The following is a 122,912-nucleotide window of genomic DNA, read 5'->3' as shown; positions in this document are numbered from 1 at the left end:
ACTGTGAAAATGTGGGAAAGATTTTGCCCTGGTAAAACTTGGTCATAGCAAGAATGCTGAGTAGCACAATTAAAGCTGTGAGGTGGACAAAGGCTTGCCTAGTGCCTGGCTCTGATGTTTTGGGGATTAAGGACCCCCAAGAGGGTGCAGAAACCCTGTGTCCATTCTGGGGTGTGAGTTCCTTCTGGCTCATTCAGCCAGAGGAAAATCTTTATTGTCTTTAAATAGATTCAGACCATAAGAGGACAAAAAGGAGGAAAAATCGTTAACGAATTGGATCAAATGATCAAAAAAGAGAGGCAGACAGTGGCCTTGACAATCTCTTCCTGGATCCAGCGTTCATCTTCTGAGGAGTGGTGGAGGTGGCTGAGACCACCACCCCTTCTCCCACATGGATTACAGAGGAACAGGAGGTTTCTGGCTTTGAGGTAAAGCTCACACACAGGCTCAAGGCAAGGCCTGGTCTTCTGCCACCCCGATGGCCAGCTCCTCACTCTGGGCTTGGCCCAAACTCCGTGGATGTTATGTAAACACCTGCTGGAAGAAGGGGAGTGCGGGAGGAAGCCGGGAAAGGGAGGAGTGGTGGGGATCACAGTTCTGTGAGGAAGGCTGCTGAGCAGAAAAGCAACAAAACAGGCCACAAGAGAACGGTGCTGCTGTGAACAGAGGGCTGTGAGGGAGGGCGGAGCGGGGGGACCTGACCTTGGCTCTCATCTTGTAAACTCATTCCTTGGGAAAAGGCATTTCCCTAAACTACATCGATCTCGGGGCGGGACCCTTTCATCGTCCCACAACAATCACCACCGAGTCCTTTAAAAACACCAGAGCGGCGGACCCGGTGGCTCAGACCTGTAATCCCGGTACTTTGGGCGACCGAGGCGGGCGGATTGCTTGAAACCAGGAGTTCAAGACCACCTGGGCAACATAGTGAGACCCCCGTCTCTACCCATAATAGTAATAATAATAATAATAATAATAAATTAAATTAGCCAGCGTGGTGTCGTGTGCCTATAGTTGGTCCCAGCTACCCGGGAGGCTGAGGCGGGAGAATCTCTTGAGCCCAGAAGTTCCAGGCTGCAGTGAGCTGTGATCGCGCCACTGCACTCCAGCCTAGGCGACAGAGCCAGCCCGCTTGTCTGTACAAAAACAAAGAAAGAAAAGAGAAGGAAAAGAAGAAAAAGAAGGAGAAAGACCACGGAGGTCGAGGCCAGGCGTGCCCGAGGCCTTGGCAATCAACAGCGCACACTCGCAGCTCGGTCTCTGAGCGGGCCTCTCCACCCCTTTCCTCCACCCGGCCTATGGGGCTGCGGAGAGGAAGGGGCGCGCCCATCGCCGACCCCTGCAGGGCGCGCAGCGGGTGATTGGAGCCGGGGCCGGACAGAGGGCGGGAAAGGGAGCCTGCGCCGCAATCTTTCCCGCCCGAAAGACCCGCCCCTCGGTGGGCCCCAGTCCCCGCCCGGCCCGCGGCCCTCCCGGCGCCTCCCGGCCCCTCCTCGCCGCCGCGGAGCCGGACCACAGTTGTGCCCCGCCGACCATGCGCAGCCTCCCTCGGGCCCTGCTGCTGCAGCTGCGCCTCGCCCTGCTGGTGGCCGCGGGGGCCCCGGAGGTGCTGGTCAGCGCGCCGCGGAGCCTGGTGTGGGGGCCCGGGCTGCAGGCGGCCGTCGTCCTGCCGGTCCGCTATTTCTACCTGCAGGCGGTCAACTCGGAGGGCCAGAACCTCACTCGCTCGCCCCCAGGTAGTGTCCGGCCGCCGGCCTCCCTCGTCCCGCGGCCGGGTCCCCGCGCGTCCCCGCCGTCCGGGAGTCCGCCCGCGGCCTGCGTGGCGTCCCTCCTCGGCGTGTGTCGCCCCTTTTTGGGTCTGGTCAGCTCCTCTTCCCTTCTCCCGCCCGTAATCAAAGCGGGCAAAAATCACCACAAAAGTTTATGGAATGAATGAATGAACTTCAAGGGCGCTTCCGCATTTAATGTGCAGGGGTTGATGTTGCGAATGGACGGCGCCCGGGCGGTACGAGGAGTGTGCCGTGAGTCACACGTTGGCTTTCATCTCTGACTTAGCTGTCTGAACTGTGAGGGATTGCAGGGAGCGCTTTCCAGTGGTGAGTCATCAAGCCCACGGATCGCGTCGGATTACATGGTTTAGGCCTGATGGGTTTGGAGCAACGAACTCTTACGCAGAGGAAATGTCAGAGCCGTAGGAAGGAGGAGGGGTTTAAGTGTTAGTTTTTTGTTTCCTTTTTAGTTCTGAGTTCTTGAAAGCAGATTACAGAAACTAGGGAAACTCAGTAGAAATCATTCGGTTTTCCCTCCACCGAGGGTGAGATGGATCTCGTCCTGAATCCCTTTCTGCCCGGTCCTCCTCCCATGTTGTCCTTCACGTCTTACCTTTGCAACTTCTTAAAACTTGTCCTGCTGGTTTCACGCTCTTGCCAGTCAGGATTTGCTAATGTACGTCTAAGTTTAGGGCTCTGGCCAACTAGCACCTTGTTTTATCAGCGAAGAGACAATTAGAATAACCCAGTGCCTCTGCCCCTGCTAGTCCTGCTGGGAACACAGCTGCCAAAAGTGTGTCCCAGCTTGTGAAAGGGGTAAGGGGGTCTTGACAGCTGGGCAAAGCAGAGAATTTAGGAGCCAAACATAACTCACTTTTAGATTTAATGATTTTTAAAATTTCATTCATTCAAGAAATACTTCTTTGATGTCTACTTCTGCGTTTGGTAATTCTGCTGGGGATCTAAGGATGAAAATGCCTGCCCATCAGGGAACTTACAGTCTGTTGGTAAAAGACATGCAAACAACTGATCACTGTACAAGATAATTGAAGGTATATACAGAGTGCAGTGGCAACATTGAAGCACTGCCAGACACTGGAGAAGTCCAGGAAGGTTTCAGGAGCAGAGACTTGAAGGATGAGAAGGTTTGCTGTGGGCAGGCATGTAGGTGGACGCCCCGGCATGTGCAAAAGCACACAGACGTAAGAGACCGTGGTGTTCGGGAAAATAAGTACTGTAATTTAATGATACTGAGCAGAAAAGGCTAGTTCATTGTATCCACTGGTCTTCAAGCGTCTTGAATGCCAAGCAAATGACTTTATAACTGGATAAAAGAGAGCCACTGGAGAAATCTGCGCCGAGGCAAGAATCTGCCTCTCCCTTAACCACCTCAGTGGCTTGTGTTCTACATTTGATTTAGAACACCACTCCTGAAGTTGTCTTTGAGCATTGCTTTGATACCGTGTCTACCAGTTAGACCCTAAAGACTCAGACATCTGGTTTCATATGCATGATATGCATTTAGGGAAAATAATTCCGACTGTATTGACTGAAACGCATGTGTGTAGATCAGGGTTTCACAAACTTTTTCTTTAAAGGGCCAAATAGTAAATAATTTAGGCTTTGTAGGTGATATCATCTCTCACATTTATTCAGCTCTGCTTTGTAGCCATGGACCTATAACAAACCCGTTTATGTTACAATAAAACTTTTTATGGCTACTGAAATTTCAATTTCATATAATTTTCCATAAGTTACAGAATATTATTCTTTTGATTTTTCTCCAACCCTCCCCCTGCCGTTTTTTTTTTTTTTTTTTGGAGACGAAGTCTCGCTGTATTGCCTAGGCTGGAGTGCAGTGGATGGGTCAGTGGCAAGTTAGAAACATTTTTTTTTTTTTTTGAGACGGAGTCTCTTTCTGTCGCCCAGGCTGGAGTGCAGTGGTGCGATCTCAGCTCACTGCAAGCTCCGCCTCAAGGGTTCACGCCATTCTCTTGCCTCAGCCTCCCGAGTAGCTGGGACTACAGGCGCCTGCCACCACGCCCAGCTAATTTTTTGTATTTTTAGTAGAGACGGGGTTTCACCGTGTTAGCCAGGATGGTCTCAATCTCCTGACCTCATGATCCACCCGCCTCGGCCTCCCAAAGTGCTGGGATTACAGGAGTGAGCCACCACACCCGCCCCCCGCCCTTTTTTTTTTTTTTGAGAGACAGAGTCTCTGTCACCCAGGATGGAGTGCAGTGGTATACAATCATAGCTACTGCAGCCTCAAATTCCTGGGCTCAAGGGATCCTCTTGCCTCAGTCTCCCCAAATGCTGGGATTACAGGCATAATCCACCGTGCCCGTCCCCATTTTGAAAACATAAGAATCATTGTTAGCTTACAGGATTTACAAAAACAAGCAATGAGCTGGATTAGCTATAGTTTGCCAACCTCTGATATATATTAAAGACTCTCAATTAAGATCCAAATGATACATGACTTAAAAGTTGTGTGTACATTTATATATGCATATATATTATATATATACATAAATATATTCTTTAAACAAATGAAAAACAGTTTACAAACAGTTTCTATTAAATATCTTTTTTTGTTTGTTTGTTTGTTTGTTTTTGAGACGGAGTCTCGCTCTGTCGCCCAGGCTGGATTGCAGTGGCGCGATCTTGGCTCACTGCAAGCTCCGCCTCCCGGGTTCACGCCATTCTCCTGCCTCAGCCTCCGAGTAGCTGGGACTACAGGCGCGCATCACCATGCCCGGCTAATTTTTTGTATTTTTAGTAGAGATGGGGTTTCACCGTGTTAGCCAGGATGGTCTCGATCTCCTGACCTCGTGATCTGCCCGCCTCGGCCTCCCAAAGTGCTGGGATTACAGGCTTGAGCCACCGCGCCCGGCTCTATTAAATATCTTAACAGAAGGAAAGTTACATTTATGTTTCTGCTTAGTTTACCCCTGCGATCTATGACTTTTCCTTTTTTTAGTCTTAGAAAGACTTCCCAGCCAGGGCAACATAGCAAGATTCCATCTCTACTGAAAATAAAAATTTAAGAAATTACCTACTTGGGAGGCTGAGGCAGGAGAATCAGTTGAGCCCAGGAGCTCAAGGTTTCAGAGCATTATGATTGTGCTGCTGCACTCCAGCCTGGGCGACAGAGCAAGACCCTTTCTCTAAATAAATAAATAAAATGAAGACTTTTTGGACAACCTTACTTTCATTCCTTTGGATTCCCTTTGTTTTCTTTCAGGCCTCTTGATTTCTGGCTTCCAATTAAAAAGCTGCCCTATAGTTTTGAAAACTCACCCAACGAGTTTCTTACATTTCTGCCACCAACATTCACTTCCAAGTCCTGAGGTCTTTCCCTCTTCAAGAACCAATTGAATGCCTTGTAATCTCAGCACTTTGGGAGGCCAAGGCAGGTAGATTGCCTGAACTCAGAAGTTTGAGACCAGCCTGGGCAACCAAAAACATCCAAAATATCAGCCAGGCGTGGTGGTGCCCAGCTGTGGTCCCAGCTACTGGGGAGGCTGAGGTGGGAGGATGTCTTGAGCCTGGGAGGCCGAGGTTGCATTGAGCTGAGATTGCACCACTGCACTCCAACCTGGGTGACGGAGTGAGACCCCATCTCTCTCTCTCTCTCTCTCTCACATACACACACACACACACACACACACACACACACACACACACACAAGAACTAAAAAGAATGAATTGGAAAAGAGGAAAAATCTTCTCAAGCTATAGCCTGTTGTACACAACTAGAGAGTTTTCCTTATTATCCCTCCCATTCAAAGTGTAGAATTTATCTGAATGCCACTATTATGCTACATATATCCAAGTACCCAGATAACAAAAATATTGTGAACTTCAGTGATCTCAAGCAGGATATCTCAAACTGGGGTTCACAGACTGAAATTACAAGGTCTTTGCCCTTGGATGGGGGGAAGAGAAAAACCTGTATCTTTATTTTCAGTAAACTCTTACTTAAATTGAACATTTCCTTCAATTATGAATGTAGGCAGTACCTGTTGATACTGTTATATTCCCAGCCTCTAGCACAATGCCTGGCAGAGATGCTGAGTATTATAGATGAAAAGAAGGAAGGGGTGGAGGGAGGGATGATTGAAATATGTCAAGATGGAAGGATATAAATAGTTATTTTCTACTCAGTCTTCTGTCTTCATCAGTAATAATATCTTCATAAAATAATCTTACCTCCTGGTTGTGTAGCACTTTAGTGTTTTGTACTATGCCTTGCTTAATTTGTCCTCTAAAATAGTCTTGTAAGGTAGGAAGGATAGATATTACTGTCTTTACACATAAGAAACTGGGCTCAGTGAAGCTAAAATGCCTTGCCTGGTGGGCTCCACAGCGAATGTGTCAGAGCCAAGGGAGGAACAGCCCTTTGAACTTCTACTTCATTGCTTTTTCTGTTTTATCACATCATCCTTAATATGATTGTCGTGCGTCAGTTTACAATAAGATGTTGGAGGGTGTTCATCGTTGGCAGCTAGCCAGATATTTTTGGAGGATTTCCATTTAGCCTCATAGTACAATACCTTGGCCTTCTGGGATTTTGTTTCCCTTGACCATGTGGGGTCAACAGTTTTGTTGCAGCTGTAGAGAGCCTTAATGAACTTCCTAAACAACAGAGGAGGAGATGACTCCAATGTATCCAAAGTGCCAGAAGTATTCCTCCAACTGTGACTGCTGCAAAGCTACATTCAAATATTGGCTCCTCTGCTCATTATGTATGTGACCTTGGGCAAGTTACTTTACTTCTTGGAGCATTGGTTTCTTGATTTATAAAATGGGAGTGACAGATACCTACCTCAAATTTCTTGTAGGAAATAAATGAGACAGAAAATACGTATGAAAGTCTCAAGCCCATAAAAAGTACTAAGTTAATTTCTAAATATGCATTTGATTTCTTACCAAATCAAACATGTTCAAGATTTCGGATTCTAATGATGTAACACTTTGATACTACCAGCCTCCTTTTGTCTACATAGTCACTGCATTCTCATCCAGTCAGCTATTTTTCTTAAGTTTGAATTTATTGAGTAGAAAACTCAAGCTGAGCCTCAATTCTTTTTTTTTTTTTTTTTGAGACAGAGTCTAGCTCTGTTGCCCAGGCTGGAGTGCCATGGTGCAATCTCGGCTCACTGCAACCTCCGCCTCCTGGGTTCAAGTGAGTCTCCTGCCTCAGCCTCCTGAGTAGCTGGGATTACAGGTGTGTGCCACCATGCCCGCCTAATTTTTGCCTAATTTCACCATGTTGGTAAGGCTGGTCTCAAACTCCTGACCTCGTGATCTGCCCACTTTGGCCTCCCAAAGTGCTGGAATTACAGGCGTGAGCCACCACGCCCAGCCACTGAACCTCAATTCTATCCCACTATATTAGTCCCCAGAGCTAATGAGAATTTTCATTCCTTCCATTTGAAGCAATTAGAAATTTCACTCTTCTCATTTTCTCTTTTGTGAGGTTAGGATTCCTTATTTCTATTTCAGTCCTGATCAGCATTATCTTGCATTAATTCTAACATTAATTTCGTGTCAACAATGACACAGGCATGAAAGATTACTATAAAAAATAACTGAATGTTTAAAATATATATTTCCAATGGCTATATTATAGTTGTATGCATACATTTTGAAATGTGACTTTTAAATGGTATTTCAGCGACAAAAAATATTACAACTGGAAGCGACCATAATTATTTATCTAATACTTTCAATTTACAAATAATTGATGGATTTTGGAGCTAGTTGTTTTTTTCTGTATGTCTTTCCCAAAAGTCACAGTCAATAATATTCTTGTCTTATATCTGTTTTGTTTATTTAAAATAATAATGTATGGCGAATAAGACTATTTGATCAGGAAATAAGAAAACCTTTTTGTACGTTTCCAGTTTGGGGAGGGAGCAATGGAAATGGCTTTCCAATTCCCAGACTTTCCTGTCCAGATTTCAATCTGCTGCGCCATGTTGCCTTTCTGAAACCATGTGGGAAATAATGCAAAGCAATAATTTATGTGTTTCATTTATTCAGTTCAGGTAATTGGCCAACATTTATAATAATTTCATATTAAATTATTACCACTTTATAGCATCTTCCATGTTTATTATACTTCATTTAGGTTAGCAGATTTCTTTCATAATTTTATCATACTTGTTTCAAGGATCCTAAAATGTTTATGTTTGGTACTCAATTATTAATATTTAATAGCAAGATGTCAGATACCACATTGTTATTACTAAATTGAAGAGACTGAGAAACATTTCTGCGAACTCACAAGAAAAACCCTTAAAGATCAAAAGAAAGTAGATCTTATACTTACTAGATTTAGAAACTAAGAATTTCACAAACTTGTTTAGTAATCTCAAAAGATATATTTTAAATATTCTAAATTTTATAATATGATAGATGTGAAGTGAAAAACAACTTTGGTCACAATTTTCTGTTTGCTAGGACTGGGGATTTCAGAGGATTCATTACTTTTTTTAGCATTTCCCTTTGATATGGTGATCTAAATGGTATATCCACTGCACTCTCTGAAGGAAGAAGTTTCAAAGTTTATTCCTGGCCACAATAGCATTAATCACAGCAGTATCATTTCAAAGCCAAAATGTCAGCAAATAGGAAAGGGAAAGTTTGTTAAATAGGTATTATTTACCTAGAACAGAAACCCCACAAAACTTTAAAGGTGGAATGGATTATTAGAGTGTAGCTGTTTCATTTCAAGCTGAGCAAACAGACTCAGAAGTAATCTCTAGTATTTGCAAAGATGTGTATGTGTGTGAACTTGTACAAGAGTCTGGTAACTAGCTATAATCTCTCTCTACCTAAGGGAATGGGCTTAGAAGTACCACTTGAAATTTGGGCTTAATAAACGGGGAAATTTTCACAGAAATGAAGGTTATTAGATACTGAAATGGTATACAAAGAAAGCTTGTGTTTATTTTACAAGGAGAAAGTTCGATTACTATAGAAATCTGTCATGCTTAGAGTCCATGGGTTTTTAATTATCTGGGCTTTAATCCTACCCAAAGGAGGAAAGACTAAACAAGCAAAAAGTTTATTTTTTATTTGCTTTCAAAAAATGAATTGCTTTTGTTCATGCACTAAATCAATGTTGAGTCTGATCCGTGGTTTGAATACATGAACCAGACCAAGCACTGTGGCTCAAGCCTGTAATCCCAACACTTTGGGAGGCTGAGGCAATGGGGATTGCTTGAGGTCAGGAGTTTGAGATCAGCCTGGGCAACATAGCAAGACCCCCTCCAACCCATCCCGCCCCCCACCATCTCTACAAAAAATTAAACAAATTAGCTAGGCATGGTGGCACACTCCTGTAGTCCCACCTATGCATGGGGCTGGTGCAGGTTGAGGCAGGAGGTTCATGAGCCCAGGAGGTTGGAGCTGTAATGAGCTAGGATTGCACCTCTGCACTCCAGCCTGGATGACAGAGCAAGACCCTGTCTCAAAAAAGAAAAAAAAAAAAAAAAAGAATGCATGAACCAGACATGATAGTTCCTGGCCTCAAAGATCTTCCAAAAGTAAATGATGTTTTTTAAACCACCAATGCTGCAGGAATAAGCAACATATTTAAGTTATCCAATAACACCTATCCAATAAAATTGTAAATCATAATCATGACATGGTAGAGTGGTTTATATTTCTTTTCCTTTTAGGTCAAACACCATTCAAAGTAGTAGTCAAATCTCTTTCACCCAAAGAGTTGGTCCGGATACATGTCCCTAAACCTTTGGACAGGAACGATGGAACATTTTTGATGAGATATCGGATGTATGAAACTGTCAATGAAGGGCTGAAGATAGAGGTTCTTTATGGTGATGAACATGTGGCTCAGTCTCCCTATATTTTGAAAGGTAAGGATTATTATATACTGCAGAGTCAGCCTTATGTATAGGTCCCATGCCTTTCAGAATGGCCTAAACCTGATGACCTCAAAGTCATGTGCGTTAGAGTAAACATTGTATACATACCTCCTGGAGCTCAATTTAAATTTTAAGGGAAAGAAAATTAAGTAAAGAGATTTAAATGATAAGAAAAGAAATCTTGTGTAGTAACATCCGTGTAGTTACTATTTGCAAAACTCTTCATTCCTTTGTGTAGATCCATATTTCCATCTAGTAACATTTGCCTTCTGCCTAAAGGATTTTTATTAATATTTATTTTACTGTGAGAATGCTGGTGATGAATTCTTCTGGCTTTTGAATGTCTAAAAAAACTTTATTTTGCCTTTTGTTTGTTTGATTTGTTTTTTGTTTACTTTGAGACAGGGTCTTGCTCTATGGCGCAGGCTGGAGTACAGTGGCACAGTCAAAGCTCACTGCAGGCTGGGCGCAGTGGCTCCCACCTGTAATCCCAACACTTTGGGAGGCAGAGGTGGGCGGATGGCTTGAGCTTAGGAGTTCAAGACCAGCCTGGGCAACATGGTGAAACCCCGTCTCTACCGAAAATACAAAAATTAGCCAGGCATGATGGTGGCAGATGCTGAAGTCCCAGCTACTCGGGAGGCTGAGGCTGGAGAATCGCTTGAACCTGGGAGGTGGAGGTTGCAGTGAGCCAAGATCACGTCATTGCACTCCAGCCTGGGCAACAGAGCGAGACTCCCATCTCAAAAAAAAGCTCACTGCAACCTCAGACTGCTGGGCTAGGCTATGTGCAGTGGCTCACACCTATAATCCCAGCACTTTAGGAGGCCAAGGCCGGGGGATCACTTGAGCCCAGGAATTCAAGACCAGGCTAGGCCACATGGCAAAAACCTGTCTCTACAAAAAATTAGCTGGGTGTGGTGGTACATACCTGTAGTCCCAGCTACTCAGGGGGCTGAGGTAAGAGGATCACCCGAGCCCAGGGAGGTTGAGGCTGCGGTAAGCTGTGATCGTGCCACTGCACTCCCGCCTGGGGGACAGAGTGAGACCCCCTGTCTCAAAAAAATATAAAACAGGAACAAAAACTGCTTAAAGCAAACCTCCTACCTCAGCCTCTCGAGTAGCTAGGACTGCAGACACACACCACCATGCCCAGCTAATTAAAAAAATATTTTTTTGTTTCTCCAAAACATTTTTTTGTTTCTGCAGGGTCTTGTTATGTTACCTAGGCTGATCTCCAACTCCTGTGCTCAAGTGATCCTCCTGCCTCAGCTCCCCAAAGTGCTGGGATTACAGGCATGAGCCACCATGCCCGGCCTAGTTTGCGTTTGTTTTTAAAAGACATTGTCTCTAGTTATAGTTATAGGTTGATGGGGTTTTTTTCTTTTGAGACTTTGAAGATGCGGTTCCACTGTCTTCTCACTTGCATTGCTTCTAACAATAAATCTAGCATTTTCCTTATCTTTGTTCATCTGTGTTGCTTTTAAGGTTTTTTCTTTATCAGTTCTTTTGAGAAGTTTGATTATTATGTGCCTTGGTGCAGTTTCCTTAATGTTTCCTGTGTTTTGGATTTGTGGAACTTCTTGGAATTTAAGTCATCCAAGTGATTTAAATTTCATCAAATTTAGAAAAATTATGGCCATGATTGCTTCAAATATGTTTTCTGTTCCATTCCACCTTACCTTCAAGGATACTAATTACCCATATATTGGGCTTGAAACTATCCTATGTTTCATCGATACTCTTTTCATTTTTCAAATTATTTTTTCTCTTTGTTTCATATTGTATAGTTTCTATTACTGTCTCTAAATTCTATTATATTCTCTTCTGCAATGTACAATCTGTTGTCAATCCTATACAGTCTAGTTTTCACCTCTTGATGCTTTTTCATCTTCTTGAACTAGTTTCTGGGGTGCAGTTACATTACTGGGAAATAGTTTAATCCTTCCAAGCTTTGCTTTTACAATTTGTTAGGTGGTACTATTGCCATGTTTAGTCTAGGGCTAATTATTCCCTGCTACTGAGGCAATACCCTTCTGCATACTTTACCCAAGCCCTATGAATTAGAAGGCTTTCTAGTCTGGCTGGTACCCACTGGTAAGTACTGTTCCCTCTGATCATTTTGGATGGGTTCTTCCCCTGTCTTCCCTAAGAACATATGAACACTCAGGTGGCAAATATCTTAGATGTCCATTTCTCAGCCTGAAATCTGTTTTCATCCTTTGTCATTATCATTCTAAACGTTTAGATGTTATACCTAAATAATTAAACTGTATTATTTTTGGAACCAGTACAGGGGAAGAACTCATCCAACATGCACTGATCATATGCACTGATCATATGTTCTGCTTAATATGTGAAGAGGACCTCCTACAGATCTCTAATGTTCTCTCTGTGCAGTGCTTCCTTTTTAGATACTCTGTCCTACAAAGTCTAGAGCTGCCTTGGTCTCCCTGGACTGTCAGCACTGTCTCTTCAACTCAATGAGGCTGCCTGCCTTTGCCTACAGGCCCCCTCCCTGCACTACAACCTCAAAGCTCCCTTAAGCAGTAGGCTGTAGGAATTATAGGGCTTACCTTATTTGTTCCCCATCTCTCAGACTCACTGTCCTTCATTGCCTAATACCTAGTGCCTTAAAAACTATTGTTTAAGGCCAAGTGTGGTGACTCACACCTGTAATCCCAGCACTTTGGGAGGCCGAGGCAGGCAGATCACTTGATATCAGGAGTTCAAGACCAACCTGGCCAATATGGCAAAACCCCATCTCTACTAAAAATACAAAAAATTAGCTGGGTGTGTTGGTGAGTGCCTGTAATCCTAGCTATTCAGGAGGCCGAGGCAGGAGAATTACTTGAACCCAGGAGGCAGAGGTTACAGTGAGCCGAGATCACACCATGGCACTCCAGCCTAGGCACCACAGTGAGACTCCATCTCAAAAAAACAATAACAAAAACAACAAAAAATGATTGTTTCATATGTTTTGTGGGGGTATTTTCTGGTTGTTTCAGGTGGGATGGTATATCAGTCCCTGTTACTTGTTGTCAATGCAAAGAGTCAAATTATGGCCAGGCACGGTGGCTCACGCCTGTAATCCCAGCACTTTGGGAGGCTGAGGCAGGTGGATCACTTGAGGTCAGAAGTTTGAGACCAGCCTGGCCAACATGGTGAAACCCTATCTCTAGTAAAAATACAAAAAGTAGCCAAACATGGTGGTGTGCACCTGTAATCCCAGTTACTTGGAGGCTGAGGCAGGAGAATCGCTTGAGCCTGGGAGGTGGAGGTTGCAGTGAGCTGAGATCACACCACTACACTCCAGCCTGGGCGACTCTGCCAGAGTCTCAGCCAGAGTGGACTGTGTCCCCCTGCTACAAAAAAAAGAAAAAGAAAGAAAGAGAGGGAGGGAGGGAGGGAGAGAGAGAGAAAGAAAGAAAGGAGGGAGGAAGGAGGGGAGGAAGGAAGGAAGGAAGGAAGGAAAGAAAGAAAGGAAAAAAGAAAGAAAGAGAGAAAGAAAAGAGTCCAACTCTAAAATATTTGAAGAGATTTATTCTGAGCCAAATATTCAACTCAGTGAGACTACCTGGTTTTGCCTACAGTCCCCCACCCTGCACTACAGCCTCGAAGCTCCCTTAAGCAATAGGCTGTAGGAACTGTAGGGCTTACCTTATTGTTCCCCACCTCTCAGACTCAGTGACCAATGGCCCATGACACAACCCTCAGGACATCCTGAGAACATGTGCTTAAGGTGGTCAGGCTACAACTTGGTTTTATACATTTTAGGGAGACATAAGACATTAATCAATACATGTAAGATGTACATTGGTTTGGTCTGGAAAGGAGAGACAACTGGAAGGGGTGGGTGTGGTTGGGAGTGGTTGACGGTAGCTTCCAGGTCACAGGTAGATTCAAAGGTTTTCTGATTGGCAGTTGGTTGAAAAAATTAAGTTATTGTCTAAAGACTTAGAATCAATAGAAAGGAATGTCTGGGCTTATGATAAGGGTTTGTGGAAACCAAGATTTTATTATGCAGATGAGGCTTCCAGGTAGCAGGCTACAGAGAAAAGATTGCAAATGTTTCTTGTTAGACTTAAAGAGTCAGTTCACCAAGGTCTGTGTTGATGTTAATGCTGGTCAGCTGGGCCTGAATTCCAAAAGGGAGGAGGGTATAATGAGGCATGCCTGTCTCCCCTTTCCCTTCATGGCCAAACTAGTTTTTCAGGTTAACTTTGGAACGCCCTTGGCCAAAAGGAGGGATCCATTTGGATGATCTAGGAGGCTTAGAATTTTATTTTTGGTTTACATAATGTCTAAAAATTAATACATTCTTTTTCTCCTTCCTAAAAGGTAAGTTGTTTTATGTTTGCCAGCCATTTATACCTTACTAGAAATGAATTTATCAGCTAAGTGACCGAGAGTAGGTTAGATTGGGAGAGGGCATATACTAAATTGTGATATCCAAGGTGGTGTGAAAAGGAAAGTAAAAGTATAGGACTCTAACATAATCACGTACACCACTGATTTGACTAGGGCAGATTATCTCTGGATATTCTTAGAATTCACCAAGAAGCAGAGACAGAAGCGACTCCCTGTCCTGTGGTGCTTGCTAATGGAGTGCGGCCTTGTTCATGTTTTCCTTCCCTAGGACCAGTGTACCATGAGTACTGTGAGTGTCCGGAAGATCCTCAGGCCTGGCAGAAAACTCTTTCTTGTCCAACTAAGGAACCACAGATCGCAAAAGATTTTGCTTCCTTTCCCAGCATCAATCTCCAGCAAATGCTAAACGAAGTCCCCAAAAGGTTTGGGGATGAGAGAGGTGCCATTGTTCATTACACGATTCTCGATAACCATATTTACCGGAGATCTTTAGGGAAATACACAGACTTCAAGATGTTCTCTGATGAGATTTTGTTATCATTGACAAGAAAGGTAGGAGAATGAATGAATTGATAATACAGTTTAATTATTTGGGTATACACATTTAAATGTTTAGAATTATAATGACAAAGGATGAAACAGATTTTAGGCTGAGAAATGGGCATCTAAGATATTTGCAACCTGAGTGTTCGTATGTTCTCCACCTTTGTGGATCTCACTTTCCTGTAAGATTTAAAATTAAGTGGCTCAAGGCTGGACATGGTGGCTCATACCTGCAATCACAGCACTTTGGGAGGCTGAGGCGGGTGGATCACTGGAGGTCAGGAGTTCAAGACCAGCCTGGCCAACATGGCAAAACCCCATCTCTACTAAAAATACAAAAATTAGCTGGGCGTGGTCGTGGGCACCTGTAATCCCAGCTACTCAGGAGGCTAAGGTAGGAGAATCATTTGAACCTAGGAGGTGGAGGCTGCAGTGGGTCAAGATTGCGCCACAGCACTCCCACCTGCGTGACAGAGTGAGACTCCATCTCGAATAAATAAATATAATATAATAAACTAAAGTGGCTTGAGCCCCCATTCCGGGTAGGTATGCCGTACAGGACACTCCCAAGGTTTCTTTGAGCTTCCAGACATTTATAAAAAGGTTACTTCTTCTTCTTTTTTTTAATAGTCTATATTTACAGTATCCAAACAGAACTGTCTCTTATTTATTTATTTATTTATTTTTTAAAATAGGGATGGGGTCTTGCTGTGTTGTGCAGGCTGGTCTCAAATTCTTGGGCTGAAGCCATCCTCCTGCCTCAGCCTTGGTCCTAGCTGGGACTATAAGCATGTACAACCATACCGAGAGGTCGCTTTAAATTCTCTGTTCCTGCTGAATACCACTCCTGTTTAGATTTCACCTTCTGCAGCTGTTTTCTTCTCTTCACCTCAAAATGACTTGAACTTAGAACACATTTTCCTGGTTTTACCCTAAGCATACCTAGAAGATAGCGTGCATGGAACATTGTGTCAAAGCTTGGGGTACCAGCAACAGGTTGTTTTTTTTTTTTTTTTCCACCAGTACATACTAAAAAACAAACAAACAAAAATCCTGATATTTAAAAATAGACATCTCTGTACTCATCAGACTCTCAGTCATGCTTGCCTCTGGGAATTTCTTGTGGCTGTCCTTGACCTTAAGGTCTTAGCCTCTCACTAATGTGGTTAGGCCCCCTGTCTTTCAGGCTCTCCACATCCCCCAATAATGCCCCCTTATCTTACTATTCAACCTCTCTTTCCACATTTGCAGAACTCAATTCCTCTTAAGCAGAGCAACTTAAACTACCTTTTGTCCTTGTTTCTGATCATACAGGGTGGAGGGATGGAGGTGGGCAATATTTATCTTTCTTACTCAGAGAGACCATCAAGGGAGTTTGTTTGTTTGTTTGTTTTGAGACGGAGTCTCTCTCTGTCACCCAGGCTGGAGTGCGGTGGCATGATCTCGGCTCACTGCAACCTCTGCCTCCTGGGTTCAAGCAATTCTCCTGCCTCAGCCTCCCGAGTAGCTGGGATTATAGGCGTGCACCGCCACTCCTGGCTAATTTTTGTATTTTTAGTAAAGATGGGGTTTCACCATGTTGGTCAGGCTGGTCTCGAACTCTTGACCTCGTGATCCGCCCACCTTGGCCTCCCAAAGTGCTAGGCGTGAGCCACTGCGCCCGGCCAAGGGATTTTTATAAACCAAAAACCAAAGCACAGTTTTCCTGATATGTTATACAGTTCCCCAAGTATGCTGACTGTGTGCCTGCAGTCAGTTCTTACTTTAAATAGCAGTCCCCAACCCCTCTGCCACCAGCCCACAATGTGAGGATACAAGCATATGATGGGCATCTGCTCCTAAAGGTAGTGCTCTCTTCCTGGGCTACAACTAGTCAACTGTGCCCTGTATTCTTGCCTCTTTAACCCATGTTGCTGGTTTCATAGCAGTAGATTTTAACCAGGGATGATTTTGCCCCTCAGAGGACATTTGCCAATGTCTAGAGACATTTTTGGTTGTCACAGCTCAGGGATTGCTATTATCATCTAGTGGATAAGCATCCTACAATGCAAAGGATAGCACCCCCCAACTCCATAGCAAAGAATCATCTAACCCCAAATGTCAATAATGTGAACTTGAGAAACCCTACTCCACAGTGAGTACTTCCAATGTGGAGTTTATTAATGAGTTTATAAATAATAGCAGGCAGGCTGGGCACGGTGGCTCACACCTGTCATCCTAGCACTCTGGGAGGCTGAGGCAGGTGAATCATTTGAGGTCAGGAGTTTGAGACCAGCCTGGCCAACATGGTGAAACCCCATCTCTACTAAAAATACAAAAATTAGCCAGGCGTGGTGGCGCATGCCTATAATCCCAGCTACTCCGGAGGCTGAGGCACGAGAATCACTTGAACCTGAGAGGCAGAGGTTGTGGTGAGCCGAGATCGCACCACTGCACTCCAGCCTGGGTGGCAGAGCGAAACCCTGTCTCAAAATAATAATAATAATAATAATAATAATAATAATAATAATGACAGGGAAGCAAGAGGGTGAATATTCACATCTCTCACCCTTTCCTTTTGTTCTTTGCCCAGTGGCTGGGGAAGACATAAATCTAAGATAAATGAAACTCAGTCCTAGTCTTTGAGTAGCCCACTCTAGTGGAAATTTTTTGTTGTTGTTTGGAAGTAGGGGTGGGATGTGAATACAAACAAATGATCATATCCCAGTATGATGATAGGCCTCAAGAAAAGTAAGTACCTCGGGTTTAAGTGCCGGAGGAGGGTGAGTCATAGAAGAGGTGGTGTTAGATCTGGGCTTGAAGGATTAGAAAGGAGACTGCCAAGTTAAATAAGTAAAACATTCCAAATGAAGGGAATTACATGTTGAGGTGGATGGCATTTTCAGAGAGTAGCCTGAGGTTTCCTGGTATGTGGGCAGATGAAACATGAGGCTTATAGCCAAGCTGGAACAAGATAGTGAGGCCTTGAATGCCAGCCAGAGAGTTGAGATCTCGTGCCATAGGCTTAAGGTTCTGTTGAGCTTGGTAGTGACATTAACCAAGTTATTTTAGAAATGTTAGTTTTGGAATTAATTTTAGTTTTGGAAATCTGAGCAGCCCTGTGGAGAGCAGATTACAGTGTGAAGAGCCCAGAATCAGAACACCTAGTAAGGAAGCTGTTGCAACAATCTAGGTAGGCAAGAAATGAGGGCCTAAACTGAGACATTGATCGTGGAGATGGAAACTGAGTGGCAGGTTCCAGAGGCAAGCGCATATGAGGTAAAGAGGGAGAACAGTGAAGGAAAACAAGGGTTTGGTTATAACTTTGTAGATTCTCTTAGGCAGCTGTCAGAGAGGGTTCTCGAAGCCACTCATTCATACCTTTCTATACAATTTCCACTTCTCTAACACTACATTTTATTTTATTTCATTTTTTTGTTTGTTTTTTTGTTGTTGTTGTTGTTTTTGTTGTTGTTTTGAGAGGGAGTCTCACTCTGTTGCCCAGGCTGGAGTGCAGTGACATGATCTCGACTCACTGCAACCTCTACCTCCCAGGTTCAAGCGATTCTCCTGCCTCAGCCTCCCAAGTAGCTGGGATTACAGGTGTCTGCCACCAGTCTGGCTAATTTTTGTAATTTTAGTAGAAATGGGATTTCACCATGTTGGCCAGACTGTTCTGAGACTGCTGATCTCAAGTGATCCACCTGCCTCGACCTCCCAAAGTGCTGGGATTGCAGATGTGAGCCACCACGCCTGGCCTCAAACACCGAATTTTAAATGCACCTCTGGACAGAGGTAGCTGACTCCTGGTTAAGTGAATTTGCCATGTAGGATCCTCACAGATGACAAATTGACAGGCATTCTTCTCTCTTCTCTTGCTGTTTTTGAATGGTTAGCCCGGTCAGAATATGTAAGAAAACCAAAGAACTATTGTATTTAGTACCAAAGACTGAGATCTTCCCAGCACTGATGTTTGTTTATATATTTATTTAGGTCCTTCTCCCAGATTTAGAATTTTACGTTAATCTTGGAGATTGGCCCTTGGAGCATCGAAAAGTCAATGGAACCCCCAGCCCCATACCTATCATTTCATGGTGTGGCTCTCTGGATTCAAGAGATGTTGTCCTCCCAACCTATGACATCACCCACTCCACGCTTGAAGCCATGCGGGGTGTTACAAATGATCTCCTCTCTATTCAGGGAAATACAGGTATTCAGGGAAATGCAAGGCTAATTAATGAAGAAACAGCTTAGAGAGTGGGTTATACATATATGTTTGCATTCAGTAGCATATTAGAAAAAGTCTTTCTTGTATTCAAAATTCTGACCAACCTAGGGATTAAAGATTTGTGGATGTTACTCAGTTATTTAGTTTTTTCTGGTTACCCTATGTAAGAACAAAGACCTAGCTCACATTTTATTGTGAAACACAGAAAATGGAAGAAGCTAATGCCTTTGTGAGTGGGCCAAGTCACTGAATCTCTTTTTGCTTTGAACATGGTCCGACATTATTTCAGGTATTTCCTAGTATTATGTAACAGAATATACCAATACTTGCATGAGCTTTCACTAGCAGACAAATAGATGAAATTAGAGCCTTCTTTTATATAATACAGCAAATAAAAGGACTATTTTTTTGAAAATCTAAACTTGAAAGTTCTTCTGGCAAATTGAGACTCAATCCCATATTTTATTTGAAATAGCATCTACTTTAGAAGATGAGTTGATGATAAAAGAGCTTTAACATCTTAAATGACAACAGTAGATTAAAGAGGATTATGCTTACCATATTAAAATGTCAAATTCATAATCATAATTTTTTAATGGCTTCAAACTTGTAGGGCCTTCCTGGATCAATAAAACAGAGAGAGCTTTCTTCAGAGGTAGAGACAGCCGAGAGGAGAGGCTTCAGTTGGTACAGCTGTCCAAAGAAAATCCTCAGCTACTAGATGCAGGAATTACAGGATATTTCTTTTTCCAAGAGAAAGAAAAGGAGCTTGGAAAAGCCAAGTTGATGGGTTTCTTTGATTTCTTTAAGGTATGCATTTGAGTCTTCTTCTATGGATATGAAGTGATAAAATTTTGTATTAAAAGTCTACCAAAATAGGTGAGCTTCAGCAAATTTCTCCTGTCTTGTGAACTGACACACATGTTCACACTTTCTTAATAGATATCAGGAATTACAAAATTCATCGTGGTTTCCTTCTTTCATTGTTAAGTTTACCAAATAACTCAGAACTGTACTTAATTCTCAAAATATAGTACAAGGATTAACCTGGGATTTTGGTGTATTTATGTCATTTTTTTCTTTCTTTTTTTTTTTTGTATTTGCTTTAATAAACTGGGAATTTATATACCTTTTACATAAAGTGATCTCAAATGTCTTTTGTAAATAGAAAAAGTATAAATTCCATATATGTAAAGTGGGAGTTGGGATTAGGGTTCAAGGCCTGCTTCTATCCTGCCTCTGCTACCAACTATGGGACCTTCCTGTCTTGGCACCGTGGTCTTTAAACCCATGTGATGCCTACCTACTCCTTCAGAACATTATCACGAGGCCCAGAGGAGAGATGCGAACAATGTGATGGGCTCAAAAACTCCTTGTACCAATTATTTGAGAAAAAATTATTTACCAAATCTGGGAGTGTGTCCTCTTCATCCCAGATAATGAGTAGAACAGGGGATTTGGACTCAGAGAATGAGGTTTATACATGTCTCTGAATACCAGTTTTCTCAATTGTAAAAACAAAAAGAAGGGGTTAATAATACCTGCTTCAGATTATTATAATTGAATGAGGTTTAATGCCTATGAAAACTGCATTTGAAATGGAAAAGAAAGTATATTAACCCAACAAATATGCAGACAGCTTTCCTACTGTGTTGCCAGCATTGCCCAAGTCCTTAAACGTCTCCAGGTTTCTGTCTCCTCAGCTCTAAAACTGTAAAGTAAAGACAATGCCTGCCTGTTTCACAGACTGCATATAAGGAACAGATGAAATAATGAATAAATGAAAGTGTTCGTTGTTATCAGTATTCAGCTTTAAGAATTTTGTAAATAGTTTTCCCGGCTGGGCGTAGTGGCTCATGGCTATAATCCCAGCACTTTGGGATGCTGAGGCGGGCGGATCATCTGAGGTCACGAGTTTGAGACCAGCCTGGCCAACATGGGGAAACCCTGTCTCTACTAAACATAGGAAAAAAATTAGCTGACTGCAATGGTGGGTGCCTGTAATCCCAGCTACTCAGGAGGCTGAGGCACCAGAATTGTGTAAACCCAGGAGGCAGAGGTTGCAGTGAGCCAAGATCACACCACTACACTCCAGCCTGGGTGACAGAGCAATACACTGTCTCAAAAAAAAAAAAAAAACTAATTAATTAAAATTTAAAAAGAAAAAATAGTTTTCCTACCTGAAATCCAGAAATCTGGATTCCATATTACAGAGACATGATTGAAATAGGTCTTCACTCCTTTTCCAAAAATTTTGCATCTTAGCTTTAAACAATATATTTCTTAAAATTAATCTGAAAAAGACTGCTTGTGATTTTTATACAAAGAGAAGATGTAAGTTATAAAATAAAACTTTTAAACACCAAAGTTGGAAAATAATTCCTCTGTAGTTGGTATTACGGTGTTGATGAGAAGCAGAAGTGAAGCAAATGACTACTACTGAAAGTTTGTTTATGTTTGTTTTTCATCTTCCAGTACAAGTATCAAGTAAATGTGGATGGGACCGTGGCTGCTTACAGATATCCATATCTCATGCTGGGCGACAGTCTGGTTTTAAAGCAGGACTCGCCATATTATGAACATTTCTACATGGCACTAGAACCTTGGAAGCATTACGTTCCAATTAAAAGAAATCTGAGTGATTTATTAGAGAAAGTTAAATGGGCTAAGGTATGCTTCCAGCAATTTTTATTTCTTTAAGCAATAACAAATTTACCAGTGTTAGTTAGATGAGTTCCATCACAACACAATTTGATTTGACATAATGGAATGAAAAGAAATATTATTTTCTGAAATTGCTGTTCCCTTGAAATATCTAAAGAATCAGCATCAGAATCATTTTGCATACCCTCTATCAACATTTTTGAAGATTTTCAGAAGATTTGAAGTCCAGCCTTATATAAAATACAGATTTTCTAAATGCTATGTTTACACATATAAACAAGAACATACAAAATGCAGATTACTGATTGAAAGACCAGAGTTAAGGTGCTTTATGAACAAGAAAACATCTCAGGCAATTACAGTACTCTTTTCTTATCCCCAGTTAGAAAAAAGGCACAAATTCTTAATGAATGTGTGATATATAACGCAAGAATCACGTTTCCCATAAAATAGGAATTCCTTTTTTAAAAGTAAAAGTATTAAAAAAACTGTTGCATTTTATTATAAAACTACAAAAATGTACCCTTCCATTATGAGATTTTATACTAAGTTTCTAAGAAACAATATATGGTTATGGAAATAATCGGATGCCTGAGGCAGAATCACTTTTGTGACCCTTCGTAAAAGCCTCAGTTGCTCGCAAATGGCTTACCTGCGGACAGCATGGTAGAAGATTAACCATTTTCCAAAAGTATAATTAGGAAGGCTGACTATTTCTGGTACTGAATGAACAGCCTGTGGGTACTAATGACTGAATTTTTCGGTTACAAAAGCAATACAGTCTTTTATAGCTACTATTTTATAACACAACTTTTTGGCTTTGACTGCATATTTGCATGGAGCTTTTAAAAGGTATTATAACATGAAAACGTATTCATTCTACTATCATGTAGAGAGGAAATAGGCTGGTGGGACAGATGAGGAAGCTGAAGAGTACTTCCTGGGTGGCCAGGAAAGTACCAAGATGGTCACAATAGGGGCTGCACGTGGGTTGTTGCACTGTGGGGAGGAGTGGTTTCCTCGTACTGTGGAAAAGGGGCCAAACATGTGATCATTTCTTTTAACAGAGATGTCTAGGAAAATACTCTCTTCCCGTAGCCTCATTATTTATTTATTTGTTAGTTTGTTTATTTATTTTTGAGACAGAGTCTCACTCTGTCACCCAGACTGGTATGCAGTGGCACGATCTCCACTCACTGCAACCTCCGCCTCCCGGGTTCAAGGAATCTCGTGCCTCAGCCTCCTGAGTAGCTAGGATTACAGGTGCCTGCCACCACACCCAGCTAATTTTTGTATTTTTAGTAGAGATGGGGTTTCACCATGTTGGCCAGACTGATCTCGAACTCCTGACTTTAAGTGATCCTCTAGCTTCGGGCCCCCAAAGTACTGGGATTACAGGCGTGAGCCACCACACCTGGCCCCTGTAGCCTCATTCTTAAGTTATAATTCCATTATGTTCTGTCTTTCCCATGCTGTTCACTTTCAACCCCACATCTGTCCCACCTAACACTTAACCCTCTCTTTGTGGGTCTTAGTAGTAATTTTCATTTTTTTTTTTTTTTTTTAACCTTTCAGGAAAATGATGAAGAAGCCAAGAAGATTGCAAAAGAAGGACAGTTGATGACTAGGGACCTACTACAGCCACACAGGCTTTACTGCTACTATTACCAAGTACTGCAGGTCAGTTCAGAGTGTCCGTCCACACTGCTGGGTCAGGTGTCCTCAGACTACCCGCTTGGCCTGTACACTTCCTGCCTGGCTTCCTGAAGGGCTCAGAGTCAGCCTATGGACCGGCTGGCTAAGCCAAGTCTCTTGCCTAGGGAAAGATAGTGCTAAGTCTTCATTTGGTGGCCCCATTTTTTTGTTTTTTGTTTATATATTTTTTGGTTTTTTTGAGACAAAGTCTCACTCTGTCACCCAGGCTGGAGTGCGGTGTCTCAATCTCAGCTCACTGCAGCCTCTGCCTTCCAGGTTCACGCAATTCTTGGGAGCCTCAGACTCCCAAGTAGCTGGAATTACAGGCACACGATACCATGCCCAGCTAATTTTTGTATTTTTAGTAGAAACGGAGTTTCACCATGTTGACCAGGCTGGTCTTGAACTCCTGACCTCAGGTGATCTGCCTGTCTTGGCCTCCTGAAGTGCTGGGATACAGGTGTGAGCCACCATGCTCAGATGTGGCCTCCATATTTTCATCTTTATTCCATATTATGAAAAATGATGCTGGGAGCCCTCACAAATATAGATTAGCAGCTCCTCCCATCTTCTCAGTGCTCTCTTTTATTAAATGCTTTATTGAATTCCTAGTGTAGGTGTTCTGGAACCTCAGAGAAAAACATTTTTCTTTATCTGGAAAACAAGACGGTTGGACTGGAGATCATTAACATCCCTTTTTAGTTAAAATGTGGCCTCCTTATTCTCCGTGATACTTAAGATTCATGCCTTTTACAGTACAAGGCAGAATGCAAATATTTAGCTTGCTATAGCAAACAAACTAATGAAAAATATGTATAACAGTTCTAACACCTTAGGGCTGAATCCTGAATTACAGTGTTTACTGGGAATCCGAGGATTGGTCTTTTGAGTAACTACCTTAAGTTTTACTCAGAAAAATCTAGACAGGAAGGATTAAAAAAAGGAAATTATGTTCTTGTTTTTAACCTAAATTTATTTTCCTGTAGGCATAATAAAAGTAAATTTCCCTAGATGCTTGTGGATACTACCCTCTCATATTTTCATTTTCATAGAAAAATAAAAATGATAAGTTACACTATTTACTAGAAGCAGCCCTTCCTTCCCTTAAATTGGTCTGTCCCCTCTGTTGGTCTAGCTTTAATTGTTTTTTTTTTTTTTGAGACGGAGTCCCGCTCTGTCGCCCAGGCTGGAGTGCAGTGGCCAGATCTCAGCTCACTGCAAGCTCCGCCTCCCGGGTTCACGCCATTCTCCGGCCTCAGCCTCCCAAGTAGCTGGGACTACAGGCACCCGCCACCTCGCCCGGCTAGTTTTTTGTATTTCTTAATAGAGACGGGGTTTCACCGGGTTAGCCAGGATGGTCTCGATCTCCTGACCTCGTGATCCGCCCGTCTCGGCCTCCCAAAGTGCTGGGATTACAGGCTTGAGCCACTGCGCCCGGCCAACGGTGTCTCAAAAAAAAAAAAAACAAAAAACAAAACACCCAACTTCATTTATAGAAATACTTCACTCAGGGCCACAGTGGAGGAACACTCCACAGACCTGTTGCCATTCAAAAATGTGTGTGACTATAGGCCTAAAGGAAAGGATGTGTGAGACTGCCAACTTTTCAGATGGTTATCTTGTTTGTTTGCTGGCTTGAGTATTCAACAAAGTTAATTATTCATTAACAAGTGTAAGATAAATGCAAGCTGCTGTTTGTTTCAGGCCTTTTATAAGGTCTGTTGTTAAGCCCTTTTGTAGAGGCTTCCAACCAACACATGAAATTGTGGATTGGGGTTTCTTGCTAGATTATGAATTATCACTAGTGCCTGTGATAGCTAAAGTTAAAATGTAACTTTAGGACTGGAATAAACCAGACCTTTGGTTTTAGTCTGAAGACACAGAGCAACTAGAAAAGATGGCGTGACTGCGGATGGGAGTGGGTGGGGGAGTCAACAGAATGAAGTGTGAACTAACCTTTCAGTTCCCTTTAAACCCACATTTCAGAAATATGCCGAGCGCCAGTCCAGCAAACCCGAAGTACGTGATGGAATGGAACTTGTTCCTCAGCCAGAAGATAACACAGCCATCTGCCAGTGCCACAGGAAAAAGCCTTCGAGAGAAGAGCTTTGAGTCAGCCCAGATTCACACTCCTGTGTATCCTGGCTACATCTTTAAGGAAAGATCGAATCTAAGCTGTGAAGGACAGTACAGAAGACTTTACCAAGTGGACTGGTTCTCCTGGTGGCTTTGTATATATAGATGGATGTAGCACTACTGGTTGAGTATCCCTTATCTGAAATGCTTAGGACCAGGAGTGTTCCAGGTTTCAGATTTTTTCAGATTTGGGGATATTTGCATATACATAATGAGATATCTTGGGGATGAGATCCAAGTCTAAACACAAAATGCATTTATGTTTCATATATACCTTGTTCACATACCCTGAAGGGAATTTTATATAATATTTTTAATAATTTGTGCATGAAACAAAGTTTGTATACATTGAACTGTCAGAAAGCAAAGGTGTCACTATCTTAGCGACCCATGTGGTGTTGTCAGCACTCAAAAAGTTTTGCATTTTGGAGTATTTCAGATTTTGGATTTTTGAATGAGGGATGTTTGACCTGTATTTGAACAAGCATTACCAAATATCATTGGATATTAATATCTTGTGAGTAAAAACTGGTATTATCAGCATTATAGTTTCTCTGAAAACTTGGGGATCATAGCAAATAGAGAGGCTTGCTAAAATATAAATCAGCCTCTGCAAAACTGTTTACATATTTATTAGTTTACATATTTTATTGGTTTATTTCTATCCCCATTCACTTTTTCTCTTCCACTTCCAATTATGAAGAGAAAATATTTGTTCAGGGATTTTTCCCCCCTGTCACTGCATAATTTCTCCTCTTACAAGCTGCTTTTCGCTTTCATTAATAACAGCTTCCTTTTAGAAGGTCTGATAAGGATATTTAAGAAAGAAGAGAATGACTCTGTTATTAAAGGTGGCATGGAGACTGTGGAGGGAATATTTTTTAAAGCACTACTCGTATCCTTTAAACTAAATTTTGCCAAAGCCTGAGACAACATTAAGGAGAAATTGTGCCTTAAGGTAGTAATTCCAAATCTATCTGAGTTGTATACCCATCAAAGACAATAGAGTTATTAACATAGATGAATGTATGCTTTAGGCATCATTCATTATCTCTATATCGGATAGGTAAAAGATAACTGTAGTCAGGTGAAGAGTGTTCATTATTTTCAAGCTGAAAAGGGGATCCTTGAAAACACTGAAAACCTCTACAACAATCTTCAGGAAGCCTGCTATCTTGGGATTCACTAATAACAGGCCAAGAACAAAGGCAAGCATCCATTCCTCGCTCCACCACTTTTCTATTTCAGTGGGTGTCATTGCTAAGATAAAGACTTTGGAAATTCCCTCTTTCTTTTAGGACAGGGTCAGGATTTAGGACTCATAGCCTGAAAGTTCATTACATACTCCTTGTAACCATCAGTCCAAGGTTCAGTTCACTAAAGCACATGCTCTAAAACCAGAGTTATCCTCATTCCCAATTTAAAAATATGTACTCATATCCCAATTTAAAAATATGCCAGTTGCAGTGGCTCATGGCTGTAATCCCAGCACTTTGGCAGGCCGAGGTGGACGGATCTTTTGAGGTCAGGAGTTTGAGACCAGCCTGGCCAACATGGTGAAACTCCATCTCTACTAAAAATACAAAAATTAGCTGGGCATGGTGGCATTTGCCTGTAATCCCAGCTACTCGGGAGGCTGAGGCAGGAGAATCGCTTGAACCTAGGAGGCGGAGATTGCAGTGAGCCGACATCACACCACTGCACTCCAGCCTGGGCGACAGTGAGACTCCATCTCAAAAACTACAACTAAAAATAAAATTATGTACTCTCCTAATTGAGATATTTACTTAATCTGGAAAACAATGTAACTATTTTTAAAGTGGTTACATCTATTCTTGCTGAAGAACAATAAACAGAATTTTTTGACTAAGCATAACCAAATTTCAGAACAATCTAATCAACACCAAGTATCCAAGGCAAACTCTAGTACCCATCCATTGTGCAAAACCACAAGCGCACAAGTATTAAATAAGAGCAGGCTGTCCTGAGACCATACCTAATGAATTTGTGTCTTAAATATTGTACACAGTGTTTTTGAGGCTTGTCAAAACTGGGATGATGGCAAGAAAGGCTGCCTGCCTCATGCCGTTCTGCCTCGAATTCCAGGTGCTAATGGCTAATGGCATTTTAAACATCTTAAATTTTTAAAAATGTATATTGCCTCTGCCAAACAGGCCTAATAGTTAAAAGCAAGATGAGACAAATGGGGCAGCTTCAGTGAGTGGAACAGGAAGGATGTGCTTTAAAAAAAAGTGGAATCCCTCAAAAAATTCTACAGGGAGACAGCAGCCTTAATCTACATAATTCTTCATCTCACCAACTCAGCTGCAGCCTTTAAAGAGTTAGTGTTAATGGCTTTCTGGTTTGTAAACAAAAATGTATCTATGTGGTTGAAAGTTTGAGAGGAGATGTCACCAATATCTGAGGAGAAGATGGAGTGAAGGGAATTTTTACTTTTTGCTTTATACCTTTCTATAATATTTAAATTTTTTTTACTTTAAGTATGGATCAAATTGCAAAACAAAGAAAAATACCAACCTTAGAAAAGACAATAAATGCACAAAAGATATAAATAGGAACAGAAAATATTTATATTTTTTTCCATTATGCTCTTTTTAAATCTATGTTTAGAACTTTTTATCTTGGGACATATATGTATACTTTTTAAATAAAATAAATTTTCTAAATAAAAATTTGAAAAGGATACCTTCTGCTTTTTAAGAAAGAGGTTGTAACCACTTATAGCCCTGGTATTTCTATAACTGCATTGGTCTAATTTTGATTCTATTATGTCTTCATGAATAAATGAACCAAAATCACCACTCAGTCCCTAGAGGGCAGAAATCTGTAATAACATTAGAAGAAAGAAAAGGCCAGTCACAGTGGCTCATACCTCAGCACTTTGGGAGGCTGAGGCAGGAGGATCATTTGAACCCGGGAGTTTAAGACTAGCCCTGGCAACACAGTGAGACCTTCAACTCTACAAAAGAAAAAATTTAAAAATTAGCTGGACACGGTGGTGAACACCTGTAGTCCCAGCTACTTGGGAGGCTGGGGTGGGATGACTGCTTGAGCCCAGGAGTTTGAGATTACAGTGAGCTATGATCATGCCACTGCACTCCAGCCTGGTCAACAGAGCAAGATCCTGTCTTGAAACCACCTCTGCAAAAATTTTAAAGAGAAAATCATTGCAGTGAAAGAGATCTGACCTAACCAACTCCATCTTGCTTCTAACCTCCAAGCTGTCCTTGTTTATTCCTGGGCATAGGCCAATCTAAACTTGGGAGGACCTTAGTTTATAGTTTAACTTTGAAACAAAGATGATAACAGCACTTTCCCAAAAGAATCCCCCTTCATGCCTGGGGATTAGACTGCCTTTGCAGGACTAACAAATTAGCTACAACATAGAAATTATGATGATTTAGGAGTCATGCATCTGAAGGCTGCCAGATTCTGAACCTCCTCAAATTGCTCCTGGGGATAACATCACTATTGTAAAACCTAAAATCAGTGCTTGAGATATTTTGCAGACCCTGTACTCGATGATTCCACTAGCATCACTCAGATCAATAAACTGGCTCATCTGGTCTTGTGGCCCCAACCCAGGAACTGACAGCATAGGAGGACAGCTTCGACTCCCTTTGATTTCAACTCTAACCGAACTAATCAGCACCTCCCCACTTTCTGATCCTCTACCCACCAAATTATCCTTAAAAACCACACTCCCTGACATTTCGGGGAAACTGATTCGAGTAATAAAACTCTGGTCTCCCACACAGCCAACTCTGCAAGAATTAAACTCTCTATTGCAATTCCCCTGTCTTGATAAATTGGCTCTGTCTAGGCAGCAGGCAAGGAGAACTCATTGGATGGTTACAGTCTCAAAAAAAAAAAAAAAAAGAAAAGAAAAGAAAAAACATTTAAGCTTAGCACCATTATTTTTGTTGATGGCGAAAATACAACAAGGGGCAGGGCACGGTGGCTCACGCCTGTAATCCCAGCACTTGGGGAGGCTGAGGCAGGCGGATCACGAGGTCAGGAGATCAAGACCATACTGACTAACACAGTGAAACCCCGTCTCTGCTAAAAATACAAAAAATTAGCCAGGCATCATGGAGGACACCGGTAGTCCCTGCTACTCGGGAGGCTGGAGCAGGCGAAGGACGTAAACCCGGGAGGCGGAGCGTACAGTGAGCCGAGATCCCGCCACCATACTTCAGCCTGGGCAACAGAACCAGACGCCATCTCAAAAAAATAAAAGAAAGAAAAAGAAAATACAACAAGGGTACACAGAAGACAAACAGTCCCCTGGCATAACAAGAGTCATTGTAGTGAAGAGGACAGATTTCTCAGCCAATAATTAGCTAAAGGTGCCAACTCCCTTCCCCTAGCCTCTTCAAGCTGCTAAGCCTCAACAAAAGGATGGATGCCTATTTGGAGGTCCCTCTGGCCTCCTTTAGGACCACTGCAGGACCTGTGCCTGCACCCACTCCTCATGTGTGACATTGTGGTTTTCTACTACATGACATATTTTCCACAATTACAAAAGATTCCATACTCACACCCAGGGGACAGCCTTGGAGTTCCCTGTTGTTGGAGTTTGTTCCAGTGCCAAAGCAGACAGGAAAGAAATGGCATATAATTGTGACTCTTCTCCCTCGGCACTACAAATATTTCCCCTTTCCTCATGCCAATTCATTTTTGTTTCTTTATCTCTTGTCTTCGCATAGTTTATAAAGAAAAATCTTTGCCTTGTAAGTGGAAAGCAAGAATATGAATTTCATAAATATGATATATTGTATAATAGTAGTAAGACAGAGAGAAAAAGAAGAGGAAGAGAATGAGTGGAGTGCAGAAGAGAGAAGGAAGGAAGGAGCGATTTCTGTGATACCACCCAGAAGTTCTTCTGAATTCTGCTTCTTAGTAAACTGTTCCTAGATTTAAGCAGGTACATATAAATGAATAAACCTTACATTTGAGAGTTTCTAGTTTTAATGATCCCTTGTGGCTACTTTAAAGAAAGATACTTTTAAAGAACTGAACAATTTTTACATGTATTAGAGCAGTAAGAAAATGTTCGACCCTATTACCTAGAAATTGCTGAATTCTTCTGGATCAGGTTAGAGGTAACGTAAGTATTCGATAGTAACTATTGTAAACACTTTTTAAAATAATTCAGATAAGCACTACATTAAAAATATGTAGAGTTTATTAGGTTGATGCCAAAGTAATCACGGTTTTCGCCATTATGTTTAATTATGTATGTTTAATGGCAAAAATCGCAATTACTTTTGCACCCACCTAATAAAAATAATATATAAACAGCAGTATACCTTAAATTTATTTTTATATTTCATCCTGTACATTTAGGAATTTTTGTTCTAAATTATTTACTGGCTTAGTTTTGTAGTTTTTTAATTGAAAATTTTTAAATTGTGGTAAAATATAAATTTATCATTCTAACTACTTTTAATTGTACAACTCAGTGGCCTTAAGTATATTCACATTGTTGTGTAATTTTGAATTTAATTTTCTTTTTTTTTTTAAGAGGGAATCTTGCTCTTGCCCAGGCTGAAGTGCAATGGCGCCATCTCCGCTCATTGCAACCTCCGCCTCCGGGGTTCTATCGATTCTCTTGCCTCAGCTTCCTGAGTAGCTGGGACTACAGGCGGCGCGCCAGCATGCCTGGCTAATTTTTGTATTTTTAGTAGAGAAGGGGTTTCACCATGTTGTCCAGGTTAGTCTCGAACTCCGGACCTCAAGTGATTCGCCCACCTCAGCCTCCCAAAGTGCTGGGATTACAGGTGTAAGCCACCGCACCTGGCCTGAATTTAAAATTTTTAACCCAGTTTCTATTAGATTGAAAATTAAGATATACATAATGTTTCCATGACTATATTTTTACAGTTTATTGTTCATAACTACTGTGTATTAGTGCATCAACGTAACTACATGAAGGGGAACTGAAGCTCACCCCTTGCTTATGATTGTGATTATTTTAAAGAACTCTGGAAGCTCAGTGAGTCACTGAATTAACCTACCAAGAATTTTTTTCTGTACAAATGTTTTCATAATACAGGGAAGTTTCTCTTCAGGTGTTTCTTTTCCCCCTTAAAAGTTTATCTTCCTTGGCCAGGCGCGGTGGCTCACGCCTGTAATCCCAGCACTTTGGGAGGCCGAGGAGGGTGGATCACGAGGTCAGGAGATCGAGACCATCCTGGCTAACACAGTGAAACCCCCGTCTCTACTAAAAATACAAAAAATTAGCCTGGCGTGCCAGCGGGCGCCTGTAGTCCCAGCTACTCGGGAGGCTGAGGCAGGAGAAGAATGGCGTAAACCCGGGAGGTGGAGCTTGCAGTTAGCCGAGATGGCGCCACTGCACTCCAGCCTGGGAGACAGCCAGACTCTGTCTCAAAATTTAAAAAAAAAAAAAAAAAAAAAGTTTATCTTCCTTGCAAACTAATTATATTCCATGCCTGAACATAGGAAGAACGTAGCAAAACTGGGCAGTTCTGAACAAGATTTTTTTCACATTGCAATAATCTGTGACCAACTAAAGCACTGCCGCAGTGTCAGAATCAGAATTCAAGCAAGTCAGACTTGCTTTAGATAAGCAGTGCTTGCATTATTTAAGGTCATTTGAAAACTCATTCAAGAGGTCGTCTGTTTTCACTTAAAACCAGTTTAGCTTCACCAGCTGAAGAGCTTACATTTAGAAATAACATTGGACTGCAAGTCACGTATTCTTTGACCTTGAGCAAGACCTTAAATAGGCTAATTAAATAGGCCGGGCGCGGTGGTTCACACCTGCAATCCCAGCACTTTGGGAGGCCAAGGGGGGAGGAGGGGTTGGGAGGATCGCTTGAGCTCAGGAGTTCAAGACCAGCCTGGGCAACATGGAGAAACCCTGTCGCCACTATTAATAAAAATAGAAAAATGAGCCTGGCGTGGTGGTGCACTCCTGTGGTCCCAGCTACTCGGGAGGCTGACGTGGGAGAATCACCCGAGCCCAAGGAGTTCCAGGCTGCAGTGAGCCGAGATCGTGCCACTGCACTCCAGCCTCGGCCACAGATTGAGACACTATCTCAAAAAAAATTTTAGAAAAATTAATTAAATAGAAAATATTTCATTATATTTCTCAACATCTTTAAGGTTCTTGGTTGAAATGACTGGGCTTCATTATATACCAAGCCCAACTTCGTAGACGATCACTTTGCTTTCCCTTGCAAAATCCTTTGCCTCAAAGCCATTGACAATCTAAAGCAGGCTTCTAACAGAACCAGCAGTCTTCATAGGCTTTTGGTCTAGATCCCCCGGACTTGGTCAGAGCGCCAGTAGAGGAAAGGCCGGGGAGGAGTGGCTGGGCCTAGAAGGCGGGGCTAGGAGGGCAATGGGGCGGGATAGAACGGATTGAGTTACGTCATTTCCGTCTGCGACGTTACCTAGGAGTCCAGCGGCTCCAGGGCCAGCAGCGATTGGTAGGTCAAGGGAAAAGTGTCCCTTCCCTTTCAGCCTGTACTACTATTCCGCTAGCCTTTGTGGCTTTTGTTTTGAGCCTTCGTTGTTTCAAGGCCCTAAAGAATCCACACCCTTGATATCCCTTCCCCATCCGCCCCCCTTAAGGATGTTTCATGCCTCTAAAGCCCCTCAGCGAGGCCTTCAGCTAGTTTACATCCTGCCTGGGAGTAACCCCTTCCTCAGAGCTTCCTTTCCTCGTCCTCGGTGAAGTTGCGTCGGGCTGGTTGACCAGCCGTTACCGCTCATTGTGCGCGTTCACAGACCCCCCACACCCCAATCCTCCGCAAAGATACTGCTCAGTCCACCTTCTCGCTGACCGGGAAGTACACATTAATCTTCCTTAGATTTTTCCTCATTTCTTTCCCTTCCCCTCTCCCATTGGTTTTACGTCTTTTCATTTTTTTTTAGAGATGGAAAAGGGAAACGCGTTTTTAAAGAAGAGGTTAGTTGTTTTTCTTCTGCCCCCGGTATCAAGGACCACATGTGAAAAGGAAAAGCGAAATTACGAAACTTAAAAAGGCCACGAGAATCATTTGTGTATTCAATAAATTTAGTAGAGGAAACAAAATAGGAAGTATACAGGTTCGAATCCAAGCAAAGTGAAGATTGTTTGCTGCTTTAAAAGTGAAACTAAGAATCCAAACACTTCTTGTGGGCTTTTATCCGTGAAGCGTAAAAATAAATAAGTGAAAACATCTATTATGATAAAAATTTGTATTGATTAGGGATATAATAAGCTTGAAAGATCTTTATCTCTGAATCTACAAGTGGTACATGGGTGTAGTAAAATACTTCATTGCCTGAGCAGTTGTTTGATAGTACATTTTATGTGGTTAGGTTTTTTTTTTGTTGTTTCTGTTTTTGAGAAGGCATGCCGCTCTGTTGCCCAGGCTGAGTGCAGTGGCACAATCTCAGTTCACTGCAACCCCTGCCTCCCGGTTCAAGCTATTCTCCTGCCTCAGCCTCCCAAGTAGCTGTGACTACAGGCGTGCGCCACCACACCCGGCTAATTTTTGTATTTTTAGTAGACAGGGTTTCACCATATTGGCCAGGCTGGTCTCAAACCCCTTACTTCAGGTGATCCGCCCACCTCGGCCTCCCAAAGTGTTAGGATTACAGGCGTGAGCCACCAGACCCAGCCTGGTAGTACATTTTAGTATCTTGAAACTTATGAAGGGTTTTCACAATGGTTAATTTATTTGGAGCATCATAATAGCCAATATGAAGTCGATCTTATTTCTTATCTAAAGCCAGCAACGGTCCCACCCTCCTTTCTGCTCCAGATGGTGTCCTCTTACACCTACTGAAAGGTTTTACCCTTTAACTTATCCCTTTCTTTGCCCCTTTAAGTTCTCCGTCCCTAACTACTGGATGGTACATTTTAACATGCTTTAGAATCTCTCGTGGTTTTTTTTGTTTGTTTTATTTTTTTTGTTTTTGTTTTTGTTTTTGTTTTTGTTTTTTTTAGAGCGAGTTTCACTCTGGTTGCCCAGGCTGGAAGAGTGGCATGATCTCGACTCACCACAACCTCCGCCTCCCGGGTTCAAGCAATTCTCCTGCCTAAGCCTTCCTGAGTAGCTGGGATTACAGGCATGCGCCACCATGCCCAGCTAATTTTGTATTTTTAGTAGAGACAGGGTTTCTCCATGTTGGTCAGGCTGGTCTCAAACTCCCGACCTCAGATGATCTACCGGCCTCGGCCTCCCAAAGTGCTGGGATTACAGGCGTGAGTCACCGTGCCCGGCCTTTTTATTTTTCTTTTTTTTAAAAAAAACCTTTAATCCATTCTCACTCTTTAGCTACACCCCATTTTTCTGCTCCCTTACAGCACCCCAAAGAATTACTACTGTACCTACTGTCTCAACTTTCCCACTTCCTCAACCCACCCCAAACCTCATTCCCTGCTTAGTCCACTGAAACAGCGCCTGTACTGTCACTAGTGACTTTATCTGGCCTAATCTCCCTTTCTTTCCTCTGTATTTACTTGTCCTTGCAACAATATTTGACACAATTGAATATGTTCTTTCTGGAAATTGTGGAACTTCATTGTTAATTTCTGAATCATAATTTTGAATGCTGGAATATATTTTCTCAATATTTTGTGTATTCATAAACATATAATGGTGGCATTTATGACATAGTTTTTTGGCAGCCTCTAGATACCTTTTAGCCTATGTCACTAGAGAAGCAGGAAGCAGGTGTATGCAGAAAGCCTGTGTGAAATTATTTAGATCAAAGTGTTTAATAAACTGGGTCAGAATTTTTAAGATCCAGTGTTAAATTTTCACCTACAAAATTGAGAATGTATTTGGGAAAATGACAAAATTGTGATGGATTAATGCTAATGCTGTCATGTTAAATAACACACTACATTGATAACAGGTAAAAATCATACAATTTAGTTCTTGGAAAGAATATTAAAAGACCTGTTATCGTCCTAATATCTAATTTACGTTTAATTTTTTACTTTTCTAAAATTTAGAGTCAAGCGTTCCCATGGAATGTTTATGGGTATAAATTGGACACCATTTTTGAGGACAGTTTGGCAGTGTTAGGTTTTAATATGCATACTGTTTTATTTTTTATGAAGTTATATTGTGTATCTCTGCACTAAATGCACATTGTGGGAAAAAAACAACAGTGTAAAAGAGTATACTGGAACAAAAACATCTCTTCCCTTTCTGAACCCAGGCTGCTCAGTCCACAGGTCCCTTCCTAGAGACAGTCATTCTTAGTAATTTCTCATATCCCCTTCCAGAGAGAGTCAATTCAAATGTATATGTGTGCCAGGCACAGTGGCTCACACCTGTAATCCCAGCACTTTGGGAGGCTAAGGTGGGTGGATCATGAGGTCAGGAGATCGAGACCATTCTGTTCAACATGGTGAAACCCCATCTCTACTTAAAATACAAAAATTAACTGGGCACGGTGGCGCACACCTGTAGGGCCAGGTACTCCAGGGGCTAAGGCGGGAGAATCACATGACCCCGGGAGGCGGAGGTTGCAGGGAGCCAAAATCGCACCACTGCATTCCAGCCTGGCAACAGAGCGAGACTCCGTCTCAGAAAACAAACAAACAAAAAACAGAAATATATATGTGCCTACCTTTTGTCATAGCAATTCCACTTGTAAAAACTATCCTACAAAAATTGTTGCTGCTGAGTGCAATGGCTTATGCCTGTAATCCCAGCACTTTGGGAGGCCAAGGCGGGTGGATTGCCTGAGGCCAGCATTTCGAGACCAGCCTGGCCAACAGGGTGAAACTCTTGTCTCTACTAAAAATACAAACATTAGCTGGGCATGGTGGCACACACCTATAATCCCAGCTACTCAGGAGGCTAAGACATGAGAATCACTTGAACCCGGGAGGTGGAGGTTACAGTGAGCTGAGATGATGTCTCTGCACTCCAGCCTGTGTGACAGAGCAAGACTCTGTCTCAAAAAAAAAAAAAAACAAATCTTTTAGGCGTGAAATTTCCTTAATTTCATTTATGCCAACAGTTATTTGTCAATTAAGAGAATAATTGTACTTAAAATGCTATCTCAGTTTTCTAACTGGAATAATGCACATGAATAGTTTTTATTCTGGAAAAGTTTGTTATAATAATAGATATGATTTATTGTGATGGGTCAGAAACTATACTAAATGCTTTACCTGTGTTACCTGACTTAATCCTGACCATTCTATGAGTTAGGTACAATGAGTCCCCATATTTTACAGATGAGTAACTTGAAGTTTGAGTGAGTTAAGTAACTTTTGCAAAATCACACAGCTAAGGATGAGGTAGAATTTGTTAAGATTTAAACCCTGGTCTATCTTGCCTCAGAGCCCAAAGACTTAACCTCTCTTCCCATTGCCTCCTATATTGTTAAGGCTATTTGTAGGGAAAGCAAAACAGACATAAGTTTTTTTCATAGAGAACCTTCTCCTAACTCTTAAAAATGTCAATTTAAAAAACAATTTACCAAATTAGGAAGAAAACACCGTTTGTTTTAAGCATCTGAATAACTTTAAACATCAAAAGGGAAAAATGACAAATTGAGAAATATATAAATATATTTTTCTTTCATTTTTCTTATGAATGGCATATCCTTTTTGACAGTTTTCTGTTTAGCCTCTGTCTTTCTAAACATATTAGTAGATGTATGTTATGTGTTTAAATAGGTCAGGGCTTTGGGATTTGTAAATCCTTACATGTTTTGCATTTTACGTGCACCAATTCAGAATTTAAATTTTTATTATTTTTAGAGACATGTTCTCATTTTGTGGCCCAGGCTGGCGTGCAGTGGTGCAGTCATAGCTCACTGCAGCTTTGAACTCCTGGGCTCAAGCCATCCTCCTGTTTCAGCCTCTCAAGTAGCTAGGACTATAGTATGTGCCACCCTACCCAGCTTTTTGTTGTTGTAGAGACAGGGGTCTTGCTATATTGCTCAGGCTGGTGTTAAACTCCTAGCCTCAAGCAATCCTCCTGCCTTGGCCTCCTAAAACCATGGAATTACAGGCATGAGTCACTGTAGCCCAGAATTTTAAGCTTTTAAGCAAAATTTATTCACTTTGGACTATGATAAAGCATCTCAGAACTATATTGCTACTGTAAATGTAACGAGGGACATTATTCTGTGAAGTGTAATAACTCTAAGTAAAAATCCATGTTTCTCCCTGTATTCAGTGCATAACCTTTTTTTTCCTTTTATATTTGACCATATAAGGTCTAATTTTAGGTTAGGGACCTGTACAATTTTGTGGATGCAACTCTGTCTCTATGCACTTTAAGAAAGGTTTATTTGAAGTCATACAACAGTGCATGTAAAAGTCATGGACTTTGAAGATAAACTTGAATTCAGTAACTGGCTTAGTTATTCACTATTTGACCTTAGGCCTTAAAGCTTAGGCTCCTCATCTCTAACACAAGCATATTAGTGAAATCTGCTGTGCAGGATTATTGCTGGAATTAGAAAAAATATACAAATTAGAACATATTAAATCACCAATAATTGCTGACCACTTTTGGCTGGGCGCAGTGGCTCATGCCTGTAATCCAAGCACTTTCAGAGGCAGAGGTGGGAGGATCACTTGAGTACAAGAATTCAAGACCAGCCTGGGAAACATAGCAAGAACCTGTCTCTACAAAAAATTTTAAAAATTAGCTAGGCATTGTAGTATGTGCCTGTAGTCCCAGCTACTCAGGACAGTGAGGCAGGAGGAGCGATTGAGCCTAAGAGATCAAGGCTACAGTGACCTATGATCCTGCCATGGCATTCTAGCCGAGGCAATAGAGAAAGACTCTGTCTCTTAAAAAATAAAAAGGTGACTATTTTTATTTTTATTATTTTGATATGAAATCTTAATTGTTGTATTTGTACAACTCTTTAATTTTCATTGAGTTCTAGTGGTAGTTTTATAATGGAGCATATAAAATAATTTTAGGCTGGGCACGGTGGCTCACACTTACAATCGCAACACTTTGGGAGGCCAAGCCAGGAGGTGTTTGACACCAGCCTGGACAACATAGCAAGACCCCATCTCTACAAAAACATAATAATTAAAAAAAGAAAGCCAGGTGTGGTGGTGCACGCCTATAGTCCCAGTTACTTAGGAAGTTAAGGTGAGAGGATCACTGAGCCCACCAGTTTGAGGCTGCAGTGAGCTATCGTCACAGCACTGCACTCCAGCCTGGGTGACAGAACAAGAATCTAAAATAGATAAATAAATAAAAATGTCTCTTAAAAAAAACAAATAAAAATGAAAATAAATTATTTTAAATGTACCCTTTTTGCTCCTTTTCTTTTAGGAATTTCAAATGCCTTGGGAAGAGGAATTAGAAGTTTTAAAGCAGGATAAAGCTGCCAGAGTCATTCAGCAGGCCTGGAAAAGTTTCCTTGTGAGTTTATTTAGAAGTTTTATTGAGATATAATTTTTATGTCATGAAATTCAAAATGTACAGTTCGATACTTTTTTGTTTTTTTTTTGAGACAGAATCTCACTCTGTTGCCTAGGCTGGAGTGCAGTGGCATGATCTTGGCTCACTGCAGCTTCTGCCTCCCAGGTTCAAGCAATTCGCCCACCTCAGCCTCCCCAGTAGCTGGGATTATAGGCGCACCACCATGCCCGGCTAATTTTTGTATTTTTAGTAGAGACGGGGTTTCACCATGTTGGCCAGGCTGGTCCTGAACTCCTGACTTCAGGTGATCCACCCTTCTCGGCCTCCCAAAGTGCTGGGATTACAGGCATGAGCCACTGCACCCGGCCAGTTCAATGTTCAATACTTTTTATATAAAGTGTACAATTCAGTAGCTTTTAGAATACTTGCAGAATTGTGTGCCACTCTTCACTTTAAAAAGCAGACTTTTTGACTGGGCGCGGTGGCTCACACCTATAATCCCAGCACTTTGAGAGGCTGAGGCGGGTGGATCATCAGAGGTCAGGAGTTCGAGACCAGCCTGACCAACATGGAGAGACCCTGTCTCTGCTAAAAATACAAAATTAGCTGGGCATGGTGGCGCAGGCCTGTAATCCCAACTACTCGGGAGGCTGAGGCAGGAGAATCGCTTGGACCTGGGAGGCAGAGGTTGTGGTGAGCCTAGATCATGCCATCGCACTTCAGCCTGGGCAACAAAAACAACAAAAAAGCAGACTTTTTTAACGTTTCAAAAAGTTACAATTATTTCATTAGCTGCACAAATGTTTATTGAGTTCCTGATCTGGGCTAGGCACTTTTATAATGGTTATCAATGAAAGTATCATTAAGAAGATTATTTGCCTTTCACCTCTAAACACTTTATTTCTTGACTGAGGAACCAGCATTGTGAGCAGATGTTAGGAATATAGCCACTCATTAAATATTTATTGAGTACTTATTCTCGAGGAGCTTAAAGTTTGTTAATAATACACTATATCCGGGTTAATGTTGTGGTCACTTGTTGTGCTTTTGTAAGGGTAGAGCTGGTCTTATAGGTGTAAGGAATATTCCAAGTTGAATTATCTGGTTGAGTGAGAGCCAAGAACTAAAATGACCTCACTCTTTTCTCTCTGATAGCAGCAGGACTCTGTGCCTGGTAATTTTATTTTTTTGAGACAGAGTCTGAGTCTGTTGCCCAGGCTGGAGTGCAGTGGCCGGATCTCAGCTCACTGCAAGCTCCGCCTCACGGGTTCACGCCATTCTCCTGCCTCAGCCTCCCGAGTAGCTGGGACTACAGGCTCCCGCCACCTCGCCCAGCTAGTTTTTTGTATTTTTTTGGTAGAGACGGGGTTTCAGCATGTTAGCCAGGATGGTCTCGATCTCCTGATCTCGTGATCCACCTGTCTCGGCCTCCTAAAGTGCTGGAATTACAGGCTTGAGCCACCGCGCCCGGCCTGTGCCTGGTAATTTTAACTGAAGAAATATGGCTCTGTTTGTAACACACACTGATACAAAGGTTTTATGGCTTACAAGACCACCTTTGTATCAGTTAATCACATTTTGTAAAGTTGCTTCATTATTTGCCTATACCAAGGCCATAAATCCCATGCTGGGGTGTAACTATGTTGATTTCTAACACTAAAATAATATGTATTTTTTAAAGATACAGGAATCTCACTACATTGCCCAGGATGGTCTCAAACTCCCGGGCTCAAGTGATCCTCCCACCTCAGCTTCCCAAGTAACTTGCCCTATAGCCGAGCACCATTATACCCAGCTAATCTTCTTTTAAAACTTATTCTTCCTTAGTTGGTTTTGATTGACATATACATCATCTAGGCTTAAGCTTTTCTATTGTTTGCAGCTATTTTCTCTCACATTCAACCAGCCACAGACCTTTGACTAACTGTTGTGTTCCTGATATTGTGCTAGGCATTTTACAATACATCCTTGCCCTTAAAGGAGCTTTGGCAGAGAAGCCATGTAAATAGGGGTGTGTGTGTGTGTGTGTGTGTGTGTGTGTGTATAGACTGAGGACACATTTCACCTTGTGTCCCTCCAGAACCCCATTGAAATGACACTGTATAGAAGGTTAATCCATAACAAAGAGAGGGGGTTCATGAGCACAGAAAAATTTTATCTAATTTTTGGAAAACTAAAAATAGATGATAGCATCCTTTGGAAAAACTGTAGAAACACTTGCCTAGACACATTTCATAGGGGTTCCAATGAGGGAATTGGTTTGCCATTGGAACCCCAGAGAGGATATGAATTTGGAGTTAACAATTTAAAAGAGCTGGAAGGAGAAGGACTGAAGACAGGGGGTTTAATTGAAGGTCTGTACATGGAGCAGCTGTGCCAGTTGTCTCCAGTCTTTTGTAGACCAAGAGCTGCAGGTAGGTGGATGTTTACTGCTAGTCACAAATCTGCTTGTAGACAGATATATACTATTAGGCAAAAAAGACACAAAGAAACCCTGGAGGCTTATCTCTTTTAAAAAAAAAAAAAGAAAAATGAAAAGTCAAATGAACTATCTGGAAAAGCTAGTTCTAGCATGGATTTGGCATTCCACAGTGAAACCCTGTTAGTTATGCCCTGTTGCCTGTTAATTTTGGTATTTGAGAGACACCCTGCTTAATAGCTGGCTACCCATTAAAGAAAGCCTGCTAATTGCTTATTCCACTCATGTCATGAAGCCCCCAGGCAATTTTCCCACTCCTGAGTGAGAACACTGGGGAGACAGAATACTAACAAAAGATACTCGTACTAGCTCCTAGAAAAATTGACACAGACCTTCATTCTTAAGTATTAATGGACAACCAAGGTTCACTTTTAAGGAAAACCAATAATATCAAAACAGAAAGAAAGAAAAAAGAGATAGAACCCAAAGAAAATAAAAATAGTAATAAATTTAAGTTAGATCAGGATATTGAATGCCTCTAAGAGGGTTATATCCGGGAGGAAAATGGTACCCCATGCAATAGAAAGTATGACAGAGTCTGGATTTAGAAAAAAGAGATTAGAAACTCTGAAAAAGAGCTAACCGTGAAAGTCATGGTTCAGATATGACAGATTAAAATTGTTCTAAGATGTGAAGAGAATACATTTGCTTTTGATTCTAGACACAGCATCTTGATTCTAGATAGAGTCAAGTGGGTGACTTCTAAAAAAGGATGCATAGTTTTAGCACATTGCTTGGCCGTAAAAGTGAATTATTTGCATAGTTATAGTAATGTAAATGTAGGAATTTTAAAAAATTAAATATTTTAATGTAACATGTACTTCTTTAATAAGTAATATAGAAGAATTTATGATGAAAAATAAATATTTAACCCCATTCTACTTTCTTTCACCCTCATACCCTAAAAGCAACCATTTTTAACTTTTTTTTTTTTTTTTGAGATGGAGTCTTGCTCTGCTGCCCAGGCTGGAGTGCAGTGGCTCGATCTTGGCTCACTGCAACCTCCGCCTACTGGGTTCAATCAGTTCTCTGCCTCAGCCTACTGAGTACCTGGGATTACAGGTGCCCACTACCATGCCCAGCTAATTTTTTGTATTTTTAATAGAGATGAGGTTTCACCATCTTGACCAGGCTGGTCTTGAACTCCTGACCTCATGATCCACCACCTCAGCCTCCCAAAGTGCTGGGATTACAGGCATGAGCCACCTCACCTGGCCCATTTTTAACTATTTTTATTGTAGATCTTCTAGTAGTTACTTCCATGCTTCTAAATAATATGCATGTACAATTATCTTTTATTAACGTTAGAAGTAATCCGTTGGCTTTCTGCAAAGATAATTGAGAACTTAGGTTACTTACCCTCCACAGCCCTGCTTATCTCCCCTCCCAATATCATAATGTTATTTTTTAAATTCCTCTATTTTATTGCCTTATTGGTTTAAAGAATATTTAAGTCTTAGTTATCTTGTTCCATCAGGCTGACATAGACTCTCTTGACTCCACATTATATATGATGAGAACATAAGTATCCCTACCCTTTTCTTTACCTCTCCTCTCCATCTTCAAACCGCCAAGATCTATTACCTGTACTATTACGTTATAAGTATTCTCTGGAGGAGTTCATATATCCTCAATGCAAGTCCTTTGTTAAATACTATATGTGTTGAATATCTTCTCCCAGGCTTGCCTCATTCCTCTAAGAAGTTCTTAATGAAAAGAAGTCTTTAATTTTAATAAAGTCCAGTTTGCGACTTTTTCTCTTTCTTTCCTTCTTTTCTTTCTTTTTTTTTCTTTCTTTGACAGGGTTTCACTCTTTTGCCCATGCTAGAGTGCAGTCGCGTGATCACAGGTCACTGTAACCTTGAACTCCTGGGCTCAAGCAATCCTCCCGCCTCAGCCTCCTGTTTGGACTACAGGTGTGCACTACCACGCCTGGCTAATTTTTAAATTTTCTGTAGAGACAGGGTCTCTCTACGTTGCCAAGGCTGGTGTTGAACTCCTGGCCTCAAGCAGTCCTCCCACCTTGGCCTCCCGAAGTGCTGAAATTACAGATGTCAGCCACCATGTCCAGCCACCACTTTTTCTTCATGGTTAGTGCTTTCTGCATCCTGTTTAAGAAATGTTGTCTAACCTAGTCAGAAGATATTTTCCTTATGTTTGTCCTAGAGGCTTAATTGCTTTAGTTTCAGATTGAGATCTAGTATCCATCTCAAATTAATTTTTGTGTATACTCAGAGGTACAAAGTTCGTTTTTTTCTTATGGATATCCAACAGATCAAATACCTTTGATTGAAAATACCATCCTTTTCACAATAAATTGCTGTGGTGCCATTGTTTAAATCATGTAATCATATATGTAAAGTGTTTCTGTAGTGTCTATTCTGTTGCATTGGTCTATTTGTGTATATTTATTTATTTATTTTTTAAGACGGAGTCTCACCCTGTTGCCTAGGCTGGAGTATAGTGGCACAATCTCGGCTCACTGAAATATCCATCTCTCAGGTTCAAGCAATTCTCCTGCCTCAGCCTCCCAAGTAGCTGGGACTACAGGCATGCGTCACCATGCCTGGGTACTTTCCGTACTTTTTGTAGATGGGATGTCTTGCCGTGTTGCCCAGGCTGGTCTCTAAGTCCTGAGCTCAAGTGATCTACCCGCCTTGGCCTCCCAAAGTGCTGGGATTACAGGCATGAGCCACCATACCTGGCCCATGTCTTTGGATCTTAAATTTCTCGCCATGAGGTTCTTTTTTTTTCTTTTTTTTTTTTTTTGAGCCGGAGTCTTGCTTTGTCACCCAGGCTAGAATGCAGGGGCATGATCTCAGCTCACTGCAACCACTGCCTCCCAGGTTCAAGAAATTCTCCTGCCTCAGCCTCCCGAGTAGCTGGGATTACAGGCATGTGCCACCACACCTGGCTAATTTTTGTATTTTTAGTGGAGATGGGGTTTCACTATGTTGGTCAGGCTGGTCTTGAACTCCTAACCTCATGATCTGCCTGCCTTGACCTCCCAAAGTGCTGGGATTACAGGCATGAGCCACTGTGCCTGGCCTTTAATTGCTTTTTTATAAATTCCTTTGGATTTTCTTAGTCATGTTATCTTTGAATGATGACAGTTTTACTTTTCTTTTGTGAACATTATACCTTTGGTTTATAGAAACACCACTGATTTTTGTATGTTGAGTTTGTAACTTTACTAAATTTGCTTATTATTTTTAACAGTTTTTTGATAGAGTCTTTAAGGTCTTCTATATATAAGATCATGTGATCTGCAAACAGAGACAATTTAACATCTTCCTTTTCCATTTGTATGTCATTTCTTTCTCTTGCCTAATTTCTCTGGCTGAGACTTCCAGTGCCATGTTGAGTACAAGTAGTAAGCAGGGGCATCGTTGTTCCTGATCTTAGAGAAGAAACTTTTAACTTTTCACCATTGAGTATGATGTTAGCTATGGACTTGTCATATGTGACCTTTAAAGGTAAATTAAGGAATATATTGAGACAAACAAACTGGAGACATACCAAAACTTATGGGGTGCAGCAAAGGCAATTCTAAAAGGCAATTTCATAGCAATAAATGCCTACATCACAAAACAAGAAAGATCTCAAACAACCTAATGTTACACTTCAAGGAACTAGAAACAGAAGAACAAACTAAGACCAAAGTTAGCAGAAGGAAGGAAATAAAGATTAGAGCAGAAATAATTGAAATAAAAACTTGAAAAACAACAGGAAAGATAAACAAAACTAAGAGTTGGGTTTTTGAAAAGATAAACAAAATTGGCAAATCTTTAACTAGACTAATTTAAAAAAAGAAAATCAGGTGTGGTGACACACGTCTGTAGTCCCAGCTACTTGGGAGGCTGAGGCAGAAAGATCACTTTAGCCCAAGAGTTTGAGTCCAGCCTTGGCAGCACAGTGAGACTACATCTCTAAAAATAAATAAATAAAAATGTAAAAGTAGGCCTGGCGCAGTGGCTCACGCCTGTAATCCCAGCACTTGGGAGGCTGAGTTGGGCGGATCACCTGAGGTCGGGAGTTTGAGACCAGCCTGACCAACATGGAGAAACCTCGTCTCAATTAAAAACACAAAATTAGCTGGGTGTGGTGGCACATGCCTGTCATGCCAACTACTCGGGAGGCTGAGGCAGGAGAATCGCTTGAACCTGGGAGGCGGAGGTTGCAGTGAGCTGAGATTGTGCCATTGCACCCCAGCCTGGGCAACAAGAGTGAATCTGTCTTAAAAACAAACAAACAAAAACAAATAGGAAAAGTTAAAAAAAAAAAAAAAAGACTCAAAATCAGAAATGAAAGATGAGACATTACAACTGATACTATAGAAATACAAAGGATAGTAAGAAACTACTATGAACAATTATAAGCCAATAAATAGGATAACTTAGAAGAAATGGGAAAATTCTTAGATACATATAACCTCCCAAGATGGAATCATGAAGAAATAGAAAATATGAACAGACCAATAATGAGTAAGGAGATTGGATCAGTAATAAAAAACCTCCCATAAAAGAAAAGCCCAGGATGGCTTCACTGTTGAATTAACTGATGGCCTTACTATTGAATTCTACTAAACATTTAAAGAAGAAATAATAACCTGCCCTTTTCAAACTCTTTCAAAAAATTGAAGAGGAGAGCATACTTCTAACCTTATTTACAAAGCCAACATGACTTGGCTACTGAGGCCAGACAAGGATGCTATAATAAAATTACAGGCTAATACCCCTGATGAACATGGATGAATAGGATCTTTAACAAAATACTAGCAAACTGAATTTAACGGCACATTAAAATAATGATCAAGTGAGATTTATTCTTTGTGTGCAAGGTGGTTCAACATATACAAATCAATAAATGCGATGACCATATTAACAAAATAAAGGACAAAAACCATATGATCACTTCAATAGATATTTCATATATTTTACAACACTTCTTGTCTGAAAGAACATTTTATTTTATATTGATATAGCTACCCTAGTGTTCTTTTGGTGAGTACATGACATCTTTTCTTATTCTTTTACTTTTCAGCTTTTTGTGCCCTTGTATTTAAATTGTGTCTCTTGTAAACAAAATACAGTTGGATTTAATTTTCCATAATTCTAAATAATCTTTGTCTTTTAATTAGCATGTTTAGACCATTTGTATTTATTGTAATTACTGTATTCATTGGGCTTAAGGCTGCCATCTTGCTGTTTGTTTTCTACTTGTCTGATCTGTTCTTCCTGTATTTCCCCCTCCCTTTTCCCTTTCTTTGTAGTAATTAAATATTGTTAGTTTGTCATTATTTTCTTCTCTATTAACTTTGTAGTTATTTTGATTAAAGATGCCATAAGTTGTTTTCTATTTCTCCTATTGACAGCAGGTGGCAATATTTTCCTTTTCTTTTTTTAAATTATTTTATTAAAAAAATTTTTTTTTAAATTATACTTTAAGTTCTAGGGTCCTTATGCACAAAGTGCAGGTTTTTGTTACATATGTGTACATGTGCCATGTTGGTGTGCTGCACCCATTAAGTCGTAATTTACGTTAGGTATGTCTCCTAATGCTCTCCCTCCCCTCTCCCTCTACCCCATGACAGGCCCCAGTGTGTGATGTTCCCCACCCTGTGTCCAAGTGTTCTCATTGTTCAATTCCCACCTGTGAGTGAGAACATACAGTGTTTGGTTTTCTGTCCTTGCAATAGTTTGCTCAGAATGATGGTTTCCAGCTTCATCCATGTCCCTACAAAGGACATGAACTCATCCTTTCTTATGGCTGCATAGTATTCCATGGTGTATATGTGCCACATTTTCCTAATCCAGTCTACCATTCATGGACATTTGGATTGCTTCCAAGTCTTTGCTACTGTGAATAGTGCCACAGTAAACATAAGTGTGCATGTGTCTTTATAGCAGCATGATTTATAATCCTTTGAGTAAATATACCCAGTAGTGGGATTGCTGGGTCAAATGGTATTTCTAGTTCTAGATCCTTGAGGAATCGCCACACTGTCTTCCACAATGGTTGAACTAGTTTACAGTCCCACCAACAGTGTAAAAGTGTTCCTATTTCTCCACATTCTTTCCAGCACCTGTTTTCTGACTTTTTAATGATCGCCATTCTAACTGGTGTGAGATGGTATCTCATTGTGGTTTTGATTTGCATTTCTCTGATGGCCAGTGATGATGAGCATTTTTTCATGTGTCTGTTGGCTGCATAAATGTCTTCTTTTGATAAGTGTCAGTTCATATCCTCCACCCACTTTTTGATGGGGTTGTTTGATTTTTTTCTTGTAAATTTGTTTAAGTTCTTTGTAGATTCTGGATATTAGCCTTTGTCAGATGGGTAGATTGTAAAAATTTTCTCCCATTCTGTAGGTTGCCTGTTCGCTCTGATGGTAGTTTCTTTTGCTCTGCAGAAGCTCTTTAGTTTAATCCCATTTGTCAATTTTGGCTTTTGTTGCCATTGCTTTTGATGTTTTAGTCATGAAGTCTTTGCCCATGCCTATGTCCTGAATGGTATTGCCTAGGTTTTCTTCTAGGGTTTTTATGGTTTTAGGTCTAACATTTAAGTCTCTAATCCATCTTGAATTAATTTTTGTATAAGGTGTAAGGAAGGGATCCAATTTCAGCTTTCTACATATGGCTAGCCAGTTTTCCCAACACCATTTATTAAATAGGGAATCCTTTCCCCATTTCTTGTTTTTGTCAGGTTTGTCAAAGATCAGATGGTTGTAGATATGTGGTATTATTTCTGAGGACTCTGTTCTTTTCCATTGGTCTATATCTCTGTTTTGGTATCAGTACTATGCTGTTTTGATTACTGTAGCCTTGTAGTATAGTTTGAAGTCAGGTAGCGTGATGCCTCCAGCTTTATTCTTTTGGCTTAGGATTGTCTTGGCTATGTGGGCTCTTTTTTGGTTCCATGTGAACGTTAAAGTAGTTTTTTTCCAATTCTGTGAAGAAAGTCTTTGGAAGCTTAATGGGGATGGCATTGAATCTGTAAATTGCCTTGGGCAGTATGATCATTTTCACGATATTGATTCTTCCTATCCATGAGCATGGAATGTTCTTCTATTTGTTTGTGTCCTCTTTTATTTAGTTGAACAGTGGTTTGTAGTTCTCCTTGAAGAGGTCCTTCACATCCCTTGTAAGTTGGATTCCTAGGTATTTTATTCTCTTTGAAGCAGTTGTGAATGGGAGATCACTCATGATTTGGCTGTTTGTCTGTTATTGGCATATAGGAATGCTTGTGATTTTTGCACATTGGTTTTGTATCCTGAGACTTTGCTGAAGTTGCTTATCAGCTTGAGATTTGAGGCTGAGACAATGGGGTTTTCTAAATATACAATCATGTCATCTGCAAACAGAGACAATGTGACTTCCTCTCTTCCTGATTGAATACCCTTTATTTCTTTCTCCTGCTGATTGCCCTGGCCAGAACTTCTAACACTTTGTTGAATAGGAGTGGTGAGAGAGGGCATCCCTGTCTTGTGCCAGTTTTCATAGGGAATGCTTCCAGTTTTTGCCCATTCAGTATGATATTGGCTGTGGGTTTGTCATAAATAGCTCTTATTATTTTGAAATACGTCCCATCAATACCTAGTTTATTGAGAGTTGTTAGCATGAAGGGCTGTTGAATTTTGTCGAAGGCCTTTTCTGCATCTATTGAGATAATCATGTAGTTTTTGTCTTTGGTTCTGTTTATATGATGGATTACGTTTATTGATTTATGTATATTGAACCAGCCTTGCATCCCAGGGATGAAGCCAACTTGATCGTGGTGGATAAGCTTTTTGATGTACTGTTGGATTCCGTTTGCCCGTATTTTATTGAGGATTTTTGCATCGATGTTCATCAGGGATATTGGTCTAAAATTCTCTTTTTCTGTTGTGTCTCTGCCAGGCTTTGGTATCAGAATGATGCTGGCCTCATAAAAATGAGTTAGAGAGGATTCCCTCTTTTTCTATTGATTGGAATAGTTTCAGAAGGAATGGTACCAGCTCCTCTTTGTACCTCTGGTAGAATTCGGCTGTGAATCCATCTGGTCCTGGACTTTTTTTGGTTGGTAGGCTATTAATTATTGCCTCAAATTCAGAGCCTGTTATTGATCTATTCAGGGATTCATCTTCTTCATGGTTTAGTCTTGGGAGGGTATATGTGTCCTGGAATTTATCTGTTTCTTCTAGGTTTTCTAGTTTATTTGCATAGAGGTGTTTATAGTATTCTCTGATGGTAGTCTGTATTTCTGTGGGATTGGTGGTGATATCCCCTTTATCATTTTTTATTGCATCTATTTAATTCTTCTCTCTTTTCTTCTTTATTAGTCTTGCTAGCAGTCTATCAATTTTGTTGATCATTTCAAAAAACCAGCTCCTGGCTTCATTGATTTCTTTGAAGGGTTTTTTTTGTGTCTCTGTCTCCTTCAGTTCTGCTCCAATCTTGGTTATTTCTTGCCTTCTGCTAGCTTTTGAATGTGTTTGCTCTTGCTTCTCTAGTTCTTTTAATTGTGATGTTAGGATGTCAATTTTAGATCTTTCCTGCTTTCTCTTATGGGTACTTAGTGCTATAAATTTCCCTCTACACACTGCTTTAAATGTGCCCAGAAATTCTGGTATGTTGTGTCTTTGTTCTCACTGGTTTCGAAGAACATCTTTATTTCTGCCTTCATTTTGCTATGTACCCAGTAGTCATTCAGGAGCAAGTTGTTCAGTTTCCATGTGGTTGAGCGGTTTTGAGGGAATTTCTTAATCCTGAGTTCTACTTTGATTGCACTGTGGTCTGAGAGACAGTTTGTTATAATTTCTGTTCTTTTACATTTGCTGAGGAGTGCTTTACTTCCAACTATGTGATCAGTTTTGGAATAAGTGTGATGTGGTGCTGAGAAGAATGTATATTCTGTTGATTTGGGGTGGAGAGTTCTGTAGATGTCTATTAGGTCCACTTGGTGCAGAGCTGAGTTCAGTTCCTGGATATCCTTGTTAACTTTCTGTCTCATTGATCTGTCTACTGTTGACAGTGGGGTGTTAAAGCCTCCCATTATGATTGTGTGGGAGTCTAGTCTCTGTAGGTCTCTAAGGACTTGCTTTATGAATCTGGGTGCTCCTGTATTGGGTGCATATATATTTAGGATAGTTAGCTCTTCTTGTTGAATTGATCCCTTTACCATTATGTAATGGCCTTCTTTGTCTGTTTTGACCTTTGTTGGTTTAAAGTCTGTTTTATCAGAGACTAGGATTGCAACCCCTGCTGTTTTTTGTTTGTTTGTTTGTTTGTTTGTTTTCCATTTGCTTGGTAGATCTTCCATCAACCCTTTATTTTGAGCCTGTGTGTGTCTCTGCAGGTGAGATGGGTCTCCCGAATACGGCACACTGATGGGTCTTGACTCTTCATCCAATTTGCCAGTCTATGTCTTTTAATTGTAGCATTTAGCCCATTTACATTTAAGGTTAGTATTGTTATGTGTGAATTTGATCCTGTCATTATGATGTTAGCTGGTTATTTTGATCCTTAGTTGATGCACTTTCTTCCTAGCATTGATGGTCTTTACAATTTGGCTTGTTTTTGCAGTGGCTGGTACTGGTTGTTCTTTCCATGTTTAGTGCTTCCTTCAGGAGCTCTTGTAAGGCAGGCCTGGTGGTGACAAAATCTCTTAGCATTTGCTTGTCTGTAAAGGATTTTATTTCTCCTTTGGTTATGAAGCTTAGTTTGACTGGATATGAAATTCTGGGTGGAAAATTCTTTTCTTTAAGAATGTTGAATATTGGCCCCCACTCTCTTCTGGCTTGTAGAGTTTCTGCCGAGAGATCTGTTGTTAGTCTGATGGGTTTCCCTTCGTGGGTAACCTGACCTTTCTCTCTGGTTGCCCTTAATATTTTTTCCTGCCTTTCGACTTTGATGAATCTGACAATTATGCGTCTTAGAGTTGCTCTTCTCGAGGAGTATCTTTGTGACTTTCCTGAATTCGAATGTTGGCCTGTCTTGCTAGGTTGGGGAAGTTCTCCTGGATAATATTCTGACGAGTGTTTTCCAACTTGACTCCATTCTCCCCTTCACTTTCAGGTACACCAGTCAGACGTAGATTTGGTCTTTTCACATAGTCCCATATTTCTTGGAGGCTTTATTCATTTCTTTTTACTCTTTTTTCTCTAAACTTCTCTTCTTGCTTCATTTCATTCATTTGATCTTCAATCACTGATACCCTTTCTTCCACTTGATCAAATCGGCTACTGAAGCATGTGCATGTGTCATGTAGTTCTCGTGCCATGGTTTTCAGCTCCATCAAGTCATTTAAGGTCTTCTCTACACTGTTTATTCTAGTTAGTCATTCGTCTAATCTTTTTTCAAGGTTTTTAGCTTCTTTGCAATGGGCTCAAACATCCTCCCTTAGCTCAGAGAAGTTTGTTATTACTGATCATCTGAAGCCTCCTTCTCTCAACTCGTCAAAGTCATTCTCCATCCAGCTTTGTTCTATTGCTGGCAAGGAGCTGTGTTCCTTTGGAGGAGAAGAGGCATTCTGATTTTTAGAATTTTCAGCTTTTCTGCTCTGGTTTCTCCCCATCTTTGGTCTTTGATGATGATGATGTACAGATGGGGTTTTGGTGTGGATGTCCCTTCTGTTTGTTAGTTTTCCTTCTAACAGTCAGGACCCTCAGCTGCAGGTCTGTTGGAGTTTGCTGGAAGTCCACTCCAGACCTTGTTTTCCTGGGTATCCCCAGCAGAGGCTGCAGAACAGCAAATATTGCAGAACGACAAATGTTGCTGCCTGATCCTTCCTCTAGAAGCTTCGTCTCAGAGGGGTACCTGGCTGTATGAGGTGTCAGTGGGCTCCTACTGGGAGGTGCCTCCCAATTAGGCTACTCAGGGGTCAAGGACCCACTTGAGGAGGCAGTCTGTCCGTTCTCAGATCTCAAACTCCGTGCTGAGAGAACCACTACTCTCTTCAAAGCTGTCAGACAAGGACGTTTAAGTCTGCAGAAGTTTCTGCTGCCTTTTGTTCAGCCATGTCCTGCCCCCAGAGGTGGAGTCTACAAAGGCAGGCAGGCCTCCTTGAGCTGTGATGGGCTCCACCCAGTTTAAGCTTCCCGCCACTTTGTTTACCTACTCAAGCCTCAGCAATGGCAGATTCCCCTCCCCCAGCCTCACTGCCGCCTTGCAGTTCAATCTCAGACTGCTGTGCTAGCAGTGAGTGAGGCTCCGTGGGTGTGTGACACTCCGAGCCAGGTGCAGGATATAACCTCCTGGTGTGCCGTTTGCTAAGACCATTGGAACAGCGCAGTATTAGGGTGGGAGTGTCCCAATTTTCCAGGTACCGTCTGTCATGGCTTCCCTTGGCTAGGAAAGGGAATTCCCTGACCCCTTGTGCTTCCCAGGTGAGGCGATGCCCTGCCCTCATGAGCTTTGGCTCATGCTCTGTGGGCTGCACCCACTCTCTGACAAGCCCCAATGAGATGAACCCAGTACCTTAGTTGGAAATGGAGATATCACCTGTCTTCTGCATTGCTCACGCTGGGAGCTGTAGACTGTAGCTGTTCCTATTTGGCCATCTTGGAACCTCCTCTTCCTATCAGTCAACATTTTCCCTTTCATCTAGGGTATTTTAGTAGCTTGCTTTACCATTAAAACCAATAAAATAGGACATGACATTCTGGGACCTCTTAGTCTAGGTTATAAAACGCATTGCAGTGTCCATGTCTGTGTCCTGAAATGTTCATTCTGAGTGAGAACAGCCACCATGTAATATTCCAGCCCACTTAACCAGATACATAAGTGAAAAGGCTGTTTTTTATATTCCATCCTCAATAAATGTAATAAGAGACCTAGCTGACAGCTAGAATTGAGGTCTCTGACATTGGGCCCCAGTTGAGCCATCTCAGCCATTTCTGCTATTCAAGTCATCCCAGCTGAAGCCTCAGTCATTGTGGAGATGAGAAAAGACTTCCCTGCTATTCCTTACCAGAATTCATAACCCATAATTGTGAGCATAATAAAATGGTGGTTTTACTAAGTTTTGAGGTACTTTACTGCACAATAGTAGATGATTAGAACAGCTACATTTTCTTTTAGAGGGTTAAGCTAGAAAGGGCATAGTTACAATATTTGCCCTTGATTAGTTAGTCTCTACCTTAAGTTGGTACTTTTACCCTTTTCAGAACAATGTAAGAATCTTGTAACATGTTAACTCACGTTAGCCCTTTCACCTTTTTCCTATTATTTCCAGATATTTAACTTACACTTCTGTTTTAAATACCAGAAGACATTATCATTCTTGTTTTAAACAGCCAGTATTCACTTTTTTATTGTAGTAAAATGTTAATAACATAAAATTTACCAGTTTAACTGTTTTTAGGTGTATAACTCAATTACATTAAATACATTCATAATGTTGTGCACCCATCACCACTATCCATTTCCACAGCTTTTTCATAATCCCAAACAAAACCTCGTGTACCCATTAACCAAAAACTTCCTAACCACCAGACCCCATTTATCTCTATTCTACTTTGTGTCTCTGTGAATTTTCCTATTTTAGGTACCTCATTTAAGTGGATTTGTTTTTTTGTATCTGGCTTATTTTACTCAACATAACATTTTCAAGGTTCATCCAACTTATAGCATGTATCAGAATTTCATTCCTTCCTAAGGATGGATCATATTCCATTATATATCTATATGCTACATTGTATTTATCCATTCATCTGTTAATGGACATTTGGGTTATTTCCACTTTTTGGTTACTGTGAATAATGCTGCTAAGAAATTGATGTAGCCGGGTATGGTGGCTCACGCCTGTAATCCCAGCACTTTGGGAGGCTGAGGTGGGTGGATCACAAGGTCAGAAGATCGAGACCATCCTGGCTAACATGCTGAAACCCTGTCTCTACCGAAAATACAAAAAATTAGCCGGGCGTGGTGGTGGGCGCCTCGGGAGACTGAGGCAGGAGAATGGCGTGAATCCGGGAGGCAGAGCTTGCAGTGAGCTGAGATCACGCCACTGCACTCTATCCTGGGTGACAGAGGAAGACTCCGTCTCAAAAAAAAAAATAGAAGTTGATGTAAAGGTATCTGTTTGAGCCATTGCTTTCTTTTGGATATATGTCTGGAAGTGGAATTGCTGGATTATGTTGTAATTCTATGTTTGACTTTGTGAGGAACTGCCAAAGTTTACTACAGTGGCTGTACAATTTTACATTCCCACCAGCAATGCACAAGGTTTCCAATTTCTCTATATCCTTGCTAATACTTGTTATTTTCAAGTTTTTTGATAATAGCCATCCTAATGGATGTTAAGTGGTATCTCATTGTGGTTTTGATTTACATTTCTCTTATGACTAGTGATATTGAGCATCTTTTCTGTCCTTATTGACCACTTGTAAGTCTTCTTTGGAGAAATATATATTCAAGACCTTTGTCCATTTTTACATTGAGTTGTTCTTTTGTTGTTGAGATGTAGGAGTTCTTTATTTTTCAAAGATCTGCTTTGCAAATATTTTCTCCCATTTTTGTGGATTGCCCTTTTACTGTCTTGATAGTGTCCTTTGATGAACAAAAAGTTTTAATTTTTTTTTTGGTTTTGTTTTTTTAGATGGAGTCTAACTCTGTCACCCAGGCTGGAGTGCAGTGGCACAGTCTCAGTTCACTGCAACTTCTGCTTCCTGGGTTCAAATGATTCTTCTGCCTCAAACTCCCAAGTAGCTGTGACTACAGGCAACCACCACCATGCCTGACTAATTTTTGTATTTTAGTAGAAACAGGTTTCAGTATGTTGGCCAGACTGGTCTCAAACTCCTGACCTCAAGTGATCTGCCCACCTTGGCCTCCCAAAGTGCTGGGATTACAAGCGTGAGCCACTGCACCCAGTCTAATTTTTATATGGTCCATTTTATCTTTTTGTTCATTTTGTTTATTGTTTTGGTGTTATATCCAAGAAATCGTTACCAAATCCAATGTCAAGAAGCTTTTCCCCCATATTTTCTTCTAGGAGTTTTATGACTTTAACTCTTATATTTGGATCTTTGTGTTTTTTTTTTTTTTTCCCAGACAGAGTCTTGCTTTGTTGCCCAAGCTGGAGTGCAATTGCTCAATCTCAGCTCAGTGCAAACTCCGCCTCCCAGGTTCAAGGGATTATTTTGCCTCAGCCTACCGAGTAGCCAGTACTACAGGCATGCGCCACATGCCTGGCTAATTTTTGTATTTTTAGTGGAGACGGGGTTTCACCATTTTGGCCAGGCTGGTCTCAAACTACTGACCTTGAGTGATCTGCCCATCTCGGCCTCCCAAAGTGCTGAAATTATAGGTGTGAGCCACTGCGTGCCACCTAGATCTTTGATCCATTTTGACTTAATGTTGCATATGGTGTAAATTAAGGACCCAATTTCATTATTTTTCATGTGGGTGTATAATTTTCGCAGATACATTTGTTGAAAATACTGTCCTCCTCATTTGGTGGTTTTGAAACCCTTGTCAAAAATGAGTTGATGACATATATATGAGTCTATTTGGAGGCTCTCTGTGCTATTCCGTTGGCCTATATATCTGTCCTTATGCCAGTACCAAACTGTTTTGATTATCGTAGCTTTAGTAAGTTTTGAAATCAGAAAGTATGCCTCTTCCAACTCACACTTTTTCACTAATTTTTTTCTTTTTCAAGACTGTTTGGCTATTCGGGGTCCCTTGCATTCCACATAGATTTTAGGATGGGCTTTTCTATTTTTTAAAAAAATGCCATTGGGATTTTGGATAGTGATAACATTGAATCTGTACATTGCTTTGGGTAATACTGTCATCTTAACAATACTAAGGCTTCCAATCCGTGAATGTGGGGAGTCTTTCCATTTATTTTTATTTATATTTTCTTTAATTTCAATATCCCTTTTTTTTTTTAAGACTGAGTCTCGCTCTGTCACCAGGCTGGAGTACAGTGGTGCAATCTCAGCTCACTACAACCTCCGCCTCTGCCTCCCAGATTCAAGCAATTCTCCTGCCTCAGCTTCCCAAGTAGCTGGGATTACAGACACGTGCCATCATGCCCTGCTAATTTTTGTATGTTTAGTAGGGATGTGGTTTCACCATGTTGGCCAGGATGGTTTCAATCTTTTGACCTCATGATCTGCCCGCCTCAGCCTCCCAAAGTGCTGGGATTACAGGCGTGAGCCACTGTGCCCGGCCTTCAGTATCTATTTTTATCTATCCAGATACAAACCATTTCCAGAGCCCTTCATTTCTTCCTACAGCCTTCTTTGCTTCCTTATGGTATTAATTTTCTGCCAACTCAAGAATTCTCTGTAGTTTGTTTTTGTTTTTGAGAGGCAGGTTCTTGCTCTGTCACCCAGGCTGGAGTGCACTGGGGCAATCATAGCTCACTGCAGCCTTGAATTCATGAGCTCAAGTGATCCTCCTGCCTCAACCTACTGAGTAGCTAGGACTTCAGGTGTGCATCACCACACCTAGATAATTTTTAAAATTTTGTCCCCCTCCCCCCACTTTTTTTTTTTTTTTGGTAGTAATGGTTTCTTGCTATTTTGACCTGGTGGGTCTCAAACTCCTGGCCTCAAGTGATCTTCCCATGTCAGCCTCCCAAAGTTCTGGAATTATAGATGTGAGCCACCTATACACTCTGTAGTATTTCTTAGAAGATTTCTTAGATACCAGACCTCTTGTGAAAAATCCCTTCAGCTTTTGTTTGTCTAAAAACATATTTATTTCCTTTTTATTTTCAAAGAATATTATCACATTTCATAGAAATCTAGACTGGCATGTTACTGGGTTTTTTTTCCCCCTTAGCACTCAGATGGTATTCCATTCTATTCTGTCTCCCATAGTTTCTATTAGTAAGTCAATAAATAGTGTTACTGTTTCTACTCTGAAAGTAATGTGGTATTTATTTTCTGGCTGCTTTTAAATTGCCTCTTTGTCTTTGGTTTTTAGCCGTTTGATTATGGTGTGTCTGTATGTCATTTTCTTTACATTTGTCCTTGTTTGGTCAAGTTGACAATAGAATAACCCAGCAGAGTCTACTCCTTGTCACGTTGGCATCCATACACATCCTTTTTAACCATATTTAACTTCCAAATAGAATCAAAACCGTGCTTCCACCTAACATTCCTCATATGGTCCAAAACATCTTTCACAACCTTCCCAAAAGTACCTTTATCCATTTTTGGATCATTTTTATTCCTCTTTTTGCTGAACCATACTCTACCTATGATATCTTATACTTTAAATACCAGATGGAAGGTTAAGTACTTGTATTAATTTCCTAATGCTGCTATAAAAATTGCCAAAAAGTTAGTCTTTAAACCACAAAAATGTATTACCTTACAGTTCTGGAGGTCAGAAGTCTGAAATGGGCTTCACTGGGCTAAAATCAAGGGTCAGCAGGGCTTGTGTTCTCTCTGGAGGCTCTAGGGAAGAATTTCCTGCCTTTTCCTCCTTCTAGAATTGCCCGTGTCCTTGGCTCATGGCGTCCTTCTTCCTTCTTTCTTTCTTTCTTTCTTTCTTTCTTTCTTTCTTTCTTTCTTTCTTTCTTTCTTTCTTTCTTTCTTTCTTTCTTTTTCTTTCTTTCTTCCTTTCTTTCTTTCTTCTTTCTCTCTCTCTCTTTCTCTCTCTCTCTCTCTTTCTTTTTTTTCATTTCTTTCTTTCCTTCCTTTCTTTTTTTTTCCTCCTAAAATCCATTCCTGGAGCAACCCCTATTTTCAAAGCCAGCAATGACCTGTCAAGTCTTTCTCACATCACACCACTCTGTCGCTGACTCTTACATGTCCTTTATATGGACCCTTGCAATCACCTTGGGCCAGTCAGGATAATTTCCCTGTGTCAAAGTCAGCTGATTAGCAACCTTAGTTCTATCTACAATCTTAATTCACCCTCTCCATGTAACAGCATATTTACAGTTCCAGATTACAGGGATTAGGTGTGAACATCTTTTGTTGGGGGGCATTATGCTGCCTACCACACTGTAATTAACACACTTTACATTTGTTTTAGGGGAATGGGAGCAGGAGAAAACAAAAGAAAAAAATGGCTAATATTTATATGCAGATATATAGAAGAAATACTCATAGATACTACCTGTTTCTGCAACTAATTATGGGATCATAGCTGGTATTTTTAACTTTTTTCTTCCACTAGCTATTTCATATTCTCTCTTTTTTTCAGCAAGCACTTCAGCTGGTTGTGGTTCTTTGCTCAGGGGTGGAGGAAGGGAATGATGCAAAACTTCATTCCTAAAGGGGCTAGACCTATAATAATTCTGCCTGTGTGGGGTTGTTATAATTTTCCGATTAACTTTTCTTACGGATATGGTATTACTAAAAAGCACCCCAAAAGTTCTCCTGAATTCTAGACATCTTCATACTATGAAGAAGCTCAAACTGAAGGTCTGTGTGGAAAGAGAGGCCCAGCTATCCTAGATATTCCAACAATTTCAGCTAAAGACCCTGATATGTGTGTGAGGCCATATTGATTAAATCACCCAACTCCAGCTGATCTGGCAGCTGACTAAGGCCACATGTATGAGTCCAACCAAGACCAGCAGAACTCCCCTGTCAACCCACAGAAAGAGGGAAATAAGAAATGGTTTTTGCTTTAAGCCACTGAGTTTTAGGGTGGTTTGTTATGTATTAGTAGACAACTGATATAGTAACCACCTATTTAGAAGATACTGTTCAGATTTTAAACCATAATAAATATTTCTTGATACCCAATTTGGAGTTTTATTTGGGGAAAATTATATCTTCCTTTCAGAAAGAATACTATTAGTATAGACATGGGCTGTACCATCTTCCATAGGCAGTTGTAGTGGAGCTTTAGATTGTTATATTGGTACTGTGGATTACTTAAATTTGAATTTATTTTATTTGATTTAACACAAACAAACTGGGAGTGGGGTGTTTACCAAGGGTTATTAAAGCATTTTTAGGGAGCTAGGGTTTGAGGGGAGGGTTACCAAAGAAATAATTTTCCAAGATGGACTATTTGGTAGAGATTGTTTAGCTAAATTTGCACTAATGTGAAAAATAGATAAACACTCAATAAATATTAATCGCTGTTACCATTACAGAATCCAGTAATAAATCAGTGGAACTACTATAGGAATAAGGAGGATTCTGCAATGGTAACAATGGCTAATATTTATTGAGTGTTTTCTTGTGTCAGAAAGCTTTAAGTGCTCTACAACTATTAATTCATTTATTTCTCACCAAAGCTGTATGAGATGGCTACTATGATTCCCACTTTATAGTTGAAGAAACTGAGTACAAAGAGGTTAAGCAACTTGTTGAGAGTCACAGCTGCTAAATACTAACAGCTGAACCCAGACAAGAGTATCCCATACTCAGTGTTCTTAATCCATAGTCCGTATTTTGTTTTTTTTCTAGATTACTCTGGAGAGTACACTGAGATGACTTTACCAAAGTTTGGGACATTACATTTATAGGTGGTAGTGATTCTATTACAAATTTAAGAATAAAACTCTGTGAGAATTATACTAATATTACTAGGGTTATCAAAGCAAACCCTGAGTGCATAATATTTCTAAAATCTGGTATGCATACATAAAATCTATTTTATGGTACTTTATTCATTTTTGCCCTAATTAGACAAAAAGCTAAGTAGAAATAGAAAATCCAGTTTTGATCATAAAATCTTATGTTTGAACCTTTAGAATGTTGCTATATTTCAACACTTTAAAAGTCTGATTGATTTAAGAAGACAAGGAGAACCACGTCAGATTGTGAAATATATTAATCCCAAAGAGGTAAGGACATTACTTGTTGATACTGCATCCTATATTTTTCCTTAAAATGTGATTACTTTATCAATTCAGTGTGCTCATCGTATTTGTTTCTTTTTAAAACTGTTTTTAATAAGTATTACACATATGTTGAAAGTTCATAAAACATAAATATATAGCTCAATGAATCATCACAAAGCAAACACCTATGTAACCATCACCCAGATCAATGTTTTCATACTCCAAATCACTCCCTTCAGGTACCCTACAAATCACTGCCAACTCCCTTCTTCCAAAAGGTAACCACTATTTTATATTCTAACATAATACTTTAATTTTCTGTTTTTGAACTGTATATAAATAGAATCCTATACTATGCTTGGGGTATATATTTGTTCATCCAACAATACATTTACATAGCTAAAATTCATTCATTTTTAATTAATAGGCATTATTCACTTTTATGAGTGTATTGCTATTCATTCTACAGTTGATTGACCTTTGTATTTTTTCTAGTTTGGGGCTATTATAATAACTGTTTCTGGGAATTTTTATGTCTCCTCATGGATAAGTGTACACATTTTTTTTTGTTTGTTTATACTACACCTAGAAATGGAATTGCTGAGCTACAAATTATGCTTATCACAACTCTGGGAGATAATGCCAGATTATTTCCCAAAGCTATTGTACTAATTTATATTTGCACTAGCAATCTTTGGTATTCTTAGTGCTTTACATTCTCACCAATACATAATATTGTCAGTTTGTAATTTGTATTTCCCTGATACTTTTGTGATGTGGAAAGTGCTTATTCAAGTCTCCTCTGTGTGTGTGTGTGTGTGTGTGTGTGTGTGTGTGTGTGTGTATTCCCTATCCTTATGGGTTTTGGGGTTTTTTGTTTGTTTGTTTGTTTTTTAAGGCAGGGTCTCACTCTGTCACCCAGGCTGGAGTGCAGTGGCACGATCAGGGCTCACTGCAGCCTCAACCTCCTGGACTCAAGCAATCCTCCTGCTTCAGCCCCATGAATAACTGGGACTATAGGCGCATGCCACTGTGTCCAGCTAATTTTTTGTATTTTCAGTAGGGACAGGGTTTTGCCATGTTGCTCAAGCTGGTCTCGAACTCCTGGACTCAAGTGATCTGCCCACCTTGGCCTCCCAAAGTGCTGGGATTACAGGCGTAAGCCACTGTACCCCTTATTGGTCTTTTAAAAATCAGTTCTTTGTATTTTTTTTTAACTACTTCTTTTTTCTCAACTTATTTTTTGTGGTAAAGTACACATAATATAAAATTTACTATCTTAACCATTTTTAAGAATACAGTTCAGTGGTACTAAACACATTTATAATGTGTGTAACCATCACCAACCATCACCACCACCCATCTCCATAAATCTTTTCATCTTATAAAACCAAAACTCTATCTTCATTAAACAGTAACTCCTAATTTTCCCTTCCACCTATCTCCCAGCAACTACCATTCTACCTTCTGTCGCTATGAATTTGACTAATTATCTTATAGGAGTAGAATTATACAGTACTTGTCTTTTTGTGATTGGCTTATGTCACTTAGCACAGTGTCAAGATTCACCCATGTAATAGTTTATTGCAGGATTTCTTTCTTTTCTTAAGGCTGAATAATATTCCATTGTGTGTATATACTACATTGTACTCGTCCACTGATGGACACTTGGGTTGCTTCCATGTTTTAGCTAGTATGAATAATGCTTCTATGAATGGTTATACAATTATCTCTTTGAGACCCTTCTTTTAATTCGTTTGTGTATATATCCAGAAGTGGAATTGCTGGATCATATGGTAATTCCATTTTTAAGTTTTTTAGGAGCAACTGTTTTCCACAGTGGCTGTACCATTTTGTACTCTCACCAATAAAGCACAAGGGTTATATATTCTTTATAGAAGCCCTTTGTCCGTTATCTGTGTTACATGCATCTTTTTTTCACTCTATGACTTGTCACTCTCTTAATGGAGTCTTTCCTTTGATTTTTTATTATTAAAAATGTCAAATATATGCAAAAGGAGAAAGAGTAAAGTCAAAAGCCACCATGTACCCTGTACCCATCATCTAGCTTCAACAATTAGCGATTCATCGGCCGGGCGCAGTGGCTCAAGCCTGTAATCCCAGCACTTTGGGTGGCTGAGACAGGCGGATCACGAGGTCAGGAGATCGAGACCATCCTGGCTAACACGGTGAAACCCCGTCTCTACTAAAAAATACAAAAAATTAGCCGGGCGAGGTGGCGGGCGCCTGTAGTCCCAGCTACTCGGGAGGCTGAGGCAGGAGAATGGCGTGAACCCGGGAGGCGGAGCTTGCAGTGAGCTGAGATCCGACCACTGCACTCCAGCCTGGGGACAGAGCGAGACTCCGTCTCAAAAAAAACCAAAAAAACAAAAAAACAAAAAAAAAATTAGCGATTCATAACCAATCTTGTTTCATCTATACCTCTACCCACTTTCTACAACCTCTAGGTTATTTTGAAGCAGTGGTGTCTTTTGATTAACAAAGTTCTCAATTTTAATGTAGTTCAGTTTATCAATATTTTCCTATATGGTTGGTGCCTTTTTAATTTGTTTTTTTTTTTTTCTTTTTTCTTTTTCTTTTTTTGAGACAGGGTCTCGTTCTGTCTCCCAGGCTGGAGCACAGTGGTGTGATCACAGTTCACTGCAGCCTCAACCTCCTGGGCCCAAACGATCCTCCCACCTCAGCCTCACAAGTAGCTGGAGAAACAGGCATATGCCACCATGCCCAGCTAATTTTTTTCATTTTTTGTAGAGATGGGGTCTCCCTAGGATGCGCAGGCTGGTCTCAAACTCCTGGGCTCAAGCAATCCTTATGCCTTGGCCTCCCAATGTGCTGGGATAACAGGTGTGAGCCACTACAGCAAGCTGGTGTTTTTTGTTTTGTTTTGGTTTTTGGTTTTTTGTTTGTTCATTTTTTAGTACTTTAAGTTCTGGGATACATGTGCAGAATGTGCAGGTTTGTTACATAGGTATACACGTATCATGGTGATTTGCTGCACCCATCAACCCGTCGTCTACATTAGGTATTTCTCCTAATGCTATCCCTCCTCTAGCCCCCAACCCCTCTACAGGCCCTAGTATGTGATGTTCCCCTCCCTGTGTCCATGTGTTCTCATTGTTCAACTCCCACTTATGAGTGAGAACATGTGGTGTCTGGTTTTCTGCTCCTGTGTTAGTTTGCTGAGAATGATGGTTTCCAGCTTCATTCGTGTCCCTGCAAAGGACATGAACACATCCTTTTTTATGGCTGCATGTATTCCATGGTGTATATGTGGCACATTTTCTTTATTCAGCCTATCACTGATGGGCACTTGGGTTGGTTCCAAGTTTTTGCTATTGTGAACAGTGCTCCAGTAAACATACGTGTGCATGTGTCTTTATAGTAGAATGATTTATAATCCTTTGGGTATATTCCCAGTAATGGGATTGCTGGGTCAAATGGTACTTCTGGTTCTAGATCCTTGAGGAATTGTCACACTGTCTTCCACAATAGTAGAACTAATTTATACTCCCATCAACAGTGTAAAAGTGTTCCTGTTTCTCCACATCCTCTCCAGCATCTATTCTTTCCTGACTTTTTAATGATTGCCATTCTAACTGGTATGAGATGGTATCTCATTTTGGGTTTGATTTGCATTTCTGTAATGAGCAGTGATGCTGAGCTTTTTAAAATATGTTTGTTGACCACATAATTGTCTTCTTTTGAGAAGCATCTGTTTATATCCTTCATCCCCTTTTTGATGAGGTTGTTTTTTTCTTGTAAATTTGTTTAAGTTCCTTATAGATTCTGGATATTAGCCCTTTGTCAGATGGATAGATTGCAAAAATTTTCTCCCATTCTGTAGGTTGCCTGTTCATTCTGACGATAGTTTCTTTTGCTGTGCAGAAGCTCTTTAGTTTGATTAGATCCCATTTGTCACTTTTGGGTTTTGTTGCCATTGCTTTTAGTGTTTTAATCATGAAGTCTTTGCCCATGCCTAGGTCCTGATGGTATTGCCTAGGTTTTCTTCTAGGATTTTTATGGTTTTAGGTCTTACGTTTAAGTCTTTAATCCATCTAGAGTTAATTTTTGTATAAGGTGTAAGGAAGGGGTCCAGTTTTAGTTTTCTGCATGGCTAGCCATTTTTCCCAGCACTATTTGTTAAATAGGAAATCTTTTCCCCATTGCTTGTTTTTGTCAGGTTTGTGAAAGATGAGATGGTGTCAAAGGTGTGCTTGTTTTGGTCAGGTTTGTCAAGGATGAGATGTGTGGTGGTATTTCTGAGGCCTCTGTTCTGTTCCATTGGTCTATATATCTGTTTTGGTACCAGTACCATGCTGTTTTGGTTACTGTAGCCTTGTAGTATAGTTTGAAGTCAGGTAGCATGATGCCTCTAACTTTGTTCTTTTTGCTTAGGATTGTCTTGGCTATATGGGCTCTTTTTGGGTTCCATATGAAATTTAAAGTAGTTTTTTCTAATTCTGTGAAGAAAGTCAATGGTAGCTTGATGGGGATAGCATAGAATCTATAAATTACCTTGGGCAGTATGGCCATTTTCATGATATTGATTCTTCCTATCCATGAACATGGGATGTTTTTCCATTTGTTTGTGTCTTCTCTTATTTCCTTGAGCAGTGATTTGTAGTTCTCCTTGAAGAGGTCCTTCACATCCCTTGTGAGTTGTATTCCTAGGTATTTTATTCTTTTTGTAGCAGTTGTGAATGGGAGTTCACTCATGATTTGGGTCTCTGTTTGGCTATTATTGGTGTATAGGAGTGCACATTGATTTTGTATACTGAGACTTTGCTGAAGTTGCTTATCAGCTTAAGGAGATTTGGGGCTGAGACAATGGGGTTTTCTTAATATACAGTCATGTCATCTGCAAACAGAGACAATTTGACTTCCTCTCTACCTATTTGAATACCCTTTATTTTTTTCTCTTGCCTGATTGCTCTGGCCAGAACTTCCAATACTGTGTTGAAAAGGAGTGGTGAGAGAGGGCATCCTTATCTTATACCAGTTGTCAAAAATGTATTTTTTCAAAAATACATCCAGATTTTGCCCATTCAGTATGATATTGGCTGTGGGTTTGTCATAAATAGCTCTTATTATTTTGAGATATGTTCCATGAATACCTAGTTTATTGAAAGTTTTTAGCATGAAGGGGTGTTGAATTTTATCAAAGGCCTTTTCTGCATCTATTGAGATAATCACGTGGTTTTTGTCATTGGTTCTGTTTATGTGATGGATTACATTTATTCATTTGTGTATGTTGAACCAGCCTTGCATCCCAGGGATGAAGCCGACTTGATTGTGATGGATAATCTTTTTGATGTGCTGCTGGATTCGGTTTGCCAGTATTTTATGGAGGATTTTTGCATCGACGTTCATCAGGGATATTGGCCTGAAATTTTCTTTTTTTGTTGTGTCTCTGCCAGGTTTTGTTATCAGGATAATGCTGGCCTCATAAAATGAGTTAGGGAGTAGTCCTTTTTCTATTGTTTGGAATAATTTCAGAAGGAGTGGTACCAGCTCCTCTTTGTATCTCTGGTTGAATTCAGCTGTGAATCCATCTGGTCCTGCGATTTTTTTGGTTGGTAGCCTATTAATTACTGCCTCAATTTCAGAACTTGTTTTTGGTCTATTCAAGGATTCAGCTTCTTCCTGGTTTAGTCTTGGGAGGGTGTATGTGTCCAGGAATTTATCCATTTCTTCTAGATTTTCTAGTTTATTTGCAAAGAGGTGTGTATAGTATTCTCTGATGGTAGTTTGTATTTCTCTGGGATCAGTGGTGATATCACCTTTTTTCATTTTTTATTGTATCTATTTGATTCTTCTCTCTTCTTTATTAGTCTGGCTAATGGTCTATTTTGTTAATCTTTTCAAAAAAAAAAAAAAACAGCTCCTGGATTCACTGATTGTTTGAAGTCTTGTGTTTCTATCTCCTTCAGTTCTGCTCTGATCTTAGTTATTTCTTGTCTTCTGCTAGCTTTTGAATATGTTTGCTCTTGCTTCTCTAGTACTTTTAATTGCGATGTTAGGGTGTCGATTTTAGATCTTTCCCGCTTTCTCCTGTGGCCGTTTAGTGCTATAAATTTCCCTCTAAACACTGCTTTAGCTGTGTCCCAGGGATTCTGGTATGTTGTGTCTTTGTTCTCATTGGTTTCAAATAACTTATTTATTTCTGCCTTTGTTTCATTATTTATCCAGTAGTCATTCAGGAGCAGGTTGTTCAGTTTCCATGTAGTTGTGCCGTTTTGAGTGAGTTTTAAAATCCTGAGGTCTAATTTGATTGCAGTGTGGTATGAGAGACTGTTAGGATTTCCGTTCTTTTGCGATTGCTGAGGAGTGTTTTACTTCCAATTAGGTGGTCGATTTAGAATAAGTGCGACGTGATGCTGAAAAGAATGTATCTTTTGTTGCTTTGGGGTGGAGAGTTCTGTAGATGTGTATTACGTCTGCTTGGTCTAGAGCTGAGTTCAAGTCCTGAATATCCTTGTTAATTTTCTGTCTCGTTGATCTGTCTAATATTGACAGTGGGGTGTTAAAGTCTCCCACTATTATTGTGTGGGAGTCTAAGTCTCTTTGTAGGTCTCTAAGAACTTGCTTTATGAATCTGAGTGCTCTTGTATTGGGTGCATATGTATTTAGGATAGTTAGCTGTTCTTGTTGCATTGATCCCTTTACCATTATGTAATGCCTTTCTTTGTCTTTTTTGATCTTTGTTGGTTTAAAGTCTGTTTTATCAGAGACTAGGATTGCAACCTCTGCCTTTTTTTTTTTTTTTTTTTTTTGGTTTCCATTTGCTTGGTAAAATTCCTCCATCCCTTTATTTTGAGCCTACCTGTGTCTTTGCATGTGAGATGGGTCTTCTGAATACAGCACGCCAGTGGGTCTTGAGTCTCTCCAATTTGCGAGTCTGTGTCTTTTAATTGGAGCATTTAGCCCATTTACATTTAAGGTTAATATTGTTACTGTGTGAATTTGATCCTGTCATTATGATGCTAGCTAGTTATTTTGCCCATTAGTTGATGCAGTTTCTTCATAGTGTTGATGGTCTTTACAATTTGGTATGTTTTTGCAGTGGCTGGTACCAGCTTTTCCTTTCCATATTTAGTGCTTCCTTCAGGAGCTCTTGTAAGGCAGGCCTGATGGTGACAAAATCTCTCAGCATTTGCTTATCTATAAAGGATTTTATTTCTCCTTTGGTTATGAAGCTTAGTTTGGCTGGATATGAAATTCTGGGTGGAAAATTCTTTTCTTTAAGAGTGTTGAATATTGGCCCCCACTCTCTTCTGGTTTGTAAGGTTTCTGCAGAGTGATCTGCTGTTAGTCTGATGAACTTCCCTTTCTAGGTAACCCGACCTTTCTCTCTGGCTGCCCTTAACATTTTTTCCTTCATTTCAGCCTTGGTGAATCTGATGTTTACATATTTGGGGTTGCTCTTCCTGAGGAGTATCTTTGTGGTGTTCTCTGTATTTCCTGAATTTGAATGTTGGCCTGTCTTGCTAAGTTGGGGAAGTTCTCCTGAATAATACCCTGAAGAGTGTTTTCCAGCTTGGTTCCATTTTCCCCGTCACTTTCAGGTACATCAGTCAAATGTAGGTTTGGTCTTTTCACATAGTCCCATATTTCTTGGAGGCTTTATTCATTCCTTTTCGTTCTTTTTTCTCTAATCTTGTCTTCATGCTTTATTTCATTAAGTTGATCTTCAATCTCTGATATAGTTTCTTCCGCTTGATCGAGTCAGCTATTGATACTTGTGTATGCTTCATGAAGTTCTCGTGCTGTGTTTTTCAGCTCCATCAGGTCATTTATGTTCTTCTCTAAACTGGTTATTCTAGAGAGCAATTCCTATAACCTTTTTAAAAGTGCTTAGCTTCCTTGCATGGGTTAGAACATGCTCCATTAGCTTGGAGGAGTTTGTTATTATCCACCTTCCAAAGCCTACTTCTGTCAATTCGTCAAAATCATTCTCCATCCAGTTTTGTTCCCTTGCTGGCGAGGAGTTCTGATACTTTGAAGGAGAAGAGGTGTTCTGGTTTTTGAAATTTTCAGCCATTTTGTGCTGGTTTTTCCTCATCTTTGTGGATTTATCTACCTTTGGTCTTTGATGTTGGTGACCTTCGAATGGGGTTTCTGTGTGGACATCCTTTTTGTTGGTGTTGATGCTGTTCCTTTCTGTTTGTTAGTTTTCCTTCTAACAGGCCTCTCTGCTGCAGGTCTGCTGGAGTTTGCTGGAGGTCCACTCCAGACCCTGTTTACCTGGGTATCACCAGTGGAGGCTGCAGAACAGCAAAGATTGCTGCCTGTTCCTTCCTCTGGAAGCTTTGTCCCAGAGGGGCACCTGCCAAGTGCCATCCAGAGCTCTCCTGTATGAGGTGTCTGTCAACCCCTGCAAGGAGGTGTCTCCCAGTCAGGAGGCACGGGGGTCAGGGACCCACTTGAGGAGGCAGTCTGTCCTTTAGCAGAGCTTGAGCACTGTGCCGGGAGATCCTCTGCTCTCGTCAGAGCTGGCAGGCAGGGACGTTTAAGTCTGCTGAAGCTATACCAACATCCATCCCTTTCCCCAGGTGCTCTGTCACAGAGAGATGGGAGTTTTATCTATAAGCCCCTGACTGGGACTGCTGCGTATCGTTCAGAGATGTCCTTCCCAGAGAGGAGGAATCTAGAGGCAGTCTGGCTACAGTGGCTTTTTGGCACTGTAGTGTGAGCTCTGCCCAATTCAGACTTCCTGGCAGCTTTGTTTACACTGTGAGGGGAAAACCACCTACTCAAGCATCAGTAATGGCAGACACCCCTCCCTCACCAAGCTTGAGCATCCCAGGTCGACTTCAGGTTGCTGGACTGGCAGCGAGAATTTCAAGCCAGTGGATCTTAGTTTGCTAGGCTGTGTCTGGGTGGGATCCGCTGAGCTAGAGCGCTTGGCTCTGTGGCTTCAACCCCCTTTCCTGGGGACTGAATGGTTCTGTCTTGCTGGCATTCCAGGCACCACTGGAGTATGAAAAAAACTGCAGCTAGCTTGGTGTCTGCCCAAAGGGCTGCCCAATTTTGTGCTTGAAACCCAGGGTCCTGTTGGCATAGGCACCCTAGGGAATCTCCTGGTATGCGGGTTGGGAGTATCGTGCGAAAAGCATAGTATCTGGCCAGAATGCACAGCTGGTGCTTTTTATAACCTTTTCCAACTCAAAGGTTATAAAAATATTCTATTATACAAGATTTATTGATTTGCCTTTTATACTTAGATCTACAGTCCACCTGGGATTGACTTTTGTGTATGGTGTGAGGTACAGGTCAACATTTTTTTTTTTTTTTTTTGAGACAGAGTCTTGCTGTGTTGCCCAGGGTGGAGTCCCGTGGTGCTATCTCGGCTCACTGCAACCTCCACCTCCCACGTTCAGTGATTCTCCTGCCTCAGCCTCTCTAGTAGCTGGAACCACAGGTGCCTGGCACCACACCCGGCTAATTTTTTGTATTTTTAGTAAAGACAGGGTTTCACTGTGTTAGCCAGGATGGTCTCCATCTCCTGACCTCATGATCTGCCCACCTTGGCCTCCGAAAGTGCTGGGATTACAGGTGTGAGCCACCATGCCCGGCCCAGGTCAACATTCTCATTCTTCCATGCAGATATCCAAGTGATTAAACACTATTTATTGAAAATGCTATCCTGTCCCTACTGTTCTGCAGTGCCACCTTTAAAATAATTAAATCAGGTGGCCTTTTATGTATTAGTCTGTTCTATTGGTCTATTTTTCTACTATTGTCGTAACTATTACAGCTTTATAGCAGTCCTATTAAATGATAGAGAAGACACCCAGTCTTACAATTCTTCTTCAAGAAAACACTCCAGGCTATTCTTGAATGCTTTTTATTTCTACATAAATCTTTGAATTAGCTTGTCTATTTCCACACCAAAATAAATCTGTTGGAGAAATGAAAATTGTAGAGTAAGGAGTTCTAAGAATAACTGTCGGCCGGTGCCATGGTTCACGCCTGTAATCCCAGCACTTTGGGCGGCTGAGTCGGGTGGATCACGAGGCCAGGAGTTCGAGACCAGCCTGGCCAACATAGTGAACCCTGTCTCTACTAAAAATACAAAAATTAGCTGGGCGTGGTGGCATGTGCCTGTCGTCCCAGCTACTCGGGAGGTTGAGGCAGGAGAATCACTTGAACCAGGGAGGCAGAGGTTGCAGCGAGCCGAGATTGTGCCACTGCACACCAACCTGGGTGACAGTGTGAGACTTCATCTCAAAAAAAAAAAAAGAATAACTGTCAGAATCAACTTTATTGTAACTCTGGAGTCTAATTAAAAACTTAGAGCAATCAGAGGAGTGCTTTTAATGAAGAAAAAGGCTACTAAACTTTAAGAAAGCAGGGTGGTGTTTTTGCCTACCCATGAAACATCCCTTGTTCTCCAGCTTGGCAGCAGCCATAGAAACAAAGGCCCCTATTCCTGGTGTGACTTACTGGGGCCAGAGTGCAAAATTCAGAACGTGTTCTCAAAAATTGTGGTTATGTTTTTTTGTTTGTGAGTTTGTTTGTGTGTGTGTGTGTGTGTGTGTGTGTGTGTGTGTGTGTGTGTGTGTCTTTGTTTTTGAGATGGAGTCTTGCTCTGTCACCCAGACTGGAGTGCAGTGTTGCGATCTCGGCTCACTGCAACCTTCGCCTCCCAGATTCAAGTGATTCTCCTGCCTCAGCCTCCCAAGTAGCTGGGATTACAGGCGCCACCACCACACTCAGCTAATTTTTTTTTTGTATTTTTAGTAGAGACAGGGTTTCACCATGTTGGCCAGGCTGGTCTCAAACTCCTGACCTCAGGTGATCCACTCACCTCAGCCTCCCAAAGTTCTGGGATTACAGGTGTGAGCTATTGCACCTGCCCTGGTTGTGCATTTTGATCTGTCTGGCAGTTCCCTGAGGAACCTGCACAGAGGCTTGCCTTTATTTCACCCCTCTCCATGCCATCACAGGAATGGGCCAGCTTATGGGATTTAAAATCGTTTACAACCTGCAGCCACCTCAGGCAATAGATGGCAGACAAGGCAAGGACTGGCAAACCTAAAAATCTAGGTAGAATGAAGCTGAGGAGAAAGATACATGGGGATGTCTGAACAAATAGAGATTATCAAAAAAGAGAAAGATGACTAGTGCTTGCCAGGTGTTGGGGGTAGAGTGAAGGAAGTGACTGCTTGATAGATATGGGGTTTCCTTTTGCAGTGATGAAAATATTGTGGAAATAGTGGCTGTACAATACGAAAGTACTAAATGTCACCATTGGTTAATTTATGTTGTGTGGATTTTTACCAAAATAAAACATATTTTTAAAGTCTGTTGGAATTTTGGCCAGGTGTGGTGGCTCACACCTGTAATCCCAGCACTTTGGGAGGCTGAGACAGGAGGATCACTTGAGCTCAGAAGTTTGAGACCAGGGCAACATAGTGAGACCCCATCTCTACAAAAAAATAAAAAATTAAATTAAAAGTCTATTGAAATGTTGATTGGGATTGTATTGAATATTTAGCTCATTTTGAGGAAAACTGATACGACAATACTGAGAGCTCTAATTCATGAACATTTGTGGGAAATAGGGATAGGCTGCTTAGATCCCTCTTTAAGAAGGATTTACTACCCAATCTCAGGGACTGCAGTCCACAGACAGCCTCCAGCTGTGAGAATCTTCAGTGTCTACCCTAACTGCAAAGAACTGCCTGATGCTAGGTCAACCCTTTCCAGGGAATCCCACATCCAGTGACCGAGCAGAGGGTGGTGGGTGAGGAGATGGGTCTAGAAGCCATTGTGATGTGCATCAACTCTTTTGGCAGTATTCACTTTAGAGGTCCCAGCAGGATTGGCCCAGGCTTTGTGTGGCTTACATTGAAGTTCAAACTCTTTTTCTGCCTAGTTCTTCTTCCCTCCCCTTTCTTCCATAGGTATTGAGCCCTAATAAACCTGTGGCACTCAAACTTCATATAAGCATCTTCTTTTGGAAAACCTAATTTAAAATATTATTTAGTTCTTCTAAATTTTCTCTCAACAAATGCTTTATAGTTTTCTATAGAGAGGCCTTGCATCTCTTTTGTTAGGTTTATAACTTGCTTTTTAATGCTCCTATAAATGGTAATTACAAAATTTTTGTTTTCTTATTTTTGATGCTATTATGTAGAAAGACAATCAATTTTTGTATATTAGCTTTGTTCCCAACAACTTTGCAATCCTCATTTATTCTAATAATGTGTACATTGATTATTTTGGATTTTCAATATAAACAATCATGACATCCTCAATGAGTTTGTTTTTCCCTTTTCAAGCACAATACATTTTATTTCTTTTGCTTGCCAATATACACTGGCTGGAGTCTTCAGTAATGGTGAATAGAAGTTATAACCACTGTCTTATCCTGGATTTCAGAGGGAAGGATCAATATTTCATCATTAAGTATGAGGTGTGCTATTTTTGTTTGTTTGTTATAGAATCCTTTTATCTGATTAAGGAAGTTTCCTTGTATTCCTGTTGAGCTAAAAGAATTTTTTAATTTTGTTTTTAGAGGCCAGGTCTCACTCTGTTACCCAGACTGGAGTGCAGTGGTGCCATCATAGCTCACTACAGCCTCAACCTCGTGGGCTCAAGTGGTCCTTCCACCTCAGCCTCCCAAGTAGCTGGGACCCCAGGTGTGGGCCACCATGCCCAACTAATTTTTTAAAAGTTTTTTTGTAGGGACAGAGTCTTTTTATGTTGCCCAGACTGGTCTCAAATTCTTGTCCTCAAGCAATCCTCCTGCCTTGCTTGGCCTTTGAAAGTGCTAGCATTATAGACGTGAGCCACCGTGCCCAGACAAGAGTTTTTTTAGAAATCCAAGAGCAGATGCTAAATTTTATGAGACCTTTTTTGCTTTAATTAAGATACTATTTTTCTTTTGTTCTTATTTTTTGTTTGAATGTTAAATCTTCTTAGCATTCCTAGAATAGGTACATTTTGGTTATAATTATCTTATCCCTTTGAAATATCACTGAATTTAGGTTGCTAATATTTGGTATAAATATTTGCACCTGTGTTTCTGCAGCACATGTAATTTACTGTCTTTGTCAGATTTTGGTATCACATTTAACTGGCCTCCTAAGACAAATTGGGAATGTTTTCACTCTTTTTACTTTCTGAATTTCTTTTTCACATTGTTATTTTGTCCTTAAATGTACTTTGTAAGGATTTACTAATAAAGCCATCTGTGCCAGGAGTTTTCTCCATGAAAAGATTTTAAATTACAATTTAGAATTATAGTTCTATTTCTATTTTGTATTTCTTCTTGTGCTAGCTTTCATAAGTTATATTTTTCTAGGAAGTTTTCATATAAATTTTCAAATTTATTAGCTTAAAATTATTCATAATACCTCTTATGATCTTTCTAATGTCTTAGAATCTGTAATAGTTATCTTTATTTTATTCCTAGTATTGGTTATTTGCGTCTCCTCTTTTTATTCTTGAGCAGTCTCTTTGGAGTTTATTACTTTTGTTAGTCTTTTCCAAAAACAATTTTTAGCTTTGTTGTTTCTTTGTATTGTTCATTTGTGTCCTACCTCATCATTTTCTGCTGTTTATTATTCCCTTCTTTATATTTTCTTTGAATCTTGTTTGCTGTTGTTTTTCCAACTTTTTGAAATGGATGCTGAATTTACTGATTTGTAGCCTTTTCTGGTGTATGTATTTAAGAACATAAATTTTTATCTAAGAATGGTTTTAGTTGCAGCTTACAAGTTTTGATATGTCATATTTTCATATCAAATTCAATTTAAAATATTTTAAAATTTCTACTTTATTTCAGTTATTTAGAATTGTACTTTTAAATTCCTGGACATTTGGAAATTAGCCAGTTATCTTTTTGTCCTCAGCCCTTATCTTGATTATGCTGTACTTTCAATCTTCTGTTAATTGTCTATTTTTAATAAATTTTTATCTGTACTTGAAAAGAATATATGTTTTCTAGTTATTGAGCATAGTAGTGCATGGATGTCAGTTAGGTCAAGTTTTTCAGTTATGTTGATAAATCATCTATAGCCTTACTGAATATTTTTGTCTAGTTATACTATCAGTTACTGAGAGATATGTATTAAAAGCTTGCACTGTGACTGAATATATGTCTATTTTTCTGGTAGTTTATATATATTTGAGACCATGTTATTAAGTGAATACTTAAGGTTATCATATCTTTCTTGAATTGAACCTTTTATCGTTATAAAGTGTATCCCTTAAGGTCTCAAATTTCTGGTATTAATACAACCACACCAACTGTCTCTTTTTTTTTTTTTTTTTAAACAAATCAGAAAGTTTTATTGGCAGTAATATTGTCTTTCCTTTTTTTATTACCATACTTTAAGTTTTGGAATACATGTGCAGAATGTGCATGTTTGTTACATAGGTATACACATGCCATGGTGGTTTGCTGCACCCATCAACCTGTCATCTACATTAGGTATTTCTCCTAGTGCTATCCCTCCCCTAGTCCTCCACCCCTCGACAGGTCCCGGAGTGTGATGTTCCCCTCCCTGTGTCCATATGTTCGTTCTCACTGTTCAACTCCCATTATGAGTGAGAACATGTGCACACCAGCTGTCTCTTATTTGCATGGTATATCTTTCCTGTTATTTTACTTCCAACATTCTGAATATTTACATTTTTGCTGTGTCTTTTTGTAGGTAGCAGGGGTTTTGTTTGTTTGTTTGAGACAGAGTCTCGTTCTGTTGCCCAGGTTAGAGTGAAGTGGCAGTATGTATCTCAGCTCACTGCAACCTCCACCTCCCGGGTTCAAGCATTTTTGTGCCCCAGCCTCCCCAGCAGTTGGAATTACAGGCATGCGCCACCACGCCCAGCTAATTTTTTGTATTTTTAGTAGAGATGGGGTTTTGCCATACTGCCCAGGCTGGTCTCAAACTCCTGAACTCAGGCAGTCCTCCCACCTCAGCCTCCCAAAGTGCTAGGATTACAGGCGTGAGCCTCTGTGCCTGGCCTGGCAGCAGGTTGTTAGCTAACATTTTTTATCCAGTAAGATACTCTTTGTCTTTTGTCATAACATTTACTTCATTCACATGTAATGTAATTACTGATATTTGGGAATTTAAATCTACCCTGTTACTATTTACTCTCTTTATGTCTCAGACGTTCTACATTCTTTTTCAACATGTTATGGCCTTCTATGGGAATGAGTTTTTTTGTTTTATGTTTTTCTCTATATATTATCATTCTTTTACACTTATTCAAGAGATTGCAACATGCATATTTGACTTATGAAATCATATATAGTTTTGCATTTTTATCTTCTCCCAGACAATGCACTTATTTCTCATTATCCCCTTTGACTTATATACTCTGGCTGTTATACTTTTAAATTCGCTATTGATGGATCTTATGGTAAGAGTACATTTAATTCAATAAGAAGCTGCCAAACTTTTTCCAAAGTTGCTGTGCCATTTTGCATTCCCACCAGCAAAGAATTACCGCTCCACATCCTTGCTAGCATCTAGTGTTGTCAGTATTTGAATTTGGTCCTTCTAACAGGTGTATAGAGGTATCTCATTGTTTTTGTTTTGTTGTTGTTGTTGTTTTGAGATGGAGTCTCTGTTGCCCAGGCTGGAGTGCAGTGACACAATCTCGGCTCATTGCAACCTCTGCCTCCCAGATTCAAGTATTCTCCTGCCTCAGTGTCCTGAGTAGCTGGTATTCACACCCCATCACACCCGTCTAATTTTTGCATTTTTAATAGAGACAGGGTTTCACCATGTTAGCCATGGCTGGTCTCAAACTCCTGACCTCAAGTGATCCACCTGCCTCAGCCTCTCAAAGTGCTGTGATTGCAGGCTTGAGCCACTATGCCAGGGCCCTCATTGTTGTTTTAATTTGTAATTCCCTAATGACATACAACGCTGACCATCTTTTCATATGCTTATGTGTCGTCTGTATATCTTCTCTAGTGAGATAGCTTTACAGGTCCTTTGCCCATTTTTAATTCAGATTGTTTGTTTTCTTATAGTGAAGGTTAAAGAGTTCTTTGTATATTTTAAATACCAGCCCTTTATCAGATATGTGTTTTGCAAGTATTTTCTTCCCAGTTTATGACTTGTCTTTTCATTATCTTAATGCCCTTCATTGAGTACAACTTTTTAATGAAGTCCATCCTATCTATTATGCTTTTGGTGTTATATCTAAAAAGTCATTACCAAAGCCAAGCTCACCTAGATTTCCTCCTGTGTTATCTTCTAAGAGTTATACAGTTTTGCATTTGATATTTAAGTTTTCATCCATTTTCAGTTACTGTTTTGTGAAAGGTGTAAGATCTTTGTCTAGATTTTTTTTTTTTCTTGAACGTGGATTCCCACAATGTCCAAATGGTGTTCCAGCACCATTTGTTGAAGACTATTCTTTCTCCACTAAATTGCCTTTGCTCCTTTGTCGGAGAATAGTTAACTATGTTTGTGTGGGTCTGTTTCTGGGCTCTCTGTTCTGTTCCGTTGATTTATTTGTCTATTCTTTTACCAGTACCACACTGTCTTGATTATTGTTGTTTCATGGTAGGTCTTGAAGTTGGGTAGTGTCAATTCTCCAACTTTGTTGTTCACCTTCAATATTGTAGTGGCTATTCTGGGTCTTTTGCCTTTCCACTTAAAATTTATAATCAGTTTGTCCTTATACATAAAATAAGTTCCTGGGATTTTGATTGAGATTGCATCGAATCTATAGATCAAGAAAGAAGGGAAGAGCAGACATCTCGACAATACTGAGTCTTCCTATTCGGGTGTATGGAATCTCTCTCCATTCATTTAAATCTTCTTTGATTTCCTTTATCACAGTCTTGTAGTTTCCCTCATATTGATTTTTATATATTTTGTTAGATTTATACCTAAGTATTTTACTTTTTTGGGTGCTGATATAAATGACATTGTGTTTTAAAATTTCAAATTTCAGTTGCTTATTGCTGGTTTATAATAAAGCAGTTGATTAGTGTATTAACCTTGTGATTCATTGGGATTTTTTAACATAGACGATCATGTCATCTGTGAACAAAGACAGTTCTTTTTCCCCCTTCTCAATCTGTATACTTTTCATTTTCCTTTCTTGTTTTATTGCATTAGCTAGGACTTCCAGTGTGATGTTGAATAGAAAAGGTGAGGGGACATCTTTGTAGGAAAACATTTAGTTTCTCACCATTAAGTATGATGTCAAGTGTATATTTCTTATAGATATTATTAAGTAGAGGAGGTTCCCCTCTAGTCGTAGTTTGCTAAAGTTTTTATCATGAATGGGTGTTGGATTTGTGCGAAAATTTGTTTATTATCCTTTTTAGTGTCCATGCAATCAGTAGTGATGACCTGTATTTTTCTTCTTTTTTTTCTTCACCATTTTCATTCTTGCCAAATTTTATTCCAAAAAAAAGGGGATGTGTGTGGAAGATTAAGATGTCCATGAAGAGTAACCCATCATCATGACAATAAAGTATTCAATTAGACAGAAATGACAAGGACCATTTCTGATATTAGTAATGTGTAATATCTGTCTTTTTTTCTTAGTTACCCTAGCCAGGAGCTTACCAATTTTATTGATCTTTTCAAGCCAGCTTTTTGTTTCTCTTCTCTCTAGATTTCTTGTTATCAATTTCATTGATTTCTGCTCTAATCTTTATTATTTATTTTCTTCTGCTTTCTTTGAATTTAATTTGCTTTGCTTTTCTAGTCCCTCAAGGCAGAACATTAGATTATTTCATTCAGATCTTTTTTGTTTTCTAATACACACATTCAGTACTATAAATTTTCCTGTAAGCTCTGTTTTTGCTGAATCCCTTAAATTTTAGTCAGTTATATTTTCATTTTCATTTATTTCAAAGTATTTTTAACTTCTCTTCAGGCTCTTTATTTGACCTACTTGTTATTTAGAAGTGTGTTATTTAATTTTCAAGTTTTGGAGTTTTCCAGCTATCTCTCTGTTACTGATTTCTAGTTTAATACTATTGAGGTATGAGAGTATATTTTGTATGATTTCTATTCCTTTTAAATTTGTTAAGATAGGCCCATATATGACAAATCCACAGCTAATATTGTACGGAACAGGGAAAAGTTGAAAGCACTACCTGTAAGAACTGGAAAAAGACAAGGATGCTCATTATTACCACTCCTATTCAGGACAGTATTGAAGTCCTAGCCAGAGCAATCAGGCAAGAGAAGGAAATAAAAGGCATTCAAATGGGAAAATAAGAAGTCAGAGTCTCTTTTTTTTACTGATGACATGATCTTATATATGTATCAAATGTTCTGACATAGAAGTGGGTGCTAAAAATGTATACACATGAATGTAGAGAGTGGAGTGATAGACAATGGAGAGTTGGAATGATGAGCTGGTTGGAGGGAAGTGGAGGATGAGAAATTAGTTAATGGATACAATGTACATTAATTGGGTGATGGATACTCTAAAAGTCCTGACTTGACCACTCTGCATTCTATGTTTGTAACAAAATTGCACATGTACTGCATAAATTTGTACAAATAAAAAAATGTGTTAAGGTGTGTTTTATGGCCCAAAACGTGGTCTGTCTTGCCAAATAATTTGTCTGTGCTTGAGAAGAATATGTATTCTGTTGTTCGAAGAAGTGTTTTATAAATGTCAATTGGATCCAGTTAATTTGTGCTGCTGTTCAGTTCAATTATGGCCTTACTGGTTTTCTGCCTTGCTGAATCTGTCAATTCCCGATAGAGGGTTATTGAAATCTCCAATTATAATAGTAAATTACTATATTTTTTCTTGCAGTTTTATCAGTTTTTGCTTCACATATTTTGCTGCTTTGTTGTTAAGTACTTACATTATCATCATGTAATGCTCCATTTAGTCCTGACAATTTTCCTTGATCTGAATTTGGCCTTGTCTGAAATTAGTATAGCAGTTTGGTTTTCATTCTATTAGTATCATATGTCTTTCTTCTTCTTTCTTCTTTCTTCCTCTTCGATAAAGCCTCACTCTGTTGTCCAGGTTGGAGTGCGGTGGTGTCATAATGGGTCACTCACTGCAGCCCTTGACCTCCCAGGCTCAAGTGATCCTCCCGCCCCAGCCTCTGAAGTAGCTGGGACTACTAGTGCATGCCACCACACCCAGCTAATTTTAAATTTTTTTGTGTGGAGTCAGAGTCTCACTATATTGCCCAGGTTGGTCTTTGTTCTTTTCTTTGTTATTAATCTGTGTCTTTATATTTAAAGTGGGTTGCTTGTGGATAACATATAGTTGGGTCTTGATTTTTTATTCACTCTGACAGTCTCTGATATGCCCTTTTTAATTGGTATAGGTAGATCATTGACATTTAAAGTTGTTGATATAGTTCAATTGATATTTATTCTATTTGTAATTGTTTCCTGTTTGTTGCCATTTTTTTTCTATATTCCTTTCTTTTTCTGCCTTCTCTGGTTTTAAGTGAGCATTTTATATGATTTCATGTGTATGTTTTACATGTAAATAGACTAAAGAACCCAAATGAAAGCAAAGGTTGTCAGACTGACAAAAACCCTATCTATTTATTATTTTTCAGGCATACTTTAAACAATAAGAATAGAAAACAATAAGAATAAGACAATGGAAAAATATACATCATGCAAACTTTAATTAAAAGAAAGTCAGACCAGGCACGGTGGCTCACGCCTATAATCCCAACACTTTGGGAGGTCGAGGTGGGTGGATAACTTGAGGTCAGGCATTCGAGACCAGCTTGGCCAACATGGTGAAACCCCGTTTCTACTAAAAATACAAAATTTAGTCAGGCAAAAGTTAGTCCCAGCTACTCGGGAAGCTGAGGCAGGAAAATCACTTGAACCCAGGAGCGGGAGGTTGCAGTGAGCTGAGATCACACCACTGCACTCCAGCCTGGATGACAGAGTGAGACTCCATCTCAAAAAAAAAAAAAAAAAAGAAAATCAGTGTCATTATGTTAGTATTGGACAAATTAAGCTTTAAGGAATAAAGTTTGTGAGCTATAAAGAGGGCAGTTTCATAATGATAGAGTAAGTTCAACAGAAAAATATAAAAATTCTGTACTTATAAGACAAAAATTTACATAATTACCAGAAGAAATATAGTAATCATCAAGCATAGTCAAAGATTTTAACACAACTCTCTTGGTAACTGATAGAAACAAGCATGCAAAAAAATTTAGTACAGATATTGTAGATTTTAAATTCTTTACCTGATTGATATATAGAGAGAACACTGTTACTACTTTTGCAACACTGCAAAATGTCTGAAGTTCTGCAAAAGTAATGTTGTTTTTAAGTGCATAGAAAATGTTTCCCATAATAGATCACATGCTTGGATTTAATGAAAGTGTCAACAAATTTCCAAGGTTTGAAATCACAGAGAATGTTTTCTAGTGTCAGTGGAATTAAACAAAAAATTAATGAGAGTACAGAAGTAGAAAACCACCACATTTTTGCGAATTAAGCACATGAGATTAAATAATCTATGGATTAAAAGAGAAAATTAGAATATATTTTATACTAAGTCATAATGAAAATATGACATCAAAACTTATGGAATGTATCTAAAGTAGAGCTCAGACAGAAATTTATGCCTCTAAATGCAAATATTAGAAAATAAGAAAAATTAAAAATCAGTTTACCAAGTTTATACTTCAAGCTAGAAAAAGATAACCAAATTAATCCCAAAGAAAGTAAAAGGAAGGGGGCCGGGCATGGTGGCTCATGCCAGTAATCCCAGCAGTTTGGGAGGCTGAAGCAGGGGGATCACGAGGTTAGGAGTTCGAGACCAGCCTGACCAACATGGTGAAACCCCGTCTCTACTAAAACTACAAAAAAATTAGTCGTGGTCGTGCGCGCTTCTGATCCCACCTACTCAGGAGGCTGAGGTAGGAGAATCGCTTGAACTCAGGAGGCAGAGGTTGCAGTGAGCCAAGATCGGGCCACTGCACCCCAGACTGGGTGACAGAGCGAGACTCTGTCTCAAAAAAAAAAAAAAAAAAAAACAGTGAAAGGAAGGAAATAGTGAAGATAAAATCAGGTATCAATGAATAGAAAGTAGAAGTGGCTGGCAGGGTGGTTTACACCTGTAATCCCAGCATTTTGGGAAGCCAAGGTGCACAGATCGCTTGAGCCCAGGAGTTTGAGACCAGCCTGGGCAACATGGAGAAACCCCTTACCTACAAAAAATAAAAAAAAAAATTAGCCTGTCACGGTGGTGCATGCCTGTAGTCCCAGCTACTTGGAATGGTTAGGTAGAAGCATCAGTTGAACTGGGGAGGTTGAGGCTGCATTTAACCATGATGGTGCCACTATGCAAGTAAAAGCCAGTTGGTTCACTGAATAGGTTAATAAAATTGATAAACCACTAGCATGACTGATAGATCCATATGGCCAATAAGCATATGCAAGGTGCTCAGCATGGTTAGTCATACGAAAATACAAATAAAAACTACAGTGAGCTACCATTATAACCCCACCAGAATGGCTAAAATTAGAAGGATTGACAGTACCAAATGTTGATAAGGAGACGGAGCAACCAGAACTCTCATATATTGCTGGTACAGGGTTGTTACAAAAATTTGGAAAACTCTTTGGTAGTCACTAGTACAGCAAATTACAGATGCTCCTTGGCTTATGGCAGTGTTATGTTAAGATAAACTCATCGTAAAGTGAAAATATCATAAGTAAAAACTGCATTAAATACACCTAACCTGCCAAACATAACTTACCAGTTTAACTTAGTCTATACTGTAGAGCAGCAGTCCTAACTTTTTGGTGCCAGGGACTGGTTTAGTGGAAGATAATTTTACCACAGACTTGGGATATGGAGGATGGTTTTGGGATGAAATTGTTCTACTGCAGATCACCAGGCATTAGATTCTCATAAGGCGTGTGCAACCTAGATCCTGTGCATGTGCAGTTCACAAGTGGGTTTGTGTGCCTGTGAGAATCTGATGCTGCTGCTGATCTGACAGGATGGGGAGCTCAGGCAGTAATGCTCCTGACGCTCACCTCCTGCTGTGCGGCTCAGTCCTAACAGGCCACGGACTGGTACCAGTCCATGGCCTGGAGGTTGGGGACCCCTGTTGTAGAGTATCAGTTGTTTACCCTCATGATCATGTGACTGACTGGAAGCTGTGGCTTACTGCCACTGCCCAGCATCACAACAAGAGCATCATACCACATATTGCTGGCCTGGGAAAAGATCAAAATTCAAAATTTGAAGTGTGATTTCTACTGAATGCATATCACTTTCACACCATTGTAGTCAAAATTGTAAGTTGAACCACTGTAAGTCGGGGCCATCTATATACTTACGTACCATATACCTCATGACCTCTCATATTTCATTTCTGGGTATGTAACAAAGAGAAATGATTGCTATAACCCACAGAAGACATAAAAATGAATGTTCACAGTAGTTTTATTCATTTTAACCCAAAACTAGAGACATATCAAATGTCCAACAATAATATAAATTGTCATATATTCTATTATATGATGGAATGGTAGATAGCAGTGAAAAAGAACTAACTGCTGCTATCTACAACTACATACATGAATCTTAGAGATTTATCACAGATGCATGTTGAGCAAAAGAAGCCAAGCACAAGAGAGTACAATACATATGTAAAAATTCATGGAGCTGTACACTTAAGATCTGTCCACCTTAGTGAAAAAATGTATGTATGTATATTATTACAGTTCAAATACAGAAAATAGGTTTTATAACAGGATCTCACACTTCATATTTGAATTCATAAAATTTTTAGTCAAGAGAAGATTATTTGGCAAAATTAATGTTGTCTTTAAGATTCTACAGTTTGAATAGCATCTATTTTCTGATCTAACCTAATATGATCAGGAGACCAGATTGAACTGCCTTCCGATAAAGGACCAAGAATTTTTTTCTCTACTTTCCATTTGGTGCAGCATACCAAACTAAAATCTAGAAAACCTATTATATACAATTCTTACATTATTTTATTTTATTTTATGTATTTATTTATTGAGACGGAGTCTCTGTCACCCAGGCTGGAGTGCAGTGGTGCAATCTCTGCTCACTGCAGCCTCCACCTCCCCGGTTCAAGCGATTCTCCTGCCTCAGCCTCGAGAGTAGCTGGAATTAACAGGCACCCAATACCACACCCAGCTAATTTTTGTATTTTTAGTAGAGACGGGGTTTTACCATGTTGGCCAGGCTGGCTTCAGAACTCCTTACCTTAAACAATCCACCCTCCTCAGCCTCCCAAAGTGTTGGGATTACAGGTATGAACCACCACGCCTAGCCGAGAATTTTAAACATGGCTTTTCAAATTTAACAATAGCTAATTAGAAAAGGTCATCTACTGTTGAATTTAGGTTGCTCAGTCATAATTTTTTCTTTGAATTTACCTGTAAGATAATATTTTATATGTAATATTTGACGACTTATTTAAAAGTTAAATTTTATGAGTAAAAAATTACTTGGCTTTTATGTTTATATATTGTATAAAGAGGAAACAGTTTGGTATCATTTTTTCATTTAACATAGAAGCTGTATTAGTTATTGATGTCCATAAGAAATTAAGTACTTAGCTTATAAAATATTTACTAATTACAAAAAAAATTTTTAAATGGCTGAGCACCTTGGCTCACGCGTGTAATCTCAGCACTTTGGGAGGCCAAGACAGGAGTATCAGTTGAGGCCAAGAATTCGAGACCAACCTGGCAACATAGACTCTTGTCTCTACATGAAAAAAAATAAATAAATACAAAATTAACCAGGCATGGTGGTGCATACCTGTAGTCTCAGCTATTTGGGAGGCCGAGATGGGAGCACTGCTTGGCCCAAGAGGTTAAGGCTGCAGTGAGCTGAGATTGTGCCACCACACTCCAGCCTGGGCAACAAAGTGAAATCCCATCTCAAAAAAATTTTTTAAACAATTTTTCTAATTTAAAATTGATTGTCTGAGGTTGGTTCACTTGACCTATTTCCTAAATAGTCAATATTTAGCAATTATTTAAAATAATAGAATGAGAAGTAGTGAATTGATACATACAGAATCCTGAAGAATAATATATAAGAATGATATATTTTCTTATAGGCAGAGCTTCTAGATGCTGCTGCTGGCATTCATGTGCGATTCAGATTAGGTGGAGTAAGTATGGATGAATGCTTATTTGGTAGTTTTAAGGCACATTTTTATGAAATTAAAACAATGTAATTTTTTAAATGTAAAACATTTTTGTAGTTAACATTACAATGGTTCTTTGAACTTTTCCATCTACAGGTTAAATTTCCACCTGATATATACTATAAGATTTTTACTCACAGACCTATTGAAGATCTGTGTGCTAACAGCCCTAGAAATTATGCAAAACTTCCAGCAAAGCATACATCTCATAATAAAAATGATCATCTTCAGGAAGAGGATCATAGTGGCTGGTATCATCGTATAGAAAACAATGGCTGGAGGCCAGTTTCTGATACAGTAAGAAAAATGTTAATTTTTAATCTTATGTATTTAGAAACCCATTTGTATTTTTGTATTTAATTTTAAAATTAATTTTAAAATCATTTTTTAAAATAATAAATCCTAGTAATTTAATTGATACATTTTGCTTAAGTTAGCTACTCGGGGGTTGCTAATAATACTTCAAGGCACAGCAATTTATCTTTTTATTACATTTAATTTTACTTTTAATTATCCACTTTGAATCTAGGCCATCTTTAGATACTCTCTGGTACTCAGCAGATTATATACTCAGTATGCGGATTGTAGAATGTGGTTGTTGAATATATTAACACTAAGTATGACCAGGCACTGTGGCTCATGCCTGTAATCCCAGCACTTTGAGCTGAGATGGCACCACTGCACTCCAGCCTGGGCAACAGAGTGAGACTCTGTCTCAAAAAAAAACAAACAACAACAACAAAAACAAACAAAAGAATATACCAAGTATGAAAAGTAAAAATGATCAAGGTATGAATTCATTCATTTGTTTAATAAACTATTGCATATCAACCATATACCAGACATTGTTCTGGATGCAGGGGATAGACTTAAGTAGTTTGCCTTTCAATTAGGGAGACAGTCAAGTAAACAGGATATTTCAGTACAGTGTAGTAAATACGTTAAGTGGTTTAATAAGGGCAAATATATAGTGTTTGGAAGGATTAACAAACTCTCCTTATTATCTAGGGTATGTGTGATAGAGCGGGGGAATGAGCTGGAGGGTGAATATAGACAACCAGTTAGGAGAAAGTGTCATAACGGGGAAACCACAAAGTCTTAGGACATGGTACAGGGACTGCTGCATTCCTGAAGGGTGGCTGTACTCCTTGAGAATTAGAGTCATCAAAAGCCATCAGCACTTAGAGTAGGTCAGGTCTATTCATATGAGAAGATGAGACACTCTTAGAATATATCTGTTTATCCATTCAACAAATACTTATTAAGTACCTCAGTACACTAGTACTTTGTTGGTCTATCTGTAGCATGTGCTTCTGAAGGCTGAGTGTACTACTCACCCGTCACTTAATTAGAAATACCTTGAAAGTATCTATCCTCTCCTCTGTTTCTATCTTGGCATATTCCTACTGAACACACAGAAGTTCTTTTCTATTGCCAGATAACCTCACAATCAATATTTCAACATTTTGTATATTCATTTTTGTTTTTCAATAGTTTTGGCTATCTACTGACAGTATAGTGGTAGAAGACAAAAAGGAAAGTGAATTCCATTTCTCTAAACTGAAGAGAAGGCAAGACTTGGAAAAGAAAAGAAAACTTAGAAAAATAGAGTGGATGAGGCAAATGTAAGTTGATGAAACACTTACTAAGGAAATATGTAGTATTTGGGGAAAAAAACAAATTTGAAATGAGGTATTGCTCCTCACAAGAGGGCATTAGCTGCAGGGGGTCTGCCCGCAGACCCTGACCCAAACGACGAATGAATAAAATGCACACTGACACACAGATACTCTGTTTTGCCCATCCTGCTGAGTGTCCGACCGCCTACACACCAAGAGAGGCTTGTCACTGCGGCTGGCCACCTTCAGCTAGGGAGACTCATATTTATTCATTAAGATTAGTTAACAAAAGCTTGAGTCAACGCCATTAGAGGGTAACTGACATTGTGGACTTCCCCAGTAAAAAGCACACATCAAAGGCTTGTCTTAAGACCACATGAGTAAACAAGCTAACTAGATAAAACTTCCCTACATCCCATTGTTTACTACTTTAAACTTTTTAACTAAAGGTAATGGGACCAGGCCGCCTTCGGCCCGGTCTATTACCGAAGTCATGTGAAAACCCTTAGGCCTTCCAAAAAGGTTTTGTGGCCATCATAACTAATATTTTTCCCAGCAGCCTTATTGAATCCCAACATTGGAGAACTATACCGCCTGATTTCAAGACTTACAAAGCTACTGTAATCATGATATTGTAGTATTGGCATATAGACAGACATATAGGTCAATGGAGCAGAATATGGAATTGTGAAATAAACCCCCATGTGGCTGGGCATCGTGGCTCACGTCTGTAACCCCAGCACTTTAGGAGGCCGAGGTGGGCGGATCGCGAGGTCGGGAGATCGAGACCATCCTGGCTAACATGGTGAAACCCCGTCTCTAGTTAAAAGGAAAAAAAAAAAATTAGCCGGGAGTAGTGGCGGGCGCCTGTAGTCCCAGCTACTCGGGAGGCTGAGGCAGGAGAATGGCGTGAACCCGGGAGGTGGAGCTTTCAGTGAGCGGAGATCACGCCACTGCACTCCAGCCTGGGGGACAGAGCGAGACTCCCTCTCAGAACAAACAAAAGTATCAAAGACAGAAAGTGGAAGTTACAAGGCTTTTTAAGGCCTTATCTTGGAAGTCACAGCAACATTTATTCTGCATTCCGTTGGTCAAACTCAAGTCCTAACAGGCCTAAGGGGGTCAAGTAAAAGGTGGGACTCACAGGAAGTTCCATATACATTACAGCTTCACTTGCAGTACAGAGGGGAAGGGAAGTCCTTCCGCCGGGATAGAACCTCAAGTAGCATACCTGGTTGTATATTGTGCCTGGAAGAAAAGATGGCCAGAAGTACAGATCTATAGATGGATGGTGACTGATGGTTTGCCTGGATGGTCAGGGATTTGGAAAGAACATGGGTTAGAAAATTGGTGACAAGTGGTCTGGGGAAGAGGTATGTGCAGACTTCTCCAAATGGGCACCAAGTGAGAAGATGCTTGTGTCCTATGTGAATGCTCACCAAAGAACAATCTCAGCAGAGGAGAATCTTAATAGTCAGGTGAGCAAGATGACTCATTCCTTGGAATCAGTCTTTCCCCGCAGCCACTGCTATCCTTTCACTATCCAGCCTGGATGACAGAGTGAGACTCTGTCTCAAAATAAATAAATAAATAAACCCCATGTATATTGTTAATTAATTTTCAACAGAGGTGCCAAGGGAACTTAATTGGGAAAAAATGGTCTTTTCAACAAATTGAATATTCAAATGCAGAAAAATGAAACTTGAGTGTTATCTTACAGTATGTGTAAAATTAACTGAAAGGAGATCATAGATCTAAATATAAGAACAAAAACCATAAAGCATCTAAAAGTAATTGATGGAGAAAATCTTAGTGTCTTTTGTTCTGGCCAAGATTTTTTAAAGAGGAAACAGAAGCTAGGAACTATAAAAGAAACAATTTTAAATTTTACTTCATCAAAATTAAAAGCTTTTGTTCTTTGACGTGTTAACAAAAATAAAAATACAAGCCATAGACAGGGATAAAACATTTGCAAAATATATATCTGACAAAGGTCTTGAATCAAGAATATGTTAAAAAAAAAAAAAAACAAAACACCTGTCAGTCACATTTTAAAGTGGGCAAAAAATTTGAATAAACACTCCATCAGTGAAGATATATACATAGCAAATTAGCATAACTCAACCAGTGACTGTCATTAATCATTAGAGAAGTGCTAACTAAAACGATAATGAGATACCACTACACACCCACTAGAATGACTGAAATAGTCTGTCATGCCAATTGTTGGCAAGGATATGGAGCAAATGCCAATTAGTGTGTGTACTTCAGAAAACAGTTTGGCAGGTTTTTTTTTAAACAAGTAAACACACCAACTATTCTACCTAGTCATTCCACCCCTACATATTTACCCAATTGAAATAAAAACATGTCCACAGAAAGATTGTATGTGAATATTCATAGCTGGTTTATTTGTCATTGTAATAGCGAAAAACCAGAAACAGCACAAATGTGCATCAGCAGGTGAATGGATAAATAAGTGGTAGGATATCTGCACAAAGGAATACTACTCAGCAGTGCAACAGAATGAACTACTGATACACAGAACGACATGGACAAACCTCAAAATAATGCTGAATGAAATAAATCTGTCAAAAAAGAGTACATACTCTATGATTTCATATACATACAGTTCTAGAAGACATAAATCTGAAGTGACACAAAGCAGATCAGTAGTTGTCTGGAGATAGAAAAGAGGAAAGAGAGAGGGATTCCAAAGGAGTACGAGGAAACTTTGGAGGGTGATGGATAGATTCATTTTTTATGGTAGTGATGGATTTACAGGTATAATGGACATATCAAAACTGTACATTGTACAATTTAAATATGTGTAGTTTATTGTACATCAACCATACCTCAATAAAATAGTAAAATAAAAAAATTTAAAAATCTGTGAAGAAAATCCGAAGACTTCCCTGGCAGCTCTGGAGTGGTCCTTTATCTCATAGCCGCAGCATGGGTTGAGGGCAACCCTGGGTTCCATTGCAAGGGTCACAGGATTACAATGCCTACAGTACTACCAAATGCTTAACCCTGCCAGGTCTTTTGCACTAACATAGGGGGAGAAGAAGTAGAACCCTGAGCCCTGGGATTAGGACATTTGGGCAAACATACACAAGGCTAAGAATCTTGAACTTCCAAAGTGCCTTGTTGGTGTAGGGAACCCTTGCTCTCCCTTTTGAGGGAAGCAGCGCAGCCCTTTTCTGCATAAAAGCCTTTCAGTGACTGCAGTGGCACAGTTGCCACACACACGTATGCTGATTCTCCTCAGGATTCCTCCTCCACTATTTCTCATTGCCTTTAGCTCACAAGGAGGTTTGTATTTCAGGACAGCCCAGACAAAGGTACAGGGTCCGCTCCAAGAGGAGATCGTTTATAAACCAGAAGAGTTACAAGAAATTACTAATCTATATTGCCAGAAGTCTCAGAAGCATTGTGTGAGGGTGGATTCTAAGGCTGTTAGATCAAGAGTTGGCTGAGCCAAATTTACTGATATGGCCATACTCACCTGGGATTGTGGATTTAATGTTTTGGCCAGAAATTATGTTAATGGTCTGTTAAGTTAGCTAATCAAAGCCTGATTTAGGTAGAGCCAACCAAAGCTCAACCTTTGCAAAATGCTGGAACTTCTCTGGTATACTATAATGTAGCAGGATTGATAAGGAATCAGAGAGACCGATGGGATTGAGGAGGATATTTATTATTTTAGGTGTACCAGCCCAGTCGGATTAACATCCAAAGGACTGAGCCCTGAACAGAGTTAAGTTACCTTTTAAGCACTTCATGGAGTTGGGGGAGATCTGTGCAGGGGGAAGCATGTTACAGAAGCGAGAAACCATAGTTAATTCAATTAATTGAGACATGCATTACATCATTTCTTACTTTTCAAGGAAAACATGTTTTATGACTTGAGTTTGTCTAGTGACCTTGCAGCTGCACAGCTAGAGAAACAGGGTCTTTACAATGCCTGGGAAAGGAGGAGAGATAAGGCTCACTAGCCACAGAAAAACAGGCAGTTAATTTTTAAAGCACTCCAGCTCTTACTCCTTCTCAGAGGGAATTGGGTTTTCTTATGTACAGCTGAGTTTCTGTTTACACATTCTTTAATTTTTTTTAATTCCTGTTCCATTAGAAAAAGAATTTCTAAAAGTTCAGGGAATTGTGTGTTTGTTTCTGTTATGTGTAATCTACTAACCCACCATCTAGCCATCACCCCAGGAAGTCCCAGGAGATACCTTTTTCATCAAGCTATGAAGTAATAGCTTGGTGAAGGGAGCAGCATATTTCTTTCTCTCTCTCTCTTTTTTTTTCTTTGAGACGGAGTCTAACTGTCACCCAGACTGGAGTGCAGTGGTGCAATCTCGGCTCACTGCAACCTCTGCCTCCTGGGTTCAAGCAATTCTCCTGCCTCAGCCTCCCGAGAAGCTGGGATAACAGGCATGCACCACCATGCCTGGCTAATTTTTTTGTATTTTTAGTAGAGACAGGGTTTCACCATATTGGCCAGGCTGGTCTCGAACTCCTGACCTTGTGATCTGCCTGGCTGGGCCTCCCAAAGTGCTGGGATTACAGGCGTGAGCCACCATGTCTGGCCCAGGAGCAGCATATTTCTTGATGAACTCTGTGGTGGCTGTCCTTTACAAGGCTGGAGATGACAGTGGGGAAAGCTATGATGGAACTGGTCCCTTTAGTTCACTGGGACTAATGGAACTTTGAAGTGGTAGAGGTCAGGTGATGACACAATTGCAGTGAGGCTTCCAGATGTGGCTTCTTCAACAGAGCAAATCAACACAGCGTCAGGTACCTGGTATGCTGCAGCTGACCTGGCAAATGTGTTCTTTCCCATCCTGATCACTAAGCAATAGGAGATGCAGTCTGCATTTTCATGGAAAGAACAGAGTGTTTTTACATCTTGCTCCCGAAAATATATCAGCTTTCCTGCTCTTGTCCCCAGGGGCTTGTACATCTGTTTCCATAGAACATAATGGCTGTCCATTACATTGATGACCTTACCTTGATTGGATGTGGTGAGCAGAAAATAACAGCTCCTTGGTGGCTTAGTAGGACAAATGCACACTAAAAGGAGGCAGATAAACTTTGCAAAAAGTTAAGGATCTGGCATATAATTGAAGCTTAAAGACATTTGAGCTATTCTTTCAAAAATGAGAGACAAGTTACTGTACCTTATACTGTCCATCTTGAAGAAGCACAACGCTTAGAGGCCCTCTCTCGATTTGAGAGCTAACATATGACATATTTTGGGGATGCTGCTCCAACCTCTTTACTAGGTGATCTAATAAAGCAGACTGGCTCCAGTGGGACATGGAGCAAGAAAGAGGTGTGTAGCAGATCCACAATGTGGTCAAGCCGCCCTACAACTTGGGCTTTATGGCCCAGCAGTCCCAACAGCATTAAAAATGTCCTTGGTAGTGAAAAACTATAGAGTCTCTAAAGAGACCTAATGGGAGGATCACAGCACAGACCTCTAGGGTTTAGGAAGAAGGTAATGAATTCCTTCCTCTGCCAGAAGCTATATTCCATTTGAAAATCTGTTCCAGATTTGCAGCTGGGTCCTGGTAGAGACTGGATGCTTGATAATAGGGTACCAAGTGCTATGATCATGAACTGACCTAGGATTTATCTAATCAATTAAACCATAAAATTGAGAGTATGTAGCACTGTTTCAGTATAAAATAATGCGGTCTATATGGGAATGAGTCTGAGAAGGTCCAGAAGGCCCAAGTAAGCTGCATGTGCAGGTGGCTCAGACTCCTGCAACTACTACTTAAGCTGCATTACCTCCACATTGTCTCCATACCTTTGGCTTCACAGAGAGTCCCCATGACAAGTTAACAGGGAGGAATATGTTGGAGAAAATAAGTTGGATCTGTACAGGATGCTGCACCATCTAAAAATGGACAGTTACTGATTTCAATTCCTCAGTTGGCCCAGAAAATGATCAAAAGATATCCTTCCAGTGAGCACAACTTCAGGTGGTATGTTTGGTTTTCCACTTCATTTGAAGAGGAAACAGCCTGAGGTAGGCATCTCATTGACTGTGCTGACCAACATTTGTAGTTTCCCAGCTGATCAACATTTGCAAAGAATAAAATTGGAAAATTGGTGAGTATAGGTCAGGGTAGAGGTATACTCAGAATGGATACAAAGTATATTTCTGTCCCATGTGAATGCTCTCCAAAGGGCTTATATGAGGCAGACAGCTCTCAGTATCAGATGGACAAGATGAACCATCTTGTGAATGTCAGCTTTTCCCCCTGGCACCTCAGTGGTTGCACTGTGGAGTCTTGTCCAAAGTGACCAGGATTACAGGGATGGAGGCTTTATATAGACTCAACAACATGGTCTTTCCCTCACCAAAGTTATTCTGGCTACAGTCACCACTGACTATATATCAAAGGCTATTGTTTTGCTCCCAGTAATGAGATATGCTGGCTAGTTGGTGACAGGATGATTATATTAGACCATTCCCATAATAGAGGAGGCATCCATTTGTCCTCACAATGATAGACAAATATTCTGGATATTAATTTTATTTCTCTGCCTGCATTACTTCTGGCAATAATACCTCTCATAACATAATGCATTATCCATCATTATTTTATTTCATACAACATTGCCTCTAATGGGGACCCATTAACAGCAAAGGAAGTGTGGTTATGGGCTGAGAGCAACAAAATTCCCCTACCATATGTGCCATCACCTAGAAACAGCTGGCTTTGACAGAGTGGTGGTATGACTTGCTGAAGTGCCATTACAGTACCAGCTGCGAGACAGCATCTGGGTAAATAAACACAGGAAAGAAGAAGTAAAATGCATATTGTTTTTCAATGCACATGAAAAATAATATGCATTTTACTTCTTTCCTGTGTTTGTTTACCTTAACACAATCTACATCTGTAGCTGAGCTCTGTATTTCTAATTATATGGGCATTTCTGTATCAAACTCAACAGTTCCAAAACTGAATTTCTGATCTTCCCCATCATAAAAGTTGCTTATTCTCAGTATTCCTTCTGGTCTCAGCTTATGACACCACCATTTAGCCAGTCATCCAAGCCAGAAACAGAGGGCTTGCCCTAGATTTCTCACTCTTATTAGTGCCTACAGGTAATCTGTCATCAAGTCCTATTAATTCCACTTCCAAAGTATCTCCCAAATCTGATCTTTTCTTTCATTCTCCACTGTAACATCTCATTTTTCATCTAACTTCTGATTAGTTTCCTAGTCTCTAGTCTCTTCGTCTTGTCTGTATAAACACTAAACTCTGTAGAAACACTGTTTCTTTTTCTTTTTTTTTTTTTTTGAGACAGAGTCTTGCTCTGCTGCCCAGGCTGGAGGGCAGTGGCGGGATCTCAGCTCACTGCAAGCTCCGCCTCCCGGGTTCACGCCATTCTCCTGCCTCAGCCTCCCGAGTAGCTGGGACTATAGGCACCGCCACCACGCCCAGCTAGTTTTTTGTATTTTTTTTTTTTAGTAGAGACGGGGTTTCACCGTGTTAGCCAGGATGGCCTTGATCTCCTGACCTCGTGATCCGCCCCATCTCGGCCTCCCAAAGTGCTGGGATTACAGGCTTGAGCCACCGCGCCCGGCCGAAACACTGTTTCTAAGAAATAATTTCCTTACTTAAAACGTGTTAAGGGCTCCCCATTACCTACACCCCCCATGATATTTCCTCTCCCTAGAGTGCTCAGCTGCATGACAACGACATCTTCATCTTTTGATACTTGGCCCAAGTATCTCCTTCTGAAACCTTCCCTTACCCACCTAGACACAATTAGGTACTTCCTTTTGATGTGCCCCATGGATCTTTTATATACTCATTGGTCACATTTTTGCAATTAACTGTGTATTTGTCTGCCACCTTCACTAGACTTTGAGTCCCTACAGAGCAGAGACTCTGTTCCATTTATCAGCACAGGATCTCAGACATAGTTCATGTTTAATGAATATATGTTGCTTATAGAATAAATAAATGAATGAATGATTTTTTTGACAGGATGTTCCATTTCCTTTTCATAGAGTTGCAGGGAGCGAATAAGAAATTTACTTTGTGTGCTTTGTTCATTTATGGCATTTAAGCACTCTTCATTCTGACTGTTGCTGAGAATCAGTAATGAACAAAATCAACAAAATTTTGATTTTTTTTCCCCCTATCTTACTAAAAGAATTCTGGCTTTTAAATCTTGTCCCTTCCTGTGTCCTATAGATCTTAGCTTTCCTCAACCTCCTTTGCAACTTAAGCTTTGATTCTTCCTAGGTCTTTGTTGTTTTAACTTCTCTCTCTGTCGTGACATTTAGACAAACATTTCTTATAATGTTTTTTCCCTCTAAATTTCCTAGTTTGGAAAGAATATAAGATCGTGTTAAAGTAAATACAACTAAAAATATATTGCAAAATTACCCATGAAGACAAAGTTTATGTCTTTTTTTTTTTTTTCCAGAAAGAGTCTTGCTCTGTTGCCTAGGCTGGAGTACACTGGCACCATGCCATCTCACTGCAACCTCCACCTCCGGGTTCAAGCATTCTCCTGCCTCAGCCTCCTGAGGACCTGGGGCTACAGCTATATGCCACCACACCCAGCTAACTTTTGTAGTTTTAGTAGAGCCTGGGTTTCACCATGTTGGCCAGGCCAGCCTCAAACTCTTGACCTCAAGTGATCTGCCCACCTTGGGCTCTCAAAGTTCTGGGATTACAGGCATGAGCCACCACACCAGCCAATTTTGTGTCTTTTAAAAAAATCACTAGTTTGTTTATAAAACAAATTATGTTTATAAAGTGATCTTTTATTTCTGATCACTCTATTTGAAACACTGTTGCTGCTTGCAAACCTGTTATTTTATCAATATACCATTTAATTATAATAGTAACTAATTTTAGAAGAGTTCAAAATCTGAGAATTAAATTATTTGAACAATTATTATGAATCTCTTGAAAACAGAGTGCATTTTATTCTTCCCTAATAAGAGAAAAAAAGATATTTGAATTGTTATATATCACTGTTGAAAAAAGATTAAGAGGCCAGGCACAGTGGCTCACGCCTGTAATCCTAGCACTTTTGGGAGGCAGAGGCGGGCAGATCACTGGAAGTCAGGAGTTTGAGACCAGCCTGGCTAACATGGTGAAACCCCTCTCTATGAAAAACACAAAAATTAGCCAGGCATGGTGGTGCGCTCCTGTGATCCCAGCTACTTGGAAGGCTGAGGCAGGAGAACTGCTTGAACCCAGGAGGCAGAAACAGTGAGCCAAGATCTCGCCACTGCACTCCAGCCTGAGCAACAGAGCATTTGCTGTCATGGATCATTATCCATTTAAAATCTGATGAAGTCGAAATTTCGTGAGGGCAAGGATGTATCTTCTCACTGTTAATAGCCCTACCACCCAATACAATGTCAACCTATGGTACACAGCTTACTGTGTACCAGTCATTGTTCTAAATGCTTTACATAGATTTACACTTCTTTTTTTTTATTATTTTAAAAAATTTGGGGGGTTGGGCTCAGTGACTCACACCTGTAATCACAGCACTTTGGGAGGCTAAGGTGGGCAGATCACAAGGTCAGGAGTTCGAGACCAGCCTGGCCAATATGATAAAACCCTGTCTCTACTAAAAATACAAAAATTAGCTGGGCGTGGTGGCACACACCTGTTGTCCCAGCTACTTGGGAGCCTGATGCAGGAGAATTGCTTGAACCCAGGAGGCGGAGGTTGCAGTGAGCTGAGATCACATCACTGCACTCCAGCCTGGGTAACAGAGTGAGACTCCATCTCAAAAAAAAAAAAAAAAAATTGTAGAGACAGGTTGTCCCTATTTTGCCCAGGCTGGTCTTGAACTCCTGGGCTCAAGGGAGTGTCCTGCTTTGGTCTCCTGAAGTGCTGGGATTGCGGCCATAAGCCACCATCCGTGCCCATCCCATATGGATTTATACTCCTAAACCTCTCAAGAATGCTAGGAGGAAGTAGTGTTATGATTACTTTTTTTTTTTTTTTTTTTTTTTTTTTTTTAAGAGATAAGGCCTCGCTCTGTTACCCAGCTGGAGTGCAGTAGTGCAATCATAGCTGACTGCAGCCTTGAACTTCGGGGCTCAAACAATTCTCCCACCTAAGCCTCCCCAGTAGCTGGGACTACAGGCATGTGCCACTGTGCCTGGCTAATTTTTTTATTGTTTGTAGAGATGGGGTCTCACTATGTTGTCCAGGATATTCTTAAACTTCTGGCTTCAAGTGATCCTTCTGCCTTACCCTCCCAAAGTGCTGGGATTATAGGCATGAGCCACCACACCTGGTCCTGATTACCATTTTAAGGAAGAGGTCAGTGAGGCCCAGAAAGGCTAGGTTATTTAGCAAAGATTATATAACACAGAACCAAGATTCACATCCAGATAATTTGATACCAGAGTCTTACTCCATATCACCACTATGCTGTTTCCTAATCAATGAGTGTTTAATTAATACACGAATACAACTTCATAACAGGTGACCCTTTAAAATGGCTACCAATGTAGATCTTAAACACCAAAAAAATGTTTTGATGATCTCGGTAAGGACTACTAACTTCTGTCTAGTTACTCAGCTCATTATCAGTGAATATGTTATTTTATGTGTTCAGATCTTTTAAGACAGGCAGTGCTGCAGGAGGCTGAACTTAAGACTAAGGGTCTGAATACTGGCTCTCACAAGTATTTACTGCTACATGATCTTGAAAATTTCTTTACACATTTTTTAAATTATTAATCAAGATGAGGGTCTCTCTGTAGCCCAGGCTGGTCTCAAACTCCTGGCCTCAAATGATCCTCCTGCCTCAGTCTCCCAAAATGTTGGAATTACAGGCTTGAGCCACTGTACCCGGCCTTGAACAATATTTTAACTTCTTCAGGTCTCAGTTTCTTTATCTCTAAAAGGGGACTAAAAATAGCTGCCACAAATGGCTGTGTCTTTTCTTCTTTCTTTCTTTTTTTTTTTTTTTTTTTTGAGACTGAGTCTTGCTCTTGTCGCCCAGGGTGGAGTGCAATGGCACGATCTCAGCTCACTGCAACCTCTGCCTTTGAGGTTCAAGCAATTCTCCTGCTTCCGCCTCCCAAGTAGCTGGCATTACAGGGGCCAGTCACCACACCCGGCTAATTTTTGTATTTTTGGTAGAGACGGGGTTTTGCCATGTTGGCCAGGCTGGTCTCGAACTCCTGACTTCATGATCCACCTGCCTCGGCCTCCCAAAGTTCTGGGATTATAGGTGTGAGCCACTGCGCCGGGCCTGGCTGTGTCTTTTTAAAGAGAATTAAATAAGAATGTACGAAAAGTACCTGGCACAAATAAAATAGTATATGTTTTCCCTTTACCTCTTCCTCTCTTTCCTTTTTTCACTTTCCTTCCTTCTTTATCTGCTATTAGCCCCTTGATTTTGTAAAATTTCCTTAACTCCTCTAAGATTTATTTCCTCACCTATAAACTGAGTAGGTTAGTTATTTAGTTTCTAAGACCCTTTCCACTCTATAATTCTAATATTCAACAATTTAATAATTTAGTTTTTCCTTGTATCATAAAAATGCAACTTATTGAGGGGTGATTTGAAGTTAGTGTGGTTGATTAAGTTGTGTTTTTTCCCCCAAAAGATCCCATCACATAGATCTTGGTTTAGATGCATCTGAATTATATAGGATGAAAACTTTATTCAGTATGCAAATAGTTTTAATATGTAAATAACAACAATATATATCGCCTGTATCTACTTGTTATCTCCTATTTCAGAAGATTTATGTCTCTTCCCTTTCCTCTATGTAGGTACTACTCAGGAAGTCTGGAGGCTAAGTCAACACATCGTGAAACTCTAGGACTAATTCACACTGCAACAAAGGGGCTGATTAGAGCTTTTGAAGATGGTGGGATAGATTCTGTGATGGAATGGGAAGTGGATGAAGTGCTGAACTGGACAAACACACTGAACTTTGATGAGTAAGTACATGTTGCTATTCTTGGGGAACAAGGGCAGTCATCATATATTTTTCTAACATTTCCTATTTCCGTGTTGAATCTTGGGGCCACAAACAATCTTCAAAGAAAAAAATCCGGAGTATAATTTGTCTAGAAAGAACAGAAGAAAAAATGAGGGGTAAAAAATGACTGATACAAAAATAGTAAACAAAAAATTAGACTTAGGGCTCTTTATTCCTAGACTTTATTCTTATGCCTTAGTCTGCTTTGCTTCTTACTTTGGGATTTAGAAAAAAGGCTAAGAGCATGAAATTAATAATACAAAGGTTTTCTTTCATCTGTATTCCCTAACCTTTCTGTATGAGACACTAAAACGTTATAATTTTTCAGCGCTGTACTGTGGCCCTTGGAAAACATTTTAAAGATTTCTTTTGTAGTGGAAATATTTAATGTAGCCCCATTAAGGAAATGTAATCAAAACCATAATGAGATACCACTTCATACCTACTAGGAGAGCTATAATTAAAAAGACAGATAATAAAACGTGTTTGCAAGAATGTGGAGAAATTGGAACTCTTATACACTGTTAATGGGAATGTGCAATGGTGCAGCCACTTTGGAAAACAATCTGGCAGTTCCTCAAATGGTTAAACACAGAGCTGCCATGTGATCCAGCAGCTCCACTCCTAGATATATACCCAAGAGAAGGGGAAATACACGTCCACACAAAAACCTGTGCATGAATGTTCATAGCAGCATTAGTCATAAATAGCAAAAAAGCAGAAATACTCCAAATGTCCATCACCTGATGAATTGCTAAATGAAATATGGTAGATCTACACAATAGAATATTATTCCACAAAAAAAATAAGTGGCCTGGGCGTGGTGGCTCATGCCTGTAATCCCAGCACTTTGGGAGACCATGGTGGGCAGATTGCTTGAGCCCAGCATTTGAGACTAGCCTGGGTAACATAGCAAGACTCCATCTCTACAAAAAATAAATAATTATCCAGGCCTGGTGGTGCACAACTGTAGTCCCAACTACTCAGGAGGCTGAGGTGGGAGGATCTCTTGAGCCAGGAGATAGATGCTGCAGTGAGTCATGATCACAATACTGCACTCCAGTCTGAGTGACAGAGTGAGACCCTGTCAAAAAAAAAAAAAAAAAGGCCAAGTGTAATGGCTCACGCCTGTAATCCCAGCACTTTTGGAGGCTGAGATGGGAGGATTGATTGAACCCAGGAGTTTGAGACCAGCCTGGGAAACACAGTGAAACCACGCCTCTATTAATAACAGAAAAAAGAAATTAAGTTCTGATATCTGCCATGACATTGATGAATCTGCTAAGTAAAAGAAGCCAATCACAAAGGGTCACACGTTATTTTATTTATATGAAATGTCCAGAACAGGCAAATCTGTAGAGACAGAAAGTAGATTAGTGGTTTCCTGGGGCTGGAGAATTAACTAGGGGGAAGGGGAGGTGGTGGCTATGGGGTGCAGGGTTTCTTTTTGAGGCAATGAAAATGATTGAAAATTCATTGTGGGCCAGGCGTGGTAGCTCACGCCTGTAATCCCAGCACTTTGGGAGGCCGAGGCGGGTGGATAATTTGAGGTCAGGAGTTCAAGACCAGCCTGACCAACATGGTGAACTGCTGTCTCTACTAAAAATACAAAAATTGGTCAGGCGTGGTGGTGGGCGCCTGTAATCCCAGCTACTCGGGAGGCTGAGGCAGGAGAATCGCTTGAACCTGGGAGGCGGAGGTGGCAGTGAGCTGAGATCGCTCCATTGCCCTCCAGCCTAGGCAACAAGAGTGAAACTCCATCTCAAAAAAAAAAAAGAAAAGAAAAGAAAGAAAAGACAAGAAAAGAAAATAAGAAAATTCATTGTGGTGGTGGATGCACAACTCTGCAAATATTATACTAAAAGCCACTGGATATTATACTTCAAATGGGGGAATTGTATGGTATATGAATTATACCTCAATAAAGCTGCTTAAAATGTTCAATATTTACTCAACTACAATAAAGAATGTGGATACTGCATGAATGAAGAGGCAGAAAAATTTAAATGGAGATGGTGTAAATAAAGAAATGTCAGAAAACAGAAGAAATCAGTAAAAATGAGATAGGAAAATGGGGTAGGGAAAATCAAGGTAATGGTCATTGAACAATAGAACATGAAAAAAAGCCAGAGGAAGCAGAGGAGAGAATAATGATGCAAGGAAAGATCAATGAAGAAAAAGGGGGAAGAATGATAAAGGACAAAGGAAAATCAAAACAAGAATAAAAGAAAAAAGAAGATACTGATGAGAAGGATAGATCAGAAAATAATAAGGACAAGATAAAAAATAAAGGACTAAGTATCCATAGTAGATGCTTTAAAATATTTTTAAATAAGAAGAAATTGCTATGATTCAATAACCCCAACATTTTATGCAGACCTGAGTCTTGAGATTCCCTACAGACAGCACGTCTGTAGTTTCTGGGACACTGAACAAATTGCAGATGGTAATAATGATGGAAGAAATGACAGCCAAATAAAGGACCTGGAATGCCTTGCTTTTACTTTTCTTCCTAAGAGTAAAAATTGCTGGATGGAGAAGACAGGGAAGAAAGGGAAAGAGAGGTAGGGGAGGTCCATTTTGAATGAGTTTCCCAGGACTGGATAGAGAATTTTCTCAGGTGAGCTTTTGAAATCCTGCTCTGCCTTTCCCTTGGCTGATTCAAGCTAAGGGCCGGCAAACAAGTACAAAAAATTCATACCAGATATTCTATATTCTGTCATTACTGTAATATAAAAAGAATAAAACCACTGAGTTCAAAGGAAAGAAAAAATAGGCATCTGGGTCCACGTAAGACTTTCCCTGTCATCATTGCTAAGTGATAATAGGTGAAGTCTTAATGGCTTCCCTTTAAAAAACAAAAAACAGCTGGGCGTGGTGGCACACACCTGTAATCCCAGCACTTTGGGAAGCCGAAGCGGGTGGATCATGAGGTCAGGAGATCGAGACCATCCTGGCTAACACAGTGAAACCCCGTTTCTACTAAAAATACAAAAAATTAGCCGGGCGAGGTGGTGGTCGCCTGTAGTCCCAGCTACTCGGGAGGCTGAGGCAGGAGAATGGCGTGAACCCAGGAGGCGGAGCTTGCAGTGAGCCGAGTTCGCACCACTGCACTAAAGCCTGGGGATCTCAGAGCGAGACTCCGTCTCAAAAACAAAAACAAAAAACAAAACAAACAAAAAACAGAATAAACCAGTAAGACTTGAAGCGATTTCTTCATAGCATGTAGGAGTGGGATGGATATACCTAGCTTTCAGATGATAAGAGCAACTGAAAATTTCCATTTAAAAAAATGCAAATACCTTGTTTCCAAGTTATGTATAACTTCTATCAGTTTATTTTCTAAGCTGAGGATACTTGTAATTTTGTACCATCAATGTGAACCTTAGCAAAGTTTTACATTGAGCCTTGAACAACAAACATTTCAGATGAAATTTCAAGTGTGATTATCTGGGTATATTTCAGTAGCACTACTTGGCCACAAACACTGATTATCTCAGTAAGACTAAACTTTGCAAAGGCCTTCCCCTAGCTAACTGCAGACATTAGGCATTAGTCCCTTCTTTCCAGCGCATTTATGGTCTCCACAGTCTACTTCCCCGTTTGACCTTTGTAGACTTCTAGATAGTTGTAACTGGCTTGGGGTGACATCTTGTTTGATGAAAATTTAAAAGTCTGACATTTGTCCCTTCTAGAGAATTGGTAACCCTTAATTCCTTGGAAAGTATCCTTTAAAGTCTATGGACATTTTTCTATAGTTGGACAATTAGAATGGCATAGATGCCTTGAACACTGATATTTAGTGATAACAGCCAGTTTCTCCCCAAAGGCTTTTGTGCTAGTGTGTTACGACAGACCGATGCTCTCCTGAGATGAAGCCATGTCCATCTTCAGATGTGTACTGCAACTATTAACCGAACATTATTATTATCATTTGGAAGAATGGATAGAGCCAGTTTCACTTGTGGACTCAAACACACTAATGAGTACTGTTGCAAATTCCTGTATCCAGAGCTATGTTACTGCAGATGTTTAGAAACTAGAACAGTCCTCACATCACCATCACGGAGTTATGCACAATGCCACAGGACAGCTACCGTGGCTCTTGCTGGCATTCATGCATTCATCCTAATGGATATTCAGATGGTCCTCTTCCAGGATCATCATGTTTTTCAAACAGCAAGTGAATTGTGACATACCTATTAAGCAATCACCAGCTAGAAAATACTAAGTAATTTCCTGATATTCTGTTGGTGAGAGCTCTGTGCCTATGTCTGTTATGGATAGTATCTATATCTGAAGCTGCTCCTTTGATTTCTAAGATATGTAGTTTTGTGACCTCTCTGGCTAGGGACTTTTTCTGAGCTCTTAAAGTGTTAAATTTGTAATTTAACAAAGGGATTCATTGTAGAGTCCACACACACTTGATTCTGTAACTATTTTCTAAAAATTTCTACAAATTTCTTAGTGAGAAAGATCAGCTGTGTGATATAAACAGCATGGTAATGCTATCATCAGACTTGCTTCTCTGTCTGTAAAACTTAGATTTTTGTAAAACTTAGATTTCTTATCAATTACTGCTGGTATGTTCTTTATGTGAAGTTCTTTTTAAAATAATGGAATAAAAGTCATGTGCTAATCTTGGATAAAGTAGGGACAGTGATGGGCCTAGCTATGGTATGTGTTTGTGCCCCAGATTGTCAGGGCTCAGCATACTATCGATCAAGGTCTTTTATCTTGGTTTCTTGAACGTGGTGGCATGAAAGTCTTTTCTGTGTATAAATCCAAGCAAGCAGGGTGAGTCTTTATAGTGCTCCTGAGCAACCACTGAAAGCTCAAAGTCTGCTAAAATTTAAGGTCAAACCAAACTGAATTGCCTACTGAGAGATTGTGGAAGGAGTTTATACCACCTGCTCTTGTCCTGCATCCTTTCATTTAAGTCACCCGGCAGTATCCTATTTAAGGCCATTGAAGGAAGTTCGCAGAGCACCAAGGGGTAGCAGTAGTGAGAAGGAGCCAAATTCAGACACATCTGATTGTAATTAAATACTGTTGGACAGGCCAGGTGCAGTGGCTCACGTCTATAATCCCAGCACTTTGAGAGGCCAAGGTAGGTGGATCACTTGAGCCCAAGAGTTGAAGACCAGCCTGGTCAAAATACCGAGACCCCATCTGTACAAAAAATTAAAAAGTTAGCCAGGTGTGGTGGCATGCACCTGTGGTCCCATCTATTCAGGAGGCTGAAGCGGGAGGATCACTTGAGCCCATGAGTTTAAGACTGCAGTGACCCATGATGGCACCAGTGCACTACAGCCTGGGAGACAGAGTGAGACCTTGTCTCTATAAAAAGAAGTATTAAATACTGTTGGAAGTATATACCTTCCTACTGCAAAAAACTTCAGGAGCCCAGGGTTGACAGAAGTAAAAAGAATTCAAATGGAATAAATAATTAGAAAATCACAGTGTCACTTTGGGAGGCCAAGGCAGGTAGATCACCGGAGGTCAGGAGTTCGAGACCACCCTGGCCAACATGGTGAAAACCGGTCTCTACTAAAAATACAAAAATTAGCCGGGCGTGGTGGCAGGCGCCTGTAATCCCAGCTATTGGGAGGCTGAGGCAGGAGAATTGCTTGAACCCGGGAGGCGGAGGTTGCAGTGAGCCGAGATCACGCCATCGCACTCCAGCCTAGGGGACAAGAGCGAGATTTCATCTCAAAAAAAAAAAAAACACAAAGAAAAAGAAAAGAAAATCACAGTGTTTTCTGAATTACATGACAACTTTTTTTGCTTCTTTTTTTGAGATCTCGCTCTGTCACCCAGGCTGGAGTGCAGTGGCGCCATCTCAGCTCACTGCAAGTTCCACCTTCCAGGTTTTAGGCCGTTCTCCTGCCTCAGCCTCCCGAGTAGCTGAAACTACAGGCGTGCACCACCATGCCTGGCTAATTTTTTGTATTTTTAGTAGAGATGGGGTTTTACCATGTTAGCCAGGGTGGTCTCGATATCCTGACCTCGTGATCCACCTGCCTCGGCCTCCCAGAGTGCTGGGATTACAGGCATGAGTCACCGCACCGGGCCAATTACATGACGATTCTAATTCTCCACCTCTCTGTGCTAGCTCCTTTTCAGCACCTACTGTAACCAAATCCTGACCTGATTTTTTGATTAAAGTGGGTGCAGTTGTAAAGGCAGCTTAGGAAAGTGGAATATGGAGCCTAAGGTGAAGTAAGTCTTAGGAAACCTGCCTCTTGGTGTTTTCCATCATCCTCACAGAAGGTCGTACCTTGTTCTTCCCTATTCCACCTCTTCTCAGGCAACCCTGTTCTCTCTATTTTCAGTCTCTGTTCAGGAGCTAAGGTGACAGCTGCATTTACCCTACCTGAATGTATCTCTTACGTGTTCTGGACACTGAAAAGACAGCACTGCTGTTCTAATGAGCTCAGAAACTAGACACTTTAAATTTCCCTTCATATATCAGAGACAGTGGATCTGGCAATCCAGAACCAAGGAGAAAGTTTTTGTTGTTGTCTCCAGGAGAGTCTTCTGCCCATGCTTTAAATTTAGATGTTATTAATTAACATCTTCGTAAACACTCAGCTGAGGACATGATTTTGCAGGAATTCATAGGATAAAATGAGGAGGCATGCTAGAGGGAGGTGAAAGAACACTAAGTATGGCAGATGGTGGGCACCATTTTTATACCTCCTTCAACTCCTTGTCCTGAAGGTTCTTAGCTGGATGTGAGCTACTAGGAGGTGGGAAAGTCATGAGAATTACACATGGAGGCTAGTGAACATGCCATCATTAATTTAAGATTTCTCAAAAGAATTTTAGACGTAGTCTAAGTATGTACTAATGAATCGGTTTAATTTAATGAATGCTCACATAATGTGCTTAGGTACATTGCCAGCTGGAAGGAAATTGCTACAAGCAACTCTTCGGCTAATTTCAAAGGTAGGTGATTTTTAGCAGTACCTTATAGGAAATTCTTGTGAACAAAAAATGCATTCCACACACGTATTTCTAGGCATTTAACCTTTCAGTAATCTGCATAGTATATAAATTTAGATGCATTTCTCAAGTCATTTGTACCTTTGTATGTAAGATTGCTATTTGGGAATAGAGGGAAATGTCCTATATTATTTAAGGTTGAATAAAATGATTTTAAAAATATGAATCCTTTTTTTTTTTTGAGACGGAGTCTCACTCTGTCGCCGAGGCTGGAGTGCAGTGGTGCAATCTCGGCTCACTGCAAGCTCCGCCTCCCGGGTTCATGCCATTCTCCTGCCTCAGCCTGACTGCAGGTGCCCACCATCACGCCCAGCTAATTTTTTGTATTTTTAGTAGAGATGGGGTTTCACCATGTTAGCTAGAACAGTCTTGATCTCCTGACCTTGTGATCTGACTGCCTCGGCCTCCCAAAGTGCTGGGATTACAGGCGAGAGCCACTGCACGTGGCCAAAATATGAATCCTATTGTAAAAGTTACTAGTCAGGCACGGTGGCTCACACCTGTAATCCCAGCACTTTGGGAGGCTGAGGCAGACGACTCACTTGAGGTCAGGAGTTCGAGACCAGCCTGGCCAACATGGTGAAACCCTGACTCTACTAAAAATACAAAAATTAGCTGGGCATGGTGGCAGATGCCTGTAATCTCAGATACTCTGGAGGCTGTGGTAAGAGAATTGTTTGAACAGGGAGGTGGAGGTTGCGGTGAGCCAAGATTGCACCACTAAACTCCAGCCTGGGTAACAGAGGGAAAAAAAAAAAAAAAAAACAGTTACTTATAGTTTTAGTAATGATTTTTCATGAGCAGACTTCATTTGGTAAAATAAGTGCCTCAAAATGTTGAAAATAGTTTTTAGATTCTAGGCCACTATTGTTCTGCCAGTAGTTAGCAGTACTGAAATGCTGAAAGTGAAAGCCAGCATGTTGAAGAAGAGTGTCATCAGACCCCAGAAACGCCAATAATTTTAACATAGCCAAAGCTTAATGATGGTGTATGAGTTCTGTCCTAGTAGCAGATAGGAGAAGCAGTAAAGCAAAGAGGTTAGGATTGTGGAGTTTTTTGTTTGTTTGTTTGTTTTTGTTTTTGTTTTGAGACAGGGTCTCACTCTGTTGCCCAGGCTGGAGTGCAGTGGCCCAGATCTCAGTTCACTGCAGCCTCTGCCTCCCAGGCTCAAACGATTCTCCCACTGCAGCCTCCTGGGTAGCTGGGACCATAGGCACACACCACCATGCCCAGCTAATTTTTGTATTTTTGTCAAGATGGGATTTTGCCATGTTGCCCAGGCTGGTCTTGAACTCTTGGACTCATGTGATCTGCTCATCTTGGCTTCCCAAAGGATTGTGGAGTCTTGATTCAGAGTGCCTGGGTTTGATTTTTGGCTCCACTCTTTACTGGCTGTATGATCTTGGGCAAGTTACTAGCTCAGTTTCCTCATCGGTAAAATAATAACAGTAGTACCTGGCACATAGGTTGTGAGAAAATGAGATAATCATGCTCAGAGCTTAGAATAGTCCCTATCTCATAATGCATACTCCATAACTATGAGCTATCCTTAGTATTTACCAGTCCACCTATTTCCAGCTCATTGCCACCCACTCAGCCCAAGTTGCCTTCATCCCTCTACAGGCTTCTGCAATAGCCTCCAAACCAGTGCCTCTCCATTCCCTTCCTGCACAGTAGATAGTGATCTTTTACATATTTAAATCAGCACAGAGACCCAGCACAGTGGCTCATGCCTATAATCCCAGCACTTTGGGAGGCCAAGTTTGGAGGATTGCTTGAGGCAAAGAGTTCAAGACCAGCCTGGGCAACAGAGAGAGACTCTCACTCTACAAAAAATAGAATGTCAGCAGGGCATGGTGGCATGCATCTGTAGTCCTTGCTACTTGGGAAGCTGAGGCGGGAGAATCATTTGGGCCCAGGAGGTGGAGGCTGTGTGATTGTGCCACTGCACTCCAGCCTAGACAACAGAGTGAGACCTTGTCTCAAAAAAAAAAAAAAAAAGGAAACAATATAATATAAATTACTGAGTTAAAAGAAATTACTCTGAAAAGAAGGAAAGATATAGGATGGTAGTTGAAAGGAGCACAAGAGCAAGTGAAAATTATTTTAAGTAGTGGAGATTTACATAACTGCAGTCAGTGAAGGTGATACGTTGAAGATGTTGGCATTAGAGAAGAGGAGAATGTGTGTCACTTCTTCAAGAAGCAAGAGAAGATTTAGAAACATGAGCTCTTGAGAGGAAAAGGGCATCTCTCCCTTTGTGAATAAAGAAGTTAGCTAATAGTTAATTACAGAGCACCAACTAAATGCCAGATGCTCTAAGTTCTTTACATGCACTGTCACATTTAATTCTTGCAGGAATATGATGAAGCAGGTGCAGTTATTATCCCCATTTTACAGATGAGAACACTAAGACTTAGGTTAAATAATTTGTCCCAAATTACACAGTTAGTTACTAGTAGATCAGACCTAAAACCCAGGTCCTGCAGAGCCTTTTGTAGGGATGGACAGTGATATGTGGGAGTGAAAGTGGGATGAACTCAGAAATTTGGAGCATTTCTGGTTTCAGGTGAAGATATTTGCTTTAAGAGTGATGAAAAGGAATGTGGAACAGACTGACACACAGTAGCATTTTGAATGAACATCTTATTATATCTGGTATCTTTCTAATCATTTGTCACTTCTCTTTAGGATTCAGGTTTGATGAAGCAAAGAAAAACATATATGACTATGGAGGAGATATATCAAAAATGCAAATGGGAACACCAGATCATACTTATTTTGAAAATGTTTATCAAGAACCAAATGTAACTAGATTAACGCCTGATTCTACTTATGGACTATAAAGTACTTTATTTCTATTCTGAGTTATAGACCTTTGAGCCCTCCATCCATCAGTTATAGTCAAGGGATAGTGTATTCTGACTGGAATAACTTGTGTATATATTCTGGGCACAGAATCTAGCTCAGTTAAGTAAGGAAAATTGAGCAGAAATAGAACACTGGACTGAATACAATGATCATGGCAAATATAGAAATTGTTCCTAGTATTCTGAGAAACTGTAGTATTCTAACAGTTACACTTAAGTAAAGAGACTACATTTAGGTGCAAGAAGCTTCAGACTGATTATTTTGCATGTTTACTTGAGGCATTTAGTGCAATCACGGAAGGCAGAGCTTTCGGTCCCTTTATCCCATATCCAAGTGTGCCTTGCTTCTTCCCCCATCTCTCACTTTTATCCTCTCATTACTCCGTTTTTTTTCTTCACTGAACTTTTTTCTTTCTTCCTCTTGATTCTCTGTCTGCTTACTCATTATAGTTGTCTTTGCAATTCTGTTTCTCTCATACTTAGTTACTGCCTATTTTATGTCATAGTTATTTCTTTCGTTTCTTTTGTAATGTTGTTTATCTTTCCTTGTTTACATTTTTCTCTTTACTTGCTTTCATCAATGTTGCGCTTTCCTTTTTTCATTTTCCTTTCTAGATCATTCCCCTAATCTCAGTTTTTTGGGGCCTACGATTTGCCTTCACTACTCTGCATGCAATACAATTCTTTGGATTCCCGTTCCCTTTCTTCCAGGTTAGAGCAATGAATTAGTTTTTTATCACTGCATAATAAATTACCCCAAGACAGCAGCTTAAAGCACCAAAAGTTTTTATCTCGTTCAGTTTCTGAGGGTTAGGAAACTGGGAGTGGTTTAGTTGGGTGGCTCTGGCTTGAAGTCTCTCAGGAGGTTGCAATAAAGATTTTGGCCAGGGCTGCAGTCAGCTGAAAGCTTGACTGGGTTGGGGAATCTGCCTACAAGACGGCACACGTGAACAGTTGTTGGCAGGAGGCCTCAATTCCTTGATACATAGACCTCCCCATAGGATAGCTTGAGTGCCCTCATAACATGGCTGAGCAAGCAACCTGAGAGAGAGAGAGAGAGAGCAAGGAGGAAGCCACAATGCCTTTTAAGACCTAGACTCAGAGGCCACACACCATCCCTTCTGCCCTATTCTATTAATTAGAAATGCATCAAGTCCAGCCTATACTTATGGAGAGGGGAATTAAGCTCTATCTCTTAAAAGGAAAACTATCACAAAATTTGTGAATACATTTAAAATCAACACAAAGAGAAAAGGAACAATCTTATTGGTTCCTTTCAAAGGAAACCATAAGACATTGGTACAGATAGTTTATTTAGGAGATGATCCCAGAAAACACAAATTAGAAATTAGAGAATTAGAAATTAGAGAAACGGAAGGGAGAAAAGCCAAAAAACATTTGTGTTAAGAATGGGTTATTGCTGTGGGTATCCAGGCCTCAGTTTGCTAGGAATGCTCTGAGGAACCATACAGAATGCACTTCAGAATTGTCCTGCTAGTGGACGGAGAAACCAGGTATGTATCTACCAGCATGAGGAGCCAAACATGACCAGGCAGCAATCATAGCTTTAGGTTCAGTGGAATCCTTATTGTGACCTCCAGGGGAGCCATTCCCTCACTGGATACAGGGAGGATAACATGTAACCAGTGGCTACATGGACTCAGTTCTGCTGAGTTTCAACTTGTAGGAACAAGAAGCACAAATTCCCAAGGGATCACTGAGAGTAGTGGTGAGAGGGGCCAACCTTATTTCCATCCCTTGGTTCTTGGACCCATATGTCATAACCCTATTTAAGTTATTTAGACAGAGCACCATATAATGGCCCTTGGTTCAATGTATATATCACATCCTGGAGGAAAATGCTCCAACCTAGCTGCATGTCCTACTCAAGCTAGAACCTTAGGTTACTCTTTAACAGGCCAATTTAACACTCTAATAGTTTCTGGATTGTGTGGCATATGATAGGACTAGTGTTTTCCATGGTCATATACTCATTTTTAAAATTTCTTTACTGTAAAATTGGTCCCTTGGTCAGAAAGCACATAATAGTAAATCATGCATTTTATAGGTCCTTAGATAGTGGTTCTGATAGAGCCACCATGGTCAAGAAAGGCAAATCCATACCTGGACCAAGTAGCAATCCTTGTTAGGAATGAATTGCTGCAATGTCCAAATAAGAATGGGTCTGTTATAATCATGTTGCCACCAAATAACTGATTGGTCTTTTCAAATGATGGTGCCATATCAAGGCCAAGTGTCATTCAGCAGTGGAAGCAGCTAGATTAGTTTTTCTGAGAAAAGGCCCATGATTTTGGGCCCTTGGCTTCCATCCATGCCATCATGACTCTTCTGTACATGAGCTAATTGCATAAGGACTAGGGTGGCCAAGAGCATGTTGGCTGGCCCTCAGTGCCAAAGTCACCTTATCCATCTGGTGGTTCAGTGTGTCTTCTGTAGTGGATGCTCTCTGGTAAGCATAAAAGTGATAAGTGAAGATCCACACCTTATAAGTCAATCGTTATGACATTTCCCAGATTTCCTTGTCTCTGATCTGATTTTGCCCTTTCCGAGTTAAGTACCTGACCAATGAGTCAAACTGTTGGCCACTGCCCAAGAATCCATGTATATCTCTCCTTAAGGCTACTTCTTGCTCAATAAGAAGTGAATGACCAAGTATAGTGCTCAAAGCTTTGCCCACTAGGATTTTCCCTTACCACTGTTCTTTAGGGCTATACCTAAGTGGGGCTGTAGTAAGGCATCAATCCAGTTTTAGCTTGAGCCAACTCATTCATGAACAAGGCCCAAGTTCATAGGGAACTTCTCTACCTTGAGTGATGTACCATAGTATACCATAGTCAGTATCATCAGTGTGGGCTGAGAGAGAAGCATTTGGGCAACTGAATTAGGTGACGTTGAGATGAGGGCTCTTGCTGTGTATGTGCTTTTCAAATCTGCTGGATAATTCCCAAATGTCTCATGTAATGGGTATCTACTGTGTCTGCTAGATCTGACCATTCACAGCAAATAACCTTCCCCCATGAAATCTGTCAGATATTATCCCTTTTTGAGAAACTATATCCATGACTATTTACTCTCCAAGACATTCCATGTAACATTTATCACCAAGCCCTGCTTAAGGAGTAAGAAAGTAAAGCAGCTGGCCTGTGCTCCCTTCACCTTGTCAAGGGAACTTCTAGGTATATCTAATGTTATTTGTCCTTGTGTAGAAGTTCCTTAGCAGGCTGACCCTGAGTAAGGGTTACTTAAATAAATCCAGGAGCTATGGATTTCTGAGGCATGGCTTCCTGAAGAATGTTATTTAACCTATATGATTCCATGGGGTATCAAATTGAGACATTTTGTGATTTAAATATCCCTGCTCTGTGTAATGCAAACCCACAAAACCTTTACTGGAGACCTAATCTGTTATTCTAGGCCAGATAACCCATGTTCAGTGTGGCTGAAGCTCCACAGTCCAGCTGTCCCAGACCTTTCTCTGCCTTTTCTGAGCCTCAATTCCCTGTATCATTGAAATTATTTGTAAAACTTCATACTGAATGAAATCTTTATGTGAGTCTGACATGACAATCCAATCTTTTGTTAGTTCACATACTAATATCATCACGTAAATACCTGCTGAATTCATGTATTTCATCTGTGCTGTCACAAACATAGACCATGCTACCATCATCTTTTGCTAACTGGTTTCTTTGACTCAGGTCTTGTTTTCCACACCACAGCCAAAGTGATCTTTCTAAATACAAATGTATTTAATTTTCTTCACTTAAAACACTTCAGTGTCACCTCATGGCAGCCAGGTTAAATCCAAACTTTTAAATATAGTTACAATGTCCTTGATGAGTGATATGGTTTGGATTTGTGTCCCCGCCCAAATCTCATGTAATTGTAATCCCCAGTGTTGGAGGAGGGGTCTCGTGGGAGGTGATTGGATCATGGGGGTGGGTTTCCCCCTTCCTGTTTTCATGATAGTGAGTTCTCACGAGATCTGGTTGTTTAAAAGTGTGTAGCGTGTCCCCTTTGCCCTCTTCCTCCTGCTCCAGCCTTGTAGGACTTGCCTGTTTCGCCTTCACCTTCTGTCATGATTGTAAGTTTCCTGAGGCCACCTCAGCCATGCTTCCTGTGCAGCCTGTGGAACCAGACCCAACTTAATCTCTTTTCTTTATAGATTACCCAGTCTCAGGTAGTTGTTTATAAGCAATGAGAGAACAGACTAATACAATGATCTTGCCCCTCTTCACCTCTCCAGACTCACCTTTCTCCACTTTCCATCCCCATACTATTAATATTCCATCATCTTCATTTGCACTCTATAACCCAGCCATATTGAAGTTTTCAGTTTTGTAAATGCACGATTCTGTCTTCCCACCAGCTGATTGCCCTGTATGAAATGCTCCCTCATCAGTTCCTCCAATACCATTTTCCCGATATTCTGTGGAATATTGGTGAGTGTGGTTGTCCCTTGGCATCCCCAGGGGATTTGTTCCGGGCTCGCACAGACACCAAAATCTGCGGATGCTCAAGTCCCTTACATAAAACAGTGTCATGTTTACATATAACCTATACACATCCTCCTATATTAGTTTAAGGCATCTCCAGATGACTTGTAATACCTGATACAATGTAAATGCTATATAAATAGTTGTTATACTATATTGCTTTAAAATCTGTGTTATTTTAATTGTTATATTGGTATTTTTTATGTTTCAGATATTTTTTATATACAGTTGGTTGAGTCTGTGAATGCAGAACCCTCAGATATGAGGGCCAACCATGTTTATTTGGCTGGAATTAACACAAAAAAAATCTGATTAATAGTGATTTAAACAAAGAGGACTGTTTTCCTCCAATAGGCTATTCCACAAGTTACGTTTGTTCAGCTATTTAACGATGCCATCACATAGCAAGGCTCTTTCTACCTTTTTGCTCTACCATCTTTAATATGTGGCTTGTTGTGTTTGAGCATGTTCTCTTATGGTTGTAAGATGGCTGTGAAAACTCCAGACATCATGTCCATGATAGACAGAAAAGGGGCACCATAGCAAGTTCTCCTTTTATCAGAAAAGCAAAAGCCTTACTAGAAGCCCCTGCCTAAGTCACCTTAGGCGTCGCTGAACAAAACCGGGTCACAGGGGCACCCTTGGCTAAAAGAAGCTAGAAAAGCAAAAATCTGTCTTTCAGCCTCCACAGTGGAAGGAATAAAGGACTGGAGATGACTGCTGGGTCAAAGGAACAGAGTCCACCACACTCTCCAGTCTGAATTACTATATGTTCCCCAAAGCACCTTGTACTTTTACCCATCATGACACTTAGCACATTGTATCTTTAAAAAACTGTCCATAATCCTAATAGACCAATGTTTATACCTCAAGTATAAAAACAAATCAGCCAGAAAATCTATTATTTAATAATAGATTTAATTTAAAAATCTGATTTATTGAGATAAAATTTACATACAGTTTACCCATTTTGAGTGTTCAGCTTGATGAGTTTTGACAAATATATGCATTACTGTAATTTCCACAATATGTAAAACATTTCCATGACCCCCAAATTGTGCATCTTTGTAGTTAACTGACTCACTTCAACTTAAGCCCCTGTCAACCACTAATCTCTCCATCACTAAAATTCTGCCTTTTCTAGAATGTTATATAAATGAAATCATATAGTATGTGGTATTTTTTTGTCCCACTTCTTTCATTTAGCATAATGCTTTTGAGATTCATCCATGTTGTATCAGTAATTCATTCCTTGTTTAATGACTAGTGTTCTGTATCACAATATGTTTATTCATTCACCAGCTGATAGACATTTGGTTGTTTCCAGGTTGGGGCCATTAAAAAAAGCCGCTATCGACATTCATACACAAGTTTTTGTTTGTTTGTTTTTGAGACACAGTTTCACTTTGTTGCCCTGGCTGGAGTGCAGTAGCACAGTCTCGGCTCACTGCAACTCTGGGGTTCAAGCGATTCTCATGCCTCAGTCTCCCAAGGAGTTGGCATTACAGGCACCTGCCAACACGCTCAGCTAATTTTTTTTTTTTTTGAGACGGAGTTTTGCTCTTGTTGCCAGGCTGGACTGCAATGGCGCAATCGTGGCTCACCACAACCTCCGCCTCCTGGGTTCAAGCAATTCTCCTGCTTCAGCCTCCCAAGTAGCTGAGATTACAGGCACCTGCCACCATACCCGGCTATTTTTTTTTTTTTTTTTTTTTTGGTATTTTTAGTAAAGACAGGGTTTCTTCATGTTGGTCAGGTTGGTCTCGAACTCCTGACCTCAGGTGATCTACCCACCTCGGCCTCCCAAATTGCTGGGATTACAGGTGTGAGCCATAACGCCTGGCCTCATGCACAAGTCTTTATGGGGACATGTTTTAATTTCTCTTGGGAAATACCTGAGAGTGGGATTGCTCTGATGAACAATAAGTATACGTTTAACTGTTTGTTTTATTTTACTTTGGGTTCCAGGATACATGTGCAGAACGTGCAGTTTTCTTATATAGGTATACATGTACCATAGTGGTTTGCTGTACCTATCAACCCATCATCTAGGTTTTAAACCCTGCGGCATTAGGTATTTGTCCTACTGCTCTCCCTCCCCTTGCCATCCACCTGCCCACGGCCCCAGTGTGTGTTGTTTGCCTCCCTGTGTCCACGTGTTCTCACTGTTCACCTCCCACTTATGAGTGAGATGTGGTGTTTAGTTTTCTGTTCCTGTGTTAGTTTGCTGAGGATGATGGCTTCAAGCTTCATCCATGTCCCTTGTAAAGGACATGATCTTGTTCTTTTTTCTGGCTGCATAGTATTCCATGGTATATATGTGCCACATTTTCTTTATCCAGTTTATCGTCGATGGGCATTTGGGTTGGTTCCAAGTCTTAGCTATTGTAAATAGTGCTGCAATAAACATATGTGTGTGTGTCTTTATAGTAGAACAATTTATATCCCTTTGGGTATATACCCAGTAGTAGGATTGCTGGGTCAAATGGTATTTCTGGTTCTAGCTTCTTGAGGAATTGCCACACTGTCTTCCACCATGGTTGAACTAATTTACATTCCCACCAATAGTGTAAAAGCATTCCTATTTCTCCACAGCCTCAGCAGCATCTATTGTTTCTTGACTTTTTAATAATCGCCATTCTGAGATGGTATCATTGTGGTTTTGATTTACATTTCTCTAATCATCAGTGATGTTGAGCTTTTCTTCATACATTTGTTGGCTGCATAAATGTCTTGTTTTGAGAAGTGTCTGTTCATATCCTTTGCCCACTTTTTGATGGGGTTGTTTTTGTCTTGTAAATTTAAGTTCCTTGTAGATTCTGGATATTAGAAGCAGGAGGCATCACGCTACCTGACTTCAAACTGTGCTACAATGCTAGAGTAGCCAAAACAGCATGGTACTGGTACCAAAACAGACATATAGACCCATGGATCAGAACAGAGACCTCAGAAATAACACCACACATGTACAACCATCTGATCTTCGACAAACCTGACAAAAGCAACGGGGAAAAGATTTCCTATTAAATAAATGGTGCTGGGAAAACTGGCTAGCCATATGCAGAAAAATGAAACTGGACCCTTTCCTCACGCCTTACACAGAAATTAACTCAAGATGGATTAAAGACTTAAATGTGGCTGGGCGCGGTAGCTCATACCTGTAATCCTAGCACTTTGGGAGGCTGAGGTGGGTGGATCACCTGAGGTCAGGAGTTCAAGACCAGCCTGGCCAACATGGCGAAACCCTGTCTCTACTAAAAATACAAAAATTAGCCAGGCATGGTGGTGGGGGCCTGTAATCCCAGCTACTCACGAGGCTGAGGCAGGACCGTCGCTTGAACCTGTGGGGTGGAGGTTGCAGTGAGCCGAGATCTCGCCACTTTACTCCAGCCTGGGCGTAAGAGCGAAACTCCATCTTGGTTGGGGGGAGAAAAAGACTTAAATATAAAACCCCAAACCATAAAAACCCTAGGAGAAAACCTAGGCAGTACCATTCAGGACATAGGCATGGGCAAGGACTTCATAACAAAAACACCAAAAGCAATTGCAACAAAAGCCAACATTGAGAAATGGTATCTAATTAAACTAAAGAGCTTTTGCAAAGCAAAAGAAACTAGCATCAGAGTGAACAGGCAACCTACAGAATGGGAGACAATTTTTGCAATCTATGCATCAGTTTATTTTATAATCTGCTTTCTAAGGTGGCTATACTACTTTGCATTTCCACCAGCAGTAAATAACTTTCAGTTGCTCCACTTGGTTTTTATAAACTGATATTGTCTGATGTTTTAATTTTGCTTTTCTAGAGAATGTATAACAGTGAATGACATCTTTTTGTGATTTTAATTTGCATTTCCCCAATGACTAGTGATGATGAGGATTTCTAACTTGCCATTTTTAATATCTTCTTCACCAAAGTGTCTGTTCAAATCTTTGGGCAATTTTTAATTAGGTGTGTATCTCCTTATTTTTGTGTTGAAAGATTTAAAAAATATATTCTAAAACCAAATCCTTTATCACATACTGTTTTGCCAGTTTGTGGCTTGTGTTTTCATTTTCTTAACAATGTCTTTTGATGACAAAGAGATTTTAATAATGCCCAAGTTACCATTTTTTCTTCACCGGTTCCTGCTTTTAGTGTCTTATCTAGGAAATCTTTGCCTAAACCAAGGTCATAAAGTTCTTCTGCAAAATTTAGCTCTCACATTTAAATATATGATCCATTTCTAGTTAATTATTGTATGTAGTGAGGGAAGGTTTGAGATTCATTTTCTTGAATATGGATATGCACCATTTATTGGAAAGACATCTTTTCTCTGTTACCTTGAAGCCTTTGCTGAAAATCAGTAATCACTATGTAGGTCTCTTTCTAGACTCCCTGTCCTGCTCCATTAATCTGTGTGTCTATCTTTATGGCAATATCACCTTGTATTTCTTTTTCTTTTATTTATTTATTTATTTATTTATTTATTTATTTATTTATTGAGATGAAGTCTCTCTCTGTCACCCAGGTTGGAGTGCAGTGGTATAGTCTCAGCTCACTGCAACCTCCACCTCCCGGGTTCAAGCGATTCTCTTGCCTCAGCCTTCTCAGTAGCTGGGATTACAGGTATGCACCACCACCCCTGGCTAATTTTTGTAATTTGGTAATACACATATTTTATATGCCCAATCGTTTCATATTTTTGATGCTATTTTTTAAAAATTTGAACTTCAGACTGGTATTGATGCTATATAGAAATATTGTTGATGTCTTGTATATTGACATTTACCATGTGACACTGTTAATTCTAGAATTAAAAAAATACAGAATCTTTAGGATTTTCTACATATAGATGTTTATCTTGTGCAAAGGAAGATAACTGTACTTCTTCCTTTTCAAACAGTATGTCTTTTATTGCTTTCTATTTACATTACTGCATGGCTAGAAACTCCAGCGCAATGTGGAATAGAAGTGGTAAGAGTGGCATCCTTGCCTCGTTCCTGATCTTTGGAGATAACCGAGGTTTTCCTCATTAAATATGATGTGAGCTGTTTTTTACAGATGTCCTTTGTCACATGTCTTTTATTCCTAGTTTGATGAGTTTTATCATGAATAAGTATTGAATTTTCTCACAAGCTTTTTCTGCACTATTGGCATGATCATATGGCTTATTTAGTTACACTGATTGAGTCAATCTGGAATAATGCCATTTGGTCATGATTTACCTCTTATATTGATAGAATTGATTTGCTAATATTTTGTGAGGAATTTTATATAAGTGTTCATGGAGGATATTGATCTTTAGTTTTCTTTCTTGTAATTTTTTTTTGAGACAGAATCTCACTCTGTCACCCAGGCTGGAGTTCAGTTGCACGTCTCGGCCCACTGCAACCTCTGCCTCCTGGGTTCAAGCGATTCTTGTGCCTCAGCCACCTAAGTAGCTGGGATTACAGGCATGCACCACCACACCTGGCAAATATATGTATTTTTAAATCTTTGGTAGAGATGAGGACTCACCATGTTGGCCAGGCGGGTCTTGAACTCCTGACTTAAAGTGATCTGCTGCCTTGACCTCCCAAAGTGCTGGGATTACAGGTATAATCCTGGCATCTTTCTTGTAATTCTCTGTCTAGTTTTGATATGAGTATGCTGGCTTCATAAAATGGGTTATTCTAATATTATGAAGAGTTTTTGCAGAATTGATATTATTTTGTAGATGGCACTGACTTACCACAATTATTTTCTGTGTTTTTGTCCTTTTCATGTTTGAAATGCCTATGAGGTCCACTTGTCCATGATGCTTTACACTGCAGTGATTTAAAATAAATCTGGCAAGCAGCTATTTTCCTTTTTCTCTCTTAAAACCTTTGCAACTCTGATAATCATGGAAATCTAAAAACATTTTTTAAGAAATAAGAATTATTGGCCAGGCACAGTGGCTCACGCCTGTAATCCCAGCACTTTGGGGTGCTGAGGCGGGCAGATCACTTGAGGTCAAGAGTTTGAGACCAGCCTGGCCAACATGGTGAAACCCTGTCTCTATGAAAAATACAAAAATTAGCTGGACATGGTGGTGGGCACCCGTAGTCCCAGCTACTCGGAGGCTGAGGCAGGAGAATTACTTGAACCTGGGAGGCAGAGGTTGCAGTGAGCTGAGACAGTGCTGCTGCACTCCAGCCTAGGCAACAAAGCGGGACTCCATCTAGGAATGAATGAATGAATGAACGAATAAGGTTTAGTAGTATTTACGAAGGACTAGAAGTTTATATTAAATATTCAAACACTACAGTAGGGAACATTTTGGGTAGCTTTCAAGTAACCTAACATTACCATCTCCTAACAAGGCTAACAATACACAGAATCAGGTTTTGGAACCGTCAATTGAAGGACATCTTCTGTTTCCAAAACTTCTTAGAATACCATTTATAGGATTGGTGTAAAATATACAATGCTTTTACTTTTAAGAGTCACCCACACCCATTATGTTTGCTACTCAGACATAAAAACAGAAAATAACAAGTATCGATAAGGATGTTGAGGAATTGGAATCCTTGTGCACTGATGGTGGAGTTGTAAAATGGTTCGGCCACTGTGGAAAAACTATGGTGGTTCCTTAAAAAGTTAAAAATAGAATGACTATATGATCCAACAATTCCATTTCTGGGTATAAAGAAAAAAGAGTTCTGAAGACATATTTGTATACCTATGTAAATAGTGACAATATTCACGATAGTCAAAGGGCAGAGACAACTCTGGTATCCATTGATGGATGAATGGATAAACAAAATATATACAGTATATACACACACACAATGGAATATTATTCAACCTTAAAAAGGAAGGAAATTCTGCAATATATTACAACATAGATGAACCTTGAGGACATTATGCTAAGTGAAATAAGCTAGTCACAAAGAGACAAATATTGCATGATTCTACTTATAAAAGGTACAGTACCTGGAATGTCAAATTCAGAGACAGAAGGTAGAACAGTGGTTCCCAGAGGCTGGATGAATAGAGGAATGGGGAGTTGTTGAATGGGTATAGAATTTGTTTTGTAAGGTTAAAGGAGTGCTGGAAGTTGGTTGCACAACAACCACTGTATCATTATATCGCTACTGAACTGTATACTTAAAAATGAGATGGTATATTTTGTTCTGTGTGTGTTTTTTAAGTGACTCACCATTAGTAGTATACCAGCTATGAACACACACTTATATCAGGGCAAGAACTATACGCAAGATCATGACCACTTCTCTCCTATATGTTTCTGTCCCAGTATGGGAATACTGACCTTAACCTTTAATACTGTGTCTCAGTGTTCAGTGCTCTGTGTGTCACTGCATTCCTTCAAATCAGCAATGTGTCTTATGTTGATTGCTAAGCTTTAATTCTCACGGGAGAATTATAATATCTTTCCTATTTTCCTGATTTTGTTACTGATTTTTCTTGGGATTCAAAATTTGGAAAAACAAAATTTCTCAAGAAATGCTGGAAAGGAAATCCCACTTGGAAACACTAACCAAAATGTTTGCAAACAAAATAAAGCAATAGATAAAATGGATCAGCTGAGGTTATACTAGGAGTATAAGATGATTTAACCTTAGAAAATCAAACAGTGTAGTTTACATTAACATTCAAGGAAAATAATCATCATCAGTAAACACAGATAAACTGTATAAATTCACCATCTGTAATAAAACCTCACAGCAACCTAGGGACAGAAAAGAACTTCTTTAATCTGATAAGGGAAATATACACATTAAAGAAAAAAATCAAACCCTGCAGCAAACAGTAAATTTAAAGGTAAACACTAACATTTTTATCTTTGACACGAGGCGTAGGACAGAATGTCCCAACATTCTACCGATGATTGTGCTAAAGAGAGGTCCTAGCCAGTAAAGGAAAAAAATAAAAAGCAAACAGTATGGGATTGGAATATGATCCAACAATTCCATTTCCACCATTACTCATAGATGATATGATTATATACATAGAAAATCCAAGAGAATCCAGATATATTTCTAGAAAGAATTAAAAGAGGTTACTGTGGTTACTGGATAGAAAAATCAATATGTAAAAACTAATTTTAATTCTAACAGTAATAATTAGGAAAAACTTATGAAAAAAAAAGTCCTTTATAAGAACATTAAAAAAATAAAGTGCTTAGGAATCAACGTAGTAAAACTATGCAAGATCTCTGCAAGGAAAACTAAAACTTAGCTGAGTGACATTAGGAACGGGGGGAAAATCCCTACCTGAAAGATTTAACCATAAATGAACACACTAATAAAAATGTCTGTCAACCAAAAAAACTCCATTAAGAGAATGAAGAGACAAGCCACAGAATCAGAAAAGATGTTAGCTAAGATGTTATGTAATCCAACAAATGATCAGTAGAAATATCAGCAAAGAATATGTACAGGCAATTCATCAAAGAGAAAATCATACTGACTAACAAGCATATACTAAAAAGTTTAATCTCCCTAATAATTAGTGAGGTACAAATTAAAATGAGACATACCATTTTAATCCCATCAAAATAACTATTTTATTTTGAAAATATCAAGTGAGGCAGCAAAATCACCCCTGGTTTTAAGAACCACTGCTTTTGGATCATACACAATGAAAGTATATATTTCTACATACTGTTGTACATAAAACTATGTATGCTGTACTTTTAATGGCAAAGGGATTTTTCAGAGGATAAATGTCTATTATGAGATCTCCTTACTTACCAAATTCTGAGTCATTATAATCTTTGTGGAAACTGACTCCACTATATTCATGCAAAATTCAGTTTGTTAAAATCTAGGCAAAAGAGCCTAAAACTCTGAAGAGGACTGAATTTATTTTAAAAATATGATAAACAAGTAAAAAACCTTTGCATTTAGGATACCAGGATCTTTGCACTTGTCATATTCTAGATCTTTTAGGCTAGAAATGTCAACTAGATCACTTTCTAGGCCCAAAGAAAGAACACTGATATTTGCCTTTTTGTCAGGAGGCGATTAAGAAACACTACTAGGATACTTAAACTGAGATGCAACATTATCAGACTGGCTGTGCGGTAGGCTCCCTGGTTCACACTGCATCGTCAGTTGCCTATCCTCCTCAGATTGGGAGCTTTAGATAGGCAGACTATGGCTGCCTTGCTCACTGCTTTCTCCTTAGGAACGAGTCCCATGCCTGGCACACAGAACACACAAATATTTGAATAAAGTGAATGAGTCTTAGTATATGCTTTTAGAATTATTTATTCAAAAACACTTTATAATAGATTCAGGTAACAGTAAAGTAATACAATCAATAGTACTAAAATAAATCTATAGAAAATAGATAATTTCATTAAGGTGCAATTAAAATACTTGAAATTGGGACACATCTCTATATTTCAAACCAATATACTGGCTTTCTACTTTTTAAAAGACTATTCTAGTCTTTAAGATGTCCAAAGTTTTTCCTCTTTGCTTTTATTTGCTTTGGACCATATTTAAATTTTTAACATTCCTAAGTGCATACATACATTTTAGGCATATACTATAACGACCAAGAGTTTTTTGTGAACCTACTGATTAGGTAGACACTTTGGGGAGGTATGACCTACACAAAGTAGGGTGGGAGGGCTATTATCTCCCTTAATCTGGACACAACTGTTCAAGCAGTCTATAATTTATTAGCTTCTCTAATAGCTTCACTATTTGGTTTTCATTGACCTTTTGAGCAACTGACTGGCAAACCCCAGATTTTTTTCACCTGAAATCTTTTCATGTTAGATATTGTCCATATTACACTTGTACTTATTTACTATCTTCTTGCCTTGGACAACTTATTTCTCCAAATTTTGATTTCTCCAGCAGTAAATTGGGATATCACTAATCTTGCAAGGCAAAGATCAGAGATGCTGCATATAATATGTGTCAGTGACTTAGCATACAACAAATATTCTATGATTAATATTTTCAAAATCTAACTACTCCTCATTTTTCCTTGGCAGTTTTCTAAGTCATTTGCAGAAAGTGTTCCAGCTTGCCAAACCTTTTTTTTTGAGACAGAGTCTCGCTCTGTTGCCCAGGCTGGAATGCAATGGCAACCCCGTCTCTACTAAAAATACAAAAAAAAATCTTTTATAATCTTAATTCTGTCATCTGTGAATTAGTTATTTCTCCTACGTCTGTGATCTGTATGTAAATTTGATAAACTTTTCAAAGCCATTGATTAGAATACTTGAACAGAATAGGAGCCTTATGGCATACCATGCAAGGCTAAAGAGCGGATTAATGATGTTATTCAAAGCTCTCTGGATGCATCAACTAGCAAGAATTAGCTACAAATTCATTTAACTATACTATTATCTAGTTGATAGTTTCTAATTCCACCGATGAAGACTTCAGGGCTTTCTTAAAGACATTCTAAGTTTACTGCGTTTCCTTGATTTACTATAGTAGTAAAAACTACCAATATATACCAAATATTCATTTAGGCAGCTTATAAGAAAAAGATACACCAAGGTAAGTTTGTAATTTGAAATGCAAAGTAATATTCTGAACAGTTCTCCAGAAATCAAACCAACAAATTTATAGTCCAAAAAGTTCTGGAGATTGGTTTTAGGGGAGGGGAATGTGAGGAGATCAAATATGAATGAGTGCCTGCCATTGGCAGTAAAAAGAAATGCCAACTCTTCCTAAGAAAAAAATTTATATAACCTTCAAGGTCCAAATACGAGGAGAAAGCTCAACCACCCATTTGTTAATCTCTGCAGCTGGGATGAACATTTTCCTAAGGATGGAGAAGAGATTATACTCACTAATACATGAGTCAGTA

At 40.0% G+C, this 122,912-nt stretch overlaps 3 protein-coding genes across 6 annotated transcripts in view; 2 read left to right on the top strand and 1 right to left on the bottom strand.

The window, feature by feature from the left end:
* The first annotated feature begins 1,378 nt into the window (after positions 1–1,378).
* Positions 1,379–27,979, top strand: KDELC2 (KDEL motif containing 2). Of its 4 annotated transcripts, none has more exons than XM_025357917.1 (8): positions 1,379–1,736; positions 9,464–9,661; positions 14,310–14,593; positions 18,557–18,773; positions 19,405–19,601; positions 21,267–21,461; positions 23,031–23,135; positions 25,137–27,979. In XM_025357917.1, exons 1-8 carry the CDS (start codon positions 1,535–1,537, stop codon positions 25,260–25,262), a joined length of 1,524 nt encoding a protein of 507 aa, XP_025213702.1. In that variant the 5' UTR covers positions 1,379–1,534; the 3' UTR covers positions 25,263–27,979. The 4 variants fall into 4 exon arrangements, with proteins under 4 accessions (XP_025213702.1, XP_025213703.1, XP_025213705.1 ...); XM_025357919.1 differs by lacking the exon at positions 1,379–1,736 and adding an exon at positions 1,964–2,096 and having other exon boundaries at positions 25,137–26,874; XM_025357918.1 differs by lacking the exon at positions 23,031–23,135 and having other exon boundaries at positions 1,465–1,736.
* A 4,730-nt stretch (positions 27,980–32,709) lies between these two features.
* Positions 32,710–107,582, top strand: C14H11orf65 (chromosome 14 C11orf65 homolog). Its single transcript, XM_025357033.1, has 9 exons — positions 32,710–32,764; positions 38,597–38,686; positions 59,823–59,915; positions 83,995–84,048; positions 84,181–84,381; positions 85,579–85,709; positions 97,499–97,669; positions 104,606–104,661; positions 107,410–107,582. The coding sequence occupies exons 2-9, from the start codon at positions 38,606–38,608 to the stop codon at positions 107,562–107,564; spliced, it is 942 nt and encodes a 313-aa protein (XP_025212818.1). The 5' UTR covers positions 32,710–32,764; positions 38,597–38,605; the 3' UTR covers positions 107,565–107,582.
* Positions 107,583–121,327: 13,745 nt separating this feature from the next.
* ATM (ATM serine/threonine kinase) overlaps positions 121,328–122,912 on the bottom strand; it is a 135,072-nt gene continuing 133,487 nt past the window's right edge. The window contains exon 63 of the mRNA XM_025357030.1: positions 121,328–122,912. This exon is cut by the window's right edge and continues 2,137 nt beyond it. The gene's annotated coding sequence lies outside the window, so the exon portion shown is untranslated.

This window comes from Theropithecus gelada, chromosome 14 (genome assembly GCF_003255815.1).
Source record: "Theropithecus gelada isolate Dixy chromosome 14, Tgel_1.0, whole genome shotgun sequence".
Classification (NCBI taxonomy): Eukaryota; Metazoa; Chordata; class Mammalia; order Primates; family Cercopithecidae; genus Theropithecus; species Theropithecus gelada.
The sequence above is the reverse complement of the archived record's forward strand: the minus strand, read 5'-3'. Positions and strand labels throughout refer to the sequence as shown.

Excerpts from the sequence above, each read along its gene's own strand:
- KDELC2 (XM_025357917.1), top strand. The coding sequence starts at position 1,535 with ATGCGCAGCCTCCCTCGGGCCCTGCTGCTGCAGCTGCGCCTCGCCCTG. Across the intron at positions 14,594-18,556 it reads TGTTATCATTGACAAGAAAG|GTCCTTCTCCCAGATTTAGA; the intron begins GTAGGAGAATGA and ends ATATTTATTTAG. Across the intron at positions 19,602-21,266 it reads GTTTCTTTGATTTCTTTAAG|TACAAGTATCAAGTAAATGT; the intron begins GTATGCATTTGA and ends TTCATCTTCCAG.
- C14H11orf65 (XM_025357033.1), top strand. The coding sequence starts at position 38,606 with ATGCCTTGGGAAGAGGAATTAGAAGTTTTAAAGCAGGATAAAGCTGCC. Across the intron at positions 38,687-59,822 it reads AGGCCTGGAAAAGTTTCCTT|AATGTTGCTATATTTCAACA; the intron begins GTGAGTTTATTT and ends TTGAACCTTTAG. Across the intron at positions 85,710-97,498 it reads ATAGAGTGGATGAGGCAAAT|GTACTACTCAGGAAGTCTGG; the intron begins GTAAGTTGATGA and ends TCCTCTATGTAG.